The sequence below is a fragment of the Hippoglossus hippoglossus genome, chromosome 12 (genome assembly GCF_009819705.1).
Source record: "Hippoglossus hippoglossus isolate fHipHip1 chromosome 12, fHipHip1.pri, whole genome shotgun sequence".
NCBI classification, from domain to species: domain Eukaryota; kingdom Metazoa; phylum Chordata; class Actinopteri; order Pleuronectiformes; family Pleuronectidae; genus Hippoglossus; species Hippoglossus hippoglossus.
This window is the reverse complement of record NC_047162.1, coordinates 768,404-888,471: the sequence shown is the minus strand read 5'-3', so window position 1 is coordinate 888,471 and position 120,068 is coordinate 768,404. Positions and strand designations below refer to the sequence as shown.

The 120,068-nt window shown below is 39.7% G+C and overlaps 4 protein-coding genes across 9 annotated transcripts in view; 2 read left to right on the top strand and 2 right to left on the bottom strand.

Moving 5' to 3' along the window:
* The first annotated feature begins 23,113 nt into the window (after positions 1-23,113).
* slc12a2 (solute carrier family 12 member 2) lies at positions 23,114-70,213 on the top strand. 2 transcript variants are annotated; one of them, XM_034602718.1, is made up of 27 exons: positions 23,114-24,125; positions 40,581-40,700; positions 42,117-42,192; positions 44,600-44,695; positions 46,511-46,646; positions 47,170-47,284; positions 47,449-47,557; positions 47,707-47,831; positions 48,036-48,120; positions 48,223-48,383; positions 48,521-48,628; positions 48,731-48,854; positions 49,269-49,370; positions 51,146-51,301; positions 52,011-52,110; positions 52,737-52,848; positions 54,886-55,026; positions 56,224-56,330; positions 57,037-57,116; positions 57,458-57,601; positions 60,394-60,441; positions 61,421-61,543; positions 62,586-62,697; positions 65,544-65,630; positions 66,975-67,110; positions 67,729-67,796; positions 68,843-70,213. In XM_034602718.1, the coding sequence occupies exons 1-27, from the start codon at positions 23,556-23,558 to the stop codon at positions 68,976-68,978; spliced, it is 3,477 nt and encodes a 1,158-aa protein (XP_034458609.1). In that variant the 5' UTR covers positions 23,114-23,555; the 3' UTR covers positions 68,979-70,213. The 2 variants fall into 2 exon arrangements, with proteins under 2 accessions (XP_034458609.1, XP_034458610.1); XM_034602719.1 differs by lacking the exon at positions 60,394-60,441.
* Positions 70,214-72,245: 2,032 nt separating this feature from the next.
* On the bottom strand, positions 72,246-79,570 carry LOC117771948 (major intrinsically disordered NOTCH2-binding receptor 1-like). The gene is made up of 3 exons (XM_034602875.1): positions 79,324-79,570; positions 78,613-78,855; positions 72,246-74,362 (listed from the first exon to the last, which is right to left on the bottom strand). Exons 1-3 carry the CDS (start codon positions 79,468-79,470, stop codon positions 74,162-74,164), a joined length of 591 nt encoding a protein of 196 aa, XP_034458766.1. The 5' UTR covers positions 79,471-79,570; the 3' UTR covers positions 72,246-74,161.
* Positions 79,571-88,032: 8,462 nt separating this feature from the next.
* On the top strand, positions 88,033-104,972 carry ajm1 (apical junction component 1 homolog). Of its 5 annotated transcripts, XM_034602735.1 has the most exons (3): positions 88,287-88,350; positions 95,603-95,697; positions 99,792-104,972. In XM_034602735.1, exon 3 carries the CDS (start codon positions 99,846-99,848, stop codon positions 103,110-103,112), a length of 3,267 nt encoding a protein of 1,088 aa, XP_034458626.1. In that variant the 5' UTR covers positions 88,287-88,350; positions 95,603-95,697; positions 99,792-99,845; the 3' UTR covers positions 103,113-104,972. The 5 variants fall into 5 exon arrangements, with proteins under 5 accessions (XP_034458622.1, XP_034458623.1, XP_034458626.1 ...); XM_034602731.1 differs by lacking the exons at positions 88,287-88,350; positions 95,603-95,697 and adding an exon at positions 88,033-88,251; XM_034602732.1 differs by lacking the exon at positions 95,603-95,697 and having other exon boundaries at positions 88,267-88,350.
* An 11,790-nt stretch (positions 104,973-116,762) lies between these two features.
* The window catches only part of mapkap1 (MAPK associated protein 1), a 19,007-nt gene continuing 15,701 nt past the window's right edge, over positions 116,763-120,068 (bottom strand). Inside the window, exons 10-12 of the mRNA XM_034602813.1 lie at positions 119,450-119,587; positions 118,410-118,507; positions 116,763-117,416 (exon numbers count right to left, since the gene is read on the bottom strand). Coding sequence (XP_034458704.1) covers positions 117,294-117,416; positions 118,410-118,507; positions 119,450-119,587 — 359 coding nt within the window. The 3' untranslated portion in view covers positions 116,763-117,293. The remainder of the gene's footprint in view (positions 117,417-118,409; positions 118,508-119,449; positions 119,588-120,068) is intronic.

The window sequence follows — 120,068 nt, the reverse complement described above, 5'->3', positions numbered from 1 at the left end:
TTATAACTACAAGGTGTGACATCCTCTGCCCTAAACCCCAAACAAGAGTCAGGAAAAACTACCCCTAAAAACATAGAAGCCTCAGAGAGAGCCAGTTGTGAGAGATCCCTCTCCCAGGAAGGACAGACGTGCAGTAGATGTCGTGTGAAACTGAACACATCAACAGAAGAACCGTATATTTACAACACAGATTTGAAATTTGAAATTCAAAATTCAAGATTCAACACATTTTGGTGGTCAAAGGTCACATGGCCTTGCGTTGTTTTCAACTCGATATATCAGCAATTCCAAAAGAGAATTTCATCACATCTGGTACACACATTCACTTGGACTCAAGGATGACCTGAATAAAATCTGCTGGCCAAGGGTCAAAGGTCAATGTCACTGTGACCTCACAAAGCACATTGTTTGCCTTGTGAATGTAATATCTCCGAAACACCTTTAGGGAATCTCTTCACATTTGGTACAAACATTCACTTGAGGATTTCATCTTAGTAGGTCAAAGGTCAAGGTCAGGGTGGCCTCACAAAGTATGTTTATATTATTCTTGAACATGATATCTTAAAATCAGCTTGAGGGAATGTCTTCAAATTTGGTACAAACTCAAAGATGAACTGATTAGCTTTTGGTGCCTGGAGGTCAAAGGTCAAGATCACTGTGATCTCATGTTAATGTGACTGTGACATATTAATACTGCCTGTAGGGAATTTCTCCCGACTCACTGATAAATAAATAAATAACATTTCAGTAGTCAAAGGTTAAGGTTACAGTGACCTTTTATATGAATCTAGAAATACATTATGTAGAAATATATTAACAGAAAATCCACTGGTTGGGAGAGACATACAACCGCATTCTAGTTCATTGTTGATTTTATTTCATCTATAATCCATATGTAAATCATGATAGTTACTGTCCATATTCTAAATATAGGTGGCCTAAACAAGGATATTAAACATACCAGTCACATATAAACATCAGAAACACACAATGCTATGAAGTTTGATAAAGTTCCACAAAGACAAACCTTTGCTTTGACAGACATATAGTTGTGTGATCCAGATAAAAGTAGCTGCTAACATGTATATAATGGGAAATAATCCATTTTTGGCAGACAATGTTCACTTTTAGGTGTCTGCATGAGCACACCACCGCTAAGACCTGAGGAACCCCAAGTCAGTTTGTTTTGGAACTGGGCCTGGTCAGTGTGAGGAGTCTACTCAAGCTAAACAATCTGTCGGCTGATCACTACACGTCGTCTGGCATCACACAACCATGGTGGCACCCATAGAGGCTCACACTATAAATACAAAATCATTAATTATAAGGGAATACAGAGTTTATACCTACTATCATATAATAACACGTGTTCTGTAAATAAATTGAGATGGCTGGATACAGTCTCTGCTTGGTTTATGTACACAGGGAGTCTGCACATCTGACTCTTCAATCGCTAGCAAAAGAAAATCAGTGTCACATTCAGCCATACTTTGCATTTGGCGTTGAGTTTATAATGAGAAATTCCTCCTCTTACTGCCTCACTCTGATGACCAGTGCATCAGACCCAAGCCTGTGGAAAAACTCCAGTGTGGTTCCACAGGGAATGGTTTATACTCCAGCACCTCCGTCCCCTGGTGAGCACTTAGCTAGACCCCCTACAGTTTGCTTATCGACAAGACTTGGTGTGGATGACACAGTCGTCTACCTCCTGCACAGATCCCTAGAGCACCTGGAGAACAATGGGAGCACTGTGAGAGTCATGTTTGTGTGGACTGCCACCTGGCTGCATGAACCATCAGGTCACCAACAGACCACAACATGTGAAGCTTCATGTCTGTGTGTCTTATTTAGTAGTTTGCAGCACAGCTGTCATCTGATGACACAGCCATTGTCGGTCGTGTGACGGAGTGAAACGAACTGGAGTACAGCGGGGTCGTCACTGACTTGGTCCACTGGTGTGAACTAAATTGCCTTCACATCAACGCCACCAAGACAAAGGAGATGGTAATAGACTTTTGCAGGAAGACAAACCAACACTACACAGGTGAACATCCAGGACGAGGACATTAAGATCATGGGGGACCTGGCTGTTCACCTCAACAACAAACTGGACTGGTCCACAAATACAGACGTCCTGTACAGGAAGGGCCAGAGTCGTCTCCATCTGCTGAGGACACTGAGTTCCTTCGGAGTGTGCAGGACACTATTAAGGACTTTCTACGACACTGTGGTGGCTTCTGCGGTGTTCTATGCCATTGTCTACATGACACTGTGGAGGCCCTGAGCTGCTCCTTAGGCAGAAGACTGCTCCACCTACAGTGCAAGAAGGAACGCTTCCACAGGTCTTTCATTCCCACTGCTGTCAGACTCTACAACACCATCCAAAATGAAAAATAAAATACTGCAATAAATTAAAAAAAATATTGTGTCACCCTACTTTTATGTCTTACAGACAATACCATTTTGCATATTAATGTCTGCTGCACATCACAATATCTCCTTATACTTATGTACAAACAGTTTTTTACTTGCTGCTGCAATCATCCTGTGCCCCTGCACTTTATTGAATAACATATCTACACAAACCACTTCTGCAGTGAAAGGTGTATATTATGTACAAACTCTGCTTTACTTATTTAAGTGTTTTGTTTTTTTATTCTATTTGCCTTTTTATATTTATGTTTTCTTGTCTGCCTCATTCTGACTTGTCTGCTGCTGTAACAACTGAACTGGTGTGTGGATCAATATCTTAAAATACAAGGATCCTACCTGCCTCCCCAATGTAAACAGCTTTACAACCACAATACTGCTTGCAGAAGATACTTACCGCAAAGAATACCCCGATCTATCACACTTCACTGAGACTTGGCAGAACAGAAGGGCCCCATCAGTCTGCGCTCCAAACAGCAGCCACCGTCCAAAACTCGACATTTTACAACATTAACAAAGCAGAGAGAACAGACGCCTGTACTACAAACCACAGTTTGTGATTATCAATGTGACTTCAGGTTTAACTCTGGGTTTTCATTCCTATAAAGATCAAAACCAGTCAAGAGCCCAAATACTGTCCAGTCAGATCACTGGAAAACCAGAGACATCATTCTACATTCTAGTTTACAGGAAAGGGACACATGATGAATAGCAGTGTATGTCCTTATCGATGAGTGGAATCCTTTGGCTTCTCCAGACTTTTCATTTGCTCCATCTGGTTTTAAAACGGAGCCTTAAACAAACAGAGGGAAAACGTATTACACTGAATAAACAAAGATTCTGATTCTGACATAATATCTATTGATGCTTTCACTGTTCACTGCTGCTCAAAACATCATGAGAAATAAATTATAAATCCTTTGATGTATTTTATTGTAAAAATGATCCACACACTGTTCAATGTTTCCCATGATTGTAAATACATTTTTCAGTCAGACGGAGCTCATCAAACTTGAACTAATTATTTTCCTCTTCTCTATACTGCGGCAGCAGAAACATCCTGACACCCCTTTAACTTGTTTTAATCTGCAGCATGTTCATAGTAGTAAGTTCATCATAAAGACAAAATACCTTAAAAAATGTCTTGGCTTATTTACAGTTTATCTTTAGCCTCATACTTAAAATATTTTTTTAAATTTCATAGCTACTGTTTCTTTTCGAGTTATGTGATCATCATTAGCATTTGACTTTGTTGAATGTCTCTTTTGTTGCTGTCCCCGACTCTACCAGCAGGTATCAGCGTTTCTTCTCATATCATAAGCTTTATATTCATGGCTCTAACGATGATGCTTGTAAGTAACGACTCTGCCTCTCCCACATGAATGTGCTCTTAGGAAAACCCAGGGTTAACTGATACAGATGATAAACAGCCACGTTGTCCAGGTTATCAGGTTGGGTTAACCTTGCTTCATTTTGCAGGCCTTAGGTGAAAGGCACCTCCCTCAGGCAGGAGGGAGAAGAGCCAAACACAACAATGATTCAAGCCAATATGGTTCACATGTGGCTGAGGGGATCGAGCAGAAGGTCGTGGTTCAATCCCAGTGTCCTTGGGCAATATGCTGAACCCCACATTGCCCCTCATGGAAAAAGTGCTGCTCATAGATACCCTGTATGGATGTGTGTGTGAAGTTAAAAGTTAAAAAGATATTCTGAAAGCAGCATATACTTTCAACGAAGTGGCACAGTGTAATGTATGTATGGACTTAAACAGCAGATGGCACCAGAGCGTTCTGAACCGTTACAATGAAAAGGCAGAGAGGGGAGGATGAGAGTTTGAGCTGCAGTTTCATAACAACCTGCTCCACACTGAGTGGAAAAAAGAGAAAGAAAAATGAATGACATGTAAAAGGGTACTGCTACTGATCTATTTTTCCTTTATTATTATGTAGTGTGTCACATGTTTTCATCTCTTCAATACAGTTCGTCCATAAGGAAACCCATTTGATTTTGATTCAAGATTTATTCCTTTCAATTTATATTTATTCTCTCTTACTTCGAACTACACCAGCAGAGTAAATTTGTATCATCTGCAAATACAACATTGGGCCCAATGCTAGTCCCTGGGGAACCCAGTTAGGATTTTAAATTCCAAATTGATCTGAACCTATCAGTATCTAGTCTGTGAGTAGCTGGTTATCCTGGAGAAGGCTATTCCTCCCAACATGCTATTCCTAAATGGGATGGAAAGAAGCCTGGAAAAAACTGCATACATGTACATATATATTCATGGGTGGCTGTGGCTCAGGTGATAGAGCGGGTCGTCCTCTGACCAGAAGGTCAGCAATTTGATCCCAGTCTCCCCGTTCCACGTGCCAAAGTGTCCTTGGGCAAAATACTGCAGCCCAAATTGCTCCTGACAGCTGTGCATGCAGTGAAAAAAGTGCTGCACATAGATACTTCGTATGAATGTGTGAGTGAATGGCAAAACTGTACTGTGAAGAGCTTTAAATGGTAATCAAGACAAGAAAAGTGCTGTATAAATAAGGACCATTTACCAAATACTACACATATTGTGATGTATGATCACATTTTTCCATCAGGATAAAGCGTATGACTTTTGCTATCACTGCCTTTTTTTAATAAACAATCCTAAGAATTTGGGCCATTGGAGCATGTGAATTAGAAATATGATGTGGTCTCAGTGGGAGTGACTGAGCTGGGAAAGAAACACAGATTGTCTGAGCTCCAATCTGAAGGTTTTTGTCATCAGATGTGTTTGTCTCCGTCAGTATTGCTGTCTGTCGATTCAGCGTCTCCTCCACCCCAGCATCCACCTGTACGCTACTGCGGGGGGGGGGTAACAATATTTGCTCAAATTGCTCATTATATCAAGGTAATCATATGTGGGGAATGGATGAAGTGAGTTGTCTGACTGAAATAGCTTTAACAAGCAAGGCAAAGGCTTTGGGTTCTAAGAAAAAAAAAGTCTCAAAATTTAAGTTAGACACAGTTTACACCTCAGTTTGAACTTCCAACTAATTGGTCCGAAACATGGTTTTGCCAGCCTGGCTGGATACCTGCGACTCTCACCTAGATCTCTGTAAGGTTTCTGGATTGGAAACACTTCTGTGTGGTTGTGAGCATAGCATATTCAAAAATGGATGACATGGCAGCGGCCAAAAGTAAAGCCAAATTATCTTCATCGCCAATGCCTCATCGATCTATAAATACAGTCTCAAGTGCTGGGCAGATTCAAATAGTCAGAAATAGTAATAGTAACCTGGTTTGGGGTTTTACAACATAGGATTAAATTAGACACATTACACATTCTGAAGTTAATGCAAAAGCATGACACGTTTTAAGTTATGAATACTGCACACCAAGCAGTATTCATACTCCCTACACTGGGGCTGGGCGTGGCCCCTAATGTTTAATGAATAGTGTGGTGCAGGTGAAGTTAGGGGAAGTGGAGGAAACGTTCGCAGAAGATAATGACAAACTAAACTGTCATTTCTCATATAGATGATAGTATGAATGTGTGTGAATGAGTGATTGGCAAAAAAACTGAACTGGTCATCAAGACTAGAAAGAGAAGCTATATAAAGACAGACCAGAGAGGTGAACAGATCTGAAGTTTGACACGAGATGATTGGCTGATTGAGAACATGGCCAAATCTGAGTGGCTTACCGTAAACAGAGAAGGAGAAAGAGTTGGACATAGAAATAGTCTTCCTGATTGAACTTACACTCAGCTTCATTTGTGTCGCTGTGTTGTGCAGGTGTCCGCCCATTTGAAATAAAGATGAAATAGTGTGTTAAAGGGCCTTTTTTACAATAGGATATCAGATGGTGGGTTCAAATAACAAGATATGTTTTCATGTTCTAATCATCACTTAAAAAGAATCTGAGATTTGATCAGATTCTGGTTGATATATGCTGATTTAATTCTTTTTCTGAGCAGGACAGAGAGAAGAGAACAGGAGGGGAGAGCAGAGATAATGAGACACCACCAGAGGACAGGACAGGGACAGAGCGGGGGAACTCAGGCAGAGAACGGGAAAAGGACAGACAGGCGGAGCTGGCTTGGAAGGAGGAGATAGAGCAGAAGACCAACTGCAGAGGCAAGGACAAAGGGAGGTCCTGTCCTGACGCATGAATAGGAGGGCCACAGCAAAGCCGAATGAGTCCCCTCAACTATCCAGAACAAGTCCAAGGTTCAATGAACTCAAATACAAATTTGAATTCCATACAAATGCAAAAAGTCCACAAAGTTAAATCCAGTGCAGACTAGGGGCCGACCCTGACAAAGTATATTTAATCAAACGCTCCTTGATAACCATAACAAATATGTGGTCAAAGCTAATTTTACAAAACCTATTTAAATTCTGAACTGTGAGCCTTGCTCATAAAAGAAATATCTACCACTACAAAGAAATATCTACCACTACAAAGAAATATCTACCACTACAAAATATAATAACATTCTCCCTGTATAACAACTTTCAATCAGTGACTTAAATACCCAAGTCCCAAGAGATTTCCAAGCAGCACCGTGATATAATAATATGGTGGACAAATAACACAAAACTTTAGAGATGTACCATGAATAAAAATGGAGAAAATAGGGTTTTTCAAATTAGAGTTGATGGGTGTGATCTTACTGTTATTAGTGTTCGATAGCCGAGGTCTAAACGAGACAGTGAAATTGGGCAATATCCCCCTAAGTGATATTTATTAATACTGTAATAAAATGATATAAAGTAGTTATTATTCATTTGATAACTTTCTTTTGGAAGATGCTGAAATAATTACAAATACACTTTCCTCTGTCTGTATTTGGACAATTAAGATGCGTTTTGTTAATATGTAGCTTATATATTGAACAGATAGCCTAGGGAAGGGTCAATAATGTCAAAAGCTTAAGGCCGGTCTGAGAGCAGCATGTTTTAGGTGTGTGTGATGCAGCCTCAGGACGTCCTGCAGCTCCTTTCACGCTGAACAACTGTTACTGGAATGGAATATGCCTCCAGGAGCCCTGTGTGACATTTAATGTCCGTAGAGCACCATCAATATTGACATCCATAATGTTTACTGTTTACTTTTCAAAGTTCAGCCATTCAACACTCCATGCCCCAGCTGAAAGGATAAATGCTGGTTGTGCTGCCATGTGTGTCACTTGACAACAAGTACAGGTGTCGAGAGAGAGAGTGTGTCCAGGTTCTCCGGGGGGGGGATTTTCCACTCTGCCCACTCTAATCTCAGTGGGAGTGAGCCTTTGGATGCAGAGTTTCTGGTCAATGATGTTCTACCTGTGAGTGACTTGAGCCAGAAGAGCTGCAGTATTTTGAGAGAGGTCACATTAACAGTAACACATTGAAGAGAGGCTGGGTGTGAACTCTACTGAAAAGCATGCCTTTGTTCCTTTCTTTCAGTCTTTCTGCGTCGTGTCATGTGAAACTGATGCTAATTTCGTCTGTATCTGTTTCAAGAACTCTGCATTTAATGCAGAAAGTTGAGCTTCAGTTTACCCAAATTATAACAGTATATCGGTATCGCCCTTTCCCCAAATGTGACTCTCAGTGCACATAGATTAGAAAGATTATAGGTTTTATTTGTCCAGGGTTTGAACAGCTGTCTTTTGATTCCATTCCAGTGTATTGGGGCAAATTATGTTTTTGCGGTTCTGTACATAATCCAGTGTAGATTATCCAGGGGACTGGATGTAAAAAGTGTCCATTTTTTTTATTCGAATCTATGTTTTGCTTTGGGCTAAGAGTTTAAATACCTTGTACAAGCACAAATCCCTAATGGCAAAAAAGGCATCCATGATTGTAATCACATTGAAGGTGAAGTCTATCATACGTTTCCAGAGAGTGAATTATTATATTATTGTTTCAATTGTAAACGTTGTTTTTAATCCTATCACAACAGTGCATTCTCACATCTTACCACATACATACAGCATTTTGCATCTGCTCAGAACCGCGAGTGTGCTTAAAAATATTTTCACCTGCATACTGTTTGTGATGGTAACCCACTTGTTTTGTGTTTGTCAGTGTACTGTCTCTACTCATAGAAAGTGGTAGGACTCCCTGTGGTATTCTTTAATCAGCTGTTGCAGAAACACGTGAGTTCACTTTTCATGTTAAGAGTGTTAAAACAAAATTCCCAATATGTAATATAAAAATATATAAAATATGTCCTAAAAGCCATTACGTTGTGCATGTGTGTGTGTGTGTGTGTCAGTCTTTGTGTGTGTGTTACATCATGGCAAAATGGGATCCTGGAGATACATAATATAACATGAACTGCTGCAGAACTTGGCAGACGTAGTTCTCAGAGGCTGACACCTCTTTACATTTAAGGCTTACAACTTTCATCTTTGATAAAGCTTATAGTTAGTACTGGCTCGGGTGAGCCCTTAACCATCTCTTAAATGGTTGTTGTTACAGATCTCCCATCCTTCGCTGTGCAGTCTCTCTCTACCCCTCTCTCTACCCCTCTCTCTACTTCTGACCCCCATGTATTTATATCACATTACTACATTAACTTCGTGTTCTCTCCTGTAGTTTGTTCTTTTCCTCGTCTCTCTGCCCGCATGTCCTCATTCTGCAGGTATCTGTGCCTCCAGAGGCAGGATCCAGCTATTTCTACATTCATATTATTATTATTATTATTATGATTAATTAAATTTTTATCATCATAGTTTTTCTTTATAACTTTTGTCCACTGTGACATCACATTTTCAAAACAGCTGAAACAGAAACCCCCCATCCACAGTGACACATTCTGTTTGCAAAATGCTCGAGCACACACAACACATGAAAGACAATTTACAACTTCTAGTCAAATTAATATATTCTTTCAATCACTCATTATACAATTAACAACAAAATACAGAGCTATCAATGTGAAAAAATAATTATTACAATTATTAGTCTATTACTCAGTATTACTGTTATTAACTGGTGCTGCTGTCATTGCTGCTGTTATTATTGTTCTTCTCGATTGCTTGGTACATTGAATGAATCTGGGATCCACTTGATGTTAATCATCCCCTCTGTAGCACAGCAGAAGTCTTCTCATAAGCTGCTTTCAGACATGCACTGAACTCCGGAGATACTCTGAACTCTCTCTGCAGGCGCTGTATGTGTGAACGCAAATGTCTGAGTGAGAGCCTCAGGATTTTCTGCAGACTTTCTCCGCCTGGCCCACAAGTCTGCAGAAACTCCAAAGGAGCTGAAGTGAGAACACGGCCGGAGATCCTTTCAGCAGGATTCACTGCGAGCGAGTGGGGGTGTTGATGAAGTTTCTATTACACGACTGACGCAAAAATGAAAAGAATTAAAAGAATACAGATAGCTCCGGATGAAAAGCAGTGCCATACAAGTAGAAGACACCAACGAAGATATCAAGAGAATTTGACATGATAAGAGCTGACGCTCCATGTGCTGCAAACAAAAACAAGTGATCACAGTATTGGAATGTATATGTTGTGTCCTGCATCTGCCTGGTTCATAACCCTTCACCTGAATCTGTTTCTTTTGTGAATGCGTCTGAGCAGAGAATATCCCGCTGTATGAAACCTCTGAAGAAAGACCGGACCCAATTCTCTGGAGTTCCACCGGACGTCATGTCTTTAAATGGCTTTACAAATGTGTATGTGTTTTTTATTGGGTTCATTCATGTTTTACACCCTCTTGCAAAACAATAAACACATATTGTATACAGGGACCAAAAACTATTCACAGTTGGTAGAAGTAACTTGCATAAGCATGAATTCCTAATGCACCTATGTGAAGCTCCTTTGAGAAAACCATCAAGCAGCAATCAGTCTTTTATTTCACTTCTGTGTTGCTCTTTGCAAACATAGATCAAAGAAGCCAAAGAAATGTAAAAAGTACAAATGTACAAAAGCTGTACCACATTGAATGTCCAAATCAGTCAGGTGCAGATGCTCACTGTCAAAGACGTTTCAAATGACCCATTTGTGTCCACCCAGCCCTGTTGTTGATGTGAAGTGTGAGTTCCAACAGCTTTGCTGGTGTGTAAAGTCATGAAAGATGGTTGGGGCCCATGTTAAATGTGTCGAAGGTTGGACAGGATTTCTTGTGGAGGCGCAGGATTCACATAAGATGGTGTTTCGATCTCTATCACTGGGCACCACAGTGGGTATCAGAATATTGCGCAGTTGGAAGATGGCTGTCCTAAGGAATTGTTTTATGTGTTGGTCAAGTTTGTCTTCAGAGTTAAAGCACATAATTTGTTTTCACGACAATATGCTTTACACTGAGCGGATTTAATTGGAAAAATTGGCTCTGAAGATTGTGTCAATAGCTTAACAGACCTCTGAAAATGTCAACATGAAATGTATGAAATAAAATAACACCAGTTCAGTAAATCATTCAAACTTCCATACAAGCCAAACAAATGAACAGTAATAAGCAAATTCATTTTCATTTTGTATAAAGCATTGACTGTAAAATCTTCATTGTGGATAAACCAGGTAGGATGACTACGATGTTTTTTAAACATCAATCTGTACCATAGACTGTTTGTATAAAGCTCTAGACACAACGAGGTCCCCCACGCTTGCTGTAGACATTCCTAGGGTACGTGGTAATTTAACATGTCTCTGAGGAATGACGGTGGAGGTCATTAAGATCAGAACCAATTCCTTTTGACTGGTATGTATGCCTGGGTTCAACGTGTTAATGTAGACATGGTCATAACAAAAATAACCCAAGGGGTCAAAACCTGTGGCACACTTCTCATCTTACAGGGAACTGAGGGAGGACAGGGCAGTTAGAGAGCAGGATGAGGAGGAGGGTCAGTTTCTTTCTCAACACTCTTATATCATAAGTATTATTTTTTGCTAAAATTTCTGCCATGGGCTTATATTTGTCGTATATTTTGTCATTTCATTGCTGTCAGCGATGATAGCATTGTACATCGTACAACTTTCAATGCTTAATTGGAGCGTGAAGAAAGACTGGAAATCATACTTTTTTTTACAAGCTGTTTTTTGGGGAATAAGCTACCGTAATGTCAGACATGCCCTGAGCAGAGCGATTGACCCAACACTCTGTAAAGCCACAAATACAACTTTATATAGCAATGCAGATCTGTAAAACTGATCACTTCAGGCAAACAGAAAAATCCCCTGTTAACAGAAACATATATTAATTGTGAGGATACACTATCTTTTGAAGGCGTTACTATTGGAGGACTGTCATTACACAGTGATAATGACATCATGTGAATACACACTGACAATGATACATGTAAAAAGTACAGGCTCAAGGTGGACAGCAGGTGGCCTGGTTCTGGTCAAGCTTTTTTGTCGCTAGTGTTTGTTAATGGTTGGAATTGTTGGGTTATTGTTATGTCAATGTGAATATCATAGCATAGTCTAGACCTGCATTGTATAAAAAGTACACAATGACAATCGAATCACTAGCATTAAATAGTTAAGGACATTAGCAGTATTCACTAACCAGCAGGTATGTCCATACGCATTATTTAAAGGACCTAATGACTCACACAATAGAAGGGTGGGTCTATGACTAACAGGTTTCAACAGACATTCACACCTCAACTCAGGAGACCACAACAACGCACTAGTTGGCAGGGTGGGGGGGTCAATGACCTGCATGTTTAACGTAACAACTCTCGTGACAGGTAAAGACCCACAGAAGTTAAATACCCAAAACCTCCCACCTGGAGAAGCCTCTTGGAAGAGAAGTGAGACTTCTCAAACAAACACAAACACAAGTTCTGAGGCCTATGTATTCATGTATACAGTAACTCCTGAATATACCAGGGCCTAAATGACTGAAGCCGTTTTCAGATATGAACTCCAGAGAATATCAGCAGAATTGGGTCAGGACTTTCTCCGCAGATTGTCTTTCACACGCACATCACAGTGGGAGATTCTCTGCTCAGACATTCGGGCGGGTGGTGGCACTGCATGAAAAGGCAGGTGGAATTGTTTAAATTCTGCTGTGGCGCTCACCTGGTTTGTGTTTACTGCATCATCTTACCTCTTATCTCGAATTGACTTCCTATTCTGTGTCTTCTACGTGTATGGCACCGCTTTTCCATCCTGAGATGTTAGTATTCTATTTATTTTGTATTTTCTTCATATTAGCGTCTGTCACGTGTTAGAAACCTTAACAACATGTCCACTCGCTTGTAGTGAATTCTGCGGAGGATCTCCTGCTCTGTTCTCATGTCGGCTCATTCGGATATTCTCCAGAGTTTTTACTATGGGTCTGACAACAGAAAGTCAGCAGAAAGTCAAGACACTCTGACTTGGACATTTTGCATTCTCAATGCGGGTCTGAAAGGAGCTGGATAATCTTCACAAAGTGTGTGTGTGTACTTGTACAGATATCATCATAGTGTTATCTCGCGCCTAGACTACTGCAACTCTCTCCTGGCTGGTCTGCCTGCTAGTGCCATCCGACCTCTGCAGCTCATCCAGAATGCAGCAGCTCGACTGGTCTTTAACCTACCTAAGGTCACTCACACTACACCGCTCCTTTCACTGGTTACAAGTGGCTGTCCGCATCCACTTCAAGACACTAGTACTTGCGTACCGTGCTGCGAACGGATCGGGCCCAGTCTACATCCAGGACATGGTTAAATCTCGGGTTAAAACTTGGTTTTAGTGTTATGGTAATTTTGGTTTAAGGGTAAGGGTAAGGCATTTAGTTTGGAAGGTTAAGGTTAGGGTAAGGGGCTAGGGAATGTATTATGTCGATGAGTGTCCTCACTAAGACAGATGTGCAAACATCTGTGTGTGTATGTGTGTGTGTGTGTGTTTGTGTGTTTGTCTGTGTGTGTGTGTGTTTGTGTGTTTGTCTGTGTGTCTGTGTGTCTGTGTGTGTGTGTGTGTGTGTCTGTGTGTGTTTGAATGATAAACAAATTAAGACTATAAACAACAACAAAGGAAACCACAACAATGTGGTACACTCAAAGACCCCAAACTTTGTTATGGGTTATGTTAATCACTGTAAACCAGAAACCTGTCATTTTTGTAAAGTACGACTTTTCTGACACATCACACAAAAAGCTTGGGCCTAAAAGGAGCAAATAAATTCCTATATTAAAATACCTTAATTAATCTGGATGAACTTTAAGACATTGGGTTAGCCACCATTCTAGAGTGCAGTACAAGACCACGCATATCAGGTGTGGCTGTTTATTGAGTTGTGATTTTCCTCCCCTCTCAGGTCACAGGTCATACAAATGAATGTGAGGCTGTGGCTTCACAGTGGTTGAAGAGGTGGGTGTGACTCTGATGTAAATTATGTAAATGACAACAGCTCCAAGGTGTTTTGGTGAAAACGGAATATTTGTTTACAGTGACAACTATATATATATATATATCTATGTGTATATATATATATATTTATGTGTATATATATATATATATGTATATATATATATATATGTGTATATATATATATACACATATATATATATATATGTGTGTATATATATAATGTATAACATTTAAATTGATCACTGTATTTCAAACATTAACACAACTTGTAGCACCTCCTGAGACCAAATTGCATTAAGTGCTACAGGCATGCTTAAAACCCCCATGTGCACTTGTGATCCATTTTTGGTTGAAAGTGAACATTGCAGACTTAGAAAATTTTAAACCCATAAAAACCTAATAGATTTTTTCTTATAAAGCTTATGCATCCTGAATAAAAAGAAAAGATGCAAAAAACTTGTATTACTGACCACATGGTGGCAATAATGGATGCCTGAAGTGGGAACTGTTGGGTTTATCTATAATTTTTAAAGGTTAGGGTTAGGGACCTTACTATGTAAAGTGCCCTGAGATAATGTATTTTTTTTGTATTTGGCACTATACAAATTATACAAGTGAATGACCATTTAGCAGCTGGTTGCTGAAGTGAAACAAATATGCCAAGTTGAGTGGTAAGGTGTTCCAAACACATGTGATTTGTTTATAAGCAGCTTCAGTTTGAGCATGTCAGGTTCGACCAGCAGCAGAGACAGATGCTTGGTCGCATTTTAGACTGTGTCACTGGATGCAACCATTAGCAGGTGTTTTTACCAACATTAATACCAACTTGCTTGATCATCATAAACAATTTTAGAAAATCATTATAACAAAATATTTACAGCAATTCTTATTACTGCTGATTCCTGCCGGTCCATCAGTCTTCATACTGACCCTGAACTGTAACTTAGTAAACAGTCTTGAAAGCTGTCAGCTTCACTTGTTGTTTGTTCCCTGCAGAACAGAATTAGAAGATTGAGAACAGTCAGCTGCTTTCAGTCAAGTTGGTCATGTGGGTAATGGAGGCACTGGTTGGAGAGGGCAGAATAATCACCCTTGGTTCAGATGGACAACAAAACACCAATCTTCATCGCATTCATCTTCACCCGACCATATCATTCTAGGCCCAGAAACATGGAAAATGGATGCCCTCTCTCACAACACATAAGCCATTTTCAGACTCTCCAGAGTAACTCAGGAGAATTGGGTCCAGACTTTCTCCAGAGGTTTCCTTTCACACATGAACAACGCAGCAGGAAATTCTCCACTCAGACGTGTTCACAACAGCAAAAAATCCTCTAGAGGGTTCAGGCGATGGGGTGGTGCAGGAAGCAGAGGCAGGATGTGCCTGTGTTTTTTTTCATTTTTGTCTCTGTCACATGTTAGAAGCGTCATCAACCCCCCACTCGTGGTAGATCTCCAGTGGGGGATCTCCTGCTGTGTTCTCACATCCCCTACTCTGGACTTTCTGCTTATTTTACCCGAGGGTGTCAGGCAATGAAAGCACGCAGAAAGTCAAGAGCTCTCACTCGGACATTTGCTCAAACTAATGCATGTTTTCCATGGGAGGAGGGGGGCAAGAGACTTCTTAACACTTTCTAAATAAACAGGAAACATTTCAAGATTGTAAGACTGCACTTTGGATAAAGCCAGTGCTATCAATTAAAGTAGATTATGACAACTTTTATTTCACTAATTAATGAATAGATAAACATTTTTAAATAAGATTTTGGTCAGAAAGGACGTGTGCCTGTTTAGAGGCAGAGTATTGGCATTAACTGGATTAGCTCTCCTGGCTAATGAGCAGGAGAAACTCCTTGGGGGGGTCTGACCTTCCACACTGCTGTGAAAAGATACAGCAAAGCCTGTCACAGAGTTATTATCAGCATGACACCCTGCTGCAGTGTAGGCGGGCAGCCCGGCTCGGAAACTGCAGACCTAATGGGGGATGTCGTGGAGCACCATGAGCTGGTAGTGTGTTAAAATGTCATATTTGTGTATAATTAAAATCATTTCCTTGTTATTGTATGTTATTTTGGTCAATCTTTCTGTCCATCTGTCCATACTTTGCTTCATGAGGGGCCCTGCAAGCTTAACATGTTCTAGACTACTCACATACATTTATTCTCTCCTCACTTATGCACAATATATGCTTACTCTTGTGGTAATGTTTTCACCCCTGTCCATTGGTTCGCAGATTTTGTTTGTTCGTTTGTTTTTTAGTTAGCTCGTTTGATGAACAGCAGGATTACTCAAAAACTACTGAACAGATTTCCACAAAACTTGGTGGATTGGATTTGTTTCAAGAATTAACCCATTAAATTCTCACAATGATTTGGCAGATACAGGAATTGCTTTACTGACGTTTTCACCAGTTTCACAGAGAATAATGTATGGATCTTGATGAAAACATTTGGCATATTTAGGGGTCTGATACGGGGGACTGTCTATAAGTGTGTGCCATTTCGTTTGGTTTTGTGGGACTGTTGGGCCTGCGGATAATGTCTGGATAAAGTGACAGATTAATTTTGCTGCAGCATCAGCTCTTATCTCTATGAACTCTTCAACATCTTTGTCGGTGTCTTCTAACCCTGACCCCCAGTCCGGAAGTCAGCAGAAGTCGATGTGAGAACACAGCAGGGGTTCCACCGCTGGAGTCAATGTGAGCGAGTGAGGGGGGTTGATGATTAAAGCCCTATGAGACAAATTGTGATTTTTGAATATGGGCTATACAAATAAAACTTGATTGATTGATTGATGATGCTTCTAACACACGGCAGACAAAATAACTTAAAATAACTAAAAGAAAACAATTTTTTCAGGATGAAAAAGCGGTGTCACATGCGTAGAAGACACTGATGAAGACTTGAAGAGAGTTTGTGGTAATAAGAGTGGTGTCAATGTGCTGTAAACTAAATGATGTGATCTCCTGCACCACCCCTCACCTGAATCCTGTGGATTATTTGTTGCTGTTGAGAACGCGTCTGAGCTGAGAACCACCCACTTGGTTGTGCATGTATGAAAGGCACACTGCGGAGAAAGTCTGGACCCAAAGATTGTCGTCAGGACAAAATGGCATTAAACGAAAGGTCACTGTCATCCAACGCTGATTTAGTAAATGTTTTAATCTCAGATTACAATATTGATTCAGTGAGATCTGGGGTCTGTACTACGAAGTGAGGTTACTGGCTTATCAGGGTATGAGGGAGCAGCAAGCCGATTGGCTGATGCAGAGCAGAGTGGACGGGGTGTAAGGTTTAACCATGTCCTGGATGTAGACTGGACCCGATCCGTTCACAGCCCGGTGCGCAAGTAATAGTGTTTTGAAACGGATGCGGGCAGCCACTGGTAACCAGTGAAGGGGGCGGATGAGCGGAGTAGTGTGAGTGAATTTAGGTTAAAGACCAGTCGAGCTGCTGCATTCTGGATGAGCTGTAGAGGTCGGATGGCACTAGCAGGTAGACCTGCCAGGAGGGAGTTACAATAGTCTAGGTGTGAGATGACCAGGGCCTGGACCAGAACCTTTGCCGCCTTCTGAGTGAGAAGGGGACGTATTCTCCTGATGTTGTGCAGCATGTATCTACAGGAGCGGGTTGTTGCAGCAATGTTGGCAGTAAGGGAGAGTTGACTGTCGAGTGTCTCACCCAGGTTTCTAGTAGTCCGAGAGCGGGCTACCACAGAGTTGTCAATGGTAATAGTAAGGCCATGGGTCGGAAAGCCTTTCCCTGGAAGGAAAAGTAGTTCGGTCTTGTCAACCCGTGGTCTGCTGCTATGGCAACTTACGCTGCTCCGAGCAGTTTCTGTTTGCGGTTAACTTGATCTTAGTGTGTGTAAGCACCACACCACTGCACAAAATCCAGTTAAAGAAAATGCTAGCACATGTGGAGGAGCCAATCGACATTGGAGCGAGGATTGTGAGAGGCTGGATCTAGATGATTCCTGTGGAATCATCTCCCACTTTCAGTTCGGGAGGCAGACACCATCTGAGTAGGCTTAAAACCTTCCTTTACGATAAAGCTTATAGTTAGAGCCGGTCCAGGCTTGTCTTAGACCTGCTCTTAGTTATGCTGCTATAGGTCTAGAATGTCGGGGGACACATGACACACGGAGCTTCTCTTTCCAGCTTCTCCTCCCTCTTCTCCATCCTTATCACATCAAAGAAATTAATATCTCATCAATACATGTTACTGACTTGACCTCTTCCCCGGAGTCCCCGGTGTGGACTATAGTGGCATCCGATCTTGATGGTGGATCACGATCGTGGTGGCTGCTGACCATGGACTATGATTACAACAAGACTGCTTGATATATAATATTTCTCATCAGATACTCGACCATTACTGACAATAATCCATCAATTCATTGACCTTCAGTTATGCTACAAAGTGTTTATTCTTATCAATGCTGATAAAACCTTTATCTTGATGATGTTCTCCTTTACACTTGACATCTATTGCACTTCTGTCCGTCCTGGGAGAGGGATCCCTCACATGTGGCTCTCTCTGAGGTTTCTACATTCTTTTTTCCCTGTTAAAAGGGTTTTTTGTAGTTTTTCCTTACTCTTGTTGAGGGTTAAGGGCAGAGGATGTCACACCTTGTTAAAGCCCTATGAGACAAACTGTGAATTGTGAATATGGGCTATACAAATAAAATTTGATTGATTGATTGATTGATTGATTTTAAGACCATAAGGAATTTTAAGACCAATATCAAATACGACAGATATGAAGGAATGTCTGACCACCTTAATCAGTCACACATACTGTTGATTCGGTCATCTATCTCAATAACCATTGCACTTTCTCTAGCACATTTCACACTTTTGTTTTTAAGTTTTTCTGTTTTTCATCTTGCTTATCTTGTTGTATCCTTTTAGTGTTTTATCATTTTAAGTGTTTTTAGGGCAAGTGCAATATTCAACTCACTTTTATTCTGCATTATTATTCTGGGTCTTGCGTGATACGTCTTTGTGTACTGTCTTTTGTTGTTGTTGTTTGTTGTACAATGTACTCTTCTGCAGCTGCTGTAGGACTTTAGCCCAAGACAAATTTACCTATGGGAAAATAAAGTATATTTGATTTGATTTGATTTGATTTGATTTGATTTGAAATTTCCAGAATTATTTATACTTCCTCATAATTGAACATATGGTGAAGATAACTTATTTTGAAGCACAATGGAAGTGGTGTTAAATGAGCGTTAACATTATTAAGACCTCCTGAACGTATTTAAGACCAAGTTGGATGAATTATTGATGATTGGGACATAAATACAAATGGGATAGTTCAATTACACAGGGCTTTTTTTCTCTCTTGAATGAAAATACAGCTGAAAACTGCAGCTGTAAAACCATACGCATGTGTCACTGACCTCACACAAGTGAGAGAGAGAGAGAGAGAGAGAGAGAGAGAGAGAGAGAGAGAGAGAGAGAGAGAGAGAGTAAGAGAGAGAGCACTGCACACAGCTCTACTATGGAATAGGATTTTACTCCAATGGCATTCATTATGTGCTGATCAGTGTTGATCAAAATTGATTGATCGTGATCCTGTCAAAATTTTTTGGATGTGACTGTGGATGATGGGTGTTGCAAACTTTAATTGATGAAAGGTGTACATTACCACTATTTAATATGAGTTGTAATGTGTGTGTGTGTGTGTGTGTGTGTGTGTGTGTGTGTGTGTGTGTGTGTGTGTGTGTGTGTGTGTGTGTGTGTGTGTGTGTGTGTGTGTGCTTTTCAATATAGTACCCTATATCAGACAAAGACCTTTGAATTTCATTAACTGTTATTACTGAGGAACTGTGTCAGATACATGACATTGCATACTTCTTTTGCCCTTGGTCAATGGCGACATAAGACCAAGAAAGTATATGACAGCATAACTAATATGCTGACACAACAGTTGTTGGTCAAAAATACTGCCTGACAAGCTGCGTAAATTCTATAGTCAACACTGTTTAAAAAGCAACAAGCATTGTCATGTAAAGATCACAGATGACATACAACTTAGGTCCACGTTTTATTTTGACAAAAACAAAAACGTAGTTTCATACAAACATTCTGTGTCTAGAATAAACCCTCTGCCTTTACTAACTGAGATATGCATTGAGATAATGAAATGGGTGTGTCCAGCTACATTGCATGTAAAAAATAAATAATTTACATGGATGCCCATTAGGTTTTTCCTGGTTTAATTAAATTTACCACTAAAACAGCTAAACATGATTATAGTGATTTCATTTGAGATAAGACAGTGGTCCAGGGTCAGCAGCAAGGACTCGGATACTGGTTCAGAGTTGAGGGAAAACTGAACAGGGCCAAATATCAGACATCAGACTGGACTTAAGATTCAGCTTCATCCAACATGACTATGACCTCAAGAACACAGCCAAGACAATCCAGGAGTGGTTTAGGAAGAAATCTGTCCTCAAGTTGCCCCACCCAGAACCATGACCTGAATCCAATCATCTCTGGGAAAAACTGAAAGTGGCTGCCCATCAACCACCCCTGATCCAATCGGAAGAGAGTTTGACAGGATGTGCTGAGAAGAATGGCGGAATATCCCCAAACACAGGTGACAAAGCCTGTCGTGTCAAACCCAAGTAGACTTGTAGGTGATTGTGGTTAACTTAAGTTCTTTTACACCAAATTGGAAAAACTGTTGGCATTGTCATTTTGAAAGAGGAAAGGAATAAACACCAAATATTGACACAAAGTTGCAACACTATTGTCTGAAATATCACTGTATGTCTGAGCAAAAAAATGTTTAACTCATGGACAAGTTTTACAAATGTGTATCCAGGTGTTGGAGAGTACTGAAAAAAGTTGAAATCCTTTTGTGACTCCAGAGGGAGCTCTGTAGTTGTGCATCTGGTTGTGTGTTCAGGGGCCATTTTGACTTCCCAGCAACCATGTAGGGAGGGGGAGGTGTAGCTGAGGAAGCATTTGTTTTGTTCTAGATGTTGATGCTAGTATGACCTCTTGTGGCAAAGAATGCCATGTATATGATATTTCATATGGTCAACTTTTTATTGAACATTTGCCTGTTTAGACAGTTAGGGAGCATCATTATGTTGATGAGAACATCATTTATGATATGTGATGTCAAGAAGAAATCTCAATCAAGTCAGAAAATGGTGTAATAATAAAATGTTTCAGGCATCTATGCATCCTAAAGGACTATGGACACAAACTATAGCTCATATGAAAATTATTTTATGATAGACATTATGTCATCGTGACATCATATAGTAGGTAATTCGTCCACTTTGCAAATTATAAGATTAGAAACACAATCAACAGCCTCTTTAGATTAATCCGTCACTCATCATCATATATATACAGTATATTTGGTGTATATTATGTCATAATGTTATGAAATGGCATTATTACAATACAGAAAGTTAGCATTGCCTAATTGTGGTATATACAGTGAGTGAATACGCATCGCCCCTACAATAGTTTTAATTTGAAGTTATGTTTGGGTCCACCTGATGAATGCAGGGATCTAAGTAAAAAAACAAAACGTTCAGAAAGGTGGTGTTGGGGTGGAGGCTGTGATGGGGGGGTGATTACATATGCGTTATACGTAATTGTGTGTTATTGTAAACACTTTAAACAGATCCAAATCAGTTTACAGAGGAGCAGGATGTACATATTTTGATTTATACACAAAATTAAAACAAACAAAAAAACATAATAGTGTCAGTGGCCTGATAGCTAACTAGTCATCATTCAGGGAAGATTCCAGCACATAGACAGCTCCAATAAACAACTGACTTATTGTAACTTTTAACATCATTAATAAAACTCCGACAGTAAAACCAATGACATACATTTATTGTTTCAACAAGAGTTATAGTGTTACTGATCTGGAAACTGTTGTTTTGTTGAACACACAGTATGTGAACATAACAGGTTATTCTCTTTCAGGGGTAATTTGTTATATTAGCTACTAAAAACAGCTGCCTGCTGTGGCTGGAAACAACGCATTGAGAGCAGTGAGAGTAAACCAAAACATTAAAACTGTGAGCCAGACCGACTGCCATGATTACTTTTACATTGGTGTGTTGTCTAATTTATGCAATCCAATTTACACTTCCTGATACATACTTGATACGCTTTAAATTTTGCACATTTTTGTTTTATCTGACAGCTGTAATTACCAGATACTATTTTGATTATGATTCTTGCATAAACACATCTGATTTACAACAGTATAGATAGTTAACTTCAGCTTCTCCCACAATGTAATGCAAAGTACACATTCATGAAGGAGTACTATCCAAAAACAACAATATAATGCTCAAGGAAGCTATTATTTCACATAAATTTAAGTTGTCATTTTGTTATATTTAGCCCCAAATACTTGTGTGCTTTTACATAAATGAATGACAGAATGTAAAATACTCTATTACTGAGTATTTTACATCATTCAATAGTTTTACTTGAATAGGCTGAAGGATTTATGTACTTATTCCATCCGTGCCCTTCAGACAGTAAGTTCCCATTTCATAATTACCACTGCCATGTTTTTGTCTGTGTTTGTTTATGAGCAGGAATACGCAAACACCACTCAACTGAAGGGGTGGGGCATGACCCATTAGGAACAGATTACATTTGGGTGTGGGTCCGGATCAAGGGGTGGATCCAGGATTTTTTTCTTTTCACTTTCTTTGACATTCTGAGATAGGTTGAGAGTAACTCGTGGATCTAGGGGAATTGTATTTCTGAGTGTGTGTGTGTGATTTGGTGCAGATCCAAATAAAAATCTTAAATGTCTTCGCGGAGGGATGCACTTTGGGACTAAATTGCCACTAATCTTTAAATTGCCAGTTATTCTTATTTTTAGTGATGTAGGCCTGTATGCCACAGTAAAGATTTGATCCATTTTGAGATCAATTTGTTTTAGATGCTATTTTGTGGGTTTGTCGTTGTGCCATTGTTAACATGTGTGTTGCCATTTAACAGGCATGACACAGACTCGTGCAGAATAACAGCTGTCTGATGTTTTTACACAGGTTCGGGCTGTGGGACCATAATGCACTGCAGTTACTGAGGCATGTTTGAATGTGATCGGACAGACTCATGGGGGGGGGGGTAGACATGTGTGCTGGGCCTCCGGCACAGGTGTGGGGAGAGAATCCAACTGTGAACGCTTTGGGCCACCTTGGTGTCGTGCTAGTGGGCCTGTTGGTGCAGTTTCACCCACCGCCCCCTCCCTCGCCCAGTCTCTAGCTTAAAAACGCCCCGCCCACTGTTTGGGTATTGTGATGTTTTCTCGCGATATTTCCGTCCTGGACGATGACATCTCGCGTGGTCCCTGACAGGGGAAGCCCACCCTCTCGTGATGCCGACTGCAGTGTGTATAATACCAGCGAGGGCAGCTCTGGGAGTCTAGGCGGAGCTGCGGCAAGATCGACAACAGCATCCTGCCCTAAACAAGAGAAAGACCAGAGGTGGACGGGATTTAGTCCGGATGCTCCGAGCGAGCGACAGTAAACCGGAGGAATTTAGGGTTTACTGCGACAGAAGAGGAGGAAGAAGAGTGTGTGGAAGTCTCCCAGCCTGTAGCCTCATGTTGAGAGTTAGCTAACGAGCTATCCTCCACTCTCCGTTCGTCCGCCTCACGTCTGTTCAGCCCGGGCGGAGCGAGCTCTTCACTAAAAGTGAGAAGCCAGTGCGTTTGTCACAGGGCGACTCCCGGACTCCCGGACTCCCTCACCTCCTCCAGTAAGTTCTAAGGGGACATTTTGTTGCTTTTTCTGTGCGGTTCTTACGCTCAGTGGTGTTATTTGTGCCATGTCTGCGACATCCGCGCCTTCCGCCCCGGCTGAGACCGCCGCCACAGAAACTGATTTTCTCGCCGCTGATGCGGGTCAGAAGCCGCCCGGTCCGACGCCCAGTCAGAGCCGATTCCAGGTGGACATTGTCACGGAGGCAGCGGGCGCCACCGATGACAAGTCACCCAACTCCGACGCCTCATCCGGGGTCCCATCCAGCGACAAGGGCCCTCAGGAGAGTCAGGGTGCGGATCCCGGGGCCAGTGGAGAAGAATCCAAAGGACGGTTTCGGGTGGTGAATTTCGCGGATCCGAGCGCAGCGGGATGCGCGGCCTCCCCGGACGCATCGCCGGCCGACGGGCTGCAGAACGGGGACACAGTCATGAGCGAGACGAGTTTGCATTCATCCACGGGGGGCCAGCATCATTATCACTACGACACCCACACCAACACCTATTACCTGAGGACTTTTGGTCACAACACCATCGACGCCGTGCCGAACATCGATTTCTACCGACAGACCGCAGCACCTCTGGGGGAGAAACTCATCCGACCCACCCTGTCGGAGCTGCACGACGAGCTGGACAAGGTAAGACTCCACACATGGTCCGCGGGGGCACGGGCTGACACAGTCGAGACTCCGGGTGGGTTTGCCGCTGTCAGTGTTCGGGGCAGAAATCAGCTCAAAACGCGAAGTCTTGTTATTATCAAGTAATGCACACCATCATAAAACACTAAAGACCCGCTCAGTTAATCCCAGTCCATGTGCTGTGCATAGGTATTGGTAGTCTGTGCATTTGGGTAAATGGAAACATGCTCGTTTCCTTTAAGCCTGCACCACTTTAGATAGAATCTGTGAAAACGGATGGATGTCGATCAAAAGTTGTTTAGCTTGGTTACAGGTGCCCAGCTCGTCGAGTTTATGGTTGATTTTGCTCTTGAGTTATAAGCCTATTAAAATCCATTAAAGTTTGAGCTTGTTGGAGCTGGTCAGGTGATTCTCTTGTGATTGGCACACTAAGACTAAAAGCCAAGTTTGTTGCAAATGGCTAATTTTGTGATGTGTCGTGAAAACTCAATGACCTCTTTGACATTTTCTACATACGATTTGTTAGAAGACCATATATCAAGGCATGTGTGTGTGCACGGAAATCTCTTCCATTTCTGATTGAACATGTGATTCACACACCATGGTCAATAATGGGCTGTTATAACAGCCCCCACTCGCCTCATGTTTTCCACCAGTAGCATAACCTGGTTGCTCCCATCCATCTGGAACTTGGTTTAACAGGCCAGGCTCACAGTTGGCGTTTCAGTTCATCCCAGAAGTGTTGTGTGAGGTTGAGCTTATGGAGATTGGTTTATGTAGTTTGGCATTGTGTGTTGATACCGGAATGTAACAAATGGCAACTGTTGACACAACCACTGAATAACATTTTATGTGCTTGCATCTATTTCTACTCCCAACTTAAAACCTTGAGTATTTAGGCATTTATGTATGCACATTTTTGGTCAAATGGCACAATTGGCCTCTTAAGACTCTTAGCCTAGCAAGAACAAATAATAATTTTGGATTATGCCAAGATTATGTGGAGACACTGGTCCATGTACCTCCAGGCATGCAGTGTAAAATCATTATATCACAAAAATAAATGCATTGTTCCTCTCACCTGTCAGTTGCTCAGTGGCTTTAACTCAGTTTTAACTCTAATCGTGCTCCATCATTCAAATGTTCGCTGAACTCAACAACAGCTGACTAAATGAAAATCTCCCTTTCCCCTGTTATTTTCAGTGAAATTGTTTTTGTTTTGTGTTTGGAAGGACACTTGGGTTTTAACTGCATGTGACCTATGATTGCTGTTGAAGAGGATTTTGCTGAACTAACCATTATATCTCAGTCGTTTTTACTCAAGCGCAGTGAAGTGGAGTATTTACTTGACCCTGAGTTGCCTTTAATTGTCAAGGTTAGATTTTGATAAATTTCAAAGTGGAAACAGTAGCCTGCATTGCTAATGCACCATAGCCCTGATGAATTAGTACTGGTTACTCATTTTGGAACAGGGAGCTATTCTAATGCCGGCACTGTTAACATCTAGACTATGAATAGAAGACATTCATTAAATGCTATATATAATCTTTGGTCACCCTTCTGAAAATAACGTCCCCAATAACGTTTCTACATTAGAAATACACTTTAAACTTTCAGAACGGTAGCCCTACTGATGTCGATGCTGATACTGTATTTGTGATTTGATTACAATGTTTTAGCGGATTTTGAGTTTTTCAATTTGAAGTATTTTTGAAAAGCCTCTTATATAAAATTTGGTTATTAAATAGTTAAATTCCACATAAGATATTTTACAGTGTAAAAATTATAATGAATAAACTCAACAATATTTTTGCCATCTCTGTTATAACATTTCTTGTTGCTTATTAGCTAATATAGCACAGGCATATCAATATTTGTGTATAAGTCAAATACGTATATTTGACCATTTTTGGAAAATGGCTTCTATCATAGCTCACCAGACACTGCGTGAACCTGTGCACTACAATAAAGGTGTGTGATGTAATGTCAATGACAATATTTTAATTGTATTTTTGAATAATGTCTGCGCTAACACTATTGAGTTTGTCACTTACTTTGCATAGATAAATCAATAACAGGCCCTCAGAGTCTATACATTCCCCGTTTCATGCGTAGTAAGATAGACTACTGCGCATTGAGTGCATGCAGTGTTGTAGTATAGGCATACCATGGTCATTGCGACACAAGTTAAGCTAGTATAGCTGCAAAAAATGTATGACTATAATAGTTCCATCTGTGTACCATGCACACCTGTTATCTTGAAATGTGTTTACTCTATGTATCCTGATGTGTGAGTTGGCTATATACAGTAACAGAACAAAGAGGTTTACAATTCATTGATTGATGGCCACACTATGTTGATTTTAATAGAAGTACGACTGTCTCAGATGTGAGAAATACATAGTATTAAATCAATGGTTTGGAAAACAGAAGTTTATAAATGTGTTAGTAGTAAATATCACCAATCATTAAAAAAACAATCAGTGGTGTAGTCCCTCTTATGTTTCACAGTTTGGCCCAGTCCGAGATCACTACACACTGTGCAAGTGGTCACATGATGATTGTGTCTATATGGTCTACATTCCAACACTAACAGTCATGGACTAGAGCTTTAAATAAAGAAGCTGGCTTCATTCATTGCAGAGATACAAGTACAGTACTTAACAGAACAGTGGGTTCTAGTAGTGTTTAGTATTTTACTCTCCTAGAATAGGGGCAAATGCATGTGCATACACACTATAAATATGTAGGTAATTATACGTGAATATGTATGTCAGAAATTGTTACTTTTTTGTGTACATAATTTTTTTCATCTAGGCACACACATGCTCCTTGGCAAAATAGAGTAAACCTAGAGCCCTGGTACAGTAGTGTGCAGTACAGCCAGGCCAACCACAGGCTACAGGTTTTAGCCTAATGTAGCTTGTAACATTATACATACCTCTGGTGGCAACACGCTCTGGCAGCGCATATGGTTCGCCTACATCTAGCTAGTAACTACCTCAAACTCAGCACAACAACAAAATGTCTAAAGCTAAATGGTAGAAAGTATATCACGCAAAAGGATTCTGACACCAGTGTGAACAGGACATGTTCGAAAACAATTCCATGTAAGGGGAGGAACATGACAAACTTAATGAAGCATCCAGTGACACATGGTATATACTGGAAAGCAGAAGGATGCATCATGTTTGACTGCTTGCATGACCCCATGCCAAGCCCATCAACCTGTAGTGTGGCCCCCTGTGGTGGGGAGATGGATGAAGAGTAGATGAGTTTGGAGTTAGAGTAGTTTGCTGTATTAAGCACTGAAACTGTCATTTTGTGGTTAAAATATTGTAGTTGGGTTTGATTTTATTTTCATTAAATGATTTTGTTATGTAAATTTGTTAAAAGAGAAAAAATAAATAAAAGTGTCGCAGATACAAGGTAAACACTCCTATGGTCAGGTCATGATGTCTTATCATGGTGACTGTATACAGCAGTTGTGATAGAAGTTACAGAAGTTCTGACGGCCTGTTTTAACGCTCAGTTTCTGAAGAGAGATTATGTGCCTTTCTCTGTTGATTCATACAGCACCTTCACTTGTTTGGATTTCAAAAGACATGGAAATCTCCCTGTTAATGGCTGTCAAGAGTGAACTTTGAAAAAATCTTTGAGCCAACATGAATGAGAAGTCCTTTAAGTCTGCCTAAAAATGGAATGTCAGACATTGGCTCATGTATTTGCTCATAAAATTTGTCTGGCCTACTGTCCAGGAGCCAAAACATCGTGACTGTTATTAGTGAATCAAAAAAAGTAGTAGTTGAGGAAGTGCTGTTCATCTCACTGACCTTGTTTTTAGATTATCAAGTTAGTGAGCTGAAATATCAGGCTGTTCAAGGGAAGCGTGGAATGCAATGTTAACACTTGACTATGAGATATGACTCTGAGAATAAAATTATCAGGACATAAACAGCAGCAAAGAGGGCTATATTTCTTTAGAAAAAAGATTGTATTTTGGTTCTCACACACTTTCCACTTAAATTATCTTTCACACGTCCAAAAATATTTTTGGGTACTGAACCAAAGATCAGCTACAGGGTCATCTTTACTATGCAGTGGGAAAATACAGAGGTCAGGTGTGAATAATAATGTTTAATAATTTTCTAAGATTAAAATATGCACCAATGTGTAACCAAAAACAATAACATTGTTTCTACCAACAGAAAGTGGTTCTATACCTTCAGTAAGAGTAAGCAGTTATTTTGTGACAAAATATGATTTAAAACATTTTTTTTTTTTTGTTAATGTGACATACCCAACCTAAGTACTTTGATTTTTGTGGGATCCAATGCTCTGGATTGAAAAAATTCAATTCTGTCTTATATGTATCAATACGGTCTCTCAATATATTTTCTGCAAATTAAGCAACTTTATATACATAAGGTTTTATCTATATTGCCCACCGTCATTTGTCAGTTTGTATTGTCACAATTTATAAATAACCAAATTCAGTGGATCAATGCTTAAAATGTCTTGTATCAACATGATCATTAACCCCAAAAACCTTTACTTACCTTACCTACTTGTATGTAAATGTAGAAGCACATTGGCTGCCTTGAGCCATGCTTACTACTGGAAATAAACATGACCATTAAGCTGTTCAGTACACAGGATGTGATGCAACACCCAATGGGTTAAAACACAGCACTAGTGTGCAAGTTGTTCCTGCCCAGGGCTTTTATAAAGAAGGTTTATTCAGTTTTCAAGAACTGAAAATGTTTTCTGGGTTTCAATCAGTGAATTAATCCAGATTGTATCAGCAGTAATTAGCTGTGAATTTATCAGGGACCAGAGTTAATGAGTATGGAGCTGTTTGTAAATCAAAATACTGGTTGACTGTTCACATGACAGTGTGCCGTTTGTGTGTTGCCTGACTGCAAAAGCAGCATCCAGCTGTGGGTATATGTAGTCAATATCTGCTGGCCCGACTAGATTTACTGGCATGGTTGTTTTTGCTAAGTAGTTGTAAAGCTTGGTGTCTTGGGTCAAGTTAGCATATTCAATGGTAAGCTCTCAAAGATACGGGTATGGGCTAGTTTCTGAATTTACACGAGGCTGACTGGTATGTGCCTCAACATTAGAAGGATGCCTTTGTCCATGAACCAAGCCCTCGCCAATTGCATTGTAAATTAAAAATGGTGAAGAACAATATCCCTCCAGTGTTCTTTAATAACTGAAGCAGCTGATCCCATATCCAGCCGTCAAGTAGTTGGTGATGAAAAGCAGATCTCATGTTCTCAAGGTTGTGTAGCTGAAAGAGAGCTCCTGTTGTTTCCCGTGGTCAGAATACATTGGTTCATAATCTCTAGTACAGTGTTAGGGGTCGAGTCAGTTTCATTTCCATTGAATTACTAGCAAATATCTATCAACTGATTTAATTAGCTCATGTGGTTAACCTATACTATTAGAGGTCGGCACTATTTTGGGTTAATATCTTGAAAACAGCTTTAAACTTACAAATTCAGGGGGTTTGTGGTTGTTTGAAGGTCATACTGACTCACTTTATAAAGTCTAGCATTTGATAGCTTTCCTCTCTTTCTACAGCATGCCCTGATCAAAATAGGCAATGGAAATTCCACTGCACCAATTGACAGTAGCCCATGGATTTTTTTCCCTCGTTAATCAATGAGTCATTCAATGTAGTATGCAAGTGGTTTAAGAGACTGGGTGCTACCACATAATGGCTGAACGTGTCCGCTTCGAGTTTAGGTGTATTGGGTGGAATGGAACATCACAAGCAGGTAAATGCAGGAATGTCTCATGGTCCTGGTATATTGGGTCCCTGAAAAGACAGCAGCCACACCAGTGTGCAGTAGTTCCCTATTGAGTCAGAAAAGGAAAGGTGACAGGGCAGATTTATTCAGTCCAGAGCAGCCAAGCATGAACACATTGTGCTTAAATATTGATGTGACCCTCAGTGTTGCTCCAGTATAGATGCTCCACTGTGTCTGAAAAGGCTGGGACATATTGCATAGTTGTATCAAGCCCTTGACTTTTTGAGTAAATAAGGTGACGTTAGGATGATCTCATTGTAAATTTAGACCTTAGTTTGAAAGTGGCCTCTCAGCCAAATCACAAGTATAAACATTTAGTTTCTGTTGAACGGTGACCACAACTGAAAGTCACTTGGTTTTTAATTATTTCTGTTCATAATTTTTGTTTGGCGCTGATCCTGACCTGGGTCCTTTCATTTTGTGTGTCTCTTGGTATCTTATTTTTACGTGCCTGCGTATCTGACATATTGAAACAAAAAAACTGCAGTCTAGCTTATCTCGCATACATTTTGATATGTTTCTTGATCCAAATGAAGGTCATGGTTTGAAAATGTAATAAAAGTAAATTACTGATATGAATGAAAGTTAAGTGTGTCCCACTCCTGACTGTGATGTGATCAGCTTCAGTAGAATGAAGAAGTCACTCCGCTGGTTTCATCCGAACTGAAGGCACACTGAATTTACTTATGGTAGTACAATGTTACTAAGTGGGTAACATGCATGTATTGAAGAAGACTTGAAACTAACAATTGAGACAATTTTTACTACAGCAAAAACAAATCCAAGTATAAGTTCAATTGAGTTGAAGAAAAAAAAACATTGGAATGAAAACTAAATATTGTGCTGTAGAACAGAACTTAATTTGAAGGCTCACTCCAATTTCACAAGTTCCTGTATGGAAATGGAAATGTTTTCAGGTACACATTGGCAGGTACACACAATAGTCCCTTTCTTGCTTAAAAAAGTGGAATCTTGTGCTACTCAGAGAGACATTCAGTAATGACCCTTAGAATCACATTTCCTGTTGCCTACACTCCTTTCTTTTACCCTGCACTGCCCTACAGATCGACTGTCCACTCCAGTACTGCTAAGCTCAGCACTTCACGGAGCACATGCACCATTTTCACTTAGGGGCTCAGTCATGGTATGAGAAGTGAATGTTGACATCGTTGTCTCAAATACCACCCTCTCTATAGAGTGGCACAACAAACTCATTACTATAAATTGGTACTCTGATACAAAATAGAAAATCCTGTCAATGCCAGAAGAACAGACTTCTATCTGTAAAATATACTAGAGCAAACAGTGAACCTTGGACATTGAAAATGTGACTAGAAATTGTGTTGCCTAGCAAGAGTCTGGCTAAAAGTAGCTTCTTTAAAGGTCTACTCTTATTCTGAGCAGTTTTTATTTAAATAATTTGCCAATTGCAGATGACACCACTTTAAGACAACAATGACTTTGTGTTTTGACAACTATTCATATTTGAGAACCTTGGTTGAATGAAAAAATGTGTAGACAAATGTTCATTTCTCATAGTTGGATGTTGAAAAAAATATTCTTTGTGTATGTAATCCACAACTCTGGTATCATACTGGATATATCGACATTTTAAAAATGATAACAAATATCAAAATCTAAATAACCAACACAGGGTTTGCATTATAGCAGTTAATCTCATTTAATTTAGCCTTGTCTCACAACAGGAAATGAGAGCAGTCTCTTGTTCCTTTCAAGAACCTGCTCAGAAGAATGTCAAGGCTCTCGTTTCTTAATTATTCACCTTGAACTGGGGACACTCTGACAATGGGAAGCTTTGTTTGTGTAGATCAGTTAACACATCACATTTCTACATAGCTGACATTCATGTTGTTGAGAAGGGAACTGTTTGAACAAAGATGCTTGGAGGTCAACTTGATGTGACTGCCGTAGCCTCTTCGGCTCATTGAAACAGCCTGAGCTAAAACCTCCTGTCAGACCATGGTTGGCATCATGGAAAATTGGCAGACATCCTTTTATTTACATGTTCACAAGCTGCACCATGTGTTTGTGTGCAAACATGCCAACCACATGACAGGATGTATACCACATGCTGACAGTAAAGTTGCATTCATTTTACAAATAAAAATCTTCTTGGTGGTCCACTTTTGTAAAAATGTGTATAAAGTATGCGGGATGGAAAGTTTAGTAATATCTTCTTTGTCATGGGACCAAAAATGGCACTGGAATGTTAGAAAACTGTACTATAAAGCACTTTGAGTAGTCATCTATATACATACAGACCATTTAGACCAGTGGTCAACAACCTTTTCAAACCCAAGATCACTTTTTAATTCCAAACTTAACCTGAGATCTACCACCCTGATATCTTCCAAAAAACCCACTTAGGAGGGTCATATCTATAGTGTTTTTTGCAATTTCTGTTAAAGGCTGAATGTACAAACATAACTATACACAAAGAAAGGCAGTTATGCAACTTTATCTATTCAATGCACAATATTAATTTCTATTCATATTTACAGCATCTGTTCAGTGCACAATATTTAGCTTCTCAGTTCAGCAATATGTCCTGCAGAGGAGCTGCTGCTGCAGCACAATGTTTTTACATATAGGCTTTGCCTTGAAACTCATACAGATAGTGTTGCAACCATTTATGTTTGTGACATAAATTCATCAGATAAACATTTAAAACTCAGGTGAAAGATCATTTTTGAACCTGTTTCTAAAGCACTCCAGCATTTCACTTTGTGAATACATTCATTTGTTCTAACGGGGCTTTGATTGTTATCGTCAGACCAGAAGATACACGGCTTCATACCGTAGAGTCCTGACATTTAGTTTAGTAGATTATACGATGTTTATTGAAGGAAATGGAGTAGATGAACCAGCAGCTCCGCTGCCAGTAGCAGACACACAGCGCATGTGAACAACAGACTACTGACATAGAGCTGATTTGCGGCCCAACCCCTGCCAGTGAGTCCAGAGAGTTCAGAGATCGACCGGTAGACCGCGATCGACGGGTTGGCGACCACTGATTTAGACCATTTACTGTCCTCTACAACAGGAACTGCAGAAAGAAGACCACTCTGTGTCTGTTCTGGTCAGATCTTTATATACAGTCTATGGATCAGACCTTTGTTTAAAACTCACTGACTTCCATAGGTCAGGTTTATTGTAGCTGACCAGAGGTGTAAGATGCAGGTGTAACTGTGTAGAATTAAGATCTTGTGCTGCTCTGAAAGCCACCCTTGCAGTTATAACCGAGTAAGTCTCAAATTCAGTAGCTGAAGTGTGGTATAAAGTACAACTTCTGCTTTGTTTTGGGCCCATGCCTGCTTCCAGTGCCTAACACAAAGTCCCTTCCACTTCAAACTAAAGCCGCTTTCAGACATGACCTGCGGGAAAAATCCGGAGAATTGAATACAGCGTTTAAACGCAGTCTGCCTTTCACACATGCACAAAGCAGCGTGAGGTTTTCACAGACGCGTTAACAACAGCAACAAATCCCTTGCATTATTCAGGCGAGAGGTGGAGCAGCCGGGTGCAGCAGACAGAGGCAGGAAGTGACGTATTAACTCTGTTGCGGAGATTACGTGATTTTCTTATATAAAACACAGACACAGGTGTCTGCTCTTATCACCACAAACTCTCTTGAAATCATCCACAGTGTCTTCTACATGTATGACACCGCTTTTTCACCAGGAATTTCTTTTTTTCTTTTTGATTTTTGTGTGTACTGCATATTAAAAGTGTCAACCGCCCCACTCGCTTGCTGGGAATCCAGCAGGGATCCCCCGCTCTGTTCGCACATTGGATTCTCCTGAATTTGTACAGACTTTATACTAAGAGGCCAGACGGAGAAAGTCCGCAGAAACTGCGGAGCCTCTCGCTCGGACAATTGCATTCACACATGCACCTCCTACGTAGCAAATACGGAGGAACTGCGAAGTTCAATGCATGTCTGAAAGCAGCTCAAAAGTGATCAGCATTTAACTGCTTTCATTCACAGTCCATTCATAGATGCTGTTACCTGGCTCAGCAACAAAGCTCTTCATTGTTTGCAGGTGCCTCACTCGTCACCGCTTTCACACTAGCGCCAGAGTCAAATAGTAATTTGACACAATTCCAAAACAAGAATCTCTGCAGTGTGAGGCCAGGCCATTTCACTTCCATCAACAGGCCTCAGCAGGGAATCCAACTCTGGGGGGGTTTCAGCACAGTAAAAGAATAATGAACTGAATGGTGGGAGGTTTTTCAACAATGGTGAGATGTCTGAGGTAGTGGACATCTGATCGTCCCTCGCAGTTACTGATAGAATCATGCAGGGAGGGTACGGGTCTGTCAGCATGAAATTGGTATCAGCTGGGGTCAAATGATGTTCACCACTGCCACTAGAAGTTAAGAAAGCTGTAAAGATGCTGCAACTCCCATTACACCCGTAAACAAAATTTACAGCTCCTGACAGTGGAGAAGCTGCACCCAGGGAATATTTGGCGTGTGCTTACAATGATTAAATTAATACATTTTTTCTTAATAATTTCCTATCCATTAAGTAACAAGTAATCTTGTTTTATTTAAAACTCTAAAATTTCATTTTTATCAGAAAAAAGTCTTAAATACTGAAATGACAAATTAACAATAATAATCATATATGATAACAATAATAATCATGTCATCCTGTGTCAGACACAAAATGACTTTCAACACATTTCTTTACATGCAGCCATGAAGTAAGTTAACTTCAGCATGTGGCTTTTAATGCAGAAGTGCTCTATCATTACGTAACCCAACACAATCCTCTCTTTAGAAAGTGGGTTAGGGCTAGTGCCTGCAGTGAGGTCTGTTTTTCCGTGATGTGGTGTGTAGCTCATACCTCACTGACACAAACAGGAGCTGTATTTATTTTATGATTAGCTGTGTTGCGTCAGTCCTGATAATATCTGGGTTTTGAATTATTCTTTAATATGTAGTCCGTAGAACATGCCAGTTCTTTCCTGGATATGACGCTTTGCCCTTCCTAGCTGCCATGGGGTTGCAAAGGATAATTAACTCTTGAATTTGTTCCTAAAACCTTGCTCGACTTTCAGGCTGTGTTTGGCCACTGTTAACTTTTTCGAGTCTTAATTGCAAAAACAGTGCATTTCGTGGCAAGTTATGGTACAGTTTGCACTGCCGTGCTAAACTCTTGATGCTTTGTCATTGTTGTGCAAAGCCAGCCTTTGTGTTGCGTCAGCCATGTAGATAATCTCCACTAACTCATCCTGTATCGCCTGTATTGTTCACTGGGCTGTGTATTCGGTAACTCAGTGACAAATTGTCTTAGTATAAAAAATATGTGATGTAGCTTTTCTTCGAGCCTTCACTGACATCAAATTTTGTGTTTTATTTTTCGTTTCTGTGGTTTCAACATGGTTACCAAGAATATGATGTCGTGTGGTGTAGTGATTTTGAGACCTTTCCTGTGCAACTGCTGGGGTGGGATGATTTAAACATGGACTCTGGTCCCCCACATACACAAAATACTGTAAATTAAAAGCACATCAGAACTTCAGATGTTGCTTCAACCCTGTTCAGGTTTTTGTGTCAGTCTTATGCTTTGTATTTTTCCTGCTACTTTGCCATGTTCTCACTGGCACTAAGGAGTGGGAAATATGTTGTGTAGAATGACTCATATCAGAGTGTTTCACAAACCGCAAAGAGCAAAAGCATTTGGGCCTCTCAGTTTTATCTTCTTTGTTCAAGCTCCACCCACTCTATTTGTGTGACAAATTAACTCAATGGATCACATCTGTCCAAGTCCAAATTTTAGCTGACAGGTTAATGTGGCTTTCAGAATGTCTACTGATCATGAAGATGATGCTGAAAAGCCAATGCTTTCACATTAATTTAACGAAATTGTTATAGAAAAAAATTGCTAAAAGCAGACCCCAAACGTTAGATTAAATAATTATTTAAATCATCCATAGAAGACAACAATAAAATATACCAGAACAGTTGTTCTTCATTCTCAAAATATTAGGTACAGTGTTTCCTTCTGAGATGATAAGAATAGACAGGCAGGAACTAGAATCTATCTGACGTGTTCCATAAATCACCCAAACAGATGCTCCCTAGTAGACAGTGTCCCTAACGCCACACAAGGGCAGCATTGGTGTCATTATTGCATAATGGTGTTAGCAGAGCCCAACTATTTCAATAATTTGTGTCAAGAGCAGATGTATTTATTTTTGAATTGTTACGCCATCAAAATTTGCTGGAGCAGTTTGCTGTTCAAAGGTCTCAAAATGCTAATGTCATTTTAATACATTTCCTAAAACCATCTATTTTGAAAATCTAAAAACAAGAAGACTAGGAATATTTCCAAATATTTGATTCCAGATACTTGGTGATATTCTGCTCAGTATACCAAAAGTATACTGAGCAGAATATCACCAAGTATAGAATTTTGATATACAGCCCTAATTTCAATATGTACAACTAAAGGGTGCTTGGACAGCGCATACAACTACCAAGGCTAAGAGTCTATCTTGCTAGTAAAGCAAGTGAAAAACATTCCTGGGTCTGCCCTTTAATTAAATCCCAAGTCCTCAAGATCCTAACATTATGATATGAATAAGATGAAAAGATTGATAAAACCATTGAGGAAAAGGGCTCCCTCCAGTATAAACACACAGCACTTTGATCATAACATGACCCTGACCTGAAGAGGGATTTTTGCTCTCAACAGCCTGTCTAACTGTCACAGCCAGATTGCAGCAGTTTTGCTGTGTCACTGAAGGGACACAGGCAGGGGGTTGATGCTGACAGGTGGCCCAGGTGAAGTGATGCAGAGTGATGCTCATGGCCCCCCCCCCCCCCCCCCCCCCCAGAGCTCAGCTCTACGCGTGCCAGGGGCTCAACACTCTTAGGTAATTTAAAACGCTTATTTATTGTAACAGAACCTCTCTGTTGAGAGATTTCCATTCACATTAGTTTCATGTTTCCTTTATCTTAGACCTTGCTTTAAGGTCCGAGGGAAACCATGGAAACCGTATTTTAGATACTTCTCAAATGAAGCATAGAGAGTCATATCATAATCAGCACTCTGATCCTGAGTTTGCCTTTCACATATGAAGAGCACATCAGAAGATTTCCTGCTCAGTAACATTAACAACAACAACACAAGCATTTCCGGAGCATTCAGGGCAATATCGCAACATGAAGGAGGCAGGACATAAGCCTCTGACTCTGACATTCTCACATACATCCACTTCCCTATAATTTCTGGAGATTATTCAGAGTTCAGTGCATGTCTAAAAGCAGCCTAAGGTTCAGTGGTTCAAATTAAACTACTGTAAAATATCCAATACCCATCCTCATAAGCACCAGTGAAAAGTGATAACTTCTCTCTCTTTGGATGTGGACATTACCGTCCTCATCAGTGGACATAGATCCTGAGGGCATGTGCACTTCACTGCTAATCGATTCACATGGCCTGCAAAGCAGACTACAATTATATCATTGCACTTCCTTTCCACTGCTATAAAATGACACAGTGTAAGAGGATCCATATGTCCCATCCCAAGGTCGTTCATAACCAGAGGAAACTGTCTGAATATGGATTGTTAAATACACATTTTTTCATGGGCATGCATGTTGTACATTTGAACAGGACATCCAGAGAATATCGGTCTAATTCTTTATCAATTCATTATAATTCCTTTATCCCTTTTACAATTTTCTGTCTGTTAAAAAGAAAACATACTAAAGTTTTTAGCATCAGTGAAATGTTTTATTTGATAGACATTCATTTTTATTAGGTTTTCTTAGTCAAAGAAACAAGTCTGCTGAGCCTGCCTGTTTGGTGCTAATGTTGTTATAACATTGATTATATACCCTCAGTATTGGACTTGCTGCTCAGCTGGGATGCAGTGGCACTCGTGTGGAGAGTGTCAAATACATGGCCTTCCTGGAATTTAAACCCATGTTGTGAAGAAAGTTTTAACACACTGCTAGTTTTTACACTCTTACTTGAAATGACAATGTTACGGACATTGTGGTGGTCAGCGGCATGTCGCCTGCTGTTTATACACAGTTTATCCAAGGGTATTTTCTATTGGTGCAATTTGCAGATCTCCCCTAAACACCTGTAATTGCAGGAGTATCACTAGATGCCACAATTTACTTTTGTTCCTGCAGTTGTCACATGCTGGCTATTGGTTGATGCTAGTCCCCACTTAATTACTGCAGTGCACACAACTGAGACAGGGGTGTGGCAACAATTTGGTTGATGTTTTACCCAGGTAGTCCACCAAAGTAGTGCCAGTTTAGAAAAGCTGCCATGCTTTGGACCTTGCTTCCTCTCCATCTTTTGTGCCTCTTACATGTTGCAATTGAGGTTCCAGCAGCATAGGCCCACGAGTACGACTGGACTCACAGGTATGCATTTCATTAACCATTGGCAGTTGGTTAGCCTGATGCTTGGTGCTGGCATGATTGTCTGAACGACAACAATTTCAGTTTTATGCTTTGGTGCTAGCATGCCATGCTACCGATCGTTGCAATGCTAACGAGAAGTACATTGGAAATAATATCCACAACCAAATAAACACACACCTGGTTAGCCATCTCCATCTGCCTCCCCTTTCACATTAACACAATGTAATTGGTTAGCTGATGCCTTGTTTGCTAGATGAAAAGTTAAAAAAGTTAAACAAAATATACTCAACTAATTTCCATGAATTTTATACAGGGCACAATCCAAGAAAGAACCCATCAAATGTTGTAGCAAATCTGCATAAATGCTGGATCCAGGATTTATCTCTTATTAATTACGTTTAAACTTTCTTAAACATGGTAAAATGGGGTTAGCCTTGGCAGAGGTACGCAATCTCCGAGTGCCCTTCCAGTGTTCAGTTATGGGGAAGTGTAAGTATATAGTAATATATCTGGGATAAGCCTTTACATCTGTCATATTTAATAAAGGTCTTAACTGTAAGGAGTTGCCATTCATCCCGGCGTGATCAAATCCCATGGCTGGTTCAAGACGACGTCACATAGAAACAGATCCACGTGGAGTGCTGTTTTCAACTTCAGTTAAAGTGGTGACTTGAAACTCTATGCAAGTTTTTGTTGGGTGTTGATAGGCCAAGTAAAAAAGCAGATTAGATTATATAAATTTGATGTAAAACTTATATTTGGACATATCATGTGTTAGCTCAGTATCTTTGACAATTTTTTGTCATGTTTTTTTTGTCATATTGAAAAATGCTGGAATCCGCTGACTCTGCAAGGTCTACAGGCTGAAAGGGGCGGGGGGGATACGAACAGGACAGTTGGGAGAAAAGTGGACAGACATTGTGATAGTATGCACTGTCAAACAAGTGGACAAGAAATGAACCCCACAGCATAGAAATGCAAAGCATTTGATTTAGTCTCAGTTTGACCTTTTATGGGTTCCATATAAGGTCGGAGGTTTGATCCCCATCTCCCCCATTCTGTGCGCCGAAGGGTCCTTGGGCAAGATACTGAACCCCAAATTGCTTCTGACAGCTGTGCTGGCATTGTGTGATTGATGTATGATAGAAAAGTGCTGCACTTAGATGCACTGTATGAATGTGTGTGGGGTTGGATGTCAAATCTGTACTGTAAAGTGCTTTGAGTGGTCATCAAGATTAGAAAAGCGCTATATAAACACAAACCATTTACCATTATACATTTGCACTATTTGGTAACTCCCCACTGGGAATACAAAGCCAGCATGTTGTTATTTGTGTAATTGAGCACATAAACCGTTCTGAAGAGTTGCATAGCTCAAACATAAACATTTCTGCTTAAGCTTTGAAGCTTCATTTTTGTCCTTTTATTGAAAGTCACTGTGCCTGCCCACTAAGTAAGTACCTTTCTAAGCCCCATGAGACAAATTTAGATTCGTGAATATAGGCCTTACAAATAAAATTTGATGCTAAGAACAGCAACATTTTCAGTATGTTTTTTTTCCCACCTCACCTTACCTATATTGGAGCTTACAATAAGAATTTCAGCCTCTAGGTCTACTGTGTAAAGGATGTTCTGGAACCACGCAGGATCATTTTTATGTACATTCCTCCCAGTTAGCGGAAGGAGGAAACTCTGTAATAGCATCAGGCATCCTGTATTCATCCCAAGGTCAAAAGTGCTATAAATGCAGTAAGGCCACCAACATCACACCATTGTCTCTGAATAGGAGGAAGGCTTTGTGTTTTTTTTAACTTGGGGTAGTAAAACAGGGGGCAGACATCCTCTCAGTGTTTCTGTCTGTTTTAGTGTTTAGCTAGTGTTGGCAAGAAATGTGACTCCTATCACACATACATTCCATGATCATTTTGAAAATCTCACCACATGTTTAATCACTAAAAACTGCCTTTACCAAGGAGTCTTACAAACATTACAGATTTGTTCTGTTGCAAAGTCAGATTTTAACCTTGAAGATACTCCAATGTGTTCCTGTATGGGTTCATTTGTATGTCCTGGCTCCAAGGTTACCATGAGTACTCTTGGATAAAATCCAGGTTTCAAATTTTTAGTTCAGTGGGCTATGGGTGACAGCATCACCCTCTACTCACTGTCTATGTTTGTGTTCCACATTTAAATGTGATTTTATTTTTCTTCTTTTTAGGAGCCATTTGAAGATGGGTTTGCCAATGGTGATGAGCTGACCCCGGCTGAGGAAGCTGCCGCAAAAGAAGCAGCCGAGTCTAAAGGAGTGGTCAAATTTGGCTGGATTAAGGGAGTGCTGGTAAGCCACTATTGAAATGTAGAGATTTTTGTAAACTCAGCTATCTTTTGTGGTCATCAAATCTTCTCTTGTCTCTACCATTGGAAAACTATGATAACAGATCATATTAATGGCACTTAAAGAATCACAAATACTGCAACTCTTACTATGTCTACTTTTGTTGAATCTTCATCTGTGTCGCTTTATTTGTATTCTTTTTGGTTTTATTTTAATCAGTTTTGTGTCCGTTGCATGTTAGAAACATGATCAGCGAGCCCACTCGCTGGATAATCTCCTGCTGTGTTCTCACATGGGCTCACTTGGACATTATCCAAAGTTTTTACTAGGGGGCTGGCAGGAAAAATTATTGGTGTCTCTGACATTTGCGTTCTCACATACAGGTCATCCGAATAATTTCAGGAGATTATCTGGAGTTTCAGTGCATGTCTGAAAGCAGCTTAATAAACAATCTAGATGATTAGAATGAAAAAAATCCCCACAATAACGATGATAAACTTATAAGTAATTTTTAATGTGGACATTAAAGTATCTGTTCTGCATCTGAATTGAACTCGAATCTGCACAATCACTATATGACTACAGCAGCAGGGTTAGGTAACTGACACATAGGGCCAAAGCAAGGGGAAAAAAGATGGTTATCACACTGTAAGATGATCCTATTATGAAAATATCTTGATAAAAGCCATTCGAGACCAGAGACCATGAGAAGCGGTGCAAGGTTTATATTAGTGAGGAAGTAAGGACTAGTCATGTCAAAATAAAAGCAGTATTATGATATCCAGACATGTGTTGATATAAAAAATACCTTCTCTGCTGACTGCACTTTAATCCACATGTTTGTCATTGCAAGTGATTTCTTTCTTCGTGGTTTAAGCACCAACCAACCAACCACTAACTGAGCCACGAGTAATTCACGCTCACAGTACTAAATCCTTACCAGAGTGTCATCTGCCCAACATACAGTTCAAATAATATTGTGTAGTAGCACACATATCACCTGCAACGCAATAATGTAACGTTAATACGGTATGAACAAAAGCCAGAACATTGTGACCAAACACAAAGATCTGTCGAATTTGTCGGCAACTATACTCAAATGTCTGTATTTATTTTATCTGTCTTCTGACAACACACCAGCAACTCAGCCCTGGTCTGTGACTAACTGTGAATGAAAAGAGCTACAAACTGAAGCATACTGTGTGCAGCTAATGTTACCTCACAGGACTTCTAGGTGGTAAATGTCACGTCTTTTGGTCAGCTTCCTCTCACTGGCAGAATGCTTCTCACTTTTCGTAGCTTAATTTTTTTACACAAATAAACACTTCTCTCAATCGCCCCCATAAAATCCCAGTTGTGCGGTTTTATTGAACATGTCCCCTCTCATGCATACACAGTAACAGTCCCTCCTCCCTGTAGGTCCGCTGCATGTTGAACATTTGGGGTGTGATGCTCTTCATCCGCATGTCATGGATCGTTGGTCAGGCTGGAATTGGTAAGTAGAGATCATTTTTGAAGAGCTGAGCATTGAAATCACTTAAATTCAAACAAGTTGCCTGTTAAAAATAATTTTCTGCTCAATTTACAATAACCTTCCTTCAAAAGCAAATGTTCAGTTAGTTTTTTGGACATGTAACATTGTGTGCAATAAGCCTGTGGTTAATGGTGTAACAACATTATTGCACAAGAAAAAGTAGAGAGTATAAGACTGCTTCCTGCATTGCAATGCCACACTGAGGAATAAGTACTGTAGAGTAGACAACATTCTTGAGTTCTTACATTGGAACTGATCTTTAAAAACATCACTTTTTTGGGGCGGCTGTGGCTGAGGGGTAGAGCGGTCGTCCTCCAACCAGAAAACGATGGTTCGATCCATTTGCATGCCAAGGTGTCCTTGGGCAAGATACTGAACCCCAAATAGCCCCTCATAGAAAAAAGGGCTGCCCATAGATGCACTGTATGACTTTGAGTGGTAATAAAGACTAGAAAAACGCAATTTAAATACAGACCATTTACTTGTGAATTTATAGTTTATAGAAATAACCACTTTATGACAAAGCATGTATATTAATACATTCTATGGTAACATCAAACAAAAAAATGTTTCATGCAATTCTAAGAAAAAAACAGATTTTCTTAGATTTGAGATCATGAAAAAATAAGAAACCTAATTTCGCTTTTATGCGCAAGAGATTCCGAGTGACGGGTACACTGATTAAAGTGTGAAAGACAAGTTCATACATGACAGAGAACTGCACTGAATGCCACTTGGGGGTTCGCACACAACTGCAGCCGAAACTATACACCTGGTGTGTTTTGGCCTTTACTAACAGATCTTGAGATGATTGTAAATGACATTTTAGAATTAAAAGTTATTGCTAGTAGTTCAATATCAACTGAGGACGACCTAATGAGCAGTGTTTCCCATCAATTACACACGCTGTGGTGGCCAGGCGTAGTCCTTCCATTGGTCCCACCACTGTTTCATAATAAACCACACGATTTTTTTATACACTCATAAAGACATAAGTGTCTCTCACTGCACTGTCACTTGTTTTTTGGGAACAAGGGAAATTAGGAAAGAGCAGCACTGCAAACAAGACATAAACTAGAAAGGCAGTACACTCCTCTGCCCAGGCCCAACAGTCTCCTTTAATTTAATCAAGCTGCACCAAAGTGCCCACAATCACACATATATACACATAATCCTCTGATCTGTTTTTTCCCCCCATTAAAATTCATGTATTATTCCCGGAGAAATCTGAAAAGTCTGCCAAAATTTGGCCAAGTCACCCCACCAAGTTTCATGGGAATTCGTACAGTAGTTTGTGCATAATCTTTTCAACAAACTAACTAACTAAATAACAAGCAAACAAACGGACATAACTTTCATGTCAGAGGGGAAAAAAGCATTCATGAGGGTTCTGCTGTTTTTAGATTCTCCAGCCAGTGTTAAACATTGATGTGACAAAGACTGGACATAATTCAATTACATTTTATGTGTATAGCGCCAAATCACAACATACAAGCAGTTGTGAGCAGCACTTTGGCGACTGTGGAGAGAAAAAACTCCCCTTTAACTGGAAGAAGCCTCTACTAGAACCAGACTCAGTGTGGAAGGCCATCTGCCTCGACCGGTTGGGGTGAGCAGGGAAAAAGGAATGTTTTAAGTCGAACCTTAAATGTAGAGATGGTGTCTGCCTCCAGAACCCAGAGTGGGAGCTGGTTCCACAGGAGAGGAGCCTGGTAGCTGAAGGCTCTACCTCCCATCCTACTCTTACAGATTCTAGGAACCACAGGAGAGGAGCCTGTGTTTTGGGAGCAAAGTGATCTATTTGGATAATACGGGGTTATGAGCTCTTTGATATTGAAGGCTTGATTGTTAAGGGCTCTATATGTGAGGAGCAGGATCTTGAATTCTATTCTGAACTGAGCCAATGCAGAGAGGCTAAGACAGGAGTAATATGATCTCTTCCTTCTAGTTCCTGTCAGCACTCGTGCTGCAGCACTTTGCTTTTCACAGACTTACTGTGACATCCTGATAGTAAAGACTTACATTATCCAGTCCAGAGGTAACAAATAACACATACGTCCTAAGTGATGACGTCAAATATTACTGTAATGCTACCAACAAGTGTGGCACACAGCCTGTATTTACTGACATTCTCACTTCACACACCACACCCCCCAAATTTTTTTGATAATTCTCCACTTTGAAGTGAAATATCACCACACAGTGACACATGTGTCAGACTTCATAGCTGGTCTACAGGCGCGGAGCTGCTACTTTTCACAGAACTCTCAGAGTGATTGGACGGCCTGCTAGAAAACTGTTAACAGTGCTGCACATTTTTTTTCATTTCAAGAGCTTTGTAAAGTTCTTTCTGTGTTTTCTTTTGCAGGGCTCGCCTGTTTGATTGTTGCCATGGCTACTGCAGTGACGACCATCACTGGTCTCTCCACTTCTGCCATTGCCACAAATGGATTCGTACGAGGAGGTATGCATAACGTTCTTCTATATTGTATTTGTTTTGTTTTCTATATAGACATGGTATTCTTTCTTGCTTTGAGACAGAACAAATGTAACGTAAAATATATTTTTTTAATTAGTGGTTTATGAGAGTCCACATCACAACTACAGTTAAGAGGTATACATACACTCACCGTGGCCATGTATTGCTTTTAAAGCTTTATTTGAATTGTCAGAATGAGTGTACACTAAGCATTGATACAGCATACATAACCTCTTATTAGTCAGATAGAACTGAAGTTTCCTCCGCAGGAGTGTGGGGATTGATGAAGGTTCTAACACGAAAATGAATAATACAAAAGGGATACAAATATCACTGGATGAAGCAGTGCCATACACGTAGAAGACACTGATGAAGATGCCAAGAGAGTTGGTGCTGATAAGAGCCGACGCCTATATTGATGTGCTGTAAACAAAAACACATGATCTCTGCAGCAGAATGAATACATTGCATGCTGCCTCTGTCTGCCACTTACCTGAATCTTCTGGAGGATTTGTTGCTGTTGTGAACGTGTCTAAGCAGAGAACCTCCCGCTGCATTGTTCATAAATGAAAGGAAAAATAAATAAAATCTGGACCCAATTCTCCAGAGTTACTCTGGAGGTCACGTCTGAAAATGGCCAGGGCTAAGGGCAGTTGCCAATATTTCACAACTCCTGAAGTACAGTTGTGTGTGTGTGTGTGTGTGTGTGTGTGTGTGTGTGTGTGTGTGTGTGTGTGTGTGTGTGTGTGTGTGTGTGTGTGTGTGTGTGTGTGTGTGTGTGTGTGTGTGTGTGTGTGTGTGTGTGTGTGTGTGTGTGTGTGTGTGTGTGTGTGTGTGTGGTAATTGCTTACACCATATAGCCGATCTAAGCAATGTGTAAGGTGGTTTGGCAGAGAATGGAAACAAGACACATAACACTGAAGCTGTCTGTAGACTGTATTAAAGACTGAAAGGGATAAGCTGGATTTTTCTGTGACATTCGGTGGTATAGGTTTCTCACATTGGTGTCCCAGATTTCTAGCCACTGGGTGACTAGTAAGACCATAGTGTGGTCCATTAGGACATGGGGCCATCAAACTAAAACGTTTAAACTCACAACACAGTGGGACACAACTGAACAGTTTACAACACAGTGCAACTTTTTCTGTTCAGATGAATTCTCCAGCCAGGCCTCGGGCAAATCTAACCTGCTTTGTTGCAGGCAAGCGTGTGTACAGACGAGACGCCAATAACTGGATATTAGTTAGAAGTAGCATGCCCAGCAAGACCTGCTGTTTCAAACGTATTGATATTTGATCCTGGAATCAAAATAAACCAGGATCAAGGGCTGCCCTGGGGACCTCTCCCAGCTGTTGAATTTGTGAGGCCACGACAACACGTCACACGAGAGTAGAGTGCTTAATTGATCATTGTGCTAACGGTGCTCATGGAAACCTCAGATGGAACTGTTTGACATAAACAACAGATTAAAGCGGGCCTTTTAGCAGATGAATCAGGCTTTACCCCTGGCTTCATACTATCTAAAGTGTTTTAAAGGGAAAGCTTCGGAAACACTGAAAATAACTCACTGGGCCTTGAACCCACCTCTGCCGACAGTTTGTATATTTACAGGTCATGTGGGACAGGCTGTCGATAGTTATTCCTTAGTACAATACTTTTATTTGCAAATAATTGCAATATCATCCCACTGCATACATAAACATGTTAAGTTAAAATACTAAATCCATGCTATCAAGTTATTCCAAATTTATTTAACAGTTAACTTGAACTAACGTCTTGTTCATTTGCTTTTATTTCCAGGTGGAGCATATTACCTGATTTCAAGGAGTCTGGGTCCAGAGTTTGGAGGCTCTATTGGTCTGATATTTGCCTTCGCTAATGCAGTGGCTGTGGCCATGTATGTGGTCGGCTTTGCTGAAACTGTTGTTGAACTTCTTGCCGTAAGTTTCTTAACACCATGTGGTACTTTTAGAACCCATTTAGGCCTAGTATTAACATATATTCTTAGTGATCCAATCACAAGTGGGCAGCACTAGGTTCAGGTGTGAATGCACCCAAATGCTTCCTCAATGTGCCTTGTAAATGCAAATGTGTCTTGGGCCACATATGAAGGACCGCCTTCTTAGCTGACATCCTCTGTCTCGCTACAATTTCACACTGAATCTCAAGTATTTTTACACCTACACTGACTCTGATTTGTTTGTGGCAACCACCACAATATCAGCATCTTCAAAAGGTAGTCTTTTAAGTAAAAAGTTCCCTCTTTTTGCTACTACCATTCCACATTAGCTCCGCTCAGAAACACTGTTCAGAGAACCAGAGAGATTCACTCAAGCAAGTCCAGTTGCCTTTTGTGTAGCTTTAAATGTGTCTTTTGTAATATCAAGTAACTATAATAATACCTATCAAAGAATAGGAGGTTCTTTGTCGTTCCATTTAATAACTCCTTGTATTGTCTCTCAGGGTGCAGATGCCCTCATGATGGATGAAATAAATGATATCCGAATCATCGGCACCATTACAGTAATTCTTCTCCTGGGCATCTCTGTTGCAGGAATGGAATGGGAGGCCAAGGTATAAACAGGATATGATTTCTAATACTATAAAAGCTAACGTAAATTGGATAGTGCTATGACTCATCATGAAAAATCACTTCAAGAAGATCTTATTAGACACAGTGATTCATTCATACATTTGTCAGTGGTGACTAATTTGTTGTTTAATTTGCTTCTCTGTAGGCCCAGATCTTCTTGCTTTTTGTCCTCATTACAGCCATCATCAACTACTTCATTGGAAGCTTCATACCAGTCAAAGCAAAGGAATCTGTTGGCTTCTTTGGCTATGACAGTATGACACACCCTGATTTTTTACTTCTTACGAGGCAGAGTTAACATCTGTACAATCTAATATCCCTGACAGTGGATGTTAGCTAATGCAGTAGCTTCACTAAAGGCTTTGTCGGTGTTTCAGTAATTAAAACTCTATTTTCCTGTCAGGTGCAATCATGTGGGAGAATATGGGTCCCAACTTCCGAGAAGAAACCTTCTTCTCCGTCTTTTCAATCTTCTTCCCGGCAGCCACTGGTATTTTGGCTGGAGCAAACATTTCAGGAGACCTTGCTGTAAGTCATCAGTAGTTAACAAACCCCCTGGAAATAGACGATGATCCATCCCAAAAGTTCATCCTGATATAATGCATTTGACCAAAACTTGATGATAAATGATTAGAATTGATCTGAAATCCCTTTTTATGATGAGGATTGGAAGATTCTTGCTGTTATCGATTGCTTGCCATCTTAAGTCTGAGTTGTGGTTGTTTGTTACAGGACCCACAACTAGCCATTCCTAGAGGAACCCTTCTGGCCATATTAATCACAGGAATAGTCTACCTGGGTGTTGCTGTTTCAACAGGTGCAGTATTCTATCTCTGTAGCTTTGGGAATCTTCACTTTTAAGGTTTATCTCATTTCTTTGCAGAGTTTTAATATGTGCCTTATACTTTCCTAACAATAGGCTCCTGTATTGTGAGGGAGGCCAGTGGAAATGTGAATGACACTCTCAGTTCCCAGTTTATGTTGAACTGCACTGATGCCGCCTGCAAATTCGGCTATGACTTCTCCTCCTGTAGGACTGAAAACGTTAACTGCCGCCATGGACTCCTGAATGACTTCCAGGTATGACCCAACCCCGCCATGACCACTGTGCCGCTGAGGAGAGTTGAAAAAAGTGTTATTAGGGAGGGCAAACTTCCAAGAGCTGGCGGTGTTCATTAGGTTTCAACGATTCAAAATGCATTTAATCTTCTATTCAGGTGATGAGCATGGTTTCTGGTTTTGGACCCATCATCAGTGCCGGTATCTTCTCTGCCACTCTGTCCTCAGCTCTGGCTTCTTTAGTCAGTGCACCTAAAGTTTTTCAGGTAACAGCCCACTTAAAATACATCAATGATAGACAATGTTGTTCATGTTCAGTTTTTTTTTTTTTAAATGAACAATTAAAACATGGTGTGATTTATCCACAGGCTTTGTGTAAGGACAATATCTACCCCGGCCTGACCATGTTTGCTAAAGGCTACGGCAAGAATAATGAGCCTCTCCGAGGCTACATCCTGACCTTCTTTATAGCACTGGCCTTCATCCTCATTGGTATGGCTGCACACACTGCTCATTTATACTCTGACAATTAGGTGTTATTTTTGTATGAGAACACAGTAAACACTACTTTCTATAGACTAAAAACTAACAACATAGAGGCTGTGGTGTCGGTCCAAAATGTAAAATGTTTTGAATTATAAATAACATTACAATTTAATTTAACAGGTTTGTAATTGTCAAAGCCATCCATTGATATCAAGTGCATATTGACCTTCATCTCTGATACTTTTCCATGGATCAAAGTTTTCATCAAGGAGAAACTTTGACTATTTCTACTAAATTAAACATTTAGAAGTATTGTAACCTAACAGGATTTTGGCTTTTACTGACAGGATTAGAGAATATGGAATTACAGGTGAGCTTTGACCAATTGTGAGTTGACTGCTTGTTATTTTCATGTTGCAGCTCAGTTGAACATAATTGCCCCCATCATCTCCAACTTCTTCTTGGCGTCGTATGCCTTGATCAACTTCTCTGTGTTCCATGCGTCACTGGCTAACTCACCAGGTAAGATCAAGCCCCACAAACAAGATAAATTAAGTAAAAGGTGCTAGATCCAGAAGTAAGAGAATGAGCAGCGTCTCAAAGTAGACGTTATTTGTCAATTTCACAAACAGTAGATCATCAGCCACAGCAGCAGAGTCGTGGGGCTTATGCTGTGTAACAGTGAATATGATGGGAACTGACAGGGTTACTTGAGGGAATTACTTGAAGCACTTGAGCTGCAGATCGCATCAAAGAGCTTAGAGACAGTTTTTGACAGCCCATGAGACAGGTCATGTTCAGGAAAAGCCAACAGAACATCTGATGTAAAATGTATATTTTCTCAGCTTAATACACTAGCAGTCAGGTGATCATTTACATGATTTTGAATGTTTTTAATAAGTGTATAGCAGAGGGAAATTCAGGTTCTAAAAGGGAAATCAATGGATACTGTAGACACACACAATGAAAGCATAGTTTACATTTTCAGGTAGCTGATAAAATAACTGATCTGTCACTTACAAAAATAGACTATAGCTATTAATAACTTATTAAGTTGATGTTTTCAATATGATCATGCATCCCCATCTCTTGTAGTATTTGGATAAAGAAGCGTGTAAGAAATAAACAAACCAGTGCTGTTACAGTATGTCAATGTTCCGGATGCTTTTAGCTACAGATCGTCAACATTCATTTGACTGCAACTCAAAACTGTTTCAGGCTTTTTGTTATATTTAGTTACAAATATTAAAAACTAAGATTGATAAGAGACTATTATTCAGGTTAAAAAAAAAATGCTAATGAACCCTAACCGTAATTAAAACAGTTGCCTTATCCAAAATTATGTGGACAGTGTGTTTGGAAGGCGATAAGAATCCATTTTCCTCCATTGCATTGACATAAAAGTAGAAATCTCACACAGATATAAGAAAACATAGATACTTTCAACTAAACTGTCTGGTGAGTTTTGTATTTTGGATTAACTGACACTTAAGGCTGTAAAATGATTAGCTGAATTAAATGCCTGTAGTATTTTTATTAAGCTCTGTGCTTTTCTTCCCCTCAATACCAAAGCTCTAGCAGAACATCAGGTACATATTCTTTATGTGCTTCTAATTCTTCCAAGCAGGTCATTTTATAACATGGACTTAAATGGTACATTACTCAATTAAAGGCCAGCTGTAACACACACATTTACTTTTTTTCCTGCCTTTGCAACTATAAACCCATTTGGTATTCTGGCCTCTTCAGGACCTTTTTTAAATCTTTGCATGGTACTGAGAAAAAAAGCACCATCAATGTACCCTTTATGTCCTGTGGATTGTTTTAGACCCTGTCATTATGTAACCACACACAGTCGCACTGTATCCCATCACTAAAATTCAATTAGTCTAGTATCTGTGGAACCAAGTAAAAACGTGTGGTCCCTAATAGCTGACATAATCTACTGGTCTACAGTCTTACAGGCTGCTAACTCTCATTCTTTAACCCATAACTTAATTCATTCTCTTTAACAGCAGTGTTTATTATGTTAAGACCATGTTAAAAATATTGGAAACGTTTTCCTTTCATAGAGGATTACCTTGGTCGCTTCTGACTTAATGTGGTCAGTTACAGCATCTTTGGAGAAACGGACTTCTACCTTAACATGAAGTGCATTTCCTCAGTTTACCATAATAATACAAAATTGTTTTAACATTTTAATACCCATACAGAGTTTTACTGGCTCTCCAAGGTTGTTTTATGTTTATGAATGTCCTTTGCTCTTGTTCTGTTCTTACTTGTATTTATTGCTGCAGGTTGGCGTCCCAGCTTCAAATACTACAACATGTGGGTTTCTCTTGCTGGTGCCGTACTCTGCTGTGTGGTGATGTTTGTCATCAACTGGTGGGCTGCCCTCCTCACTAACGTCATTGTTCTGGGTCTCTATATTTATGTCAGCTACAAGAAGCCAGGTGAGTAATAACTTCAAAAACTATAGCAAAAGTAAGATACTGTAGATAAATCACAATGTCAGCTGAAGGCATCATAAAAGTCTTTTTCACCATTGTAACCCAACAGTCACTGCACCCTGTGCTGTTTGTCAAGATGTAGCTCGCATACCCAATTGCTTATGAAATGACATTGTCTTTTTAAATTCTTTATATTGCTACATGTGATACTGATCTTGTAGGAAACATGTCACACATGTAGAACACTACAAGTTAAACTATTCATGTTGAGTGTTCTGGAGAGTGTCTGCTCCCAGTTTTTACCCTAAACTCAACAACACACATCCTGGACCGATCTCTGTCGTGGCTTTTCCAAAAATGTTCACCAAAAACCAAAATGAGAAGTTTTTAACAGATAAAGACATTTTTGTGTAAGTTGTATGTAGCTGTTTTGATACATTTGATCACTTATCAAACAGCTACATGATACACCCCCCCCACCCCCCCCTAAAAAAAAATTCTTCTACACATCTTTGCATTTCTTCAAACAAAAAGCTGACCCTGGGCACCTGTGTGCACGCTCAGTTTGACATGCAGCTACACACACATAGGAGGCCTTCTCACTGCCTGTAACACAACATGAGTCAGGCAGCCTTTGGCCCAGCAGGATGACCTGTAAACACAATTCCTAATTGCACTGTGTGTTACTGCCTGCATGCCTCTTCCTCTCCAGATGTGAACTGGGGCTCATCAACCCAGGCTCTGACCTACCACCAGGCTCTGACCCACACTCTGCACCTCAGTGGAGTGGAGGACCACATCAAGAACTTCAGGTATGCCCCTAATTACTGCCATTAACACTGAACTAGGCAGCATTCTACGAGAAATTGAAAGTGTAGATTGCTACTTAAATCAAATGATCAAACCAAACTTTTAAAGCAACCAATTGTGCTTCACTCTTACGTAGAGACCACTCTTCATGTGTAATATCCAAACTTTAAATGCAAATTTGTTGTTTTTGTATAAAGAAATGTATTAGTGATGGTGTGCCTTTGGACTGTTCCCATGGCAGCAAACCAAGCAGGAGATTAAAAGGCATTTGATGGTGTCCTCAGAAAGACTTGCCCGTTCCTCTGAGCTCCTTTTCAACTCTCACCGCCTCCATTAAATCCCATGGAGCTTAGCATATTTGCTTTGATGTTCGCTACTCTGCTCCTGCTTTTTTTTGTCCTGTGCTAAGAAAACTAGGGGCCACTGTGAGGGTCAGAAGAAAAAGTAGCCGCAAATTTAAAGAGTAACAATTCTGTAAATGTCATTGCAAAAGATAAAATTATGACATTGTGTGTATATATATATATATATATATATATATATATATATACACACACACACACATGTGTGGAAACCTGACATTAATGCAGATGCACTGATGACTTCTCTTGTACATGTCTGTTTGTAGACCCCAATGTTTGGTGATGACTGGTTACCCTACCTCTCGACCAGCTCTTCTGGACCTGGTTCACAGTTTCACCAAGAATGTAGGCCTAATGATCTGTGGTCATATTCGCACGGTGAGTTGATGTAATATACTCTGTTGTTGTTTGTTGATCTGCCTTTTGTGGTTATTGTTATAAAAAAATCTAATTAAATACTGCAGATGTGTTTGGAAACAAGCTTTTAGACACACTATACAATGTATCCATGTTGAATACACGTCAAAAAGTCAGCAGTAATTAGTATCATTAGGTTTGTTATTATGAATTGGAACTAATAAATACATTATAATCAATGATTTCTGTATTTTAACCCTTTTCATTCCATCAGCTGTCATACAGCTGATGGAATGAAACTTTGTTTATTGGGTTTTCGATAGGTCAACATTTACAGAATAAATTCACCTGTAGTTTATCCAATAGAAATACAAGTCCCCCAAAAACATACAAAATAACAGAGTGACAAAATGACACAAAAATATAAATAAATAAACAAATCAGAAAAAACGACAAAAATATAAAATAACACGCACAAAACAACAGTAACAAAATATACATATAAATATACATGTATGTTAATACAGTTTTTACAGTCCAACCAGCGAAACCAATAAAGTCCTTCCTGACAACCGAGAGGAGATCCATTCTCCTAAAAGAAGGGGGCCCACATTGTATAAAACTTGTTTATAGACCCATTGAGTGTGAGCCAGATTTTTTCCAATTTTATGCAATTCAAAACATCTTTAATCCAAATAGCAAGAGAAGGGGGTACAGAAGATTTCCATCTAAATATAATTAACCGTCTTGCTAACAAAGTGACAAAAGCAATTACATCATTATTCATTTTGGTCAATTGTAATGTGGGTGAGGGAACCCCTAATAGCGCAGTAAGAGGGTCTAATTCAATTTGTATGCTGCTTATTTCTGAGATTGTGTTAAATATTTCCTTCCAGAAACTGACAAGAGATGGGCAACTCTAAAACATGTGTACATGGTTAGCAGGAGACTGGTTGCATCTCACACAGCTTGGGTTCACATCTTATTAGATTTTGGATAACCTTGCCTTGGTCCAGTGGGCCCTACGAACAAGTTTACACTGCATGAGACCATGCCTAGCGCATATGGAAGATGTGTGTACCCTTTTAAGTGCCCCTTCCCACGATTCATCAGGGATTGCCTCAGCCAGTTCCTCCTCCCATGAGGATTTAATATTGCTTAATGAGGCTGTTTGTAAGGAAATGTGACCATAGATTAATGATAAGGCACCTTTCAGAGTAGGAAGGTGGGTAAGAAATTTGTCAAATTGTGTTTCAATACAGCTATTTTGATTATGCTCCAGCGACATCAAGTGTGTCAACTGCTTCTGCCACAAAGGCTGTTTTTTATAACTGAGCCCCACTGTGCATCAGTGTCAGTGCATCAGTTTGAAGTTCTAAATCTGACTAGACTTACCAAGCTCTCAATAACTACTGTTGGTTTCTAACTGGCGAGTCAATAAAAGTAGCACCACCAGCCCGTAAGGATTATTTAATCATTTGAAACTGGTATTCCATTTCAAACATGATCACAGTGGTTGGGTTTCTTACCTTACATCAGTGAGCCACAGTGGTAATACAGCTGATACGTGTTCCAGTCCCATTTACCAAAGTAAAAATCTTTTTGCTAATCCAGGCCAGGCAAAACGGTTTCACAATGGAAAGGCAGTTTTGATTGGATGAGTGCAGGCTCTGTGCAGTCCACAAGGGGCGTCTGATGTGCCCTCGTGCATGTTTCTAATGCTTCCATTAGGGCTGAGAAAGGCTTAGCAGTTAAATGGTGTAAACATTCCCAGCTAATGGCATTGCAGTTTCCTTGCTGAAGACTGGCTTTGAACTCTTTTCTGCAGGAATAAACAAAATCCCTGATGAGGAGATTCAAAGGAGGACTTTGTTCTACAGATGGAATTTGTTAGTCTGTGATCAAAATCAGATTAAATTGATCATCCTGTGACATATGACCCTGGGAAATTGGACTCACGCATTTATCATGTTATTGTTTCTAAACTTGTAGGATGCTAAAGGCAAGGCTGTGGAATTATATATTTGTGTGTGTGTGTGCATGCGTACCTCCCTATAGGGCTACAGAAGACCAAACTTCAAAGATCTGACCACAGAGCAGTCCCGGTACCAGCGCTGGTTGCTGAAGAATGAGACCAAATCCTTCTACACACCAGTATTCGCTGAGGACATGAGGCAGGGCACACAGTACCTGCTCCAGGTAGGAAACAGCACTGCTGTAATGGTGCTAGCAAAAGGATCTTAAAGGGATTAAGCCTGTATTGTTTTGGAGGATATTCATTTCAGTTCAATTCAATTTTATTTGTATAGCACCAGATCACATACTATCTCAAGGCACTTTACAGAGTAAGCTTGAGACCTTATAATATTACAGAGTAACTCATCAGTTCCCACAATGAGCAACACTGAGCAAGAATCACGGACTAAACCGCAAACAACGGCACTGAGATAAGTTGGTCGTCTACATGCAGAGATTGATTTCCACAAAACGTTGTTCATGCCTCTTGTAGCCTTGTACAACAAGTGCAGACAACCAGCAGCGTTGCCCCTGTTTGTGTTTGTGTTTGTGCTTTAATGAGCACACATCTATTAGGTTGAGGATAATTTTATTCATTGAGGCTTTAAGTTTTGTAACATTTTGGCTCAGCAACTTTCTCAAATGATCTCAATGCATGTCAAATCATGTTAGAATTATGCTCATAGCCTAGTATTACATACAATGTCTCATTGGGCAGAATTGGCCCATTTACACACTTGACTTGGAGAAATAGGAAAAAATGAAGGAGAGAGATTCCTTGCTCAAAGAGAATTGGTATTTTTTTGAAGCTGCTAATTAACCAACACTTGGTGCTATTGTAGGTATTACTGGCTACAGGGCAGTGTTTTCAATGAGTAATATGTTCCAGTGCAACAGTGTGGCTTAGATCTTAAAAAAACAAGACAATAATGGAGCTCTCTGAGAGGGAATATCAGGCTGTGGATTCTGAATACTTGTTAGTAGGCTACATTCATCGTTGGTTTGGCCCTACACATGGAATTGGTAGACAAGAAGTAGGAAAAAATCTATATCACAAGAGTTATCCCTTCTCCTATGACATTACAACCAGTTTTAGAGCATTAAAACCTTTAGTGCACTTCTGCTGATGAGAAATTAAACTGACACCCTTTTTCATATAGGTGAGATATTTACTGCCTAAGTTTTCATCTCAAGCCTGAGAGGAAATAAAGTGTATCTAGTTTCAAATTGCAGCAGTGACAGACTGAATAGTCCAATTGGAATATTTGTAACTTCTTGCTCCAGAATAACAGTATCTGTGATTCATAGAAACGTAGCCTGACTTTTTGAAATAAGGAGTGACTTCATTTGAATGTTTTTCCTATTCTTGTCCTTGTCAAGGCTGCTGGCTTGGGTCGCCTCAAGCCGAACACCCTGGTGCTGGGCTTCAAAAATGACTGGAGGGACGGTGACATGATGAACGTGGAGACCTACATTAGTATGATCCAGTGAGTAGAGATGCCACAACTTAGCAAAGCTTAAGTGAAAATAGTCGGTGACCTCTGCCAGTGCTCTACCATGAAAACCCAAAGCTGGGAAACTTTGGAATGAGTTAAACAATTCCTGAATCAGCCTAAGCTTATTATCCTGGCCTAAAAACATATGGAAGTGTCTTATATCTAATCAATAAATTCATTTTTTAAGTTTGTCATTTTTCTAATACTAATTTGGTGCAACAATGAAGCAGCTTTTACAGATGCTCTGAGACTGAAAGTGAATAAATACTGCATGGAGCTAGTAACTTGATCGTAACACTTTGAAGTCAGAAGGGTGGAGTTTAGGAAGCTGAACTTTTGAAAGCCCTTTACTAGAGCTGACTGATAAACAGTTTTTTTTTTTTTAAAGCTGAAGGTGAAAGAAGGTCGGGCCCTGCAATATCAATATTACAGCTAATATGCTGATACACTTAATGTTCCCTCCAGATAGAAGCCATGACAATGTACATACAAGGTTCAACCTGCAGGATTGAGAAAGATGTTTGAACATGCTATTTCCCGTGTGCACTTCTTTTCACAGTTCTTGAGGTCTTTTCTTTTCAAATCGTCCGTGTGTTTTTGATTTGAGTCTCTGTTTAGATTAGTTAGCATTCGGCCCTTTTCTGTCCTCTGCTGGTGTGAATCTTTCATTTATGTGTTTTTTTTTTCCCCCTCTCAGCGATGCCTTTGACTTCCAGTTTGGTGCTGTTATTCTGCGACTGAAAGAAGGTCTGGACGTTTCCCATATCCAAGGACAAGGTATCAGACACTTCTATACACTCACAACATTGTTTCGGAGAATTATTTTGCAATGTGATGGGACTTCTAGAATTCATATTTAATGTCACAAAACATGGTAAATAAAATAATTAAACTGATCAACAGCGCAGTAAACCTTGTTCGTTTCACATACAATAAACAAATACGTATTTGATCAAACCTGATATTTAAATAATGGCCGTGTTTATAAATCTCCCCCACCTTCACACTCTCACTCTGTTTTTATGCTTTAACTATCTTAAATCCACTCTCTTTGACTTAATTTTCTCTTCTTCCTTCACCTTCGTCTCCATCTTTACTCTCATTCCATTTCATCCCAGATGAGTTGTTGTCCTCCCAGGAGAAGTCTTCATTGATGAAAGATGTCATCGTGTCCATAGACACCAGCAAGGACTCTGACGCTGATTCATCCAAGCAGTCCTCCAAGGCCACCAGCCTCCAGAACAGTCCAGCTATACAGAAAGGTTTGAAAGCCTCAGTATGAACAGCTTCATTCATCATTCTTCTCACTTACCTTTCATATTCCACCTTTATCTACCAATCACTATCTAGAAAAAAGCGGTTATTTATACTGTTTTGACACTCAAGTGTGAGTATTTACAAGTTAGAGCAATATCATTTGGTGTGTGTGTTTCTGTGTGTGTGTTTGTGTGTTTCTGTATGTGTGTGTATATGTGTGTGTGTGTTGCACAAACACCATTCGAGTTCATGACGGTGGAAAGCCTTTCATCCAGGAAATAAGTTTAACAATGTTTTCACAAATCCTTAATCCATCAATAACCTCCTTATTCTGGCTCCACATACACACACACACACACACACCGCAACGACAGGAAGTTGCCTCAATGACCAATGACCCCAGTCGTCCCACTGGGCCAAGTTTGTTAGTCCACAGATGTCTTGGGTCATTTTGTGTGTGTGTGTGTGTGTGTGTGTGTGTGTGTGTGTGTGTGTGTGTGTGTGTGTGTGTGTGTGTGTGTGTGTGTGTGTGTGTGTGTGTGTGTGTGTGTGTGTGTGTGTGTGTGTGTGTGTGTGTGTGTGTGTGTGTGTGTGTGTGTGTGAGTGAGTGAAAGAGAGAATTGGACACAGAACGGGATCACCATCAAGTGCCACCCACACAACTCTGAGACAAGTAAATAAGCAAACAAGCAAACAGTTCCCACAATGTGGGAAGTGTAGAACCAAAAATTCCCATCGACGGCCTCATTCATTCTGGTGCCATGAAGTTTGTTGTTGAGATATATTGTTAAATGTGGTAAAGCTTAGATACATCATACATGGTCAAAAAAGTGTTCTGCCACCGTATGCTCAGTTTATTCTCCTTAATGTTAAAGGGATAGTTCACCTAAAAATGAAAATTCACTCCCTATCTACTCACCACTATGCCGATGGAGGGGTGGGTGAAGTGTTTGAGTCCACAAAACACTATTGGAGTTTCAGGGGTAGAAGTGGTCGGCATTTACTTCAGTTGTATTGGATTTGGCTGCAACGCTGTTTACCCCTTTTCATTGTGGATTTAAACACTTCCCCCACCCCTCCATCGGCATAGTGGTGAGTAGAAAATGAGTGAATTTTCGTTTTTGGGGGAACTATCCCTTTTAAATGTGGTATAAGATGTATAAAATGTGACGTATAAGAAAAATAGAGAGTCTAATGAATAAATTTGTGTTAGAAGTAGAAAGTCACAGTGTATATGACTCTATTGTTGGATGGAATTAGTGCTGTGGAAATGAATAACATGCTGAGTTCACCCTGTGAACCCTTGTATAGAAGGTATTACCACCTACTGCCAGCGTTCCGACCATGACCTTCAGACTGACTTGGTTCATACCAGCGGAATACAAACTTTCTTTTGAGATGTTAATGACTCACCACAGTAATATAGAAAAAGGCATATTTTTATGAATGTTTATTCATCTTATTTTGCATCTGATAGTTACTTTGTGTCCAAACTGACAGGGTCACACACACTTAGAACGAGTGTTAATGAGACGAGATAAGAAATGAAACAAAATGTACAAGAAGTAGCAAACTGAAGATGGCTGCCTTGATTTGGGTAATCCTCTTAGTCCCAGCCAGAGCTTACAGGCACAGGAAGAATGTTTGACCAGTTCTCCTCCTCTTGGTGGAGTTAATGCTCAATATGAATCACCCTCCTAACTGGAGTGGTTCAGTTTTGAGAATTGAAAAAAACAAAAAACAGATTTCTACATATTTAATTCTCTCTCATGTCCCTTTACTTTATGCTGCTTACCAAATGGCCAGTGGAAGGCAGTGTAAAGCTGCTTTCAGACATGCACTGAACTCCAGCGATTCGCTGCACTTTCTCCGGAAAAGGTGCATGTCTGAATGCTAATGTCCGAGTGAGAGCCTCCAAATTATCTGCGGACTTTCTTCACCTATACCCCTTGTATTAAGTCAGCAAAAAGTCAGCAGAATGCAATTGTGAGCGCACAGAAGGAGTTCCGCTGCTGGATTCACAGCGAGCGGGTGAGGAGGTTTTGACGCTTCTAACACGCAACAGACTCAAAAATAAAATAGAAAACAAATGTCTCCGCATGAATAATGCTCAGCCACACACGTAGAAGAAACCAACCAAGATGTTTAGAGATTTTGTGGTGATAAGAGCCGACAACAGTGTGGCTGTTTAACAAAATCACGTGATCCCTGCAGTTGAATTAATACGTTACTTCCTGCCTCTACCTGCTGGATCTGTTTGCACCACCTCTTGCCTGAATAATATGGAGGATTTGTTGCTGTTGTGAACGCGTCTGTGCAGAGAACCTCCCGCTGTGTTTTGCATGTGTGAAAGGCAAACTGCTGTAAAGTCGGGACCCTATTCTCCGGACTTCATCCGCAGGTCATGTCTGAAAACGGCTTAATGTGACTATTCAGTACTTGCCGGGAGCTGCAGGTTTCACTGCTCAAGTCAGGCCTAAGAAATTCCCAGAAGTCAGGGGGGAAATTCAAAAACTCTGTTAAAACTCCTGAAATTATATAAAAGCTTTAGCGAAGGTTCTCGCTTTTCCATGGTTGTGCAAGTCTAGTAGCATAGAGCCCACAGCTTATGTTTCTCCTCAGGGCCGTACTGTTTGCATGTCTCCTTCATTGTATTTTTGATGTTTTGTCTCTTTTTTGTAACTTTGTTTTAACTCATGATTAAGAATCCTTGGTTGGAAGCCACAGGCACATCAAAACAACATCTTACCTCAATTATGATTTTTTTTTCTCTCTCCTTTTGTCTCAAATTTCCCAGATGACGAGGATGATGGCAAAGCTACAACCCAGCCCTTGTTGAAAAAAGGCAGGAGATCCACTTTATTGGGTTGCCTTAAATCTTTTCTTTCTGTCTTCACTAGCTCTCTCTCTCTTTCCTCTCAGGTCATATTTTCCTTTCCTCGTGCACTGTCTTTCATCATCCTTTTTTCACAGTATATTTTGAATTCCTCTTGTATTAACATACCGTCCTGCACCCTGCTGTCTCTGTCTTGTCTCTCTCTCAGTCTGTAACGTGTTTCCGGCCTGCTGGCTACTTGGCTTTAGGGAATAACATTTGATCTTTTCCTCTCTTTTTTCTGCTCTCCAGCTTGTAGCTCAAGTCTAGTGTCAGTGAAAGTGCCTTTAACTCAATCCAAGTCTTGAGTATTTGTTGTGTGTGCACCAACATTTCAATTTCCTCCAAACTCTCTTCACTCTCTTACCCGCTGTTTCTTCTTTCTCTGAAGGTGACAGTTCGCCCGTAGCTTTCTCTTTCAGGGTGAAAACTTCTATGCTGTTTTCATGTCTCCAGCCCTGTCCAGCTAACTCCTGAGCCCTTCACAGTCTCTCTCCCTTTCCTGTTTGTTGCTCAATTGATGGTGTCTCCCCTGTGGTTCATCAAGCCCAAACAAATGAAATTGGCTAGGCTTTAAAAACATAGTACCTATTAGCAAGTGTTTAAAGTTCTGTAACGCTGTAGTGTTGAGGTTTGAATGTTTCTTTTTGTTTAGAATTGTGTGATATGTTTGAAGTGCTCATCATCACACTTAATTTGTATTGTTATTCAAACATAAGCCAATGTTATCTGAAAGCCAAACTTAACAGTTCACAGAGCCAAACCCCACATATGTATCTGTCCACTGTCCACTTGGAATGTTTGGTTACTGTCCAGCTCAAGTTAAACTCTCAGGACACCAAACAGTCCCAATAAATTATTTTAGCAATAATTTGTATCTTGCAATCTGATTGAATGTTTCTCTGTTGGTTGTTGCTGTGGTTCATGTGTTATGTAACTATCCCTGTAGACAAGAGGAGTCCAACAGTGCCGCTGAATGTGTCGGACCAGAGGCTGCTGGAGGCCAGCCAGCAGTTTCAGAAGAAACAAGGGAAGGGCACAGTGGACGTCTGGTGGCTGTTTGATGACGGAGGTGAGTCTGGGAGAACAGAGGAAACACACATACACACACTTGCATGTTTTAGAAATATTTGTAGAGCTGGAAAACAGGCATTACCTTTTTGTTATCCAAGTAAAAGAATTGTGTATGTGGTAATGTATTTTTAAACTGTTTGAAAACACCAAAAAGAATTCGAGAAATTTGGCCTTTATAATATATATATAATAATATATTCAGGTAAATGCAAATATGAACTTTCTTATTTTCACAAAGCATTCTTTTAGACGTGCAGGGGAGTGTCAATATTCTTAAAGCATGTGGTGAACACAAACATACACGTATACAGAGCATTAAGTATAGTATGTAGCACAGAGTTTAGCAGACTTCTGTCAACACAGACACAAAGATTCCTGAATTAATACTCGGGACTGTTAGTCGTCGATGAAAAGTTACATTTCATAGCTGATATGTTAACGGCTCATTCTTTATTGGTCTGTCAGTAAATATGTGATAAACAGCAGAGGCATGGTTTATGTATTCACCATATTGAAAAATGTGACACTTGATATGCTGTCATCATGTCAGCCTCCTCACTTTTAACTGAAAAGACGTGGACTCTTTTTGATGCAAGCAAAACTGTTTTCCCATTTGGCTCAGTCTGGACTGCTGCTTTTAGCTGACGTCTTGGATGATGGTTTAAATGTTGTTGGGCAGAGGTAATATGTCTTGACTAACAGACAATAAACACCAACACCATTTTCTGAAGTGTGGGAAGGGAAGTGTTTGTGAATGGGAGCTAGGTGAGGCATTACATGAATGTCTTAGTTGTTTAGCAGTGACTCCAACTGTACATAGGGGGCTAAAATCTGGGGCATCTCCTCTTCCTATCTTTACCATCTCCCCAACAAGTCAGCCTTTTTAAAAACAGAACATGAGGGCAAAATCCTGTGTGCTCATGAAAAAAGTGTGTAGAGAATCGGAAGCGCTGATGTTTCGACCTAAAATCCCACTGAGACCCGGGACACGGTCCGTGTTTAAGCTGTATTGAGCACATCTGACCGAATCTCCCTTCCAGGTCTGACCCTGCTCATCCCCTACCTGCTCACTAACAAGAAAAGGTGGAAGGACTGCAAGATCCGCGTCTTCATTGGAGGCAAGATCAACAGGATTGATCATGACCGCCGAGCGTGAGTATTGCACTTTCTCCTCATCCACTAGGCCAAGTTCAAAGTTAACACAAATATAATCTGTGAGACACATTTACTAAAAGAAATGGTTCGCTCACTTTTCCCCACTGTAACCAAACTCTCACATATCAACCGTTTGGTAGCAAAACCGGATGAAGCCCTGTAGAACTGAAGCGGCTGTGGCTCAGGAGATGGAGCGGGTGGCCCACTACCCAAAGGGTCAGCCCAGTCTTTCCCACTTCACATGCCAAAGTGTCCGTTGGCACATACTGAATCCCAAATTGCCCTTGACCGCTGTTCCGACAGTTGGTGATTGATGTATGATAGAGAAAGGTGCTGCACATAGATGCACTGTATACATGTTTGTGTGAATGGCAAAACTCTACTGTGGAGAGCTTTAAGTCGCCATCAAGATTAGAAAAGAGCTACAACTGCCCATGTCTTCTTGTATTAGTTTGGATTATGTTTCTAAATTACTGCTATTATTCACTGCTTATTAATCACTGCTATTTGTACAAATGGTGTACAGAATAATAGTAGCAGTGAAATTAGACCAGACATTAGAGAACCTTCTCATAAAGCAACCATCTGCTTTCCTTTCAGCACCTCACTTCTATGTTCAGCTGCTAGTGACATGACACTTTGGGCCTGGTCTACTAAAGACTTGCACATGTAAAAATGTGTGCAAACTTGATTTCAACCGCAAAAAAACATGAACGCTGATCTACTTACAGTGCGCACTGAGGATTGCGTGCAGAATAACACGCACTGCCCATTTAGTACGTTTGCCTTAATGAATAGGAGGCGTAGATGCAAATACTTTAATGTCGCACACGCAATGTGATTTACAAAGCCTGAAAATAATTGCGGTGGTTGTGACTGCGTCTATATTTAATACGTTTGAAAGCTAGGTGCTAATCAGCACAGCGTTGCGCACAGATGGCTGCAGTTATTGTGGTGAGGAGGAGAGGGTATGGAAGAAGACGGACAGAACAGGGTTTTTTCAGAAAGTGAACTGCACCTGCTGCTCAATATTGGTCAGAGGCATCTCTTCCACGGGCCCACAACCTGTTATATTTGCCAAGGTTTTATTATGAGCTATTTTTCATTTGTTCTTCTTATCGGTTGTTCTTTTTGTTTTACCCACAGGATTTAGTTTCTCGCGGATACTCTCCCATATCGCATTTCTTTGAGTTATATTAATATTTCTTTGTTGTAGCTCAACAACATGTTTGTTTGCCTCTTCCATTAACACCTCCAATTCCATGGCATTAAATTGGCAATCTGTTATAATGCACATGCAATTTAGCACTCTTTATTTGGGATCTTTGTAGATCATGCTCAAAGTGCTATATGCTATAAGTGCTTTATATACCCCAACAAGTGCAAACATAACAAAGTTCAAACTGACACAAATTACAGTATGGTCCCACCTGGCTGTTTGCCGTTGGTCAGAGTCATGGTGAACATACGTAGTTAGTGTGTGTCATTGTTACAAGCAGCATGGCAACTATCAAGAAATCTTGTGCTCCCCAAGAGAAATGGCCAAACATTTTTATGTTGAAGTCAAAGACAAGTCAGTGTGTTTGTGGCGAGTCACAGTGATGAAAATAAGACCAATCTCACCATCATCTTGAATGAAGTTAAGACTCTTCAGTGGAGCTTCGCTTCCCAACCAGCAGCTTTCCATGTTAAGGGCTAATAGCTAAGAAGTTGAAATCTCATTCAGAAGGAGAATTTGTTTCTTTCGCTCGTTTCTGCTGTGGAGCTGCGAGAACCAAAGTTAGACTGTTCTGAAGTGTCCGTATGTTTCTATGAATCAGGGATCAACTGTGTTTGTCGAAAATAAATCAGTAATTTCAGTCTCTTTCCAAGAGATCTGGTAGTATGCCACAGCGTCAAACATTAATAGTGTGTGCATATTCCCTGAAGCTTAACAATGTAATGACAACTTTCCAAAATGAATTTCATCAAAAGCAGAGAACTAAACAGCCCCCAGTTCAGAGAGGAGCTGCTTCATAGGTGTTGAAAGTTGTATTTCTTTTCATTTGGACAGAGTTGGTCGAGCTGTTTCCCTCTGGTCCCAGGTTTCATTCCAAGCTGCCCTAACCATGCTCTGCACATGATATGGATATCCATACTTTCCCTCTCGGTTTCACAAAATTTGGAACGTTTTTTGAGAGTATAACATTTGAAATATTATCTTTAAACCTTCATGACAGTTTTCAGCACAAAGTCAATCTCTCTCTCTCTCTCTCTCTCTCTCTCTCTCTCTCTCTCTCTCGCCCCTCTCTTTTCTCTCTCTCTCTCTCTCATTGTCCCCTGCAGCTGCCTCCTACATCCTTTTGTTGGCTAAAATTAGAATAAGCTAGGTGCCAGAAGCCTAGCTTCTTATCTCTGTGTGTGAGCACACACCTCTGTGTGCAATTTCCCTCAGGTTCTGGGATCATAAAAAGGCTACACATCCGGGACAAAAATGATCACTAGAAGTTTCCACAGTAGAATTTAGTCCTGTGTTGACATCGTGCATGACAGAATTTGGAGTGGTTCTGAGAACAAGACACTGTTACAAAAACAATAAAGCATAAACAACTGGTTTAAAGTTCACCATATGTGATGGATAATGATTTCAAGCACTTGGCCTCTTTGAAGTTGAAGATAAAGGAAATGACTCTCATACTCAGAATGCCTCCCCTACCTGCCCCCTCTCACAATCTTCAAACAGAGATATTCAAAGCCGCTTCCCCTGGCCTTCAGGATGACTCGGTGCATAGCTCCTCAGATTAAAATGTCTACAGCTGGTCTCCAGTATTTATCCCAAAGCTCTTTGTTTTTGCTTTTTGCAGGATGGCCACTCTGCTGAGCAAGTTCAGGATAGACTTCTCGGATATCACTGTGCTGGGTGACGTAAACACCAAGCCCAAGAAGGAGCAGTAAGTTTCCTTCAATAAACTTTTCTGCCACACATCATTACCTTTTACTAACCAACATGCTCTAGCGGACATATTTCATATAAAATATTAAACAAGAGCTGGTGAAATTACAGCTAGTTACTACAGTTACTAATACAGACCAGGGGAAAAAACACACATTGAGGTGGGTGAAGTTGCTACAATGACTTGGATACTAAATAATGTATAATGCACTTTTTTTACAGCTGTACTTCCATCAGTATACGTTGTGTCATAATCATCACTCTGTTGAAAGAAAACTATTATTACTTTTCATTAACAAAAAAATGTTAATTTTAATTAAAATTTGCATGCTACTGTCAATGAAATGGTCACTTCCTGCTTGTTTTTCACATTTCAGAAGGATTCTGACATGAAACAAAACTGCACACACTGCTAACTTTAATTATTTCCAGTGGCCTCTGCTTTGCAGTCTTTTTTAACACTGTTAGGTTCCATGAATTAGTTTGATATTTATTTATTGAAGAGAATAGAAAGTAAGAGTGGCAAAGTGGCAGGTATGACATAACTATTTTATTTAGTGCTGTGCAAAAATACACAATACTGAGTATAGAATAGACACAAGCACACTGGCCATTTTCTCAGACCTCAGCAAAAAAGATGTTGAGTAAAATGTCATCTTTACCAATAGGAATGATTAATAAAACTACAAAAAATGAAAAGCCTCTAAGTATACAACTGAAGATCTTTCTGCAGCTAGAAGCAGACGCATCTCACCTGCTATCCTAAAGTGGAAAGTTCCTGTGTAAAGATAACACTGTATAGAAACCATTGTTGGTCTTCACTAACAGATTCTGTCTGAAAATGAATAGAACAATCTTTCACCTTAGAACCTGACACTCTGACAAATGAGTCAGACATACTCTATATAAATACAAACCATTTACCATTTACAATGTTGTTGGGTCTATATAATGGAATTAACCACTAGACTAGTGGGCAGTCGATGGAAAACCACGAAATGAAAGTGCAGTTTACTGACCAGTTTCATTACCTAATTGTTTTTTGTAAATACAGAAGTTGGTTTGTTTGTTCTGGAGGTACGTGGAGGGAAGGAAAAAACACAGAGCTATGATGTTGTTAGCGTTGTGTCACATTATATGTTATTTTCTTCACCCCACCCAAGTGGGATTTTGTGCTATTACCTTGTGGTTATGTTCCACCTGTTAATTATGACAGCAACATATTTGATAAGGCTTTTACTTAATATTTTTGGGTAATTTAAGAATTGATTCAAAGTCATTCAAGATGAGAAAATGTGTTCTCCCACTTACTCCAATTAACTATCAAACTGTTGTTGCGCAGCGTGTTGGCCTTTGAGGAGATGATCGAGCCATATCGCCTGAAGGAAGACGACATGGAGCAGGAGGCAGCGGAGCGGCTAAAGAACAGTGAACCTTGGAGGATCACGGACAACGAGCTTGAGCTGTATCGTGCTAAGGTCAGCACGCTCCCACTCACTATAGCTCGCCATGTCATTCTGTGTATCTTTAACACTTTATCAGTGCTGAATAGGGCCATCAACAAATATTGTAATTTTCAATGTTCTGAATTGGATTAGATCGGCCCCACAAGTTCTCACGTGGGCTTTTGCCGCTGCGCTGAACGCACAGCGTGTTGGACAGAGGTCACTCGTCACTGATGGTAAATGAAATGGCGAGCAGACATTAGCCAAAAAATCACCAACAATCATGTGGTAATGATGGCATGAAGTTCACAACCCAACAAGAGTTGGTCTGAGGGAACGTCCTCAAGATAAACTTGAATGGAAGCTGTGGAAGCTACAGCCATGTTTGAGTTTAGACTGCTCTTATGTTGAATGTGATATATCTTCCAAAACCTTTGCAGCATAAGCTAATGTCAGGGGAGTGAATACTAATGCACTACTGCCCAATTAAACTGCTCCTATAAATAGTGTGAGTGGAAACAGTTCAATGCAGGGTAACAGTGTAGCACTCTGAGCTGTTCTGTGGCTCAGACTCTGCAGCATTTGGTGATAATGATCTGGTAAGTTGAAACCTGAATGTTTGAACCTGTGTTTGTTTGCTTTGCTCTTCAGACTAATCGTCAGATCCGACTCAACGAGCTACTGAAAGAGCACTCGAGCACAGCTGCCCTCATCGTCATGTAAGCTTGTGTGTGTGTGTGTGTGTGTGTGTGTGTGTGTGTGTGTGTGTGTGTGTGTGTGTGTGTGTGTGTGTGTGTGTGTGTGTGTGTGTGTGTGTGTGTGTGTGTGTGTGTGTGTGTGTGTGTGTGTGTGAAACTGTTTCAGTAACTACTTTTGCTCTACTGACATTTCATTTAGTAATAAACTACACACTCTCAAGCACACACGCACAAATATCTTTTACTTTGTGTGTCTATTCCACCAACGTCATACATTGAGGGCAGGTTTGATATGGGTCTAAAATGATCTAAAACCTCTGGATCAAGAGTGGGCTTTTTAAGCAAAGGTTTAATTACCGTTACCTTACAAGCTTGTGGTATGTAGCCGGTTAATCAAAACTGATTTAATATGGAACTATATTATATTATATTAATATGGAATGATCTTATAAAGTAGCTTTGTTAAAAAGGCACTTTTTTTTACCTGATTTTGAAAATTGCAATGGATGGAGCACTACCAACATCATCAGGAAGTTGGTTCCAGTGTTGGGCTGCATAGAAACTAAAAGTTTCTTCTTTATGTTTAGATGTTACCCTGGGTACCACTAGCAGACCACTCCCCAGTGATCTCAGAGGTCTCCTGGGGTTATATATTCTCGTATTGGTATTGTTGTTCGACATCAAATCATTAGTTTGGCATCAAATATTAAAACTCTGGTATCCTATTGGTACAAAGGCCAAACACAGTGTATAATATGCTTATCAGGTTTTTCCTCTCTACCCTTCAGTGAGTTAAAGCTTTTTTTGTGGATCTAAAAGTTCTTTGAAGTTACAAAGTCTGTGCTAGAGGGAGTTATTTTAGGAGGCGGGCCAAGAACTAAAACAGTGTTTCAGACAGAGGGTGAAAACAGCATCAGTGAACACTTTGAGACAGATCAAGTTTATTTTAATCATTACAGCAGGTAAACCTATTCTGGTATAGCCCAAATCAAAATGATCAATGTGTAAATGGCCAAAATATGTGCAGCGTCACTGATTATCCTTTCTCTTGCGCTTCCTCTGTGCAGAAGCCTTCCGTTGGCCAGGAAGGGCACAGTGTCCAGTGCTCTCTACATGGCCTGGCTGGAGGCACTGTCCAAGGAGCTGCCGCCCATCCTGCTGGTGCGCGGAAACCACCAGAGCGTCCTCACCTTCTACTCTTAGACACACAGAGAAGAACATCAAGTTTTTAAGCCTCACATCCCTCTCTGCTTCTGGGAGCAGACATGTATACATCCCAGTTCCATCCACACCTAAAGGTGCACCACATACACTTCAGAGACGGTAAATAAAAACACAGCCACTGGTGAAAGCAATGCTGGTAATACGAATTAAATGAAGGAAGAGAAAATTGGTTGACATGTGTAAATGCTCTACAAGTGACAGAGGAATGTATGGGTTGTGGTGGGTGGAGGCTGAAAGGTTGCCCATTCTGCTCCTTTCTTGATATTTATTCCAAGATGTCAGGTTTCTTCTCTTGTAGCTCTAGTTTCTTCTAATTTCCTCATGAAAATGTAATTTTTGTTAAAGCTGATTTCTCTCAGGCCCCAAACCAGTCGTGTACAATCATCATATTGTTCTCACAATATCGAATACCTTGATGTCATACTTGTTAATTTAATTGAAGTTGTGATACAGCAATAATCACCCTGTTGTTTTCCTTAAATGTTGGGAGAGAACCATGCAGAATGCTTTGCAACACCTTCTAAAGCCTTATGGATGTGCCTTCCAGCTGAATGAGATAAACTAATTCTAATCTCTATCCAGATTGACAATACTTTGGTGAATAATAGTTAGTTTTATTGAGTTTTTAATGTGATTCCTTCTTAGTTAAGCTCTGTATTTATGCATATGGATGCATGAATTTAATGAAAGGTGTCCACTTGATTGCATAAAGACTTTCTATGTTATTTCTCTCTCCCTCTATCTTACCCTAATCAACATGCTTATATTGGGCCATTGTATTTAAAAATTTTTAGTAAAAGTTTGGGTCTTCCTTTTCAAAGCTGTTCTTCTTCTATTCTTACGCAAGTCTCAGCTACTTGACTCAAGACACAATTTATCTTATAGGCATAGTACCTAAACCATGTGTATATGGTTCTTAAATGTAACTTCTTTTCTCGTTAAAAGATGTGAATCTAGTTTGTCATTAGCCATGTCAGGTGGAAAGGCCAACTCTCCCTTGTAGCTACTGATTGACTAAATGAAGCTTTTCTTTAAACACGTTTTTTGTATTTCTGTGTCTACATGTATGGTTCTTTCAATGTAAAGAAATCACTCTACCCAACAAGTTAGTTAAAACCTTGCCTTAATGCTAGAACTAGTCTAGCTCTTAATGCTAGTCATGAGTTTCTTTTCTCATATAAGCCATACTGGCTGGATGGTCTCTGGGTAAATTCAGATAGCAGTCCATTAGTAACAAGTTTTCTGACATGCATATTCTTCCCATAGTCCACCTGCATTAGTCAGTTACATAGCTTACTTAAGGTCTGTGAGCTGCTGGTTAAAGTGGTCAATCAACAGATAGTAACATGTTCCATTTAGTCAACATCAGTGGCACAATAGACTTGAGTTTTGCAGTCATGTACGTCTGTGTGGCTGTTTGATGAACTGCTGGTCCCCTATTCCCACAAAGCCCAGGTGGACAGAGAGAAAGAGTGACGGGCAAGCTTCATGATGGGAAGACTTGCTGACAGGAAGAATGTGACATTGGAGTGTCTCAAGACTGAGTAAAGATATACCTCTATGCATATGAGCTTGTGTTGCATAAGCACACGTAATAGAAGTCCATCGCTTCATCACATGAAAAGATCTACTCGCTTCAGTTCCTTGAGGTGGAACTTAAGGCACATTTCTTTCCTATAGGAACACTGGCCTGTAAACACTTAAAGGGTACAATGACTCCAATCAAAGCCATTTGAGACTGTTTCACAGTTTGGAACACTAATGTTTTAAATAAACCAAATGTATTCCCTGCACTACCATGGTCATAAACAATATTCACTTGGCAAGAGGCTGCAGATCATTTTATAGAATAACCACACAGCTCTTGCGTAGTCCTCTTAAATCAAACAGGTTTCTGTTGTTACTAAGCTGCTACTGCTACTTTTTGGACCGGTTAAATGAACTCAATTTAAAGGTGAGTTCAGACTGAATGAAATGTGAATTTCAGAAGTGCCGCCATTACTTTTGAAGTAAACGCGGATATGCAAACTTTCCCTGTGCGGCACACATTGAGGCAGATACACATCTGGATGAGTACAAATATTTGAGGGGAAGAAAAATAGGAGGTGAAATCCTGTTTTCCTATTCATGAAAATAGAAAAATAAAAACCATAAAAGAAATAACAGTGCAGCAATGTTCAACATTGACTGTTGAAGCACAATAACAGAACAATGATGCAGTTTCTCATTTGAACACATTTGGCTGCCCACTTAAATGTTCTATTTGAGACCATTTGAATAGCTGTTGGTCTGAGCAGCCACGGTGTGTAGGATCATTTTCATCAAAAACTAGAGCGCTTTGTGGATAATCCCATACTTCCACTGTTACCATCAATAGTTAACAAGTAGTGAATGGGAACCAAAACTGAAACCCAGTTTAGAAAGAAGGTCTGTTGTGACTACTGGTTATTCATTATTGACTGATTATTGTCATAGATATAGAAACTGCTACAAACCCACTGGATAAAACAGGGTTCTATCTATTTGTAATGTTCTTGTTTTTCTTTTCCCCCCAGAAACAAGCAGTTGTAGCATTTAGCTTGATCATTTCATCTATTCTATCCTTTACTGTATGCAAATGTGAAAGAGGAATTTGACACGATGCTTAGGTTGGTTGATTGTACTGTATAATGAACACTACTGTTAAGAAGTAGTATCCATCATTTCCCTTGTTTTCCATTCTCTTTTATGAGCTGTTTCCTAAATAGACTGAAGTTCAGCACAATGCAGTGTACTGACAGCTTAACTGTGCTTATATATATATATATATATATATATATATAATCTCCAGTTAGATACACATTAACCATATAAACAAAGTTTTAGAGCACCTCCATATCCAGTTTTTTACAGAATTTTACATCCTAATCTAAGTTGAGCAGACAAACATACTTCTGGCTTTTTTTCTTAAATGGGAATTACATTTTTGGGGGGGTTGTTGCTCCCATCACTGGTGCAGAGGATGGGCTTTGTTTTAGTAACAGTAACACTGCCATTGTACAGAGGCTTTGTAAGCCCCTCTATATGATTTGTTTGCATTAACTTCCAATGCTGCAGTATAGTTAATTCCTGCAAAAGGCCAGTTTTCTATCAAGTTTACCTGATATTTCTTTTTTTTCTGTAACAGTTACTCATTTACTTTTGTACTATTTCATGTTATTCACTGGACTTGAGTTGAACTGCTCAATACAAAAAAACTACTTTAAAAAACTGGAAAAGTTGAGGTGTTGTAAAACTTTTTACCAGGTAGTGTACAGTACACACTCTTGCTCAAGAGTGTTAAATATATCCTAAGTAGTCCCAAATATGCTGTCAACCTTTATATAACTTTGAAGGCACAGTCAAAGATCATCTTTGGTTAAGTTGTAGCATGCAAAAGTGTCCCCCAAAGCCAGTTCTGTTTAGGTTGTACCTGTAGAAAATCTGAACACGGTACGCATAAATACTATTTTAAAAGAAGAGACCATGTCTAAAATAGACCAAAAGGAAATTAATTGTTATCAAGTGACAGTTTATTGCATAAATATTTGATAATACAAAGAGGTAAAAGTTCAGTGGTTACTTGTATCTTAACCACTAAACCAATGCATGATGTCATTTCGTATATCTCATATACAGTTTTTTTTTGGTCAAATTTGTTCCTAAAATGCATTTGAAGCTGAAAAGGTTTAAAACCTGTGAGCTAGTGGAAGATTCTGACATTTGGGGGCACTATTGTGAACTATGAAAAAAGTATTGTATATTTAGAGTCCATAAATTATTCTGCTGTAACTCACTTACACTCCCTCGCTGTCGGAGAGCATTATTACAAACAAGAACACGGGTTTCTCTATATTTGAATATTAAAGTGGAAAAAATGCAGCATATATACATATATATACATATATATATATATAATACCCCTATCTATACACATATATAAATGTATCTGTCCAACCTGGAGAAGATCTTTGTCTTGTGTCATTAAATGAAACAAAAGACCTCCTGTCAACATTTTACAACCAAATAATAGTGTTTGTGTCTTGTTTGCTTCACTTCTGTCCTGATAAATAGATTCTAATGATATACTCTTTTCTATGAAGAAACCCAAAGTTACCTGTACTGATATGTCAGCCTCCATGTGATTTGACATCTCCTAATCTCTGTATGTAACTTTCTGCTAAAGCCCCCTTCCTCTCCAGTATCCATCTGTCTTGTGTCAAGCTATGATGATGGGTAATAGTGTAAAAAATATCATGAACTGGTCTTAATGGTGATGGATCCCTTGTCCACATTGCAAACCTAAACTAACCTGTAAATAAACTTTGTAATCTAATGACATAAATTAAGGGAGTGGGAAATGTATGTCAAATTTCAATATGGAGAACAATATTTATTTTAGTTTAGACTTTTCTCCGCATATATTTCTGTCTTGAATAATTTGGTTTTAGTTGTAAGTTAATTTTCAGGTAGATTTTTTTTTTTGTTTCTTTTTATTGTTTTGATGCCTTTTTAAATTTGGGAGACTGTCTTTTTTTCTCTTTTTTTCTCTTTGAGTTAGTGTATTTCTATCTTTTCAACCCCTTCTGAAGAAAAGACACGATGACATAAGCAGATCAAACCTGTTTCTCCTGCTTTCACACGTGGATGGAATCAACCTAGCCAGTTATAGCTGTAATGTTTTGATACACTGTACTGTAAACAGTAACAGATATGCTATTTCTAACATTTTAACATTTATGATTACCAATACTTTGTACATCTCTAATGCAATAAATAAATCAAATGAAATCTGTTAAATTTGAAGTCTGCTTTTTGCTGGAAAGAAGTAGTAGAAGTAGTTACAAACTAATAAAAGCAAGGTGTCTGCCTTCTAAAACAAATGGATCAACTACAATGCAGATCGTTTCAAGAGGCACTTTATTAGAAACACCACACAAACCGCTTTGCCCTTAAAAAGCCTCGTGTTTTTGAGTCATTGATTCCACAAGATCACTGCAGGATCGGGTCCAGTCAGGTCAGATGTGCGCTCTCTTCTTCCTCTACCCATAGAGTAATGTCTCAGTACATCACTGCAACATTGTGAAACCACTGGAGGTCAGCAAAAGGTCAGTTAAGTATTTCCAACACATTGATCCAAATACTCAGTTTTTCTTCTGTAAGACCACAACTGGCACTATAATAACAATAAGTATCGCACACAGAGACAAAATGATTGAAAAAAATATTTTACAAAGTTTTTTTCTTTTATGTTCGGCTTCTTTCTTCTTCAGTAAAGAGTCAAATCCTGGTGTGTAGAGATCCTCGAGCCAAAAGTCCATGTCTTTAGGAGTCTTCTCTTCCTCCTGCAAGGGAAATCTAAATATTGCTTAAACCATCAAGAACAAATAACCTCTTAATAAATACCTCTACATTGCTGATATGCAATAATTGCTATAGGTTATGTGCAGTTCCTAAAATAGCCTTACTTGACATTTTTTATTTCAGCTTTATTAAAGATTTACCACCAGTGAACCCTCATTTAGTCTTAACCTTATTTGAAAGATTCAATCTAAGTCAGTTATTTTAATTTACAACATGGGGATTGGCCTTTAATTTTTACAACACTTTTCTAGTCATGATGACCACTCAAAGCAATTTGTTGAAAGTTGCCTGGTTTAATATGTCTTATCATGATAGTATTAGCCTTTAAAATGCACACAATGTTTCATCTTTTAAATGTAACATACATACAGAATATAATAAAATGCAACCAAAATAAAGAAATGAAATGAAAATATCCCGGATACAAATGCTGCCACCTTGTGCATTTGGAGCCACAGTCTGCAAAATAGCGATCAGGGGATGGAGCGGCAGTAACTAGGTCCCTCAGATACACCCATCGGACCCATCATGTTTCAGTCTCTGAGCTGTCAATCATGATGCTTCTCTCTGTTTTAATAACATCAAATATCAGTGAGATAAAAATGTGTACTGTGACTTTTTAGTTTGGTCAACGTCACATCCACGACCATGGAGGAGGTGGGACTTATAAACTCTACTGTAGCCAACCACCAGGGAGTGATCAAGACACTTTAGATTCATTTTTGGGGAGAAGTCATGTTGTCCATCTATATACAGTCTATCTGGTGAACCCTCAGCCGCCCCGTCACCCCCCAGGAACTTGTGATGGCTGGATTGCAGATTGATGACCAGAAGCTAGTGGTGGCTGAGTGCAGACTGGAGACCTGTAGCTGATGTTGGCCAGACTGCTTCCTGGAGACCAGGAGCAAGAATTTGCTGAACTTTGACTGAAGAAAAGGACCAGAGGTTGGCCAGGGCAGGCTGGTTCAGGTTTTGCTTGATTTTGAATTTTGTGATCCCTGCCTGTGGATTCCCTGTAAGCTTTGCATCGCTGACTGCCTTCCTGTGTATGTCCTCTGCAGGCATTAGGACTGTTGATTTGAACTTGGAGCTCTGCCTGATTCCTGCATGTAAGTCTCTCTTCTTGGTCCAGTCATGACTACGTGAACACAAATATTTATTTCTGGAAACTAATGAGTCCCCCGAGATATGATACTGTATGTTATGGGAAACCAGCGTATGTGAGAGGGCGGGTGATATCCTATAGTGCTGGTGAAAAAAAGAGGAAAACCAAACAGGCAACAGAGTTGATTGACGGGATGAAAATTATAATATCTATGAAAGCTTTTATGCCAACAACTTTAACAATCAGCAACAGCAGGTTTTAAATCTGCAATTCGTTGGGCAGCTATTCACAGATCTCACAAGAGACCAAGGCTGATGCATACCCATCACGTACTTTCATTGTTTCACAGCTTATGTCATTATTTTCCGAAAGGTTCTACTTTCGTAATTGTGCAATCCAATCCAAATTGTGCTTTGTTGTTTCAGCTTTCGTTTATAAACCATTCATTTATTGTCAATATAGCTTTCTAACCAGTGTCATTTGACTCCTACACAGCTGATATCCATACACTGGTCCTCAGAGGCCTTCCCATTATTCTTGGTGACAACGACAGACTTCTTCACTTCTACTTCCTGTAAGTAACTTCTTTCTTTATGTAAGCGTATCTAAAAGTATCAAGAAGGCTTAAGGAGGAACTTGTACAATTATTTGTTAAACCATATGGGCATAGTTGTATCTATACGTTTAAAACAATAAGATATTGATCCACTTCACGTGAAAATGGTGGTTTTTAATCTGCCAAAAATATTTACCTTCTCTGAGTACCCCAATCCACTGAGGCTGGATAAGTGCTCTATTGTTGAGCTCAAACTGTTAAGACATTTACACTAGTAAACTTATACACTAGCAATAGCCTTTTCCAAGCTTTTCCGGCTACATTGCTAAACATTAGTGACATTTATTTAATGAGATATCATTGTGCTCTTATGTTTATCTTCTTTGTGAAGGACTCTGATGATGACGACTCGTTCCACCATATTGATATTAGGATCCTCCTTGTTGAGCATGAACGTGCTGTTCTCTCATCTTCCCTGCATCTCAGTTCAGCCTTAATGAAGATCCTCATCGAGGCAGACGTTTTGATGGGCTACATTCAATACCACGTGTATTCTGTTTGGACTAGCATACGCACTTTATCTCAACTACCCTAAGTCTATCAAGCTCACAAATGGTGCTAGTTCTTGTCTAGTTCTAGTCTTTACTTGTCTTTTAATTGATAAGCTTTTTTATTGCTGTGATAATATATTTTAATTGTTTTGTTAACAATAAAATGCATTGAAGAATTTACATTATTGTTTAATGTCTTAGTTTAAACAATGTATTAAGCAATCTCATCTGATTAAATTAAAAGAAAAGACATTACTTACATTAACCAATGGTTTTGAGAAGTGTTAAGTAATGTTTGTTATTGATTATTCCTCAAAGTTGTTTGTCTGTTTAACTTAAAATGATAATTTCATTAAACTAAGAAATAATTGATGTTAACTAATGATTTTGATTGAAGATGGCTAATGCAAACTTGAATATGTGCTCTGCATTCATACAACTTGACCTGTTAAGATTTAGTTTGCGTAAAAACCTAAATGGTTTAAGGCAACGGGTTTCCACGCAATTTTCAAGTAAAGTCAACTTATTTGGGTTAATTCCCTTTGATGGATGGGAAATAAAAAATTTGGGAAATGTCTGAATATATATATATTTGTCGAAGGGTTGGGCGGAGTGAGAGTTTCCCCTACCAATGGCTCTGGTGGCCCTCCTTGGAAAAACAGGTGGGGGAGATAATTTCTTCCTGTCCAGTATGTGCCCTCCAGCCGGCCTCCTGCTCCCCCGCTGAGCTGTGCGCTGGTCGAGTCTCAGCTAGGCAGTGAGGGCAGGATTAAAGTGTGGAGTGGTTATACAGGCGTGTCGTGTTTAAATGGAAGTGTGTTAACTCACTCAGTGTTTCAAGTGTGCTGTGTAGTGGAACTCAGCCCCTGCCCTGTTGCGCCAAAGACTGAGAGTAGACTGTGAGTAGGTTAAAGCGGGGCCTAATGATTTTTTTTAAACTCTTGTAATAAATAGTAAAATCATTGCTTATTTACCTTGTTGGTTTCTTGTGCCTTATTGCTTATGCTAAACACATGTAGCGGATGTAGCACAATCTTTGGTGAATGTTGAAGTTGGAAAACTTTGTGTTTATTATACCTGCTTTATCTGCAATGATGATGTCATTGTTTTTCATAAAAGGAAACAGAATTTGTTTTATTGACTTGTATGTATGTTTGAATGATTTATGAACTAATGTTATTCTTTTATACGTTGCAACATGACAATTTCAGAGGTCTGTCAAACTATTGATACATCTTCAGACCAAAGTTTAAAACTTTTCAAAACAAAAGCCCAGTAATTCTGCTCAGTATAAAGCATTGCAGCAACAAAACAAATGCTGTGCTTTTACGTTGAAGACAAATTGCCTAACAGGAAGTGTTTCTGTGAAAGTTTGTTGCCATGAAAGAGATCTGCATGACGCGGGTCAGCCTGACTGTGTGTCAGTCCGTTATGGTGAAATTAAAATAATGAAATTATCAACATGACCTGGTGGTGATGTTCACCTTTGGTTTGACCCAGTTACCGACCACTGCTTTAGTTTATCCATTTTGAACTGGTCACCTGTTTTGTATTAATATTGAATGTTTGGCCTGTCCAAATCGCACCACATTCTCTGGCACTTACTGTAGACATGCTAAGTGTGAAGCTGATTAGATGAACATTCAGACAGACGTATGTGGAGTACCATCCCTTAGTTATGCTGTTATAGGCCTAGACTGCTGGGGAACTCCCATCATGCACTGAGCACTTCTTTCTCCCCTTCTCTGTCTCTTTGTCTTCCTCTGTCTCTTTCGGCCTCCCATGTATTGTTATTACATTACTATGTCACTAACTTTTTTCCTCTCTTATTTTTACAGAGCACCCAAAGATTATTTGTTGACAAAATCTAATTAACAGACAGCACAGTCTAGAATTTTAAATTCCATCATCTTTCTGGTTGTGCATCTGCCTTTCTCTTTTGGCTTTGCACCAATCCATTTCCATACCTCCATACATCCTGCCAATCAACCACTGCATCTCTTCCTGCCCCCAAATTACCTTTAAATAGTTGGTGAGGTTGCCGTGGATTGTTTGAGTGTCATACTCCCTGACAGTCCAAGAGGGCTTGGACTTCTCCTTATCCATTTGGTCCATCGAGCTTAAATCTGTATACAGAGGGTTCCTTTTAATGTTGGACTTCAGAGTGACTGGTGTGATGTGCTTCTCCAGGTATCTGTCCACAAACACCACACCCTCTGGGAACGGAAGAGACCTGTTTTCACTCTTTATCTCCTGCTCTCTCTGTGGAGACAATGAGACCTTGAACTCTCAACACAGGCACCTGTACCTTTTCAGTACTTTCTAAACAGAGCTGATATTATATATACAGGTAGCCAAAATAGTTTTTTTCTTATGTTTGCATTAAATATGCAATGATAATTTCAGTTGCATCTAATTTACACTATCTATCTATCTATCTATCCATCTATCTATGTATATATATACACACACAAGTTTGTGCACACTTCCCTGACAGTAAGTAGTAGTGAGCATATCCCCTATATAACACACCGGAAGAAATGGATAAACTGAAAAAGCATATGTTTTCATTACTTAAGAGTAAAAATACTGTTAAAAAATAAAAACGTGAAAAGGTTGTTTACAAATAGGAGGTATGAGTAACCGTATACAGAAAAGACTTAATTACAGCGATAAGAGTAAATGTATTTCACAACATCTGAGTAACAGTGGCTGAGAAAAATTCCGTACCTGGGAGTAGACCCTGTTCTGCCAGTGTCTTTGACTGGACATAGCTGAGCCAACATGGAACATTCCATGTGTGGCTGGCAGTATCCTTACATCAAGCTGGAGGAACTTCTCTGGGTGGTTGTTGTTGGGCAGAACAGAGATGTCCATCCTGGCTCTGTTGCTCCACACTGTTTAGCCTGCTTGCAGTCAGACTGAATGGACATGCTCACTGAAACCTAAAAGCTCTGTAATAATTCATGAAGACCAAGATAGTTGTGACCCTGTATCACTTGCAGGTGTGTGTAACCCAATCTGTCCAGAGAGAGAGAGAGAGAGAGAGAGAGAGAGAGAGAGAGAGAGAGAGAGAGAGAGAGAGCAAAGTCATCTGAGTACTATGTTACACAAAACCTGCTGCTGTTTAAAGATGAGTCACACTTTACTGTTTAATGTCAGGCACAAGATGTAGCCTATGATCACTGATCTCTAATGTCATTTCTGCTGTGCTATAGTGGAGCCTGAGGATGGTGATGTCAGTAATCAGCTCATCTTCTTTGGATGGCTCTGATGGGCGTGATAACCCCCCCGACCTGACACGTCCTGTCTCAAAAAGAGGCAGAAATGTTAGTCCACACCTTCGTTACCTTCAGACTACTGCAATTCTCTATTATCAGGCTCCAGCAGATAGTCATTAAAGACTCTGCAGCTAGTCCAAATCATAAGAGATCAAATTTCTCCTGTAATAGTGTCACGACACTGGCTTCTTGTTAAATATAGAATAGAACTTAAAATGATCTTCCTCACCTACAGAGCCCTTAACATTGTACCATCCCATAACTACTAACCATAGTACCATATAACACCAGTAGAGCACTTCTCTGGTCTGGCTTCAGGCCTCGCTGAAACAGGATGTGGAAAACCAGATAGTATGACCTGCAGGTTAACCTCCACGCAATCTTAAAGGGATAGTTCACAGAAAAATGAATATTCACTCATTATCTACTCACCACTATGCTGATGGAGGGGTAGGTGAACTGTTTGAGTCCACAAAACACTTTGGGACTTTCAGGGATAAACAGCGTTGCAGCCAAATCCAATACAATTAAAGTAACTGGGGGACCACATCTTCAAACGTAAAAAAACTAACATAATATGCCTCCATACTGCTCCTGTGGTGTAATCAAAGTGTCCGCAAGCCCCGACATTACAATTGTAGTCAAAACAGCGTCATTTAGGTCGTGTTTTTAGCCTAAATGTCCGCTACTGGAAGTAGCATTGCTACCGCGCACCCTTGGGCCAGAGCTTGTGTGCAGTGTGTGAGGTATGTGCGTGCAGATGTAAACGCAGCTCCAGAGGAGGATTTCAGCGGTCATTTAGGCTAAGACATGGTGTAAATGATGCCGTTTCAAGTCAAATTCGATTTTTTTCAGTCAGCTATCCCTTTTATATGATAAAATCTAAGTTTCTGACTAAAGCAAGGGTTGCTGTTGCAGATAATTCAAGCGGACCTGGCTGAAGGGGGTCAACATGCAATAACTCCCAGAACCCATGCTTAACTAAAACACTCCTCCCTCTTAGAGGTGTTTCTGCCCTTTTAAGATTTGAACTCTTTTTTTGCAAGTCTCTGCTCTTGGTCCAGTCATCACATTCTTTTCTATAAATGTTTACTATTTATAAAGACTTGATTGGTCTTTGTTGTTGGCTAACTGATGCGCTACGAGATGTAGAAAGTGTCCAACTTAATGTCTTTTTATACTCCACTCCTTCAGTGTCATCAAGTCAGCCACAGTCAGACGAAGTCCATCTCAAACGCACCTATTATCTCAAGGCACTTTACATAGAAAAGACCTTTGTTGCGGGCCTCTCTTAAAAACTTGCAATATGCATGAGCTACTAGCTAATGTAATAAGTTATGGCATACAGGATAATGTGCTCTACTTAAGGGGAGACACTAGAGGTGAATACAGTCACATTTGTATCTAATGATGTCATCACAATCCCCACCTTGATATGCAAATTAGGCGTTAACTAATTAAAATGCACTGCAGGTGAATAGGATAAAAAAAGAAACTAAAACATATGGTAAATGGTTTTGTATTTATATAGCACTTTTCTAGTCAAAGCTCTTTACAGTACAGGTTTACATTCACCCATTCACACACATACAGTGCATCTATTAGCAGCACTTTTTTGTTCTATGAGGGGCAATTCGGGGTTCAGCATCTTGCCCAAGGACACTTCGGCATGCAGATGGGGAAGACTGGGGATCGAACTGCCGACCTTCAGGTTGGAGGACGACCACTCTACCCCTCAGCCACAGCCGCCCAGCATATCAGCACCGAACTTCCCTAGTTAATGAGTTTAGCATAGCAGAAATGTACACGTGTGGGTGTGGATGTCATTGTCGTGATCCCCATGAGGGGTTTGAGGGTCGGCAAGTTGGAGCAGAACTAAATATATATAAATATAATTTTAGAAGCTCTCATATCAGATTTTCTTTTTTGCTACCAATTAATCAGTTAAAATCAGCTACAGATGTGCAATTTCATGGCACTAGAAATTGTTGGCAGTTACCCGTCAATTATAGGCCAATAAACAATTTTACGAAAGCCAAAACTGTTATATTTCAATATGCTTGTGAAGAGCAGGGAGACAAGCTATGACTAATGTAGAGGGGATGGGGTCCAGGGAGCAGGTAGGAGTCTTCATACCAGACAGTGATTTATTGAGCTCTAAGGGGGTGATAGGGGAGAATTGGGATAGTGAGTGTTGGGGTAGAGAGTTGAGATGACCAGGGGTTTGGGATCAGAGAGTTTGAATGTGAGGTGTTCGAATGAAGATGGAGTCTGGATGGCAGTCAGGCAGATTTTTGTTTGCTGTCGGCAAAAGGCGGCAATTCCACCACCTCGGCCATCGAGGCGTGGTTTGTCAAGGTAGTGGAATCCATTGGGGATGGTTTAATTGAGTGCAAACAGGGGTTTTGCCACGTTTCAGTAAGACAGAGAATATCAAGTTTATTGTCAGTGATGAATTTATGGAGGATGAGACTTTTATTTTTTAGTGACCAGGTGTTGAACAGAACGAGTTTCATACAGTGTTTGCTGATTGGATGGGGGGACTTAGGTAGGGTTCTGAGGTTGGCTGTGTTCACGTGTTGTTTGTTGTGGAGATGTAATGAGGAAGTGGGTGTGTGCCGGTGCTGGGTCCAGAAAGACGGGATGGAGTTGACAGAAGGGGAGTTGTAGATAATAATCTTGCACCGGGAATTTCTATGAACATGCCTGGGTTGGATGTAAGTGAGGTTGTTTATGTTTGTGGTTTTGGAAGTGCAGTATGGTCGGGGCAGCCTGTCTGTAATAATTGTCTGAATGGGGAGGACTGCAGTTAAAGTGGTTAATGACAGGTGGGGCCAGTAGGGCGAGTGATCGCGGGGAAAAGTGCTCTGAGGTGGTGGCGTAGAGGAAGAGGGAGGGGTGCGGGTCACCTCTGTGACTGGTTGTGACAGAAAGGTGAATGTGGTCTGATGAGGGTGTAAATAACAGGAGGGACCTCTGGGGGGAGCTCTCATGGGAGACAGTGTGGTGAGGTGGGACGAATGAAGAAGACAGGGAAGATGTAGTCAGGGGTGTGTGGGTATACAGTCAGTCACGTGGGTAGGATTGCACAGCAATAACATGTGGCTACCCCGCTTGTTGGGGTGGATCCCGTCCCGTTTGAAAGAGTGGCGATCCCAGAACAAGTTCAAATTGTCTACAAAGCCCAAGTTGTGACACGTGCTGTGTGTGTGTGTGTGTGTGTGTGTGTGTGTGTGTGTGTGTGTGTGTGTGTGTGAACTGAGTGAACAGTAAAATCCCATGAGATAAGACACAAACGCATGCTTAAGGCCTCCTAGCTGAAGGTGGGAGAGACGAGGTTGTCTCAGATATATGTGTGGCTCTGATGTCTGCACCTATCTGGGACTAATACCCTGTAAATCTGGTCTCCTAAGGTTATCTTGGTACTTACACATGGTATGCAAAAGCAGAGATAATATATAGTTTGGTTAAAATAAAGCATGTGTTATAGCGATATAATTTTCCATTACAACGACACACCCGCTGAGGAACAAACTCTGGTTATTGGCGACTCTATTTTGAGAAACGTGAAGTTAGCGACGCCAGCGACCACGGTTTAATGTTTTCCTGGGGCCAGAGCGGGCAACATAGGGTCATACTTAAAACTGCTGGCTAAGGGTAATCGTAAATATGGTAAGATTGTTATTTACATGGGCAGTAATGACCTCCGACAACGTCAGTCGGTCACAAAAATCAATATTGATTTGGTGTGTACAAATGCAAAGACAATGTCGGGCTCCGTAATTTTCTCTGCACCCCTGCCTAATATGACCAGTGATGTCATCTTTTCACCGCTGGCTGTCAAGGTGGTGTCCACAAAACAACGTTGGCTTCGTAGATAATTGGCGAGGTTTTGGGGGAAACCTGGTATGATTAGGAGAGATTGCATTCATCCAACTTTGGATGGAGCGGTTCTCATATCTAGAAATATGACAACGTTTATTTGACAGTCCACACTGTGACAATCCAGAGTTGAGACCCGGGGGCAGAATTGCAGTCTTACATGCTTCTCTGTGCTTATATTAGAGCAGTCACCCTCACAATATCCTATAGAAACTGTGTCTGCCCCTAGACCACCTAAATTAATTAAATCAAAAGTAAACTGGAGAGGAGTAATACATTTAAACCTAACAAAAGTGAATACAACCAATATATCAATACCAAAAAATAGAAGTATAAAATGCCGTTTATTAAATATCAGGTCACTCAATCGAAAATAACCTACTTATTAATGATCTGATTACTGACCATCAGATCGATTTACTATGTCTAACTGAAACCTGGCTGCAACGAGACGAATATGGAGGTTTAAATGAAGCGACGCCCCCCACCCATATTAATACTCATATTTCTCAAAGCACAGGCAGAGGTGGAGGGGTTGCAGCAATATTTAAATCTGACCTATCTATCAACCCTCGACCTAAAGGTAGTTGTTGTTTAAAAAACTCACCATCAGCCTCTTACATCCAAGCCTGAAATCACATAAACCAGTTCATCCAGTTATCATATACCGTCCGCCTGCCCCTTACTCTGAATTTTTATCTGAAATCTATACATTTCTATCTGAACTATTTCTTAAGTAAGATAAAGTCATTATAGTCGGTGATTTCAACATTCATGTATAGCACTGTTAAAAGTTACTAATGACCTTTTCATGGCATCAGATAATGGCCTTGTCTCTATACTTGTCGGATCTTAGTGCAGCATTTGACACCATAGATCATAAGATTCTGTAACACAGACTGGAACAACATGTAGTAATTTAAGGAACGGCATTAGGCTGGTTTAAATCATATTTATCAGATCGATTTAAATTTGTTAATGTTAACAATGATTCCTCCATGCACACACAAGTTATTCATGGAGTTCGGCACGGTTCTGTCCTTGGACCAATACTCTTCACCTGATATCTGCTCCTTTTAACATCATCAGCATCATCAGAAAGGACCACATACACTTCCATTATTGTTACGCAGATGACACCGAGCTGTGCATGTCTATGAAGCCTGATGGATCTTATCACTTAGTTCAACTTCAGGAATGTCTCAAGAACATCGAGGCCTGGATGACCCAAAACGTCTTACTTCTAAATTCAGACAAAACTGAGGTCATTGTAATGGCCCTAAACATCTCAGAGAAACACTGTCTGACCAGATAGTCACCTTGGATGGTATTAGTTTGGCCCCTAGCTCCACTGTGAGGAACCTTGGAGTTGACCACGACATGTCATTTGACCCACACATAAAACAAGTATCTAGGACAGCTTTCCTCCACCTGTGCAATATTATGAAAATGAGGAACATCCTGTCTCAGAAGGAAGCTGAGAAACTAGTCCATGCATTTGTTACCTCCAGACTGGATTACTGTAATTCTTTATAATCAGGATGTCACAGTAAGTCTGTGAAAATGGTTTGTTTGGTTTGTATTTATATAGCTCTTTTCTAGTCTTGATGACCACTCAAAGCTCTTTACAGTACAGTTTGCCATTCACACATTCACACACACATTCATACAGTCCATCTATTGACAGCACTTTTTTGTTTTATGAGGGGCAATTGGGGGTTCAGTATCTTGCCCAAAGACACTTCGGCATGCAGATGGGGAAACTGGGGATCAAACTGCCGACCTTTTGGTTGGAGGACGACCACTCTACCCCAGAGCCACAGCCGCCCTCCAGCTGGTCCAAAATGCTGACAGAGACTAGAAGGAGAGATCATATTACTCCTGTCTAAGCTTCTCTGCATTGGCTCCCTGTAAAATTCAGAATAGAATTCCAGATCCTGCTCCTCACATATAAAGCCCTTAACAATCAAGCCCCTTCATATATCAAAGAGCTCATAACACCGTATTATTCAAATAGATCACTTCGCTCCCAAAACACAGGCTCTCCTGTGGTTCCTAGAATCTGTAAGAGTAGGATGGGAGGTAGAGCCTTCAGCTACCAGGCTCCTCTCCTGTGGAACCAGCTCCCACTCTGGGTTCTGGAGGCAGACACCATCTCTACATTTAAGGTTAAACTTAAAACGTTCCTTTTTGATAAAGCCTATAGTTAGGGCTGGATCAGGTGAGTCCTGAGCCATCCCTAAATTATGCTGCTATAGGTCTAGACTGCTGGGAACTCCCATCATGCACTGAGCCCTCTTACCCTTCTCTCTGTCTCTTCCCTCTTTTCCACCCATCTCTCCTCTCCTCCCCATTTCTCCCTGCTCACCCCAACCGGTCGAGGCAGATGGCCTTCCACACTGAGTCTGGTTCTACTAGAGGTTTCTTCCAGTTAAAGGGGAGTTTTTTCTCTCCACAGTCACCAAAGTGCTGCTCATTGCAGCAACAATTTTTAAGGTCTTGACCTTCTATGTAATAAACTAATGTATATTATGATTTGGTGCTATGCAAATAAAATTTAAGTGAATTGTGTGTGTATGTGTGTGTGTGTATATATATAGACTATATTATACTAAATACAACACATTATAATTGTTATTGCTGTTATGATTATTATAATTGTGTGTACATATTATTGTTCTAATTGTATTATATCATGCTTATATTATAGTTCTTAATTATTGTTATAGTATTTTTTTATATTATGATTATTATTTTGTAATTTGTTGATTTGTTCTGTTACACATGACATCTATAGCACCTCTGTCCATATTTGCAGCTCTCTCTGAGGTTTCAAATTTCCTTTTATTTGTAGTTTTTCCTTAATCTTGTCATGGATTAAGAGCAGAGGATGTGCCACCATGTTAAAATCTGTGGGTCATGGTCACGATCCATGATCCACCATCGAGATCCACGATGCCTGGCTCTGCAAAGATATAGCACGAACACTCCAGGGAAGAAGTCAAGTCAGTAACATGTATTTATGAGACATTAATGTGATGAAGAGGGAGAGGAGGGAACAGATCAGAAATATGAACACTTGAACATACTGTCACTGAGATTGAAACGATTTTATTTTGATTTCTTTTAGTCTGGGCCATGTCCTATCTGCTCACATGAAGGAGGCAGGGTTCATAACCTAAACTGCAGCCAGCCACCAGAGGTTGATCAAGATGTTTGGCTTCGCTTTATATATATATATGCAATATGCAGACTATGATTGTGAGGTGTAGATCATTTGACCCATTTATTAATAAACAATGTATTGATTAAAGTTGCAGTGTGTAGAATTTGGTGACATCTAGTGGTGAAGATTCATGTTGCAGCTGAATACCCCTCACCTCACCCTCCCCTTCCAAACATGAAAGAGAACCTGTGGTGACCTTCAGTTTTCATAAAAACTCAAAGGGTGTTTAGTTTGTCCAGTTTGGGCTACAACAAGAAACATGGCGGCCTCCATAGAGAGGACCCCCCCCCCCCTAATATAAAGTATGTGTGAATATAAAGTATTTCAATATAAAAGGGCCCATTGTAGGGTTAATAAAACAACAATTTGTATAATTTAGATGAAACACACTTGTGAAAACATCACTAGGATTATTTTATATACAATTTCTGTCAATAGATCCCTTTCACCTAAATCTTACACACTGAACCTTTAAATCATAAATCACAACCCACAATTCTTTGGTAAAAAAGCATTTTTACAGTTTGCATTTTTCCAAATCAGAGATTTTCAAAGATTTTTAAACGGTACAGTTTTAGTTATTTACAATAATTGCGGTGGCCAGGGCTCTTACTAGTACTACTACTACTATTTTGAGAAATTATGTTGATTAGAATATGCTCCATTTGCTATATTGCTCCTGTGCCTATTTGTACAGACTATATAATTTAGATTTTTTAATGCAGGACTTTTGGCTCAATTGTAATGGAGCATATTTTACATTGCTGTAAAAAAGATGAGGGTCCTTTGTGATTGTCGTTACATTCCAACGGAAAGAAGATTGAGGGGAGATGTTCTGTTTCCTCTTGGTGTATTATAGGGACCCTGATAGGCCTCAACCTGGTCCTAAACCTAACCAGTTAGTTCTGACTCCCACATGATCAAACTCCTTCTAACGTTGACACCATCTGATGATGCTTGTGCACGATGAGCAATATTTGGTAGGAAATCTGTTACTCTCAGACAGCCTGATGGAAGACAGAGGCTGCTGGGAGGAGGGAGGGGTGGGGGGAGTGTCGCAGCCTCGTAGATGTGGATGGTGCAGCGCGGTTGCGCCATCGTTGGAGCAATAGGGAGGAGGACAGGGAGAACCCGTGTAGTCTGACCAAAAAGACGGATATTCTAGTTTCAGCTTTCGCACTTGCCCGATGTCGTCATTGGGAAACCACCATTGTGCAGCCTCGCCTCGCAAAAATGGATGAGCGCTGGTTTGACTTCCGGACTGATGCGGTAAGAGATCGTCGGACAAGCGATTCGGTTCCGTCGTGCACGGGGAGGATGCAGGAGATCCAGATCAAAAGATGAATATTACCTCCACAGCCTGCAAAGGTTGCTTTGCTGTCTGATTGATCTGACATTTGCTGCGACGGTCGTATGCGCGTGAAAAGGACTGTGCAGGTGTTCGGTAAAGCGTGTGTCATCCGGGCTGTGGACAAGTGTGTCGTTTGGTTTGTGGTATGTTCACGCACGGAGGGATGCGGTGGGTTACCGCTCCCATTCATTACTGCCCAGTGAAGTCATTTCCTCACCGGCTGGTGGACGAGTCTGCCCACGGGCTCGACCCGCTGGCAGCACCCCGGTGCGGGTCGCGGCTCCAGGCAGCAGCTCTCTCCGCAGCAGCAGCTCTCCGCGGGCACATCGCTCGGTTCGTTAGCTCGGCGAGTCAATGCGACGTTTGTTCGGTCTTGATGCTTCGATCTGCGACCCAAGTTCATTTCCTTCCAGGCAGGTCACTGCAAACCCTGCACTGTTACTGGTGTTGTGTGGGTTGCTGTGTTTTTGGTCAAGATTACACCAGCATATTGATGCTTCAGATCTATATAATGTGAACAGATAGGTTTCCTATTAACACATTTTGTATAAATAAGCAAGCTATGTGCTAGCTTGTGAGCGTTGCTATGCACACTGCGACAAGCACGATGTGGTTGCCTCGGGTGGCTTTCTGATCCCATGATCTTATAACTAATCAGACAAGGGTGTGATCCTAGAAGTGGAAGTTATCAGGACATCAAATTGTATGAAATGTGTCAGCTGTAACATTTTCCAACAAAATAAATCTAATAATCTTGTGCTATGGTGATCATCAGCTGATGACGTCAGAGGTTAGTGTAAAACCGTGAACGTGCATTGTAGAAGTTCAACCCATAGTCGAAGTTTAATCCTAATCTAGAGACAAACCTATCAAAAGCTTTTTGACGATTGAAAGTGCATCTGTGGCCCTCTCCCATACATTTTGATAGCCTGGTCTTGACATGGGACTGTAATTAACATACATGCTAAGCAAGTCTTGATGACCTTCATTTCACATTACATTTTTGCCATTAACCCATTCACACACACATTCATACAGTGCATTTATGCATCTATGAACACTTTGGCACACGGGGATCGATCGACCCACTCTATCCCTGAGCCATAGCTACCCGTAGGTGGTATTTGTTATCAAGTAAAAGTTCTCTATCAAAATGATATTATGACTTGTTGCCTGGAATTGTCCACCATGTTGCAACCGATATCAGATCACAAAGATGCAATTGCTTCTTTATGATCTGATGTTGGTTGGTGTGTTCAAATAATCAGTTTCAGCCACTGGCAGTGTGACACTGATCTATGGTACTATGTGTTGCTGATGTGTGAATCTTAATCTGCAGCAGAATATTGTAACACATTATTGGGCATTTTTACAAGGCATTTCAGGATTTCTTAGCTGCTTTCCTGATGTCTCTGTTCAGAGAGGGACAACGCTCAGTAAAAGTAATACATAAGTAAAGACACAATATAGACACATGGAAATTGAAAAAAAAATTGAAAATAACATACAATATAAACAGAACATATACCAGTTGACCAGGTTTTCACATATATGACACTGACATTGCACAATTAGATTAGTTAATAACCGAGGTAAGATACATATAGTAGTATATAGTAGTCAATCAATCAATCAATCAAATTTTATTTGTATAGCCCATATTCACAAATCACAGTTTGTCTCATAGGGCTTTAACAAGGTGTGACATCCTCTGCCCTTAACCCTCAACAAGAGGAAGGAAAAACTACTAAAAACCCTTTTAACAGGGTAAAAAGAAGGTAGAAACCTCAGAGAGAGCCACATGTGAGGGATCCCTCTCCCAGGACGGACAGAGGTGCAGTAGATGTCAAGTGTAAAGGAGAACATCACCAAGATAAGGGTATTAGCAGCATATGAACATTTAGCAGTCAATGTTTTTCATAATATGAGGAATTTTAACACATTTCAGACTAAAAGCTCTCTTTTTCATCTTGATATAAAACATCACAGCAACAAAACAATTGTTATGCTTTGAATTTGAAAACATATTTCCAACTAGGAAGCAAATCAATTATTGTTTTTGCCAAGATCAGCACCTCTGCTCTGTGTCTTTGTCTCAGTTCAATATGGGTGAAATGAAAATAATCAAATTATCCAAATGAGCCGGCTGTGATTTTGACCTGCAGTTTGGACTGGATGGTGTTTGAACTGGATGGTGTAGAGACCAGGGTTGGGCCATATATTCAAATTCATAAGATTTGAAAACAATGAATTTTGCCACTCTATATGCAAATAATCATGACAGTCAATAGTGTTTGTGAAGACCACATTATGGTTTTACCCAGATGTGTCCAATGCCCGGTGGCGGACTGCACATCGGAAGCACCGGGACGTTTCCCACTTGCCTGATGGTCTTTTTGGCCTTGAACTGATTAGCAATAATATCGAAAGCACAAATGAGTTGACAGACCTTTGAAATCCACCTATCTGGCAACCAACGTAATCACATCGGATGTGACGTCTCTCAGTGACGCACATAGTACCCAAATCATATTACAGTGCCACCACCTGAAATTGTTGTATAGCAGCCATTAGCAGCTGATCAATTTATAAATCACAGTCCACCTGGGAACGTTCACAAGCTAATCTACCTCATATCCCGCCCTCTTCACGCCCACATTCAACCATAAATGGTCAATGCAAAGAAACTAATGAATATTAAATTATCCTGCTGACCAATGGGTTTCCAAGGTGAACCTTCTGACACTGACATCGAGGTGTCAGACTGTGAGGGAACTTGTTATATCATCTTTTTGTATTTTAATCATCCAAAACTGCAGCATTATTAAATTCAGAGACAGCTGTGATCGCCTCAATCTATCAAATTTAACAGAATTCTATTTATAAGCTTGTGTTTGTACTGGGATGGTTCAGTTTCGTTGGTCGATCTAATACTGGACTCAGTTCAGCACAAAGATCTAAGACCACAGATCTATAGGATCTATTTCAGCTGATCAGTCATCGCTGAACCCTTCTTTCCTCCTCATCCTCCCATTCGCGTGCATCCATCAAGCAGCATTACGCACGAGTGTCACCGCATGTATTTCTATATTTAGAGCAATCGGACCGATTACTTCACACATCAGTGGATCCTAACCTCCACTCTGGGATATTATTTGGAAAAAGAAGTTTGAAAGTGAGATATTATTAAAAACTAATATTGACTTAAGTTGTTTTATCTCTTTTTCAAATGAAGGTTCTTATTGAACCTGTCGCGCGAGCACAGATAGCGCTGTTGCTTTCAATGTTAATGATGAAGTGGATCAATAATCTGCTTCAGCTCACCACTTCACGTCTGCATCGTCATTTTCCCGTCTCCAAAATGTTCGTACCCATGGGTCAGAGTTAGCGTGGAAGTGCGCACATTCTCCCGTCAAGTTTCTTTTTATAAATACCAATGTTTGCGCGAGAAGTGACGTACGCAAGTTTCAGGCCCCATTTTGTGCGTATGCAACGGTTATAAAGAGGCCCCTGGTGCTTTGCGTGAAAAGGGTGGCCTGGAAAGGAGTCAAATTCCCAGCCTGAATTATTGTCCCAGTCTGCCCCTGCCAATGACACTGTGTTTGTGTGTGTGTGTGCTGGTGTGTTGGCATGAGCAGAAAAGACGGATGAAGGAAAAGAGAGTGAGCGGAGTGAGAAGGGGCTGAAGGACTGAATGAATGTGTGCTGCTATAATGATTTCACTCGTTTAAGAGAAGTATGTCATTATGAGAGAGAGAGTGAGAGAGAGTCAGGATGGACTGAATGAATGAATATATATATAATATCAATATCATTTCATTTCGATGACATCCTGGTGTGGGGTGACACTAAAGAACAAGTGACTGAAAGAAGTTCTGGAACAGCGCCAAGAAACTTAAACTGAACCCCAAAAAATGCAACATAGGACTCGAGGAAATAAAATATCTGGGACACTCTATGTCCAAAGATGGACTGAAAATAGACCAAGGTGGAGGCAGTCAAGAATGTGCAGACTCCAGAGTGCAAAAAAACATGCAAAGATTCCTGGGAATGGTAACATATCTTGGGAAATGCATTTGTGTGAGGCTCACCTCTCACTGCCAGTGGATCATCTTTTGTCTTTAGGCCTATTTCCACTTGAGCACCTCGGAGTGGCCGCTGCCGCTTCCAGCAGTGAGCAACGGCAGCCACAATCTTTTTTCCAACTCACACTGCTCTGTCAATCTTGGGGTCCTTTACACTCCTCTGAAGATAAAGAAAGATGATTAGTCTCTCTCTCTGTCTCTCTCACACACACACACACACACCATGTCTCTTATTCTCCTGAAGAATTCCCTTGCCCCCTGTGCTGGGAAAGTTTGTTTCTGTGGTCAGATCAGGGTCAGTGTGTGTCTGTAAGTCACTTGTTGTTCTTTAGTTATCTAATGGACAGACGATGCAGAGTCAGGATCGATAATGTGTAAGATATTGAGATAACGTCTTTTAGGATTACTAATTAGAGGGACTTAAGTTATAAATGGGAAACATACTTGAGGAATGGTGTTCTCAAAGTGTTTTAAGTGTGCACTTCTTTGGCAGCCACTTTGCATCCACTTTAATGTTTGGAATATTCAAAGGGATCAGTCTTGCTTCCCTATGCCATTTTCTCTGCATGTATAAATGTATGTGACAGGCAATGGAGGGAAAGATTCTGTTTTGTCAACTTGTTTAAGACAAGCAAATGTACATGATATGATATCAATGGTATACTGTGAAACTGGGTTAGTCTAACTTGTCTAGGGACAAAGATGGTTTGCAAGTTGACCAGTTAGCAAGTTGTGCCAGTCAGAAAAAACAAACAAATCCATTCCTCACTATCTGTGGCTTTGGGTACATCCACATTTGCAGAGCTGTTGTCATGAAAATCCTCAAAATATTGTGCTGTAGTGACCTTGGTGTGAAGGTCCTGCCAATACATGCACTGGACGAATCACTAATCATTCTCAGCTGTCGGCAGTGACTTCTCACCCTGTTTTTAGCTTAGCATCAGATAACAGATAACCAGACTTGCTGGAAAACCTTTGGACACACATCGATGTCATAAGAGCATCTAAGGAATAAACCATCTTTGAGAAAATGTATTCATTATTCAACATGCACTTGACTTTCTATATACTGCAGCCAGCTATGGCTATGGTATGGCCACTTGAAGAAAAACGAAATACAATAAAATACAATGTTGGGCAGCTTTCATTTTGATTTTGAAAACAGGAACAATTATAAATGATTACAATAATTGCTTTTTCTTTGGCTAACTTAGAATGGTTAAGGATAGTAATTAAGTCAAGCACACACACTACTGGTGTATTGCTGAAGGAACCTGAATAATAACGCAATGTCTTCTCTTTGCAGTGCCACGGGTCACAGAGCACAAAACAGCAAAGCCCATTGAGTGAATTATAATGGAGCTTGCTACCCATTCTTAGCATGACGCTAAGCATCACTACCTTTGTTTTGAACACAGTGTACAGTTACTTAGTATGAGCAGGAGAGAGGCATCTAACCTAATTTTGGTAATAACAACATAGTGAAAGACATGGTCATCTGTTTTTTTTTACTCTCCTCACTGACCTTGCTATTTAGTGTTCTTTGGCATACATTATGTTACATCCTCCTGCAAGTGTTCCATGGTACACTTTACAAAAAGCGTAGTATATAATAGACCTCCCTGTAGATATTGAATTATCTAATAAAAGGTCAAATCTAAATTAATGTCAATAATACAACCGTCTTAAGCATTTGATCACAAGCTCTTGAATTGTAAAACATGGGAGTTCAAGTACTATCTATAATTCTTTGCATGGTTTCAATGATCCAGTCAGTACAAACAATAAAGAGAGCAAAACATTTTGAGTGAACCAGATACACACTTACATATATGGAGGACAAATACACATCCTTTAAAATTAAAGCAGTGTATCAAATAAAAAGAATGTTTTTATCAAACAATGCTTAGTTTTTGCTGATTAATCTTTAAAAAATGTGATTCATTTCACCTGATTTGAGTCACTACCTGTGTGAAGCCTCATTTGAACTGTACTACAGCAGTATTGAAGACTGAATAAATTGAGCACCTACTAAATATTAATGAAAATAGTCATGTGTAATGATGACGTGGTTACAATTTAACTTGATCAATTTTATTTGATATATTTTTTAATAATGTTGAGGATTAAGGTAAATCATACACCTCAGTGTAGTGTTTTCAAATTCAAATTATCAGCGATTCTAATTTTGTAGTTTGTGCCTTGATGCATTTAAATAGCAGATAAATAACCAGACCTTTTATAAAACACGCTTATTTGAGACTTGGATTTGTCCTGTTTTGTACATTAATTTAACTGTAAATAACAACAAAACTACAAATGTGTGGGTGTTTGTATTTCATGCATTGTATTAACCTACTAAGGGCTGTATGTGTTGGTGTGTCTTAATTGTGGTGGCTAGGTGCCAACACATTACTGTAATCATTCAACCTGTTCATTTTTGGCACTTAAAACATCCCCCCTTGATTACTTTTATAACTTTTAATGTTTAGTCAAGTAAAAAAAAAAATAAAAAAGGTACAATTATACTCTTTTTTCCCTACTGTACTGAAAATATTCCAGCCATAAGCAGTATATGGATGGAATCATCCCATATTATGACCCCCTAACCAAAGTATAAATTGTACCCTTGCATTCCTGTCAATGACAGTTTTTAAACAGTTATTGCAATTCTCTTGTATAGACTCAATTTTCACAGAAGGCAGTTAGAATAAAAACAGTAGAACAGTTTCTCCCTGTTTATGTCGCAAAATTTCCTAAAACTCAACAATGAAAAAGAAATAATTGTATTTGGCAGTACAGATTAGCAACTCATTGTTGCCGCTCACCTAAAAGACAACAGATTACACACAAAGGAGCACGTTACCTTAACACTTTTGGAGTTTCAGGGGTAAGCAGCGTTGAAGCCAAATCCAATACAAGTGAAGTAAATGGAACCCCTTCTTCAGACGGAAAAAAACAACGGAAAAAAATGCCTCCATACTGTTCTTCATATTGTTCTTCTTCTTCCTCACACACTTGATCTTAGCCAGATACAAATGCATCTATTTTATAACATTTTATCTCTCTTAATCTTTTTATCTCTTATTCTACTCCTTGATTTTTTTTAAATTTTGTTTCTGTTATGTTTTCCTTCTGATGTTCCTCAACAGCATCTTGATTAATCTATCTCTGTGTACAACAGGTGCTTTATAAATAAAATTGGGCTGCCTTGAGGAACACACACTGTTGAGAGAAGAGGAAGAAGAATTAGGGCTGAGGAGAACACCGTAGATGGCGGTAATGCACGTTGACGTCGGTTGCCACCCTTCAATAAACTAAACGTAGAAGAAGACCTGGACATTGGTTGCCAACCGCCAATAAACTGAACAAAAATAAGTAAATTCCTCAACTCCTTGCTCCAATACAGTAGTAGTACATACTAGTACATACAGTATACAGCTGAAAAGAGATATCCCCTCTTTAAAAAAATCCCAGTATGGCCTGGTTTTCCTTCTGCTTTAGGTTAGTGATGTTTGCAGGGGTGGGGACCACATAGAATCAAAATGAAAATTGAGACAGTATAGACAACAAAACCTCACATAACATTATAATAATTGTATATTATAGTAAAGGTGAGTCGGTGTGCAGTGTGAATGTGGATGTTGGGGGAGGGTTCTGGACAGGATGAATGGATTTTCCAGGGTGTTCAGTGCCAGTGGTGCAGTGTTGCAGTGCAGAGTTGAGCTTCATAGAAAACACCCTCAATGCACCATAAAAGCCAGTGCTGACTATGCTCAGTGACCATAAGTAACACTGCTACTCTTCCACTGGAGCAGTTGCATCCCTTACCCCCCATAGTCATTCACTATATATGAAAGGAGATACCAGTTTGATGCAGTAATCAGCTCTTAATACACTATGTTACTGATTTAAGTGTGCCATCTGAAAAGTCTGCAGACCAGAATGTGAAGCTAGAGTAACACTCACTTCCAGTAACCAAGTACATTTTCTATCTCCAGCCATCCTACAAAAAGGCCTTTTTTATTTTTTAACATATACTGTAGGATAGGTTATAAACCCCTTGTTGTTAGCGGAAGGGACATCAAAGACCAAACTAGAAAGTTAAAATATGCGTCAAATACATTTTTCTCAAAGATGGTTTCTTTGTCATTTTAGCTAATTGTTATGACGTATGTATAAGTTCTCATTTTCTAGTAAGTTTTGTTCTTATTATTGTGATGCTCTTAAAACAGGGTGAACATCATAGACGGATGAGAGTAACACAATTGGTCAAGCATGTGTATCAGCAGTATCTCAGTACCGAGGCTCCATCTCCATATCGCTACAGCAGAGACAGCGTTTGTATCTGGGATATTTTGGCTTAATTTGTACATAGTGGGAGAAAGTGGAGATGCTCGGGGTGGCTGAAGCTCGGGAGGCAGAGCTGGTCTTCCAGTAACAAGAGGTTAGTCACTGTCTAGACCTATAGCAGCATAACTAAGAGCAGGTCTAAGACAAGCCTGGACCGGTTCTAACTATAAGCTTTATCGTAAAGGAAGGTTTTAAGCCTACTCTTAAACGTACAGATGGTGTCTGCCTCCCGAACTGAAAGTGGGAGATGATTCCACAGGAGAGGAGCTTGATAGCTGAAAGCTCTGGCTCCTACTCTACTTTTAGAGACTTTAGGGACGACAAGTAAGCCTGAATTCTGGGAGCGCAGTGCTCTAGTGGGTTGATAAGGTACTATCAGCTCTTTAAGGTATAATGGTGCCATATTATTAAGGGTCTTGAAGGTGAGGAGGAGAATTTTAAATTCTATTCTAGATTTAACTGGAAGCCAGTGTAGCGAAGCTAATACAGGAGAAATGTGGTCTCTTTTCTTTGTTCTTGTCAGGACTCGTGCTGCAGCATTTTGGACAAGCTGCAGAGTCTTTAACGACTTACTGCTGGAGCCTGATAATAAGGAATTACAATAATCAAGTCTGGATGTAACAAAGGCGTGGACTAATTTTTCTGCATCTTTTTGAGACAGGACATGTCTGATTTTTGAGATATTACGCAAGTGGAAGAAGGCGGTCCTTGAAATTTGAGAAGTGAGAATTAAAGGACAAATCGGGATCAAAGATCACTCCCAAGTTCCTGACTGTTTCATTGGAAGCAAGGGCAATGTCGTCTAGCGCAGCTATATCATTAGATAATGTATCTCTAAGGTGTTTAGGGCCAAGTATTAGAACCTCTGTTTTATCTGAGTTTAACAAGAGAAAATTGCGGGTCATCCAGGTTTTTATGTCCTTGAGACATGCTTGGAGTTTAGTTAATTGATTACATTGTTCAGGTTTTATTGACAAGTATAACATCACAGAGTATAAGGGCACCACCACAGAGATCACCAACCCCACCACCACCCTGCCTGTACAGCTCAACCAATTCTACGCCCACTTCGAGACCTCCAGCAGCAACACACTGGGAAGGCACTCACACACCCAGACCACACAACCCCCCTCTTAAAGCACTGTACTTGTAGCGGAAGGCAAAGTGCAAATATCATGTACAGGACTGTATATGACAAATATAACACTTTGAATTTTGAACTTTAAAACCTTCCTTTATGATAAAGCTTATAGTTAGAGCCGGTCCAGGTTTGTCTTAGACCTGCTCTTAGTTATGCTGCTATAGGTCTAGAATGTCGGGGGACACATGACACATGGAGCTTCTCTTTCCAGATTCTCTTCCCTCTTCTCCCTCCTTATCAAATCCAAGAAATTAGTATCTCATCAATACATGTTACTGACTTGACTTCTCCCCCGGAGTCCCTTTGCCTTATCGTTCGCAGATCCAGGGCCACATCGTGGATTATGATGGTGCATCACGAACAGCAAGACTGCTTGATATACAATATTTCTACTCAGATACTCTACCATTACTGACAATAATCCATCAATTCATTGACCTTCCATTATGCTGATAAAACCCTTATCTTTCTGAACTTCTCCTTTACACTTGACATCTATTGCACTTCTGTCCGTCCTGGGAGAGGGATCCCTCACATGTGGCTCTCTCTGAGGTTTCTACGTTCTTTTTACCCTGTTAAAAGGTTTTTTTAGTAGTTTTTCCTTACTCCTGTTGAGGGTTAAGGGCAGAGGATGTCACACCTTGTTAAAGCCCTATGAGACAAATTGTGATTTGTGAATATGGGCTATACAAATAAAATCTGATTGATTGATTGATACTGTTGATGTTGCTGCAAAATTCATTAAAAATCATTTATTCTAAACTTCAAGTAGGAAATACCTTTAGTAGTCCCGGGAATAATGTCAATTTTTTTGAAGAAGCTCCGAATGCTTTGTAGTTCAGTTTTAAGGAAAAATAGATCACAGAGCTCCCAGTTCTGCCTTGGTTTGCTAATATAAGGGATTGTAGCGTAGTTAAGATGATCGCTCTCTTTCCTCTTCTCCCTCTTCATCACATTAATGTCTCAAAAATACATGTTACTGACTTGACTTCTCCCATGGAGTCCTTGTGCTTTATCATTGCAAATCCAGGGTTGCAGCTACGGCCACATTGTGGATCAAGATTCTGATTGTGGATTGTGGTGGCCGCTGATCCTGGATTATGATATACAATTACATTGCTTAGCTATACACATATATATATATCTGTGTATATATGCTTATTCATTGCTGGCAATACCACTGCTATCATTACAATTGTCATTGCTGCTCCCTTCATCTCTTACTGTCATCTGCTTCTGTATAGATTCTTAAAACATTTCTCCATTTTTCCATTTATGATAGACACTGACACTCTTGCTGAGGGTCAAGGGCAGAGGATGTTGTACCTTGTTAAGCAGAGAGAGAGAGAGAGAGAGAGAGAGAGAGAGAGAGAGAGAGAGAGAGAGAGAGAGAGAGAGACCCAGACCAAAGTCATCTGAGTACTATGTTACACAAAACCTGCTGCTGAATCAGAACACCAATACAAACTTCTATGGACAAATCCGTCAACATGTTTCCTCATGGAAGCTTAAATTGGCAATATTTACATATGATGTAATCTTTTTGTACATATTGTCAATTTTGTTTAATATTTCATAATTGGTGTAGTAGGGGCGGCTCTGGCTGAGTGGTAGAGTGATGTCCTCCAGCATGAAGGTCGGCAGTTTGATCCCCAGTCTTCCTCATCTGCATGCCGAAGTGTCCTTGGGCAAGATGCTGAACTCCGAATTGCCCCTCATAGAACAAAAAAGTGCTGCTAATGGATGCACTGTATGAATGGTTGTGTGAATGGGTGAATGGCAAACTGTAATGTAAAGCGCTTCGGTCATTAAGACTACTAGTACGTTTTTTAATGTCTGCACAAATGTCACTGACAGAAATTCTTTGTTTTCTCTCCAGGTGAAATCAACATTACAGCAACTTGATGGAGATAAATAGAGGATTCCCTTTAAGATGACACGTACAGACCCACCTGACATACTCCTATCAACTGTGCATCGAGATATTAAAGTGATTCCCATTTCTTCCCACTTCGAGTCCTTACAATGTGATGCTATAAATTTCAGCACACTGGAGGACAGTAAGAGTAACATCAATAAAAGGCACTGCCATACCTTTGACTGTAAGTCATTGGATTTCCCAAAATCACACAAATATTCAATGGAGTCCCCATACAGGAAGGCTGATAAGCATGCAGCCAACCAAGATGTTGCCTGGAATGCTTTGGGCCAGCAACAGAGATACCGCTTTTCTGCTCCAGACATTTTTAGCCATAGGTTAACTTCTCAACCAATGGCTGCTGATATAGCCAGTGAGTTAGTTGTCTCTGAACAAAAAAGAAGGACAAGGTCAAAGAGTGCCCCCCGGGTCCAGACCAGTCTCACTCCTGTGTCTTTTGAAGGGTGCTCATCTTCAGGGAGAAAGGGTAGAGAATCCCAAAGGGCTGCAAGAGACTCTCGCTGGAGACCAGAAGTATCCCCACGTAGGGAATCATCATATGCGGCAACTAGGGCCCATATGCATGAAGTACATCCCATTAAGTTACAGCCTCAAATGGGTGACAGCAGTGGATATTCACCTCACTTTGCTGCTGATAATTCAGAGGATGGAGTACTAGATAAACCAGCAACTAGCCCTCATGTTAGGTGTCGGGTGGACATCAAACCTGATGACGCAGCATTACATCATTCAGGACCGAAACAGTGTAAATCTCAAGTGGACATACAATGGCAGAGGCACCACAGTGGGGCGAGTAGGAGTCTCACTGTACCACGCCATTTCTCCTACTCTAGAACACCAACTCCCACTGACTCATTAGGTACAGAGAGTAGGCAAACTTATCCATATTCCCGCAGCTTGCCAAATAGTTACTTACAACCCATGGATATTCACTCACAAAGAATGCCCTCATCAAGTGATTACTATGGAAGGGAAAGAAGAGCTCATTCCAGTCCTAATGTGCCAACCAAGTTCTTTTATGCAGACAACCCAGGAAGATATGTTACTACTGTTCCTCCTCAACCAAGTTCTTACTTTCAGGACGAACGTTACACACCAGGACAAACATATACTCCAAAAGTGCAATATGTGCAAGATCCAAGGACTCGAACTTTGCATGCTGTAGCTACAAGACCATATTATCCTGAAATGGAGTCCTATCCATACTCTGTGAAGACAGGATATCCCAAACCCTATACAGCAAATGAACCAGGGCCGTACATCATACAGACACCTCCAACTAGAATATTTTATGGGGATGATCCAAGGTCTTATCAAATCCAGACTGCTCCACCAAGGTTTTATTATTCCAGTGACATGTATGCAATTCCACCTGAGCACCATATCCCAGCAAGGGCATATTATACAGAGGGCCGAAGACATGCTCGAGTTGTCCAGGCTCAAACTGATGATTGGTATGGTTCAGATGCATCTGGTTATTCCACCAATCCTGCCTCTTATGTATCTCAAGTCACTCCAACCAGAGTTCAGCAAGAGCCTGTGTTAACACCTTGGTATACCAGCCCATGTGTAGAAACTCAAAGAATTGGCGCAGATTCTAAATCTTACTCAAGGTCCTGGGATAATATTCTTAACTATCATGTAGAGAAGGAACAACCTCTTCCTGTGCAGCGGGGTCAGAGCTATGATGATCTTCTGGACTCCAGGAAGCCTGCAGAAGCCACAGGTGACAAACCTCAACCAGTGGTAGTTAATCTCTCTAGTTCCCCAAGACGCTATGCAGCCTTATCAATGTCAGATAACTCACTCGTTGACAAAAGCCCAACAGAGATTTCAAAGAGCAGTACCAGTAAACTCTGGTTTGTAACTCCAGAAATAACAATCACTGATAATGACATTCGAACAGGGAACCTTAATAAGGCTGAAGGTAGGTCCGCTAGTTGGGACATTCTTGACTCCAGAAGCACCAAGGGTCCAGAACTGTCTCACTGTGACTTTGAAAGCTCAACCAAAGAGAAGACACATGACAATGCCTCACTGCAGCAAAGCCTAGAACAACTTGATGAACTTCTGGCAGATCTTGTGACAGATTACAAGCCACCTAGTAGAAGGGCAAGCGAGGACATTTTGGATCAACTTAAAAAGTTAATTGATGAGGAAGAAGCAGTATCTCTGTCCAGAAAAAGTTCAAAGGCAGGTACAGAGGAACCAGCTCCTCTTGACAAGCAGCCAACCTCAATAAGAATAAATCCTGATCCTTTTCAAGAGATGGATGGGGCCAGTGATGCAATGAAGAGTGCAGATGAGTGCTCCCCCGATCAGAGCCCAGATGAGGATGATACAATGATGTGCTCAAACAACAGATGTCGGAGGACAGAAACCCTCTTCAATGCTTGCTTATATTTTAAATCCTGCCACAGCTGCTATACCTACTACTGCTCTCGAAACTGTCGCAGAGAGGACTGGGACATTCATAAAGAAAGCTGCCTGTATGGAAGAATTGGAAGCACATGCCGTCACATCATCAAACACTGCCGTGAAACTGTTGAAGTCCACAAAGCCTTCTCCCGGATTGCCAAAGTTGGCTACCTTTCTCGAGGTAGAGGAGTTCTCTTCCTTGGTTTTCCAAACCCGGCATCATCCAGTAATTTCCTGCAGTATGGCCTGGATAGTCTACTTATGTCTCCTACATATCTGTCCCTTCGAGAGCTTGATAGCTTCAAGGACAACCTAGGGGAGTACTGTAAGGAGCTGCAGCAAGCTGGTAAAGAGTATGACCCAAATGAATGCTTCATCTTGAATGTATCAATTGCTGTTGGTGACCAATTGGCTGATGGGCCATCACCAAGGAACCAAGCTCCAACTGTCAGAAAATATGCAAAGGTTGCTCTGGCTTCTTTTAGCCCTGAGCGAAAGGTTCACAAGAAAGAAAGTGACATGGAAACACTCATACTGACTCCACCCCCAGGAACAGCAGATATCGACAAAGACGGAGAGGAAGGCAGAAAGGCCAGGGAAATCTGTTTTATCAATATACAGCGAGAGTTAAGAATTCGAGGGGTTTTTCTACGCCATGAATACCCACAGGTGTATCAACAGCTGTGTGAGTTTGTGGAATGCAACAGAAGGTTCACACCCACGACTATTTATCCCATTGACAAAAGGACTGGTAAACAGTTTCTGTGCATGATTATGGCTGCCTCTGAACCCAGGACATTGGACTGGGTAGGGGCCCCGCATCTCCTTGATGACATTATTTAAGTATACCTTTTGTTGTAAGTATATATGTATAGAAATACATATATATTGTTACGCATATTTAGATATCAATTAATTATAAACATTTGTAGACAAATATTTTGTTATGAAATTTAGTATTAGTATTAGTCTTTATCAGAATAATTCCTGTCAGGTGGAGAATGAGTACAGTACACACAATTTATTTTATCTTTTTAAAGGGTTATGTACTGTTACAACACATTTCCTTTAGAGGGATAACAAACAATTTTGGTTTTGATTTTTTTAATTATTATTACCAACTACTATATGTTCTTCATAGCTTAGTCTCTTTTAATTTCTTCACATATCTATACATACTTCAATGATATGCCATTCAGAAAAAAACATTATTTTCTTAGTTACATAAGTACTTTCTATGCAAAGATGCTATTTGAGTTAGTACCACATTCCTGTACAAGGATTTCTTTTATGATATTATTTGATATTAAATTATATTATATTATATTATATTCAGATAAAATGTTGGAACCTTTGGTTGCAACTGAAATCCTCATCATAAGAAAATGATGAAAATGGAAAAGAGACTACTTTAAACATCTATAATCGTTGCTTGGGTAAGAATATGTTATTGAGAGTTGACCTTTTCTTCCCTACTGAGTCTAATGGCATACTTTGGAGGTGAATTTCTGTAGTTTTGTAATAATGCAAAGCAGAATCTGGAGCAGTGCTGAACTTGACAGCAACCTCCCCGATAGATATAAAATGGTGCCAGTTACCAGTCACACAATGTGTCGGCCTGTACTGTTTAGTTTTCAACACTGTGAATAGTAAGAGTTATCTATTACAAAAAGAAAACTTGGTATGATACCAAAAATCATGCAATTTCCTAGAACACTGAAGTTGTATTTTTCAATATGTTTGCAAATTAAAATATATGAATTAGGAGCAGAAGTTATTGTCCTTAGAACATGTTGAGCCAGATTTGGCACAGTAGCTATATGGTATGTAAATGCTTGAAGATGACATTTGTTGTGTATTTGTGCTGCACTAGATTTATTATGTGTGATTTATGCTGCCCATTTTTTTGTTTTAGAAAATCAGAACCATTAGATTTTTCAGTGATTGAAGAAGTTTTAGAAACATTTATCAATGCAACTTAGCCATGTTGCCTGGTTCTTTTTAGTATACTTTACATTTCTTGATTTTATTTTTGTAGCATCCTAAATCCCATATTTCCTAACAGCATACTGATGATGATATGAAACGTACAGCTGAGTAATTGAAAATCAACAGTCTAGCTGGAACATACTATATGTTTGAAATATTCAAACTTCTCAAAACTGACCTAATTTAACAAATGACCCATCTGGAACATGGGCAGGAGCATTACAGCTCTCGGTCCTTATCGAAAATGAATAAGCTGTTTTCTCACAGTTGTCGATCATGTTTCCCCATTTAAACCTTTTTCCTTGTTAAATCAGCATAGCTTACAGTTTTCAAGGCAACATATAATGAAACTTGAAGAAGCACATACAGTATATATTTGAAAATTTGTTTTTGGCTGACAGGATGTGCTGTACAGATTCAGTGAAAATTTGCTGACTGCATGTGATTCTGTTTTCTATGCTCTGATCTCATTTAAAATGATACTGGTGATAGTAACTTGCTTGACAAATGGACTTGTGAAAGTGAAAACTACTATGCTGTGTATGTAAAATCAAATGAATTTTACATTTTGTTAGTTGTTCAAATCAAAAGGCAACGAAAATGAGACCTCACATGTCGAGAAAATCCTATAATCTTGTATTTTTTATACTTTCAACGTATGTGACTGAGTGTGTCTATTTATAAAACATATCTAATAAATGGAATGGAACTCTGTTCTGAGGTCTGCCAGCTGAGTCATTAATGTTTTAATTTCAGAGGAGAGATGTACTCTTTGTACAGCATTTAGTTTACTTAAATTTTATATAATTAAAGAGATAATGAGATCATTAATGAAAAATTGTTTTTGTACTGTAGGGTCTGTTAATTTAATTATTAAATGTATCAATTAGAATATACAAATGGACACTTGATGATGTGCTTTCTGATACTAATTCCCAAGGGAAGCATATTTTAAGTTAAAAGTATATATCCCAGCCCAGAACTTTGTGGAACTCTGTGATTAACTTGGTACATGTTAGCAATGACCATGGAAGAGTCATTGCTAACATGAACAAACATGAATCGATCTTAAAAAATATGATTTAAACCAGCCTAGTGCTGATTCTTTAATCCCAATAGCATATTCCAGTGTCAAAAACATCTGTAATAAGTGTATTAAAATCTTGTGATATTGTCAAATGCAGAACTAAGATGTAGAAGGACGCAAATAGTGACAGGTCAATTGTCGAGGCCATGAGAATGTGAGGGCTGATATCTAGAGCACCGCCCTAGGTGGGATTAGACAGGTCCCTGCCTTAGATAATTGGATAATTACTGTCTCTTGGGTGAACTTGAGTTAGCCTGAGATTGTGGCCCGGTAACGTTACGTGTATTATGGTAACTACTTTACTGTGAGTTGTAGCGAAAGACACTGACTCTGGGACTGGAGGGGTGTGAAGTTGAAGCCTAGTGAGAGGAGTTGTTGGCGCGAGATTTAAATTGGTGGTATTTGGCATAATCTGAACTGTGGCTGGATCAAAATGGCAAATAGAAGTGGGGATTTAGAGGATGATAAATGGAGACTGAATGGACATGGAGAGTGAATAGTTACGAGAAGGTAGAGGACAGAAGGATAAAGGAGATAGCCAGGCACTACCAGAAAAAGAGCGTTTGAGGAGGAGGAGAGGTTAGGAGGAGGATTATGCTTGAGGAATTCAAGGTAAATCTTCATTTAAAGTAGGGCACGAAATATCAGCAGCTAGTCCAATTACCTTGACTAATGGACTGAAGAAGGCAATCGGGGAGATGGCGAAGGTGTTACTTGCAGTAGCTTGTTGGTGAAGTGTAAAAGTGATGAACAGAGAAATAAAATGATGACACTGCAATCAGTGTGTAAAAAGGACAGTAGAAAGAGGCAGTTATTGTTCCTATATGCAAACCGGGTAAGGATCCTAGTTCAACAGGAAGCTATAGACTGACTGCTTTGACTTCACATTGAGGGGAAATCATGAACAAAATTATGAAGGATAGGGATATTAATTAATTGTTAAAAAATATGTGTGTGGGTTTAGTAAAGGATGAAGCACAACTGATTCAGCCCTGTGTTTAGATAATGAAATTAGAAAAGCACAGATTTATAAAGAAGCCCTAATAGCTATGATTTTGATGTTGAGAAGGCACATAACATGATATGTCAAGAGGGGTTAATGATGAAGTTATTGCAAATGGGAATATGAGGGAGAATGTAATAAAAAATGGATTATCATTTTTTATCATCAGATAAGAATATGAAAAAGTTACAGTTTAAAGTATTTAGTGGAAAATTGTACTCTGCAAGGAAGCATTGTCTGCCAAGTTTTGTTTTCAGTTCTTATAAATATAATTTTTAGAAGTACTGTATAGACACATCTATTGGTATGGCATTACTTGCAGATGATGGTGTAAAGTGGAAAAGAGGGAGAAATAGAGTTTACACACACAAAAAATAGGAAAAGGAGTGGCTAGTTAAATAGTCTGTCAGAAACAAAGACAGGAAAATTAGAAAGCAGACTACCATTAAACTTTATGGACAAGGTTTAGAAAGCGTGCAATGTTTCAAATATTGAGGTATATGATTTGATAAGATTCAATCAGGTCGAAAAGTGTAAAGAGTGTTGAATATTGTAAGATGTTTAAGGGGCAGCGAGTGGAGAGCCAGCATCAAAAACTAAATGTAGTGGATTTATTATGGCAGTTGGAGATTATGGTAACATAATTTATATCTGCATCAAGTTGGATCAAATTCAGTATCAGACTCTGCTGTGGTGCCATAAGACAACTCCAGTTTCAGTGTTGCAAGTAGAGATTAATGAAATGCCACTCGAAGTTAGAAGAGAGGAGTTGTCATTCACATTCTGAGCAAACCTAAAAGGCTGTAATGGGTATCATCCAACTCAGTGGGTTTAAAATAATTAAAAAATAAAGAGATCAAGAGCTTTAGTCAGACAATAGGAAATGTAGTTCAAGAGATAAATGGTCTCTATTTATATGGCGCTTTTTTAATCTTGATGACCACTCAAAGTGCTTTAGTGTAGAGTTTTGCCATCCACCCACTTTCACAAACATATTCATACAGTGCATATGTGGAGCACCTTCTCTATCATACATCAAGCATACACTGCCAGCACAGCTGTCAGGGGCAATTTGGGGTTCAGTAGCTTGTCCAATGGGGGAAATGGGGATTGAACCCCAAACGTTCTGGTTTGGGGACAACCCACACACTACCTGAGCCACAGCTGATGGTTGACATGTACCCTTTAGAATAAAAAAAATGGGAAATATTGAGGACAAGTTAATATAGATATAGAAAGACAGTATCCTGAGTATCTTAAAATATACACTGATGCATCAAAAACATACAACAATAGAGTTGGAGTCGCTTTTATCATCCCAGAGTTCAATGTCATGTCAAACAAAAAAGTTAACAATCACTTATCAGTTTTTACAGGGGAACTGTTGGCTATTCTCTTTGCACTCAGGTGGATATGAAGAAGTCAAGCCAAATCAAAGTATTTGTAGGCTTTATTTATTAACTAGAACAGGACTAATATCGATAATATAGTGTAAAAAACATTTTAGTCCACACTCCAGTTCAGAAGGTAGCAGTATAATGCTCCTAAAAGTTTCATTGGCAACTGCTATAAAAAGAGCAGAAGGTTTACTGTCTCAATGTGTGAGGCCTGGTAGATGTGTGACTGCTGTGTCAGTGCAGGTAAGAGAGATTTGGGGAGAAAGATGAGTTTTTAATGGTCTACTAAAAATGTTGTGTGGTTTTATGCATATAGTTATAGTGTGGCTTTGTCCTGATCCAGACTGAGGTATTCTCTGTAGCCCCATGCCGACGAGGTAGGTCATGGATAATGGCTCATCTAAATATGATTTTTTAATAAACTAAACAAAAATATTTAAAGCAGAATAATATAGCATATATATATATATATAAACATAGTAGAGTAATAATATAAAGAATATAATAATTCATCCACATGTCATCTTCCCTCCTCTTTGAGTGAAGCCTGTTTTACTAAAGGTGAGTGATTTCTTTGAATCCACATTAAATAGGCTACGATAAAATTAAATAAGACCAGTCACAGAGGCATGTGAGGGACATTCACTGGTCTTTTATCAAGCTACCTGTTAAACCAACATATAAAAAAACTATATTTTCACTTGTTTTATGCTACCATCATGGTCAAGCTTAAAGGGAGTTGAAGACTTCTTCTGTATGAGTAAGTGCATACTCAGACAGTGTAAAATATGTTGTCTCTGTATTTTTACATTTGCAATGTACATCCCACACAAAATGTAAAGAAGCTAATCTGTTTTGGTCTAAGAAAGAGCTTTATTCTTATTGCAGTTGTCCTGTGAAGCAGAAGTTCCACTGCTCGGTCAGTCTTAAGGGCAAAGGTCTCCTGAGGTGCCACCAACTACAGTTGTCTCTCCTTGGCCATAAGTCGGTAGGGTTATATGTAAAGTAGTTTAAAATTACAAAACAGTCTTGCCAATGTACTGTATAAGGTCGGCCAAGATAAAACTAACGTGAGTGTAATGAGTGTAATACAACAGGCCTGCAATAAATCCTCTCTTCATGAGGATCACAATGCTCAGTTTTTATACAACTTATTTAAGAGAGGTCTATACCATTTATTTAAATTAAGGTTGATAAAATATTAAAATAAAGAATACCATACAGCTTCTTTCATTATTTAGTTTGACAATCTGATTCAAAACTATAATGAATGAGATAGCACCCATATTCTTCTCAACACTTGCATGATGGTTGATCAATCAGAAATGTTCTTGATTTTTATTGCTAGGCGAGAGTATTCAATCTTAATTTGGTACAACCTCTTCCTATCAACTGGAAACTGATCCAGATGATAGGCAGACCAAAGGTGTCCAGAAGACGAGGATGCACCTGCCTCCCTGCCCACAGTCAGGTGACATTTGTGACCCCCTCAAAGTGAAGTATGGTTGTGTTGCATTGTCCACACCGATCTTACAAAGGCTAATAGATGACCATAATGTGTCTGTCTGTCACAACTTGAAGGATACAGTCAAGTGTTAGCAGTTAAACTACTGTTTCATGTTTTAAATAAACATTTCAATTGACCTTGTTTTGTTATCTTTACAAAGCACAAGTAGTTAGTACAACTTTTATTGTTTGGAATTCTTGGTATGTAGAACTCAAAAATTGAAGTTTTTTATAATTGTGAAAGATGCATTTTCTTATTAGCTGGTGCAACTACACCTGATTTTCTAAAAAATAAATACATTTTAGGAGCCTCTGTTTTTTTCCCAGTGTTTTAAAGGGAACTTTTTATAAACAAGGGAGGGAAACATAATGTTCGATCCCAGAGGATATCTTTTCTTCTTTTCTACATTTTGAAAAATACATACCTCAGCTTTAATGTGAACTTTAGTCTTCCAAGTTGCAGATATCCATTCCTGGATTTCATGCCATACTTTAACTTTTGTACAAAGCCAAAAAGAATGTATGAGGGAGTCATGAGAGTCACACTTCACACACTATCCAAAGGAGTCTGGATAAAACTTATTTATCGAATCTCAAGTATGATATATGATATATTCTTGCCATCAATTTGTATTGTATTAACCTTAGATTTTTGATTTGTGGTAATGTGGTTGGTAAGATATGAGCATTTCTTGAGAATTTCTTGAAAATTGCGATCTTTATTCCATTGGTTGTATAACTTTTGTGGTGAGTATTGATTGTTCTTCTATAAACCATCCAGACCCCTCAGGTCGTCTGTGCTGCCATCATCTGCTTGCTGTTCACAGAGTCAAAACTAAACACAGAGAAGCAGCATTCAGTTTCTATTCTCCACTTTTGTGGAACAAGCTCCACTCGTTATTTCTTATTCTATTTATCAATCAATCAAATTGTATTTGTATAGCCCATATTCACAAATCACAATTTGTCTCATAGGGCTTTAACAAGGTGTGACATCCTCTGCCCTTAACCCTCAACAAGAGGAAGGAAAAACTACTTAAAAACCTTTTAACAGGGTAAAAAGAACGTAGAAACCTCAGAGAGAGCCACATGTGAGGGATCCCTCTCCCAGGATGGACAGAAGTGCAGTAGATGTCAAGTGTAAAGGAGAAGTTCAGAAAGATAAGGGTATTTGCAGCATTGATAAGAATAAACATTTTGAAGCATAATGGAAGGTAAATTAATTGATGGATTATTGTCAGTAATGGTCGAGTATCTGAGGAGAAATATTATATATCAAGCAGTCCTGCTGCAATCATAGTCTATGGTCAGCAGCCACCACGATCAGGATCCACCATCAAGATCGGATGCCACTATAGTCCACAGTCATTGTCCACTGCCACTGCAATGTCGTCTAGCGCAGCTATATCATTAGATAATGTATCTCTAAGGTGTTTAGGGCCAAGTATTAGAACCTCTGTTTTATCTGAGTTTAATAAGAGAAAATTGTGGGTCATCCAGTTCTTTATGTCCTTGAGACATGCTTGGAGTTTAGTTAATTGATTACACTGTTCAGGTTTTATTGACAAGCACAACTGGGTGTCATCCGCATAGCAGTGGAAATTTACCGAGTGTGTCCTGATAATGTTACCTAGTGGAAGCATATATAATGAGAATAAAATTGGGCCGAGCACAGAGCCCTGTGGAACACCGTGGTTAACATTGGTGTTCACAGATGACTCATCATTAATTTGCACGAATTGGAATCGATCTGAACAATATGATTTAAACCAGTTTAGGGCGGTTCCTTTAATGCTAATTAACTGTTCTAGTCTCTATAATAAAATCTGATGGTCAATAGTGTTGAATGCTGCACTAAGATCTAACAGAACGAGGACAGACACAAATCCCTGATCTGAAGCTATTAGAAGGTCATTAGTGACTTTTGCCAAGGCTGTCTCTGTGCTGTGATTGGCTCTAAACCCCGACTGAAAGTCTTCATATATATTACTTTCCTGGAGAAACTCACACAGCTGATTGGCTACAACTTTTTCCAGGATTTTAGACAGGAAGGGGAGGTTGGATATCGGTCTGTAATTGGCTAAAACCTCCGGGTCCAGGTGGGTTTTTTGAGAAGGGGTTTGATTACAGCTAGTTTAAAGGACTGTGGTACATATCCTGATGATAATGAGAGATTGATTGTGCTCAGTAACGTACTATTAATTAGGGGCAGAATTTCTTTAAGTAATTTTGTAGGGATGGGATCTAAGATACAAGTTGTTGGTTGAGAACATGAGATTATTTTGGTCAGCTGATCAAGGGTGATCAGAGAGAAGCTGTCTAAATAATCAGTAAGATTCTCAGCAGTTTCTGAGATTTCTGTTCTTGATGGTGTATTAGTGCCAATTGAGGGCAGGAGATGGTTGATTTTATTTCTAATAGTTAGAATTTTATCATTAAAGAAGTTCATAAAGATATTGCTATTTAGGGATCGAGGAATACTGGGTTCGGTGGAGGTGTGACTCTCTGTCAGCCTGGCTACAGTGCTGAAGAGAAACCTGGGGTTGTTTGTATTTTCTTCTATTAATGTGGAGTAGTAGGCAGCTCTTGCTTTGTGGAGGACCTTCTTATATGCTTTAACACTATTCTTCCAGGCTAGGTGATTTTCAACACAGTTGCTGGAGCGCCACTTCCTTTCTAGTTTTCTTGACGCTTGTTTTAATTCGTGTGTCTTTGAATTATACCACGGAGCTAATTTACTATGTTTTACACGTTTCTTTTTTAGAGGCGCTATTGAGTCTAATGTTAATCGTAATGACTTTACAGAGCTATCGACAAGATGGTCAATCTCAGAGGGTTTTTAAAGAATTTGTTGGTTATATCGACGGATAGTACGGGTTTAAATGTAATCAGAATTATTTCCTTAAATTTAGCTACAGCACTATCAGGTAGACATCTTGAAAATGAGTTTATTATTAGTGGCATATATTCTGATAATGAGAAATCGAAGGTTATTAAATTATGGTCTGATAGAATTGGATTACGTGGAAGTACTATTAGATGTTCAATTTTGACACCGTATGATAATACAAGGTCAAGTGTGTGGTTACAACAATGAGTAGGTTGGTGTACACACTGACTGAAACCAATTGAGTCTAGTACTGAAATAAATGCTACGCTAAGGCTATCTTTATTATTGTCAACATGAATATTAAAGTCACCAACAATAATAACTTTATCTGTTTTTAGGACTAGGTTTGATAAAAACTCAGGGAATTCTGTTAAAAATTCAGTATAAGCCCCAGGAGCACGGTAAACTACAGCAAATATGATTGGCTGTTGGTGTTTCTTGGATGGGTGTGGCAGACTAAGAACAAGACTTTCAAATGAGTTGTAGCTTAGTTTAGGTTTAGGATTAATTAATAAACTGGAGTTAAAAACAGCAGCAACTCCACCTCCTCGGCCAAATTCTCTGGGAACGTGTGTATTTACATGACTGGGGGGAGTAGATTCATTTAGGCTGACATATTCATCAGGATGCAGCCAGGTCTCAGTGAGGGACGATAAATCAATGCTGTGATCTGAGATCAGTTCATTAACTAAAATAGCCTTTGATGATCATGATCTTATATTTAAAAGTCAACATTTAAAAGTCTTTGTTTCTTGAGTTGTTGCAGAGGTTGTGTTAATTTGTATTAGTTTTTTGTGTAGAATTCTCCCTCTGTTATTGTTTGATTTACATCATTTAATGGGACGGTGGACAGACACAATCTCATAATACATAAAGAATATTTATGTCTTCTTTTATTTTGTATTAAACTCTTTTAATTTCTTTTTAAATGCTTTTTGTATTGTCTTGTTTTGCTTTTACAATTTGTGATGTAAAAGCACTTTGAATAGCCTTGTTAAAATGAATGTGCTATACAAATAAACTTGCATTACCTTGCCTTCTAATCAAATTAGTTAAAAAACTTTGTGCCTAATTGAAAGTAACACTTTCAGTTATCTAGTTCTTTAGCTATCAATATATATATATCAAAAAAAAATCTTGATCAGTGAGAATTTATTCAGGAGTTTGGTAAATGAGTGACCCTTATCATGAATTATTACATCTGATAGATCATCATTATTGTTATTATATTAACTGGTGCTGCCATCATTCATAACATCTTTACATCTATAATTATCACTCTTATTATTTTCATTATAACCACCAGTCTGTCAGAGCTGCAACATGACTGTTACACAACTGTTCCTGTTTTTTCTCTTCTCTCTGTGAGATAATGAATATCATGATTTGGTGCTATACAAATACAATTTAAATGAATTAACTATGCAATTCCTCTTGAAGTCCACATGTCCCAGATAAGCACAACACTTTGGAGTTTATTGATAAATCCCTGCGTTGCTGCAAATACTATTTTGTACTGTTAGTATTCTTTCCTACCTTGTTCCATAATGTTAATGTACTATTTACAACAAAATTAGAGACATTTATTCTGTGTTTTGTAAACAAAGATGTAAAAAGGTTAGACTGCATACTTTCAATAATTATCCAGGTTATCCGATTGTTCTTCAGGGTTATTGATAACATCACATAACTAAAGTTATGGTTTGAAAAACATCGGACCATTTGTTAATGCTACTTTTTAGTTCATTAATTTGAGAAAGGAAATAATCTTTGTATAATTGTGTTTTTCAAAGTTTATATTGCAACCTAAGTATCATCTTTTAAAAAAAATATTTTTGGGATACTACCATGTCATTCATTAATTTGTATCAATTCAGTTTTCATAGTCAGTTTCATATTCATCTTATAACCATTTAAAAAAGTTATTTATGATATATATTGCCTCGGAGAGAAATCTTATCCTCAGCAACCAAAATCAATTAATATTTTTCCCTGTCTATATTTATGCCACTCACTTCCTCCGTTTGTCAATTAATCACTTTATTGTCATTATAAATTAAACATATAGATCTATAATTTTGTCCTGGATTTGGTATCACATTACTAATTGCTTAGTACTTTGTTTAAGGGAGAGCATTGATTACCTTTCAAAAGAATGAGCTAATCGGTGTCCAAAATGTTAAATAAAGTTCTAATCCATCTACACCTGGCATTTTTTTTTAGCAAAGCTATCAATTTCTGACTTTTATTTGTTCAGTAGAGAGACATTTTGAAGTGACTGATTTTAGAAGGGGCATTGGGTCAAAGTTCAGTCAGATTTAAATAGGTTTTCATAATATGATTCAAATTTCTGATTCATTTTTTAATGTCTGTGATTGGCATTTTGGAAACTGTTTCCCCCATCATACTTTATATGATGTACTGAGTGAATTGACTGAAAGGGAACAATATGTTATAACTGCTGAAGCCTCATTTAAACTTAGCTAAGCTTTCAAATATATCTTTAATGAAGTATTAGGACCCCCACCCCTCCCCTTCAGGGACCTCAGTGGGACTTGATGGAACCACCAAAGATTAGACAAACTTCCCTGCCATTATTCTGGGCACATCAGTTCCACATCTCATGTGTATGTATAGCACCATTGATTTCATTGAACTAGTGTTTTCAAGTTCTTATTCGTATCCTAAATTTCTCCTACTAGTGCAGTGCCTGTTCTAAACCTGCTTTTTTGCAATGAGTTGTATTCTTGGCCTGTGGTACTACTTTGAAATTATTTGTTGTCATTAGTCAATGGTTTAATGGTTTGTATTTATATAGCTCTTTTCCAGTCTTGATGACCGCTCAAAGCACTTTACAGTACAGTTTGCCATTCACCCACTCACACAAACATTCATACAGTGCATCTATTAGCAGCACATTTACTTATTTTTTTCTATGAGGGGCAATTCGGGGTTCAGCATCTTGCCCAAGGACACTCACACTCTGACCTGGAAACAGTTATCACAGAAATGTTGATCCCATATGAGCCAGCTGTTATCCTTCTGCAGAGCCGCGTTTTGAACACGGACCACAATGGACATTTTTATTTCCTGTTCTTTTACGTCACCATTTACTTCAATTGGATTGGATTTGCCTGCAATGCTGTTTACCCCTGAAACTTAAACTTCACCCACCCCTCCATCAGCATAGTGGTGAGTAGATGAGGGAATTTTCATTTTTGTGTGAACTAACCCTTTAAGCACCATAATGCCTGGGACTCATCACCTACCTCGCCAGTGGTTGATGGTTACCTCGCTTAACCGCTGAACCTGGCACACACACACACACACGAGTCCAGACTGCCAACAATGCTGCTGCTGCAGCACTGCCATTGACAGTAGACTTTCCTCCAGCACCATTTTACCTTGCATACTGGCTGTCAATAATCGCAGGGGAGATAGAGAGCCTACATTGGGTTTCTGTTAGGACTATATGGTATACAAACAACTTTAACCTTCAGGCATGGGATAAAAATGATTAAATATTTAGATTTGTTTCATGTCTAACATATTTATAGTCTAGACAGAACTATTGTGAAAGGTGTCCGTTTTATGTTGACAACCAACAGTATTTTTGAGATTGTGAAAAACAGACGAGTTTCGAGAATCTCTGCTGCATAAAGACTTAAGTTGTGCCTCTGACTCTGCTCAAATCCAAGACTCTATATAAGATGGACAACACATCTAAAATTCCTCCCACTTCTGATAAAGAAATTTCCCTGGATATGAATTCTGGGGTAGGGGGTTGGCATAGGACAGGACTGTTTAGGGATAAGGAAAGTTCAGGTTAAGGAAAGTTAAAAGATATATTGATGAGGAAAACTTTGATTTCCTCATCATTCCTTAAATGTTTACTCTCCTATACAGGTGGGCAAGGCTCACCATGACAATGGTGGTTTGTGCTTTAGCTGTGTATGTTCCTACACCTGTTTGGTGTGCAATTACCAAAAAGCTGCTCACTTTTAAATGAAAAAGCCTCAGACTATGTGCAGGGATAAAGGATAAAGCATTTAAACTAAGGCATTCAAACACCTTTCCTCACTAGGCAAACCCAGCTAGTCCACTAGTCCAGTCCTGTTAAATGTTTTAAAAACCCCATGGATAATTTTGGAAGCTGCAGTTTGTGGTGCTGTTACACTTAACAGCATTATACTGTTTTTATTATCTTGTTCACCTCATCTCCCTACTAATTCTCCAAACATCCGTCTGTTTGTGAAGCACAGACCTTGTGAACCAGTCATCTTATTGGCCTCACTCTTTGTATATGGGGGGGGGGGGGGTGCAATGTTAAACATGGTGCGATTTGGACACGTGATACGTTCAATATGAATAAAATAGAAGCTGGGATTTGTCGATGTAATTGACATTGTCGATCATTACAACAGCATGTTCACGTCACCGGGGGTGTGTTAACAACAACTGATTCTCCAGAGGTTAGCAGCGGCGGTGGCGCGGTCTCTGAGTCCCACAGCCGGTCTTATTCGAAAATGTTCATTTGCTGCAGGTCATGTTTACAGTTTCAAAAGCTGCAAACAGATTTATCACAGGCCAATCAACAGCCTTAATGTTAAGGAGTCAGACAGAAGGTACTCACCTGTTTGTTTTTTAGTCCAGACAGGGCTATTTCATCATTAGTATTTAATCTACTCAAGTTAAAATGCCAACTACAGTACATTAACAATGTGAAGCATTTTCTTTTTATATTGTGTAAAAAGATGCTGGAAGCTTGAGGCAAACATGTAGAAAACACGTAGCATGATTTGATGTAGCTTTGATTTGATTGTTGGGTGTACAAACCAACGTGTCCAAGCTCTACAAATCCATCCTGGAGGATAGATCAATTCAGAGGCAGTGAATAAAAAAGGAACTGATGGCAACATGACAACCAACATTTCCCACAAGTCTCTTTTTTACAATACAATTTAAACGAGAAAACACATTTGTTTTGACTTGTCTTCTCTCTTCCCTGGTGGAGTTTCAGCTGTGTTTCCTGCTCTCATCTCTTCTCTCTTGACTGTCCAGTCAGTCTCCAGTCCTGTTTAGCCTGATGCTGTCAGTGTATGAGACTATCATGCCTAACAGACAGACAGGTGGCTGAGCAGCTTAGGTCTGTCTACTGGCCAGTCTTCTTGTCCTTCTGGAAGCTGAAGCTGGTCCGGCGGCTCAGTTTCCGCTGCTTCTGAGCAAAGTAATCAGCCCGAGAGGTACTGGCACGCGACTCCAAGATATAGTTCACCTGATAATCAAAAACAAGAAAAATGTTGAGGAACCACATTCAGCTGCATGTATGACTTCCCCAGGCCTTGACCATAGATACAAAGACATTAAATCATCATCATGGTAACACACTGTAACTCACCATCATGTAGTAGTAAGAAGACAGAACAATCTCTATTAATACATCAACTAAAACTCATCCTGTGTAATGTCTGCAACAGTTGAGAATATAGCAGCTATTATTGTTATACATTTTTAAAATACATACATAGTATGATATGCATTTATTTTTAAATGGTTCTTAAATGAATAATTGGCAAACTCTACATGATATCATGCATTCTGACCTCATTAAGGAGAGCGGGCTGCAAACACAAGACTGACATCTGACATATCCCTTTGTAGAGATCATGAGAATGAGAAGACATGTTCAGTAGCAAGTTTCAAACTATCTTTCTGCTGTCTCATCCTGGGTATTTTCTCAGACTTGACAAAGGTCTTGCAAAGATACAGTTGATATTATACAAGTGTTTTCACAGAACATACAGCACTGCAATAAAACAATAGTCTGGTAAAATGGAGATAGTTAATACCGTGTTCCATTATACCTCGGAATTACTGACCTAAGTTGCAACAGCCTGCGATTTCAAATTTTCCCTCTAATTTCAGTGTGATTTTGAATCCAGCCTTCAGATTAATGATTTTGGTTTCCATTGACCCTTCTTACGTTATTTTGCTCTCAATGAATTACAAAATGTATATCAGTAAAGATTTTCAACAGGAATATTTTATTCATTGAGATCCTATGTGTGATTTAAGTGTTCCCTTAATTTTTTGGAGCAGTGTATGTTTCTCCTTCCACATTTGTAAAGACTGGTCTCATCATCTATTTACTGACAGGCTGTCAGGTCATCGTGTTCATCTGATCAGCTCTGTGCATGTCCCGGCATAATATTTGATTGAGAAACAACCAAGACAGACACCCTGGAATACAGACACAGTCAGAACTCACCTTTAGCACTATTTCATTGACAGTAGAAGCATCAGACTCAAAATAGAGGGGCTTGTAATCATGGTTGCTGAGATAAGTTAGCTTAAAAATTGCATGAGCTGTAAAACAGAGGAAAAACATTGATGAGACAGAGACTGACAACAGCAATAATGCACAGATCACAGCTATAACTTCTCCTGTCCATTTCTGCACATCTTTAGTCATGTTAGTTTGTGTGAACCATGTGTGAAACCATGAAAGTGTCAGATTTCTTCAGAGCTGAGAAGATAACAGGCTGCTGGATAGAGGCAGAAAAAAAGGGTAAATGATCCAAAACTATTTTTCATAAATGTTTAACAATTAAATGCTGAGTACCACAGCATGTAAGGAAAGCACTATAATACAAAAATGGAAAAATCTTTACATGACAAAAGAATCTTAGTGAAAATGTGACTGTCTGCTCTAATATTATCTTATGCAATATTCTTACACCCATATTTTAACTAATCAGTATCAATATTGTGTTTATCTTCTAGTTCTGCTAGCAGAGTGTTGGTGTAACTCTTTAAGCGCCATGTATGTAATGTGCTTAAGAGCGGTAGACCAAAGGCTTACAACTGCTTGATGTCCCACAACAAGCCTAAATCCCAAAGTGTGATAAATGTTTTACAACCCCAGCTACTCGGGAGTAGCAGACTTTTACTCTCAGGTAACATTACATCCAGCATTGAAACATTAAGTTAAAAATATCTTAATTGTAGAATGGTGACATTGACACTAGGGGGAGCACTAGCATCATCCCACAGCAGCCACAATGACGACGTGTCTGCAGACATTTTTGGTTTATCAGCTTTGTGAGTCAAGGGACGCTTATCTCAAAATGTCAGAAATCAACCCCATTAACTTCTGGCTGAGTTAGACTGAAAAGAATGAAAATTAAACATCTGCTATTGTGTGAAGTCCTTCTGCTGCATGAGAAAAGCTCATCAGCAATGGGTGATAATGTAAGTATGAATTGCTTTATATGTTACGTTGAAGAAAATAAGCCATGGTACACTCACTGGGGCTTCTCTCCTCTACAAGGTCACAGGCACAGAGGTGGTCTGAGTCAATAGAGATGGGTTTCTGCCGTATCCAGAACTTAGTACTGGCCTTCTGATTGGTAACAGGATCAATCTCCACCTTCTCTCCTGAAATGCCTGAAGAAGCAATGGTATGTCAATTCATGAATAGACTAGAAAAGCTGCCCTGTACACCAGTGCAGTTTCAGTCAATACAATTAAAATACTATTTTTCCAGAGGCACATGAGGTCACTGTGACCTTTGACCACTGAAATCAGATTAGTTCATCTTTGAGTCCAAATGACAAAAAAAGAAGGCAGACTTCAGATATCATGCTCAAAAATATGGTCAAAAACATATTTTAAGGGGCCAACATGACCTTGACCTTCGACCATCCAAATCTAATCAGTTAATCCCTGAATCTAAATTGACATTTGTTCCAAATTTGAAAGCATTCTCTTTAGGCCTTATTAAGAAAAAAGGGGTTTTAAGGTCACAGTGACCGTCTAATCATTTCCTCCGTGAATCCGAGTGAAAATCTTTACCAAATTTGATCGTATTCCCTGGAGGTGTTCCTGAGATAACAAACTGACGACCTGAAAACAAAGCTTCTGGCTA

Excerpts from the sequence above, each read along its gene's own strand:
- slc12a2 (XM_034602718.1), top strand. The coding sequence starts at position 23,556 with ATGTCTGCGACATCCGCGCCTTCCGCCCCGGCTGAGACCGCCGCCACA. Across the intron at positions 47,832-48,035 it reads ACATTTCAGGAGACCTTGCT|GACCCACAACTAGCCATTCC; the intron begins GTAAGTCATCAG and ends TGTTTGTTACAG. Across the intron at positions 67,797-68,842 it reads ACAGCTGCCCTCATCGTCAT|AAGCCTTCCGTTGGCCAGGA; the intron begins GTAAGCTTGTGT and ends TCCTCTGTGCAG.
- LOC117771948 (XM_034602875.1), bottom strand. The coding sequence starts at position 79,470 with ATGGACATCTCTGTTCTGCCCAACAACAACCACCCAGAGAAGTTCCTC. Across the intron at positions 78,856-79,323 it reads AGAACAGGGTCTACTCCCAG|AGAGAGCAGGAGATAAAGAG; the intron begins GTACGGAATTTT and ends TTGTCTCCACAG. Across the intron at positions 74,363-78,612 it reads ACCTCACCAACTATTTAAAG|GAGGAAGAGAAGACTCCTAA; the intron begins GTAATTTGGGGG and ends TTTCCCTTGCAG.
- ajm1 (XM_034602731.1), top strand. The coding sequence starts at position 99,846 with ATGACACGTACAGACCCACCTGACATACTCCTATCAACTGTGCATCGA.